At 46.1% G+C, this 137,508-nt stretch overlaps 12 protein-coding genes and 2 long non-coding RNA genes across 23 annotated transcripts; 9 read left to right on the forward strand and 5 right to left on the reverse strand.

Annotated features, from left to right (window-relative positions):
- The first annotated feature begins 10,401 nt into the window (after positions 1-10,401).
- ANKDD1A (ankyrin repeat and death domain containing 1A) lies at positions 10,402-23,006 on the forward strand. The gene is made up of 15 exons (XM_083870874.1): positions 10,402-10,493; positions 12,876-12,979; positions 13,605-13,703; positions 14,284-14,382; positions 14,843-14,947; positions 15,189-15,287; positions 15,701-15,799; positions 16,938-17,036; positions 17,373-17,471; positions 17,671-17,769; positions 18,336-18,434; positions 19,736-19,831; positions 20,846-21,047; positions 21,757-21,888; positions 22,134-23,006. Exons 1-15 carry the CDS (start codon positions 10,460-10,462, stop codon positions 22,193-22,195), a joined length of 1,527 nt encoding a protein of 508 aa, XP_083727000.1. The 5' UTR covers positions 10,402-10,459; the 3' UTR covers positions 22,196-23,006.
- A 174-nt stretch (positions 23,007-23,180) lies between these two features.
- On the reverse strand, positions 23,181-34,003 carry SPG21 (SPG21 abhydrolase domain containing, maspardin). The gene is made up of 9 exons (XM_083870873.1): positions 33,900-34,003; positions 30,823-30,916; positions 27,275-27,436; positions 26,409-26,489; positions 25,680-25,825; positions 25,126-25,234; positions 24,568-24,675; positions 24,065-24,205; positions 23,181-23,774 (listed from the first exon to the last, which is right to left on the reverse strand). The coding sequence occupies exons 2-9, from the start codon at positions 30,883-30,885 to the stop codon at positions 23,652-23,654; spliced, it is 933 nt and encodes a 310-aa protein (XP_083726999.1). The 5' UTR covers positions 30,886-30,916; positions 33,900-34,003; the 3' UTR covers positions 23,181-23,651.
- Positions 34,004-35,004: 1,001 nt separating this feature from the next.
- CLPX (caseinolytic mitochondrial matrix peptidase chaperone subunit X) lies at positions 35,005-54,068 on the forward strand. Of its 3 annotated transcripts, none has more exons than XM_083871258.1 (14): positions 35,005-35,151; positions 38,827-38,987; positions 40,345-40,462; positions 44,838-44,992; positions 45,790-45,949; positions 47,137-47,178; positions 47,653-47,829; positions 48,978-49,142; positions 49,440-49,528; positions 50,053-50,217; positions 50,844-51,143; positions 51,280-51,372; positions 51,612-51,768; positions 52,767-54,068. In XM_083871258.1, exons 1-13 carry the CDS (start codon positions 35,082-35,084, stop codon positions 51,720-51,722), a joined length of 1,806 nt encoding a protein of 601 aa, XP_083727384.1. In that variant the 5' UTR covers positions 35,005-35,081; the 3' UTR covers positions 51,723-51,768; positions 52,767-54,068. The 3 variants fall into 3 exon arrangements, with proteins under 3 accessions (XP_083727384.1, XP_083727382.1, XP_083727383.1); XM_083871256.1 differs by having other exon boundaries at positions 51,612-51,718; XM_083871257.1 differs by lacking the exon at positions 47,137-47,178 and having other exon boundaries at positions 51,612-51,718.
- Positions 54,069-54,727: 659 nt separating this feature from the next.
- PDCD7 (programmed cell death 7) lies at positions 54,728-58,768 on the forward strand. The gene is made up of 5 exons (XM_083871260.1): positions 54,728-55,516; positions 56,608-56,746; positions 57,064-57,300; positions 57,901-57,988; positions 58,367-58,768. Exons 1-5 carry the CDS (start codon positions 54,833-54,835, stop codon positions 58,482-58,484), a joined length of 1,266 nt encoding a protein of 421 aa, XP_083727386.1. The 5' UTR covers positions 54,728-54,832; the 3' UTR covers positions 58,485-58,768.
- Positions 58,769-62,690: 3,922 nt separating this feature from the next.
- UBAP1L (ubiquitin associated protein 1 like) lies at positions 62,691-70,784 on the forward strand (the record flags this gene model as incomplete). Its single annotated transcript, XM_083871259.1, has 5 exons — positions 62,691-62,822; positions 64,003-64,752; positions 65,634-65,843; positions 68,797-68,898; positions 69,779-70,784. The coding sequence occupies 5 exons, from the start codon at positions 62,691-62,693 to the stop codon at positions 69,911-69,913; spliced, it is 1,329 nt and encodes a 442-aa protein (XP_083727385.1). The 3' UTR covers positions 69,914-70,784.
- An 821-nt stretch (positions 70,785-71,605) lies between these two features.
- Positions 71,606-80,616, forward strand: RASL12 (RAS like family 12). 4 transcript variants are annotated; one of them, XM_083870881.1, is made up of 6 exons: positions 71,606-71,662; positions 77,472-77,588; positions 77,681-77,737; positions 78,836-78,909; positions 78,995-79,185; positions 79,970-80,616. In XM_083870881.1, the coding sequence occupies exons 2-6, from the start codon at positions 77,480-77,482 to the stop codon at positions 80,352-80,354; spliced, it is 816 nt and encodes a 271-aa protein (XP_083727007.1). In that variant the 5' UTR covers positions 71,606-71,662; positions 77,472-77,479; the 3' UTR covers positions 80,355-80,616. The 4 variants fall into 4 exon arrangements, with proteins under 4 accessions (XP_083727007.1, XP_083727005.1, XP_083727008.1 ...); XM_083870879.1 differs by lacking the exon at positions 71,606-71,662 and adding an exon at positions 76,540-76,641; XM_083870880.1 differs by lacking the exon at positions 71,606-71,662 and adding an exon at positions 77,125-77,193.
- KBTBD13 (kelch repeat and BTB domain containing 13) lies at positions 73,302-75,140 on the reverse strand. Its single transcript, XM_083870876.1, has one exon. It carries the CDS (start codon positions 75,033-75,035, stop codon positions 73,653-73,655), a length of 1,383 nt encoding a protein of 460 aa, XP_083727002.1. The 5' UTR covers positions 75,036-75,140; the 3' UTR covers positions 73,302-73,652.
- Positions 80,617-80,879: 263 nt separating the features above from the next.
- On the reverse strand, positions 80,880-87,649 carry SLC51B (SLC51 subunit beta). 2 transcript variants are annotated; one of them, XM_083870883.1, is made up of 5 exons: positions 87,536-87,649; positions 84,024-84,122; positions 83,202-83,342; positions 82,701-82,791; positions 80,880-81,950 (listed from the first exon to the last, which is right to left on the reverse strand). In XM_083870883.1, the coding sequence occupies exons 2-5, from the start codon at positions 84,061-84,063 to the stop codon at positions 81,731-81,733; spliced, it is 492 nt and encodes a 163-aa protein (XP_083727009.1). In that variant the 5' UTR covers positions 84,064-84,122; positions 87,536-87,649; the 3' UTR covers positions 80,880-81,730. The 2 variants fall into 2 exon arrangements, with proteins under 2 accessions (XP_083727009.1, XP_083727010.1); XM_083870884.1 differs by lacking the exon at positions 87,536-87,649 and adding an exon at positions 84,573-85,074.
- LOC310914617 lies at positions 82,798-87,529 on the forward strand. The gene is made up of 4 exons (XR_014591054.1): positions 82,798-83,266; positions 83,761-83,917; positions 85,467-85,606; positions 85,707-87,529. It is a non-coding gene; the product is annotated as an uncharacterized lncRNA (long non-coding RNA).
- Positions 87,600-91,044, forward strand: LOC310914616. 2 transcript variants are annotated; one of them, XR_014591052.1, is made up of 3 exons: positions 87,600-87,712; positions 88,108-89,453; positions 90,306-91,044. It is a non-coding gene; the product is annotated as an uncharacterized lncRNA (long non-coding RNA). The 2 variants fall into 2 exon arrangements; XR_014591053.1 differs by lacking the exon at positions 90,306-91,044 and having other exon boundaries at positions 88,108-89,454.
- An 872-nt stretch (positions 91,045-91,916) lies between these two features.
- Positions 91,917-99,536, forward strand: MTFMT (mitochondrial methionyl-tRNA formyltransferase; the record flags this gene model as incomplete). Of its 3 annotated transcripts, XR_014591051.1 has the most annotated exons (11): positions 91,917-92,041; positions 92,457-92,669; positions 93,061-93,183; positions 93,999-94,101; positions 94,645-94,720; positions 95,248-95,339; positions 95,765-95,846; positions 96,155-96,237; positions 96,555-96,773; positions 97,717-97,874; positions 98,453-99,536. XR_014591051.1 is itself a non-coding variant. In XM_083870877.1 (9 exons), 9 exons carry the CDS (start codon positions 91,917-91,919, stop codon positions 96,753-96,755), a joined length of 1,098 nt encoding a protein of 365 aa, XP_083727003.1. In that variant the 3' UTR covers positions 96,756-97,004. The 3 variants fall into 3 exon arrangements, 2 of the variants coding, with proteins under 2 accessions (XP_083727003.1, XP_083727004.1); XM_083870877.1 differs by lacking the exons at positions 97,717-97,874; positions 98,453-99,536 and having other exon boundaries at positions 96,555-97,004; XM_083870878.1 differs by lacking the exons at positions 91,917-92,041; positions 97,717-97,874; positions 98,453-99,536 and adding an exon at positions 92,195-92,251 and having other exon boundaries at positions 96,555-97,004.
- A 2,252-nt stretch (positions 99,537-101,788) lies between these two features.
- On the reverse strand, positions 101,789-112,892 carry CILP (cartilage intermediate layer protein). Its single transcript, XM_083871326.1, has 9 exons — positions 112,826-112,892; positions 111,169-111,292; positions 110,285-110,368; positions 109,495-109,548; positions 107,889-108,074; positions 106,471-106,785; positions 106,257-106,365; positions 105,653-105,810; positions 101,789-105,046 (listed from the first exon to the last, which is right to left on the reverse strand). The coding sequence occupies exons 2-9, from the start codon at positions 111,224-111,226 to the stop codon at positions 102,420-102,422; spliced, it is 3,591 nt and encodes a 1,196-aa protein (XP_083727452.1). The 5' UTR covers positions 111,227-111,292; positions 112,826-112,892; the 3' UTR covers positions 101,789-102,419.
- Positions 112,893-124,296: 11,404 nt separating this feature from the next.
- LOC310914902 (gonadotropin-releasing hormone II receptor-like) lies at positions 124,297-125,965 on the forward strand (the record flags this gene model as incomplete). Its single annotated transcript, XM_083871411.1, has 3 exons — positions 124,297-124,803; positions 125,070-125,271; positions 125,559-125,965. 3 exons carry the CDS (start codon positions 124,297-124,299, stop codon positions 125,963-125,965), a joined length of 1,116 nt encoding a protein of 371 aa, XP_083727537.1.
- A 5,416-nt stretch (positions 125,966-131,381) lies between these two features.
- PARP16 (poly(ADP-ribose) polymerase family member 16) lies at positions 131,382-136,666 on the reverse strand (the record flags this gene model as incomplete). The annotated part of the gene is made up of 6 exons (XM_083870640.1): positions 131,382-132,090; positions 132,711-132,852; positions 133,231-133,402; positions 134,476-134,682; positions 135,458-135,595; positions 136,475-136,666. 6 exons carry the CDS (start codon positions 136,664-136,666, stop codon positions 131,946-131,948), a joined length of 996 nt encoding a protein of 331 aa, XP_083726766.1. The 3' UTR covers positions 131,382-131,945.
- Positions 136,667-137,508: the final 842 nt, after the last annotated feature.

The following is a 137,508-nucleotide window of genomic DNA, read 5'->3' on the forward strand; positions in this document are numbered from 1 at the left end:
CACAAAAGCTTCAGCTTTGGAGGAAAGATATTTTTTTTCCTTCCAGAGAAACATGCCTTGCACAGAAAGAAATGTTTCATAGAGGACAAATTCTAATCTGTTTTGGATACAAATTATCTAGCACACCACCGCACGCTGGGATAGTTATCACTGAAACTGATAAAACATGAAAAGATCTCCAGAAGTTCAAGAGATATGCAAGCCAGCATGACTAACTGGGCAAGGATCTGTGCAAACAAAACTGCAAGCTCCTCAGCTATTTCATTTGCAACAAGAAGTGAGTTTTGAAATGCTGGCAAAATCTTCCGGGTTTGTTTAGACCACATCACCATGACAGCAAAGCACTGCCCAGTTCTTCATGTATTGTCTCAGCTTTGCAAGAGACAGTGGTGAGGGGAAGCTCAAAGGAAAAAACATGGCCAGATGTCATACAGGAGATCACAGGAGACAACCCAGCCCGTGGATAACCTTTGTGTCCAACCACAGGGCTTTCAATGGGCTCTTTCTCTGGAGCAACACTGAATTTTCAACAGTATGGATTGAATTTCCTGAGCAAGGCAAATATATTCCACTTGTTTTTCATGGCCAAGAGCTAATGAACTTGTGAAAGGTCAGCAATGCAAACAAAAGTCATGTATTCAAAGGGCAGGACTGCTCTCAGCTTAGCCACACTTCTGCTTTTCCATCCAGGTGGGATCAAAACCAACTCATCTTCAAGGGTGGAATCAGGGCCTCATGGGAGTTGCTGGTGAGAAATTTTCTGTTAAAATATTTTCAGGTCAAAACAGCATTGCAAGACTGTTATCAGAGGACTGCAGCTATGGAAAGGTGTTCTGGTTTCAAAAACTAATTTCAAAAAACTAATACAAAAAATAATTTTGAGAAGTTGACATTTCAAAAGGTGACAATTTTGCTCTGCAGCTCAAAAACATGATTTCAACATTTTGGTTTACAATTTCTTAAGTAACTAATCCAAGCATTTTTTAAAACATGAAATTACATATTTTGATGGAAATTGTGTGATTGCTTCTTGTTTTTGTCACAAAAGTTTAAAATTTTTAAAAACGTTTTTCCCTGCTCTATATTAAGGGGAAAAAAATTAAGCCCTTGGGAAAGCTGAGAAGATGTGAAATCTTCTTCAGTTCAATCGAGGCAAAGTAGGATTCCTGTCCACTTCATTCAAAATGAGGCATAAGGTTCCAGCCTGGCTCCTCTGTTCCTTCAAAGGGGCATTGTTTCATTCTCAGATGAGCCAGTCAGGCCACGAGCTGTGGTATATTTATTTTGTCTCCAGACAACAGTAGCTGCACAGGTGGTTGGTTTTTTTAAATGAGAGAAAATGCCCACAACAATTCCAGTAAATTTGCAGACATCAAAAGGAATCCCTAGAACGTCTGTAAAGAGTCCGGTCTCATTCCTGTGGCAAGTTTGCATTCAAGAATGTAATGTTCTTCTAGTAAGCCGCTTGTTTGGAATTAAAGTATTTTCAGCACTAAACACAAGAGATGTAAATTTAGGGGCTTGCAGCCAAGGCCACCAGTCCTATAGAATAGAAAGAGCACAGGCTGTTCTCTACAGCTCCTGTTCTGCTCATTGAGACAGAGACAGAGGGCAACATCCACAGCAGCCCCATCGTGGTTAGACATCCTTCCTGTGGACTGTGAGACATGTCAGAAGAATAGAAGGAATTTTTCAGCCTCCAAATGAGGACCCTTGGAGGACCCTTCCCATTCACCACAATGAATAACAGCAAATTGAAATGCAGCCACTGCCTTCTCCAGTTCCCTGGCATTTAGCAGATACTTGCATTGGGTAATTATCACCAGTCCTATCCTACCTAGAGCTCCCAAATATTGCAACAAACTGCTTTAGGGAAGAGTAAGCACACGGGGTCTGCAATGCCAGGGATACTGTGGGAATAGCTAGCATCTGGGTTGAAGATGAAGCATCCACAGATTGGTTCTGCACAAATGCACTGATGAGGAGAGCCAGCCTCATTCGGTTCTGACCCCAATTTTTAGATTCAGCAAACAACAGAGGCCAACAGAGTTTAATTATTATTTTTTTTCCAAGCAGTTGGGCACTCGGCTGAGTTCCTGTGGCTGTAGCTCAGCTGTGTTACAAGCCATCTCCAGCAAGAAGGCACTGGAGCAGGAGGTAATTGAGGGCTGGCTCCCAGAGGGAATTTTCCCTTAAAAGGATAACTACATTGTCATGAAGAAACCAGCTCACTTCCACAGCCCGCAGAGTTTTTTGCAAACACGGCTGCCAGAGCTGGGGGCGGTGGCGGGTATTAAGAGCAGACAGCCAGGAGCAGCAGGGCAGTGCCTGCTCCCTACGTGCTACACAACCACTCCAGCCTCTCTCAGCCATGCTCTGCCATGAACAGCAGCAAGACGTGCAGGCAGCCCCAGGAGGTCATCTCAGTGCCATGTAATAAGAGGCCAATTCCCATCATTTGCTTGAGGCAAAAAGAAACTCAAGGAAGGGACTGCAATCAAAAAACAAAAAACAAAAAACAAAACAAAACAAAACAAAAAAAAAAAAAAAAAAAAAAAAACCCTCACAAGAAGCGTTTGCACTCAAAATGAGCAATATTTTCAGAGGGTGCAGGAAGTGTTCCAGCTGAAAGCATGCCAAGGAATATTTCCAATTAAATATTTTTCCACCAGAAAATAACCAAAATCCCAGCTTTTCATTTGAGAGTTTGTGGAATGACTCTTATCAAAACTCTTAAGATGGGATCCAGGAGAATGATGAAAGAGCAGAACCCTGTGGTGGTGTCCCAACCCAGCAGCAGGTCGCTGAGAAGGGAGAGCCAGGTTTAAGGCCAAGGTCCCCTCTGGAACACTCAGCCTGTTGACTTGAACCTCAGCTTCCCATAACCAAGAGGAAACTGCCTTAGTTCTAACACAGCCCTCTGTTATCAGGGTCATGTATTACCAACCCTGTGTCCATACGCAGGACACCTCCTTGTCCTCTGGACAGCCCACCCACCTGGAGCTTTACACTGTGCTCTCCTGTGCAGTTTTTACATGGAATGAAGCTGAAATGGGAAAGGCTGGGTTTGGCCCAACTATGGTGGCAGGCACCAATTTCCATCTCACAGCTAAAGCTTCTTTTGGGTGAGGTTTTCTGCTCTGACTCATGCTCCTGCAGTCTGTAGCACAGAATAAGCTACCTATCACACTGCAAGAGAAGGAACTGGGGCCTGGTGTTTCCCTGCACCCTGATGAGAGGACAAAATATGTGCAAGTGAGCAACAGCCAAGTCTGAAATGAGCAGAGACTCCTGAGCTGGCAGTGCAACAGAGGCTTACACAGAGTAAAACACCATCCCTTTCTTTGAAGACTGGCAGCCCACAGAACCTCAAGCAGCTCAAGTCTCTCCATTGCAGTGGGGAGTCCAGCCCAGAGTGTGGGTGAGACAGATTTCTGGTGACCAACATGTCATTGATGCTGGAAACAGGATCTTCTAGCACTGAGCACCTTTAAGATATAGACCACCAGCAACCTCCTCCAGACCACAGAGGTCAGCTCAGGAGCTGCAGCAATTCTGCATCTGCTCCCAGTTTTGCCTGGTGGTTGATCCATCTAGTCCCATCCTGTTGCTACCTTTGTGAAGTGTCCACTTGAAATAGTCCCATTTCAGGAACTCCACAAGCAGCCATGGAGATTCAGCACACTTCCTCTTCCCTTTAGGAGTAGAAAATTTTGTTTTCTAATCAGTCTTCCTCTATAGAAAGAAGTATTGAAAGCTTCAGCAAAATAAGTGTGTTAGTATCAATAAGCAGAAATTCATCCAGAGAACAACAGCAGAAAGCTGGAGAATTACAGGTGGCTACAGGCACAGACTGGTTGCCATTTGGCTTTTCCTTTCTATGAGTAACAGCAAGAAAATGAGTCAGATTCTATGGCTGAGTCACAGTGACTGAATATAAACTTGCTTTTCAGACCAAGAAAACTTGGGCAGGTGGAGGAAGAGCTCTGTATAATGTGCTCTGGATAAACACAGCATGGTCCCTCCATGTGCAAGTCCTGCTCCAGGGCTTAGGATCTGCAAGCCTGTCCCAAAGGAAGACCCTGTGGTGGAAATATATGATAAACATATGACAACATCTGCCTTCTGTTTCCTGTACAGATTATCTCTCTCTCTCTACAGATAACCCTGTTCTTCTCAAAGAGAAAGCTGGGCTTGTGCTTTAAAAACACTGCTGAGACCAGTGACAATTTTAATCAATTCATTCTGTACCTCTTCTCAGACCATGTGTATCACCACATCTCAGCACCATCTGTTCAACACCTGAGTGATGTGATTACACATCTGCCTGGGGTTGTTTGTTCCCTCATCCCTCCTGAGCACTGAAGCCAGAGGCAGGACAGGCAAAGTGTGCTTTCTGCATTCACGTGTGCTCTCTTCACACACTGAGTGGAGCTGACGCCCAGCTGAGCTCCCCCACCTCCTCTCCACTGATGTCATTATTTTCCATGTTGCCTGTTGAGCCCAGCAGTGAAGAAGCCCTGGGAATGCAGAAACCCATGTCAGAGCTGTTCCTGCACTGATCACCAGCAACTCTAGCAGAGGACTTTAAAGGGAAGCCTGGTGGGCTGCAGTAAAGTAAAAATCATCAGGCTACAATTTGACATCAGCAGAGCTCCTGGTAGAACACACGACTCCAGCTGCTGTCCCAGCCCCCTCCCCCTGCCTCCAATTCCAAGACCGTAAAATTACTCATTAGGCTTGGAACAAAACACTCTCGGTGCACTTGCATGTGGCTGGAGGCAGAGACAGATGTTCTGGGCTCTGGAAGAAAATTGCTGAGAGACAGAAATGAAACACTTCCAAAGCTGCACTGTGCTTGCCTGCTCCTGTTGGACCCCATGGCTTTCCATGGGGTCACATTAGAAGGGAGCGATGGCATCACTGAGCAACCCTTTGCTTCCACTTAGCTTTTATTAAATCCTCAAACACAATTTTCTATTTCATTTCAAGTTTTGCACTGAGCCCTTCACCGTGGCATAAGAGCAGCTCAGGGCTGTGCCTCTGGAAGTAGGTTTCAGCACTTTGGGTATATGGTTAAAAGATCCTACATTTCAGATGCACTTTTGTCTTGAAAAGAACAGGGAGAGATTGCCTTTAGGAGCCAGACAATCCTCAGAGGCCCAGGAAGCAGAGGATCCTCCCCTTTTTTACACATGCAGTAAAGTGAGAATAAAAACATTGCCCGCAGGCATGTCAGCGAGGGGATTAGGATTCAGTGTCCCGATTATTGCTTGGTTTATACCCGGCAGCCCTTCCCACCTCCCATAACCAAACACTTGATCAGTTAACCATCACATTCAAACGAGGGAGAGCAGTGACTCCAGCTCCATCACACCATTTCTCTTCTTATATTCAAGAAAGAATATTCTGCCTTTAGATCCTTTCCTGCTACACTTGCTTTTGGTCGCATAGTAGATGTTTTAAGACCATAGTACTGTTACATTCCTGGCTTTGAAAGACCAGGTTCCATGATTCCAGTAAGGCAAACAGCTCAAAGACAAAATGACCACTGCAACCTGATCACCACCATGAGACACAGACAGTCAAACCAGTAATCTCTCAACTACTGGTCAAACCTGGTACTCAGGCACTAAGAAAGTCTGAACACAATGGGCTCATACAGACCTCCCTCCGCCAAGCATCACAGAAATAACAATTTTTTTTATCCTACAGTTATTTCTAAGGTGGGGAGATGCTGGGGAGGTATTTTTCTGCCTCTCACATATTCCTGCAGGATAGATGTGAGCCCAATTCTCCACAGCTGGTAGGAGAATATATTGAATTGGAAGATACAATGGACTCATGTCAGTAAGCTCCATGTGGAGGTCAGGGATCAACAGGAGTGGCCTGAAGGTCAGGAACAACCCCTGCCACAGCATTAATTACATGCAAGCTTCACTTTCAAAGCTACATACAAGCTTAAGATCATTTATCTTTACAAGGGATTTAAAGGCCTATCAGCTTTGGGAAGTGAGAGTGACAGGAGAGGGAAGTGCCAAATCACCAGCTCAAACTTCCAGTTGCTGTTAATACAGACTGAGCTATCTGTGTCAGCACCATGCAGCACACTGGCAAGGCTCACTCACCAACCTTCTCTGACATCTCTGCCTGGTTCCTTGAGACTTTTTCTTACTGACAAACAAACCCTTCAGTTTCTCTAACATGATTTCCTCCCAATCCCATAATACTGGATTATTCCTAAGCCTAAAGCAAAGAACATCACTTTGTGATTCAGGCTGCTTCCTGAGCTAGGAGCAACAGCTCTGCTGAAATGCCCCATTCTGTGTTGCCTGAAACATTACACAGCATGAGCCGAGTCTGAGAAGACAGGAAAAATGGAATTATAGGCTCGTGAAATGGACACTGACAAAAACCTGAAATGTCGAGCTCACTCAGATGCAGCCTGTGTTTAATCCAGTCATCAGACAGTCTCTGTTTAGCTAAATATTTGACTGCAGAATTGGGCTTGAATTATTATTGGCAAAGCTTCCAAGCTCCACAGGTCCCTCTAACAAGCTGTTCCTCTGTGGAAGCCTTGCAAGGAAATGAATGCAGCCTTTGAGGAAAGTACTGGAATCTTTCTCGGGCTTCCAGAGTGGGTTTGTGGAGTCCCGTTAGGTGTCCAGGCCTTCTGAAAGCTTCATATGTTGAGTGTTAGAAGCTACAGGGCTGATGTTTGTGTGCATTTCTGGGATGTTCCCAGAGGAGTTCTGGCTCCGCAGCATGTCACAGGAACAGAGTTATCAAAGAAAGCACCAAAAATAACCTAGTCTACAGAACAACTAAAAGCCAAACCCAGACAAAAAATAAATAAGCTGGAGCCACACATGAAGCCATGTAGCCAGAGCTGTAACGTGTATCCCATTCTAATGGGACATATCTGAAAGAAAACAGAACTAGCATGGTTGGTCCCTTTTGAATACTCACAGCAGGGACATAAAGAGGCACAAACACACAGTTCCTCATCAATGGCAGCTGTGTACCACAGTGCCCAAAGATCTCGTTCAGGTGCTGCCACGGTTGCTATCTCAGCACACTGGGTTGTTTGACACCCTGTCACATAAAAACAGTCCATCAGCACTGAAAGAGGAACGTGGTCATCCCCTCTCCCGTGCAATGTTCAATTTCCTGTCTGTGGCAGCATATGCCAGAAAAGACAATCCTCCAAGGATGGAAGCTGCTCCTCAAAGCAGGCTCCACTGCTGTGGGCAGAAAAGCAGAAGCTTGGCTTCCCAAACTACAGGCAGCTGCAGGCAGGAGGAGTCACCTTCCAGTTTTGCTTCCAAAGGAAGATTATAAATTAAAGTCCAATTTGCTAAACCTCTAGGTAAGCAACTGTTTCTGCATAAACACATACTGGTTTGTGGGCTGTATTACATGGCTAACTGCAAATCTGACTGGCTTGAAAATCACAGTGTATACAACTAAACCAGGGAGCTAACAGGCACATTTTAAAATTACATAGATTTAAGCAGCCTGGCTTAAATGATCAAAAATAATGATTATCCTAAAGCAATACATAAAAACCGTGCATGCAAAATAAGAGCACAAAATTCTCTGACAGAGAGCTTCACTTCTAAGTGAGAAAGAGCACAAAGCTGGCTCAGCTAAAATTATTCTTCAAGTGAAATAAAGTAAAAGATTTTAACACCATTTTGAAGATGGGGTCAATGTCTGGAATATATTGCAAAAAAGGGCTCAGATTACTTCCTCCCCCTATCATTCTTTATGCTACATTAGTGGAAAAATCCAAGAGCTCTTTTAGGTCTGTTAGCTAATAAATGGATCGCTAGGTGAATGTTCAGTGCCGTTAATAAATTGTCGCAGCATTCTGTACTTAGTATCAGCAGAAAGTCTTGGTGCCTTCCACCCCTGAACACATACCGCTTCGGGAAGGACAGAAGGAACTGCCTACATTGCCTTTTTTTTTTTTTTTTTTTTTCTGCCTGCTGGAAACATCCAAGCTCACAAACAGATGCGAACTCTCAGTGCATCTGCGCTATTCCTCCTCCGAGATCAGCATTAACCCGCAGGAGAGCCGTGGGTGATGAGTCCTGGCTGATTCAAGCTCTGGAAGACAATGACATTAACAGTGGCAGGTTAAATCCAGACAGCTTTCCATCCAAGGATCTCTTACAGCATAACAAAAGGCTAGCAAGAGCCAGAGGTCCCACCTAAGGCTGGGATGCACAGTTCCCCCCATAGTCCGTGCAAGCAGGGATTATTCCCTGCCCTATTCAGGGCTGTTTCCCCCAGCCCCCAGGCACCAGGATACCCAGTGGGAAGGGCTCAGCCCTTCTCAGTCATTCCTGCTGGCGCCGTTCCAGTTTGTCTGAAGACACTTAAATATTAATCGAGAAAGAGCAAGACTCCGTCTTGCCGGGTGCACAGACTGCTCTCCAGGGAAACGGGACACCTGCCTTCTCCACTCCCTGCTCCATCAAATCATTAATTATTTAAAATAACAGGAAAAAGCAAGAAAAACTCTCCGCACCAGACATGCTTTGCAGCCTGTTGTTTACGGTGGTCTCTGGGGTCTTGTGTGGCCCGAGGTTTGCATCTCCCCTCCGGCAGAAACAAGGATCAAGTCCAGGTTTCCCCTTTCCTCGGGGAGGACGCTCTACCCACTAAGCTACTGTACAAAAGAAGGGCTTCCCCTTTATCCAGACAGACCTTATGTTCACTTTTCCTACCGGGGGGGGGGGGGGGGGGGCGGGATGTGTGTGATTTTTTTGGGTTTTGTTTTGTTTTTACTTCAGTTTGAATAAAAGGCAAACAAAGCACGAATCCAAATCTCTGAGAGCAGTAGCTACCGATAACCCTCCCCTGCACATTCTGTATTTGCTCAAGAGCTCAGGGTCCACCTCCTCGTTTCACAGCTGGGCAGGCCAAGCCGTAGTGGTCCAACTGTATCAGCAACACTTGGCTCCTCAATCCCTAAGTGAAGGGTTTCAGTGAAATGGAAACCACCGTCTCCCTGCCCTGAAGACAGTTCTGGTGTAGCTGTGCACACAAAGGGACAAGTTTGGAGAAGCAGAGGGTCTCTTCTTATCTGCATACCCCAATACATCACCCACCTCCCCCCATCTCTCAACACACCAAACGCTCCACGCTCTCTCACAGGATCCCACACAAGGATCCCTGAGATCGGGATGTACCCCAAAACTGTCCCGAGCCCAGGAAGCAGCCCTATCTTCACCCTGGACTTTATTGCTAGAGCAGGAAGTGGTGGCAGGTGAACAGCACTGGCACCCTCATGTGGTGACAGGCATCAGAGTGAGCTCACGGCCAAAATCAGTGGTACAGACAGAGACACTTCTCCAGGAGACTTGTCCAGGGAGTCCTGACAAGGACCACATCTGTGGGCCAGCATGGTCCAGGAGATACAAACCTGATGTCACCTCTCCTACCCTGAGACCAGCAGCAAAGAATCACAGAATAGTCTGGGCTGGAAGGGACCTTAAGGATCATCCAGTTCCATCACCTTCCATGGGCAGGGACATCTTCTACTATCGCAGGGTGCTCCAAGCCCTGTCCAACCTGGCCCTGGATGATTCCAGGGATGGGACTTCATATAAGGTCTCCCCAGAGTTGTCTCTTCTCCAGGCTGAACACCCCCAGCTCTGGCTCCAGAGGTGCTACAGCCCTTGGGGAATTTCTGTGGCCTTCTTTGGACTTACTCCGGCTTCTCCAAGTCCTTCTTATGTTTGGGACCCCCAGAGATGGAAGCAGTATTTCAGTACTCTGGAGGACCCACAGAAATCTGTCAGAAACAGACTTGATTATCCCCTCAACCTCAGCTGACCCCGGCTTCTTCCTTATCATACTATCAAAATAGATAACAAAATAAAAGATAAAACCATTCCAGAGGCTGAAACTGGAGAATTCACTAAAACTCTGAAGGAAAAAGCCCTTTTGCCCCATCCTGCACCTGCTGAGGGAGGTGAGGCACCAAGAGCACCTCATCCCTGGGAAACATCAATCCCTGAGCCCTGCTTTCAGGGGAAAACAAAAACAACCCCCCGTATTCCCTACTGATTAGAAATACCTCTCCTACCAAATTTATCTGGAAACAGAATTAAAATAATTTAAAATTAAACCGCCCACCACCTCGAAGCAGCAGCGCTCAGCAGAGCCGCGCTGAGGCGAAGGGCGGCCCAAATGGCACCAGCTGGATGTCTGTCCCCACTCAAATCCTCCCCAAACGGCCCGAAAACAACGCATTTGCCGGGAAACGGGCTCGTTTTATAATATTTTGCTTTAAAGAGAAGCGAAAGAGAAGCGAAAGAGCAGATCAGCGGCGGCGAGGGGGCCTGTGAGGAGGCGGGGACGCGCCTGTCAGCCCGCCCTGAGGCGGCGGGGACGCGCCTCCTCAGCCCGCCCTGAGGCGGCGGCGGCGGGGCCGCTCTGTCGCGACATGGGGGACGATTTGGCGACAGAAGGCGACACCCGTGAGTGGGGCCGAGGCGGGGGCTGCCCCAGCGGGGTGGGGGCTCAGCGCCCTGAGGGGGGATTTATGTGGCGGGGGCAGGCGGGGGGGCTGAGAGGCAGAGCCGGGATGCCCTTAGAAATAACGGGACAGCTGAAAAATCCGCTCGGAAAAAAAAACAGGTGGATAAATCTACTTGTGAATCAAGGCTGCTGTTGCCCCAAGGCATCCTGCACCGCTGGGATGCTGCACATGGCTCTGGTATCCCTCACTTGGGGTTTTTGGCCCCTTTGGTCCCCATCTCGTGTTATCTTTGTGTCCTGTACCCCAGGTAGGGCCCGGTGGATGGGTCTGGCACGTTTATTTGCATCTCTTTCGCCTCCTTTGCTGCTTTTCTACGTCTCTTGCATAATAAACTGCCTGTGAGTTGGTGCATTGCACTGAGGGTAAATAATTTGAAATGTTTCTCACAGTGTTCGTGATAACTGAATTCCTATTCAGTAACTGAATTCCTATTCAACAAGCTATGAAGTACCATGGAATCTGAGCTTGAAAGAGAAGGAAAACTGCTAAATACCCACTGAAATGTTGCTGTTGGACAGGTGCATGCCATGATGAGAAGTGCATTTACACTGTGGATCTTAAATAGGAAACTCAGACCATCAAACTGTTACTCATGTGTTGCTGAAAATAAATAAATTGCGGCTTCTATGGTGTTAATGATGCCAGATTTGTTACTGCATCTTCACAGCTAGTGCAAAGAATAACTAAGGTGGTTTGGTATCTCTCGAGAATGATGCTTTGTGTGACCATAAAATGTAAGAACACATTTCTGTCACCTGGAGAGCAGGGTCAGCAGAGTTTTCTTAATTGAAACATAGGATTTATTCCACTGAAAGGAGATAAGCATGTGCAAGGAGGTGGTATGTGTGTAGCCATTGGTGTTAATAATTAACAAAAACTCAATGTGTTTTTCACAAGTTCTCTTGATATTTCCTTTCAAATGAAGGGTCCATGGAGGGTGAAATGCAATCCTGTTAACACAGCTGACCAGGTGATAAAAGAGTCTTAATATACAGTATTAGAAATCTTGTTTCTTGCAGAAGTCAATGTCCAAATCCTACTGCCTTCATTGTAAAAGCAGGTCCAGCACTCTTGAATACACACTCTAAGATGACCATGTCTGCTGTTAAGTGGATAAACACACTATTGAATGATCCTGTCTAGCATTAAAATTTGTGCTATTTGTGTTTTTCTTGGGCTAAAGTTTTTTTGTTTGAAGGCAAGGGAATGGAAACTGGAGGATGAGATTATACCTCTGTTGCTCTAAGAGTCCACAATAGGGATGCCTTTCTTCTGTGCCCTCCAAAGAGATTAATAGTGCTATTTAGGCAGCAAATCTCCTGTTTGTGTCCCTCAGTGTGGTGGAATTGGAACAATAATATGTTTTGATGCCTTTTGTATGGCATGTGGTTAGTATGCAGTTGATATGTTGGAACAAACTGAAGTAGCATTGAGCCCCTCAAGCTGCAGCCTGGGCTCTGCAGAAATGTAGAAGAGAGCAGAGCCTCTGGGCCAGCTCTCCAGTGGGATGTGACAGGCCAAAGTCTGACTCAACCACTTCTTGAAAGAATTCCCCAAAAGCACTGGGACAGAGACTGAGTCCAACAAACGCTGACACCAGCCTTGCCAAAAAGCCTTCAGAGCCTCCCTGTTGGGCTGTGGCAGTCACAGCCTTGCTCTTGTTTCTTGGCAGGAAGGTTTATTCAATCAAGGAGAAGATTGCTGGGGCAAGGCCCAGCATGGAGAGTAAACACTCTTAAATTGTGCCTAACTGTGCAGGACAAATACTGCCAGTCATGGTAAGTTATGTGCAGAACTGCCACGGTTTATTAAGAGATGCAACACTAATCACAGGCCAGGCTGGCAGTTTTGTGCTGCTTGGCTGGTTCAGGTTGCCTGGAGGGGGACCATGTGTAAAGGCCTCCTTGTAGAGCAGTGGGATGTAGGAGGAAGGATGAAGGAAAGGGGAAAAGGTCTGTGTCATCTCAGAGCCTTCATACTGAGGGTGCCCAGAAGATATGGACCTCATGGATCAAAAGGTTTTGCAGCTGGAGCAAATCCATGCAGAGAAAGACACTGAATTAGAAGAGAAGTGGGTAGGACTGGAAGAGCACTGGTGTGGCACAGGGGTAGTCTGGGAAGGAGAGACAGTGGTAGAATATAAATCCAGCAAACATGCCAACATCTGTAGGGCTGGGATTCTTCCTGGAAGACTCTTTCTTGTAGTCATCCTTCCCTGAAGCCACACGGCCGGTGAGATGAAGGGAAGGTTTGTTGGGGCATGCTGCTCCATGCTCCTTGCCAGCACTGTTTTAATGCTCACTCTTCTGCTCCGCTGCAGTGCTTCAGTCAGAGAAGGAGTTCCACGATGCAGCGAAGCGAAATGATACGGCCAGGATGGAGGAACTCATCAGGAGAGGAGTTGACATCAAAGCCAAAAACAATGTGAGTCCTGGGTTTTTCCACCTTCAAGCTTCAGGAAATGCTGAGGGTGTGTTTCAGAACTGCAGCTCTTTAACACTACTCCTCTCATTAACTGCTTAATTTGTCAAAGCTTTGAAATACAACACCCAGTGCCAAATATGGCCTGTAGCAACCAAGCAGTTTTCACAACACACTGAGACCCCCAGCACTATCATCGTGGCCACACTGGAAAGCTGCAAGTGCTAAATACACATTGATTGCACTAAAGGCTTTGATTTTGCTGTCTCTGTACAGTAAGACTGTGGGACAAACTCTGTTTCTGGTGCAGGTCTTTACTTGTTGACTAGTAGGCTCATGGATTGCACCCATCCCTCGTGTTTCAATCTGTCCATTTATGGTCAGCAGTGTTCTTCACTCTGTGCTCTCAGTATAGCCCAGAACTGCAGATCCTGAGCAGAAGGTGACTAACACCTGTCTGCCTGACAGGAGAGCAGAGACAGAGAGCTGCATCCAAAGAAAACTCTGCATAATGTGAGAAATTCTGGCTCCATCGATAGCCAAGGATATTTTTGCCTTCAGAAGGGCTGGTGGACACATACACACTGTGCATCCATCAGCCTTCCCTGCCTCTGTCCTTCCCTTCCAGGCAAACCGGAGTGCCCTGCACTGGGCTGCGGGTGCAGGGAGCGTGGATGCCGTGCGGCTGCTCCTGGATCACGACGTCCCTGTGGAAGATGAGGACAGTGTACAGAGGCGACTCTCCCTTGCATGTGCTGCAGATGTGTTCAGTGCTGGGGCAGCGCCAGGGACTGGGTGCTGGGCCAGCAGTTACACACTGCACCTTAGCCCTGGGTGGGTGGCACAGGGTGGCACGCTGCACCTGCTGAGCAAGGGGCTGGAGCAAGGCTTGTTGGCACATGTGTCTGTGCTCTGTATTTTGGCCTTTTCCTTGCATGCACAGTGACTTGGAATAGGCTGGTAGAATCTGTGAAGTTTTCCACAGAGCATGGGGATGCTTGGCTTCTCATTGTGTTGATGAGGCTTGTGGGATGACAGTGGCAGCCAACAAGTTTTCTCTCCCCCATACAGCCAGGCTAATAAACACCATTAAATAGGTAGTAGCTGCCAAGAAGCAGGTCTCTGCTCAATTGCTGTGAATATCCATGACAGGAATAATAATAACTGGAGAAAGCGCAACTAAAAAATATACCAGTGAGAAACAAATAGATTTGGAAAACTTCATTAAGCTAAGAGGACACCTTCCCTCCAGGGTGGGGATGGTGGTGGCTGCAGTTTAACTGTAAGTATCTTTCTTTTTTGCCTAGTTTGGAATGAATGCTCTTCTCCTGTCTGCCTGGTTTGGCCACCTCCGTGTCCTGCAGATCCTTGTCAATGCTGGGGCCAAGATTAACCATGTCAATAGGGTGAGGGTCTCCCTGTGTGGATCCATCACTTGGCTCTAGACAGTGTTGGGGGACAGAGAGAGGTTTACCTGGAGCTCAGTCATGTGTGACAGCATCTGCTCTGGGGTCTGCCATCTGCACTCTGACTTATCCCTGAAGCAGGGGTGATAATTGGAGCTCTAGAGATGCACACAGCTTCCTCACCTCATGTTTGTGCAGTGTTGATGTGGAAGGTGTTACAGAAATGGGGAATGGGTTTAGTGAATCAGCAGTCCTTGTATTCTGAAACAGACCTTGTCTGGGAAAAGGTGTATTAATATTTCAGTCATAATTTGTGGTCTACAGCACAAGGAGTTTAGCCCTACAGGTGCAGGGAGGGATGAAATGGGCCTTTGCTAACAGAAACAAGTGTTGTCAAAAGAGACTGACTGTCCCACAGTCTTGGACTTGTTGAATGAGCAGTCCTTTGTCTCCTCTCCAGAATGGCAGGAACCTGCTTCACTGTGCAGCTCAGAGGGGACACATCCAGATCATGGAGTTCATCATGGAGGACTTGGAGGATGTGTGTGTGGATGAGACAGACAAGGTAGGAAGGGTCTTCACAGCTTTGTTTCATGAAGTCTGGTCTTGCCCTGCTGAGCTTAGCAGGACTGTTGCCCTTGATCTCGGGAAGAGAATCAGAGTCAGATGCTTCTCCCAGAAATCTTCCTGCAAAGTGAACTTAGGGATCATGAGCATTCTGGCTCTGGTCAAGCTTCTTGCAGCAGATGATCTGATCTTGTGCTTTCTGAGCCTTTTGCATTTTGTTTCTCTGTTTCCTTTCAAAGATGGACAGGACAGCGTTTCACCTGGCCGCAGAGTACGGGCAGCTGGAGGTGGTGGAGTTCCTCATTCGACTGGGCTGTTCTCACAGTGCCAAAGACAAGGTGCAGGCATGAAACCACATGCAAGGGAGGGAGGTGAAGTCCAGGGATTACGGGATGTGAAAAACAGGGAGCAGAATACTACCAAATGAGGCTCAGGCAGGCAAGTTGTCCACAGTTGTTACTATGGCTGTGGTATGTCAGGGCTTTTCTTCTCTATCCACTTCTTCCTTAGCTCATGATTTCTCTCCAGAGCTTTTCAGGCAGGATACACAGTAAGCCTGGTGGACCATGCTCCAGTTTAACGTAGGACGGATTCTTCCCTCACTGCTTCAACTGTAGGAAGATTGCTTCATATTTGTGCTACTGGTTACAACCTCCTTTTCAGCCACGCTGGATATACTCTGTGCAAAGTTGTGGTATATGAACAATCAGTCCTGTAAAACATATATTTATAAAGTAATGTTTACTTTCAGGAAGAAAATACAGCATTGCATTTGGCTGCTAAAAATGGACACCTCTCTGTGCTGGAGAAGATTATAGATGTTGGAGTGGACCTTGATGAAAAAAACTCAGTAAGTACACTTAAATTAAATCAAAACCACATCAGTTTTGCCCTTTTCCTCCCTAGAAATACTCTACTGCCACAGCCATCAGGCTGAAAAGCCAGTATTGCCAAGAGAGGTCTAGAAAATAGCTGATTTTATCTAAAGCCTATGTGGGTAAAAGCAGGTCACACTTGCAGAATATCAGTGAAAGGTGACATCCGTCTTGGACCAATTTCCATCTTTAAAGCATTGCCTCCTCTTCCTGCTGTATCTGCTCACCTACCTTATCACTCCATTTAATCTCCCTTTCTTTCCCTGACCCTTGTACATTCAAGGGCCTAAATGGTTATTGAGTGTGTTTTAAACTAAACTTCACCATGCTTTAAAGTATTGACTTAGTCACTGAACATATGGACCTTCTGTTTGAGATCGCTCTTTTGACAGGTCCGCTCTGGAAAATTATGTAGCTGGAACACAGTTAATGACTTAGATAGCAAATATTGGCTTAGTATCACTGTTATTTATTCCAGGGCACACTCCCAATTAAGTTTATCAGCATCTTTTTTTTAGTCTTATTTGGTTACTGTCTTTGAAAAGTGTATTTGATTGTGATTAAGATCTGAAGGAAAGGGGGAGCCAACTTCTGTGGTAACTGGCAGCATTTGTCTGCCCTCACATGAGCTGCCCTTTGTGCAAAGAGCAATGATAAAACCACATTAAATCACTTAGGAATTCTGCTTGCTTGCTTCTTTTTTTCTTGTAATGAAATGAGCTGCAATCCTCAGAAGGGAAAACCAGTGATAGAGGGTCACAGGTTTCCAGTTCTGTCTCTGGGCTATTCCAGGAGCATGTTTTGTCTTCATTGTCCATGCGAAATCCCTTTTGGTTTATTGATTGGCTGTAGGGGAGGAAAGTTGGTGAACACAGTGTCTGTCTTATGGCCCACAGCCAGTGACATTCAGGACAGAGCAGTACTCTGGTATGTTCAGGGCAGATAATTGTGTCCTCTCTTTCTGTAACAATCAACTGGAGATCCCTGGCCCTCAGAACTGGTACTGTAACATGTCATGGGTTCAGAAGATGGGGTAGAGTCTGACTCATTCTGCTGCTCTGTCTCAGCCTTGTCTACAGAAATGCTGCTTGTGTCCTTTCTTGCCTTGTGCAGGAAGGACTCACAGCTCTGCACCTGGCTGCTGAGGGGGGACACAGCCACTGTGTGAAGCTGCTCGTGGAAGCAGGAGCTGATGTCAATGCCCAAACCCAGGTTAGCTCCATGGAGGTGTTTTCATTCCCAATCCCTACTTTGTGGATTTATGCCTGGGACCTCTGGCTTCCCAGGTCACCCATTATAGAAAGAGGTCATGTGGAGCCCTGCATTCAGGAATAGCAGAGGGAGTTCAGAGGAAGGTAAATGTGGTTTTGTACAGATGAAGGTCACTGGGACTGGTTGGGCTGGAGACAATCTCCATGAATTTGTCAGTGCTGGGCCATAGGACTCTTGCAGGAGGGAGCAGGGAGCTCTTTGTGGGTAGTCTGTAACAACTGCAGCCTCTGGGAAGAAGCCCTGGGTAACACTCCTCTCTTCTGCCTTGCCTCTCAGAAAAAGATGAACTGCCTTCATTATGCAGCACTGCATGGCTATGAGGAGATAGCCAGGATTCTCATGGATGCAGGGATACACACAGATGCTCTCAATCATGTGAGTCCCTCTCAGTGCTCTCACCACTAACAAGGTAAAACCAGTTTGTGGAGCTGTTCAAGAGCACAAAGCAGCTCTGGAAGGACCAGTGCTGCAGAATCCCCATCAGCTGTGATAGAATAGGATATGCTGGGCACAGCATGGTCCTTTCAGTGCTATGAGCTAAGCTCTCCCTAAGTGCAGGATCTTCTTTCCACAGCAAAATGCATCAGCAACACACATCGCAGTCCTGCAGAACTTCCCAGCCATGGTGAAGCTCTTCATCAGTGCAGGGTGTGACCTTGACATTCCAGATAATGTAAGACTGCAGCTCCTGTTCTTTGTGTTTGAAATGTGAACCAGTTTCATGGGGGATTTTATCACCTTGGGGACAGGATTAAAGAGGAGTGCTTTAAAATGTGGAGAACCTGGAGGCGCAGCTTAGGAAATGTGAAACCTGTGAGATGATTCTAAGTGTTGCAGTGAGGTAATCGCTTGATGGTGTTCAACATGAGGACTGTGCTGTGTGCCCTGCAACATTGCATAGTCAGGCTCTCTCCTCCTTGCTGGAAGCAGGTAGGAGAAATTTCAAGATGGAAGATATTCTACAAAATGTTTGGAGGGCTGAGAATAGGAGGGAAGCCTGGAGGTAGCTGGTTGTCTCACCAAATTGTAATTTTTCTGAATGAGGGGCTTTGTGTAGCTTGTTTCTGTTAATCTTCACACTTGTAGCAATGTTCTCTTCTGACGCTACCATAAAATTGACGCATTTTGTGTTCAATTTTTCCATTAAACAGTCCCAAGGCTCCTCCTGGTAGTGTTCTGTCCTTCCAGCCTCACACTTGTCATTCTCTGAAGTGTGGTCCTTTCTCCCTCCTTCCCCAGAGGCAGCAGACCTCACTCCACATCGCTGCAGAGCACGGCAGGCAGGACATTGCTGAGATGATTCTCACTGCAGGAGTTAATCTGAAGCTAACAGACAAGGTAAAGGTCTCCATGGGTGAAAAAGTGTCTGTAGGAGTATGGAGGGAAAATATACATAGATAGCCTTCTTTGCTAATGTTTTTCATAATTTTCAAGGAAGGCTAGTAATAAAATTTAGATATTTCCAGAGAAAAGCCTTTAAAACATGGCTAAGTAGGTTATTTTGATGTGTTTTCCAGGAAAGAAGAGACTGGTTCTTAGACAGGTAGAAAATAGATAACACAATGGACAATGCTTTCCTTCTCAAAGTTGTTCTAGTTCCTTCTACTTGTACCATCATGAACAGTAATACCAAAGATTTCCTCAAACAGTGATAAGTAATACACCTGAAAAATGACAGCACACATGTTCTAATATGTTGAAAGGATCTTTTGGTATAGATCTGGCACGGTTCTGGGGCTTTTGCCATTTAATGAAATCAACAGATGAATTTCAAGAGGCCTGAAAACATGCCCAAAAGATACTGGAGGCCCTTGGGCAGGGATTAAATTGTGTTTGTCATCACAGTGGGTTAGAGCAAGTGCAGACCTGAAGCCACCTGGCTGAACTGGCCTTCAGCTGTGATGAATGTCACCTTTCAGCACTCTGTGGAACTGTGATGACACTCAGCACAGGGGACACATTCACACTTTTCTGTATGAAATTGGGTTTCTGCTCACATCTGAGGCTAGAACTGTTCTCCCTGTTATGCCTGGTGCCTGGGCTGGCTCTCTTTCCTTCATGCAACTTTCAAATCTCGTTCATTTTTGCCTTCTGATTTTTGATAGAAATAAAAATCTCCCTGTGCCCAATCCAAAATCATATTCATGAAAGGAACATAGCCACATTTTCATAGTCCCATCAGCCTGTGCTTCTCCTAGGAGACCATTTCTAATCATGTGTATCTGGAGCCTGTAAAGTTAATGAGGTTGTATAAATCACTTTGGTTTCATGTGTCAGCAAACCTGCTGCGTAAAAGGCTATAAAATGCCTTGGACTGCAGAGCTGAGCTGGTCCTCTCATGGTTGCTCTCGTATTGGTGGGTTGCAGGAAGCTTTTCCTGCAAAAGCTCCTGCAAAATAGGCAGATCCCTTGTAGCAACAGAGGAGATGCTGCAGAGCCTGGAAAACTACTCCCCATGCCCTGAATGCAGGAGCTTGACACCAGCTCACATCTGAAGTGTTCACAGGTATAGAACAGGTCCTGGCTGGGTGCATTACCAATAGTCCATGTGCCTGCTGCTGCAGATGGTGGGTGGGCATGGAGATTGTACCTCCTAAAGTGCAAAGTTTTTCCAGTTCATTTTCCCTTTTTAATTTCAGCAAGGGAAAACATCTCTGGATGTTGCTGCCCGAGGCAATCACATCATCTTGGTGGACATGATTATCAAAGCTGATCGATTTTACAAATGGGAGAAGGTGAGCAGCTTACACAACAGCCCCTGTGCTTTCTCTTCGCCATTGAGAAACCACATACCAGCTGTCAAAGAAAAAGAAATACAGGACATCATCCCGTGGCAGCCTGACCTCTATTTTCATCCCCTTAAGAAAAACAGAAGTCCTCACCATGCCAACAGCATCTACTTAAGGCTTTCCTTATTTAAAAAGGCCTCTGTTGTTAGAAATCCCAGGCAGCACTACTGGGAATAGAGGTTTCCAAAAATTATTTAACAGCTGCTCCCAAAGGGATAGAATTAGATCCTTTTCCCAGAAGGAGAAGCTGAAGGACTGAGCAGGAAAATGCTTGGCCTGAGGTCACCAGAATGGGAATTTGAGAGTTTTTTAGCAGTGGAAGGAGACAGCTCTTGTTGGAGTCATAGAACCAACTTCTCCCTCAAAGTGCAGCCTCTCAGCCCCAATCTCCCCTCTGAAACCCTGCCTACCCCAAGCCTGTGCCCAAACCAAGCTGAGCAGAGTGAGCTGAAAGTACAGCCCAATGTCACATCCCTTGCATGTTCCTAAGATTTTTGTTGTCTTCCTGTAGCAGTGCTCTAGAGGGGAGAAAAGGAAGGAAAGGAGGGCCTGTGCCTGTGGTTCAGGTGCAGCTTTGGGAATTATGCTCAGTGTATCAGGCTCTTGCATTGCCTTCCCTTGCAGCCCTAGGGAACGTGGTGCAGCCTCTGCAGCCTGGTATGTAAGCACTGTGAGCACGAGCTGATGTTGCAGGGAAGCAGGAGATTTAATTAAATGATTTTGCCCCAAACCCCAGATAAAAGGCAGTGCAGAAACGCAAATCGTGATCCACATGGGCTTCCACATCCAAGTGGCCATTAATGGTGTATTAACCCTAATGGGCACAGAGTGAAATGAGAATAAAGAGAGTAAGAAAATGAGCTGTGCCAGAATGAACTCGCAGGGACCACAGAGCTGAGGATGTGAGAGGCTGCAGAACCACAGGTCAACCAAGTGACTCCCCCTGTTCTGGCTTTGCAGGACAACCTGAACAGCGACCCTGGCTCATGGGTGGCAAAGCACTTGACCTTTAAGCAGGATCACAGCCTGGAAACACAGCACATTCGCTCAGTCATGTGGAGATTAGCCACTAAGTACCTCAAACCCGGGGAATGGAAGAAGCTGGCACATTACTGGAAATTCACGGATGACCATGTTAGAGCCATTGAGCAACAATGGGCAGGTATAAAAAAAGCTTCCCAGGTGTTTTCCTTTCTTTCCTTGGACTTTGTTTCTAGGAGATAAAGCTGCAGTAAGAGCAAAGGATGAGGAAAACCAGTTGGTTTTATTTGAAGGAACCAAAAGATTAGGTTAAAAAATCTGGTTTTACTGAATGTGGAATTACCTACACACTGTAATTTGTCTAGGAATAAAGCACACAAGCAGGGGAATTAGTGGCTCTTGGCTCACTCCTTACATTTGGCAGGCCTGTGAGTTCTTGCTACAATTCTTGTTCTATAGAACAGAAGAAACTTGTTGGTTTTACTTTTTTGAGTGGCAAGAAGGTAGTGAAGTGAATTCTTTAGCATTTAAGAAATACATTAGCAGAAGCAGGTTCTGAGGATCAGAAACCAATCATTGCTAGTTTGGCTGTTGCAAGAACTCTGTAGTTTGGATGATGTGAGTAAGGGGCCAAGCTGTGCTCTGAAGGCAGAAACTGTATTGCCATGGAAGGCTGTGCTACAAACCTAAGCTCAGCCATAGCCACTCCATTAAGTACCACACAAATCCAGCAATCACATCACAAGCAGGAATTAAAACCGTGCTTTACAGCCTCCTAGTAAAATCCAGAGGGGAGGGAGGGGTGTGCAAACCCACCGGGGCAGAAATCTGCTCTGGTCATGGCCATGCACTCTCAGTGTGGGATTTCATCTGTGGTTTGATCCTGCCAGGCACTAAAAGCTACAGGGAACACGGCCACAGAATGTTGCTGATCTGGCTCCACGGTGTGATCACTGCAGGAGAAAATCCAATCAAGGGACTGTATGAAGGCCTGGTGGGGATTGGGAGAAGAGATTTAGCAGGTAATAGTTTTGTCTTCCTTCAAATAATGCACACTGAGCATTATTTGAATTAATTTACCCAGATTCTGTGCTTAGACAACATACACAGAGGAAAACTTCAGTGAAGCAAACTCACATGAGCTGAAAGCACCTGCTCTGCCCCCTTGCTTCCATTACGTGTAATCTCTTTCTCTTAAGTTTGATAAATGTGCATAATGCCATGGCTTTATTTTTTTTTTTGTGCAGCAAATCATTCTCTCTTACAGAAAGTATTCGGAAAAAAGCAAATGCAGACTCCAGCTCTCCACGGAAGTGCACAGCAATGTAACACCAGGAGCATCCTCAACTGGTCTCAGCTACAGGAAAAACACTTTGCTGCTGCTGAGAGAAGGCAGATGCAACCCAAGGGCTTCTTGTCACAAACTGCTGGCACTGCTGCAGCCTTCTGGACAGGAAATGACAAGGGTAAAACTAGTGCTCATGGTCAAAAATATCTCTATATGGGAGATTTTTATCAGCAATTTCAAATGGTCTGGGTACTGCAATGAGTTTGGTGAGCGAGCCGTACTTGTCATACTGCATCAGGAAATGTTACAGTTTTACTGTAACTTGTCTACAGCACATTTTTATATATAAATTTCCAATTGTCAAGTTTTTTTAAGTTAATGAGGGCAAAGGCTTTGTTTTCAGGAATGCTCTTTATTTACCTTATTTGTGGAGGGGCGGGAGGGGTCTCATGTCTTAGGCATGTCTATACATTCCCACCATAAGAGGAGAACTTAAGCAAAATCAAAGCTACTCTTTGGTCCTTTTGGAACCTGAGAGGTTGGGATCTTTAACTTTGACACTTCACAAAACATTTGAGAAGAATTTTAATATATGCTGTTTATAAATGTACATGAAAAGGTACTGTTTATAAATCAAATAAGTGACTAACCTTTTCAAAAATTTTTTGTCATGTAATCCTTCATATTTATTTTTTACAGCATCTCAAGGGGAAAATAATGTCTAATTCAATAAATATAGATTTTACCCTTTAAAGTTGCAACTTATATCTTCTCATCTTTATTAAAAAAATACTACAGCATTCTTTCTTAGACCTAAACCAGTACAACGTTGTAGTTAAAGCTTGAGAGGAATTCAAGCAGGTGGTGGTGATTTTCTTCATTTCCAGAGGTGTTTGTAGAGGCAAACCAGGACTGCAGTGAGCTTGGCTGCTGTTTTCTTGGATTCAAAACAAGAAACATTTGCTGAAAGTGGAGTTTTATTGAAAACCATTTTTAAGCAGCAAGAAAGTTAAAAATTCAAATGCTTTATTTCAAATAGAAACAAACTAACTTACAACACAATGTACGAAGCAAGTAAGTGACGGCAACATTGACACTTAAACATCTTTTAAATCAAATTTTCAACAAAAATATATGTCAGCTTATAAGTACACAATCTGCATGTGGTAATATATACAGCTGAGTGAAAAATATAAAAAGAAATACCGTTCTGCTTAAGAACATGATATAGTGAAGACTTTGGTAGAAAAAATGTCTTTATTTTTAAAAGTGTAGTCTTCAAAGATGCTTCCTTGAATCCAAAGACTAAAAATTAAACAGATCTATCCCATTACACTGCTGGAGGTTGCTGTCCACGGGTAGTTCACCGACTGTTGATCCTGTTGGAATCACACAGTGATAATCGGCTAACACAAGGGAAAAGGCAGAGTGGGGACAGTTGATTGTACACAGGAAGACCACCAAACCAATGCCTCTGTTTCACTGGCACTCCCAAGCCTACTGCTCTTCTTGCTCGTTGCTGGTGTGAAGGCTGATCTTTTGGACTTCCAGCTCTTCTGCACTGACCATGGAGGGATCGATGGCTGCGTACCGAGTACCGTGGAACTGCAGCAAATGGATCTGTTGGACACGGGAAATAACACAGAAACAGGTGTAAGAGCACAGTGTTTTGGTAAAACTTTCCTTCAGAGCAACTTTTGTGAGGGTGAAACCATGGCTCTGGAGTACAAGAGTTCAGAGACAGAAAACCTCCAAGCTGGCCCAGCATGGACACAGCTGCTTCCAGCCCTGCCCTTTGATATCAACAGCACTGAGTACACAGGGAAGTTAAGAAACAAAAGCAAGCTCAACAGGAGTTTCCTTCTGCTGTTGTGGCTAAACACGTTCATAGATTAAATTCAGAAACTCACTTGAATGTACAGGTTGACCTCAGCACTCCTGCAGAGGTAGGGGAAGTTGCCTCCTGTTTTGAGGTGAGCTCTTCTGGCATTAGGGTAAAGTTTATACATTTCTTCTTTTGCTTCCGTTGAAAGTGCGCTTTGGTCGAACACCTGTGGAACAAGTCCCAGCAGTGAGTTCTGAACCTCAGATTCTGTTGTTAAGTCAGACTGGCTGCATGCTGCTCTTAGAAGAGACCCTCAGCTTCCTTGTGGAATGGTGTTAATGAAACAGAAAACAAGCAAACTTGGGCAATGACAGCTAGAAAGCCAATACTGTAATACTGAAACATATGGCACAGAATATCTAATTCATAACTTAGCACAGAAAAGCCAGTGTTGCCCAGTCAGCAGAAGGCTTCCCTAAACAGGAAGTTACATGCTGCAAATGCTTGCTAAGTTGCTAACTGAATATTGTGGCTCCACCTGCCAAAGGGAAGAAATACTGTTTAATTAAAAAATTGAGATTCACTCACATCCATAATGGTTACAGGGATGTCTCGGATTTTGTGAGGTTCTACATAGGAGTTCTGGCAGTTGAGGGTGAGTCTTGAGGCCAGCTCACTCTGGCCCAGGCTCTCCAGCTTGCAGTAGAGAGAAACACTGATTAACAACATATTTCACAGCAGGAACTTAATGCAATATTAACAGTACAGCCAGAGAGAACATAGTTTTAAAGAGATGAAGGTTGTAACTCAAATTTTGTATTACTCTGCATGAGAGAAATGCCTAAACTACGTTCCATGAGTTGTTCCAGCCCCAGAGCATGGCCTACAGATCTAGCCCAGCATTTTCTCCCTTTCCACCTCAGTTCTTTAACTCCTCTTGATTGACACAAATAAAACAAAACTAAGCTAGAGGGTCACTGAATCAGTTAAACTGGTGAGGCTGTGACAGTCAACACCTGCTAAAGATCCACTTCTCATCCCTCCCTCCTGGGTCAGTGAATGAAGAAAGCAGCAGAAATAGCTACAACCTCCCATCAGTAACTAGAGAGTGATGCCACAGCCATCAGAGCACACAGTTCTACCTACCCTGTCCACCATGAAATCGATCCCGTCAGCCATTTCAGGATCCAGAGGACCAGATGCAAAATTCCCAAGGACAATTTTTTTCAGCATAAAAGCAGGCATCAGCCAAAAGCTAAAGCAGAAATAAGATGTAACAATATCTTCAACCACCAAGGACTCAACATCAAGATACTGTATTGTAAATGCTTTCTTTCCTTGCACAGACTTTGTGTTTTAACTTCAAATTAAATCCTTGAAGTAACTTCTAGTTACATGGCAAAAGTATACTTTAAACGTGGTGAACAAATGCTCTGAATGGTTTTGTTAGACAACAGGCAGAGTTCTGAAATCTGGCCACACATCCAGAGGATCACAGAATGATTTGTCTGATTCCACACTCTCAATTGTTAATATTTCCAATCTCCTTGGGCTGTGCTTTTAAAAATCACAAGTATTGCATCCCACACCTCCCTACACCAAGCTGCAATCAGGTTAGACACATATCCAACTAACTGATGTGACATTTCATTGCAAAAAAATTAATGCCATGAGTCTGCTTGCTTTTCTGTCTTCTTTACCTGTTTGCTGTCCATGTCTGATTGAAAATAGAAGTGTCACTAAAGGCATTACACAAGATCAGAGACTGGACTCTGGGAGATTTGTGTGTGTATTCAGCAAACTTTTGAGCCAGAAAGCCTCCCAGAGAAGCTCCAAAAAGGTGAACCTAATTCAAGAGAAAAAAAAAACAAACACCAAACCAAACAACAGATGATGAAACGTGACCTCTGAGCACAGTGCTTCATTACAAAAATAGGTCATTCAAATTTACCTTGTCCTTATAACCCATTTTTTTAAAGAATCACTGTTCCATTCAACTCCTGGTTTTATGTGCAATATAAATTTGAGAAATACTAACAAAAAGAAATGTTTCCCACAGTGCCAATTTCTTTGTGTTCATCAAGCTTAAGAAAAAATTCAAACATTTCACTTTGTTCTCTATAGCTATTCCAGCCCAAGAGACTGGACTGTGGTGTTCTGTACTGTGTGAGTTAGGAACTTCCACAGAATCTCACAAAAAATGAAGTTAACCCATACAATTTAATAGGCCTGGAATAGCACTTGAATTTAGGCCAAGTATGACAATTTCCAAGGACATTCACCTTCAAAAATAAACCAGTTGCAAATGTGAAACTGCAACACAGCTTCTTTTATTTACAGACTGTATTTTTGGATCCTAATTTTTGCACTGGCTCTTAAATGAGAAGTTTTTATTGCAACAATTTGTCCACTTCTTTGGGAGCACTCACTTTATCCAGCTGAAGGTGGTCTAAGAGTTTCCTGAATCCATCACAGAACTCGAGGTGATCCCAGTACACTGGATACTGCAACTAAAATAACACAAAATTAGAAAAAAATTGAGATCAATCTGCTTCAAAGTTGTACCAGTTCTCACACTGAAGGTTTCAAGACAGCACCGTGCCTCTCCCATGTTATGAAGTTCCTCTTCAAGGTCCTCAGAGCCTGAGGGTGCCAACACCTCCCCCTCAGTTACACAAAAACACACAGAGTAGAGTCTGCTGGGGAAAGTGCAGCATTGCCTGACTCTGTGATCAGTGGCAGGGGAGGCTGGAATGGTTCTTCAGTGATTTTGTAGCGTGTAACAGATACAGAAATCTTTAACTGCTGCAAAAGACAGCAGTACTCCTAAAAAGCCAGGCTGTTTAATATATTGTACAAATCAACACTTCAGCTCAGGAGCTGAGAAGCCCCAGAAGAGAAGGCTGGTAGGATTTAAAGAGTGAAAGAGCATCTGCAGCTATTATATAGTCTAAGAACTGTGCTATCCACCATCCCTAAGGAAAACATGGAAACCCTGAACTAACTCATGTATTTGCCTCAGGGCTAACAAAGATGCAGCTGGAGGCAAAATACTTATGCCCAGGACACAAAAGGAGAAAAGTAGGCTGAGAAGTTAACAGTGTGCACACACAAGATTTTAGGTAAATGCTACTGTGGATAAAGAGCAGATTCCAGCCTGGATCCACAGAGTAACACTCTGTAGTACAACTTAGCACAAAGTTTTTTAGTGGATTCCCTAAGTCAAAACTAAGAAGTTCATTATCCAACCTCTAATCAGAGCAACCCCCTTTGACACAGGACTGAGAATACTCACAGCAATAACTCTGTAGCCCCATCCAGTCAGTGCCAGAATTTGCTGGAAAAACACATCTGCAGTTCCACTCACAGGAGGGAGAAATATGAGTGGGCAGCGAATGCTCCTTGGTCCTGCATCATACAGTGACCAGACTTTACTGTCATCATCATCTACTATTATCTGGAAAGAGAGGTAGAGAGGGGGGAAGAAACACAAGACAAGTGAGGTTCTTCAGTCAGCTTCCAGGATGGTTTCTAGAAATTTCCAACTTCTAGTAAATGTTATAATACTCAGGACCTTATTTTACTCTTCTTCACAATAGCTTTCAGGCTGTTTTTTAACTGGAAATGACAATGTGGATACAACTGTGGCCACGCACTATCAGACAGAATATTTTGTGCATGGTAACATAAGCTGGATAATGAACTGCATCTCAGGAAAGGAGCCACCATGCTCAGGAGAGACCCAGGAGGTCAGTTCAGGGTACCAAGAGCAGCAGCTGAAGGCTAGAAGAGTCAGTATTACCCCAAGGACAGCTTTTTAAACAACCATTGATATTTGCATCCATGGACAGAAGATGTTACAGGTCTGGAACCACGCAGGCCTGTGTGTGAATTAAGCAGCTATCACCACAAATTATTGATCTGAAACACTTATAGCTGCCTGCCAGAAACACAGACACACACAACTCCCAGGGCAGCACTGCAAGACTGACCTGGAGGGAAAAAATGCTTCCATCATCTGGCAGCATCTCAGGAGCATCTGGATTGCCCGGGACACACGGCTGGCTGAGGGAGATTACTCACACATGAGGTGCCATCCTTAATGAGCAGCTCCTCATACACTACCACAAGCCCTGGCATAATTAGTATCTTCAGAAGTGTTAAGAATTGTGTCTTTTTTTCTAGCAGCACCAAAGCATGACTTGTTTTGACAAGGCTTGTTCTATCAGAAACTGCTTTCTATATTCCAGATGTTCTTTCAACTCCACAATCCAACAGAAGGTGCATCTTGTGCCAGATCAACAAGCACAAATCTCTGGGGAAATCTTGAGTCAAGCAGCCAGAAAGCATCTCCTCTGCCTCGAGATTTTATAGCTTTTTGAATGGTAATATACAAGCACAATTTGCTTTTCCAACCCAGCAGTTAAGCTTCTCAGCAATCAGAGGAGAATGGTGTATTACTAAATCAGATTTGCTTGACTAACAAATCTGCTCCTAATAAAGCCAGTATTTCAGGCTCTGGGAGCATGTGAGCAATCACATGATAATGTTGTTTCCTAAAGTCTCTATAAAAAAAAGGACAGATTGCATACCAGAGCTCCCAGACCACTGAAACCATTTAAACATAAACCTTGTACAATAAACCCTCCCAATCCCCACCACAACTCCTTGCACACAACCCCTGGGCTCCAGGCCTTGCTGTTCTCAGCTGTCATTCCATCAGCAATGTTGGATCCATTCAGGGTGGCTGCTACCAAGTTTACCTTTAGGAGTATTTCCAAAGGCAGACTGTAGTCTTTGAAATAACAACACCAAAGTTAGTTCATGCCAAGAGAGCTGAGGGTGAGACATAACATTTCTTTCCTCAAGCCTAGACAATGGTTCAATGATTTAAGTACTTGTTCTGGTTGATTTCTAGCCACATGCTGGACAGTTTAACTGCAGCTCCTGAGCTGTGCAGGCAGCAGTGTGGTTAACTCCTGACTGGGGAGGTCACCAAACATTGTCTTGTTCTGGTTGATCAATCAAGATCAGCTACAGTTCACATAGAAGGCAAAATCTGCACTGCCTCAAAACAAAGAGCAGAACTTTTTAGCTGGACCAGGGTGTCCCTTGATGAAAACTTTCAGGAAGGACTCAGATAAGAGAGCAGGTAGTATATTCAAATGGAGGCACACAGGCAAAACGAGAGATTCAGTTAAAAAGTATTATTTTCTGTGCTGTACTTCCTATATCTGACCAGGGCAGGAAGGAGGATGGAACTGTGCATTTCCTGTGCCTGTTAGGAGAAACATCTCAGCACATTCTCAAACAAACTGCTCTGGCTCTGCTTCTCTAGATCTAACAGCAATTACCAAGGCTGGTCATTCCCCTCTCTGTACTGCACATGCTTTGCACTTCTGGGGGGAGAAATGCAGGCAAATGTATTCCCAAAGACTGCTTCAGAGATTAATTACATTTTCAAATTGAGCTTTTTAAAAAATTCATTCTCTAATAACCAGGACTAGTTAGTTTATTTCTTCATACCCCACATTCACCACTGTGGCATCATTTGCCTTTGGAGGAGACAGAAGCACTCAAGAGGGTGAGGCATTCCTGAATCTGAAGGTCACCAGGTCACCATCAGCTTCAGCTTACACACGTCCCCAGTTATGAAACCCTGAGCACTGGCAGCAGCTGAAGGCAGAGGCTGCTGGCACTGAGCTGCAGCAGGACCACGTTCCCTTGGCACCACAACCTCCAGCTCCTTCAATTCACCACCCTGCATCCCACAGAACAGAGCCTCAGAGCACCCACACATCTCTGTACTGAAATACTGGCCCCTGGCTTTGGTGAGCAGTGAGGCACTGCCTGAAGGCAACAGCAGAGCATGTGGGGTCGACAGCAATGCACCTTTCTTATCTACAGAAGACACAGTGGCAAAAATTAATAACACTCCTACAGCCCTTCCCTAAAGGTCCTTCTGCAGGCCCACACAGTCATGCAGATAAGGGAACCACACCAAAGTCAGCTTAGCCCAAAATCAAACCATACCACACCTCAGGCTAGACAGGACACTGCTGCTCAGCCTGTACAGCCACAGCAGTGCCCAGAGTGCAGCAGCAGCGTGTAAAGGCAGGGCTGTCTCTCTGTCTGGGCTGCTGCAGGTCACTCTGTAAGCACAGCCCCAGCAAGCCTGGCCTGCAGAAGGTACAGGAGTGCTTTACTGGGCCAGGAGTTACACACTCTGCATGCCCTCTGCCACTTGGCACGTTGAGAGCAGATGTTGGAGCCCTGCACACCTCAAACATTCTCCTGGGGCTCAGTGAAAGGAAGTGGGGAAATCCAAGCAAGAGGAGAAAGTGGTTGGACAGTGTGACTAAGCAGAAGAAACTGTCTGGGTTTTTCCCCCCGTGATTAAGGATATTCCCACTCTCAGGACCCTGTGTGCAGCCTGACTGCTGGGAAGGTGCCTTTGGACATTGCTTTGTCCTGAGGACAATGGGCAGGAACAGTGGAGGAGGCTCTGGCAGCTCAGTCCAGGGCACCCAGGCAGCTCTGAGAGGCCACAGACGTGATGCCCAGCACACAGAATTCCCCTGGAGCCCCCTCCTCAGGCATGGCTGGCACTGGGATGGCAGATACTGCTCACAGCTGAGTCTCTGCTCCCCAGCACAGGCAGAAGTGACCTCCAAGAAGCATGTGAAGATGAGGGGTGTGCTTTCATGCACTCACATGACATGTGGGACAACAGTTCAGGAGATAAAGCAGCTCAGTAGCACAGCCACAACTGCTCTGCATTCACCACAGAGTCTCTTCCCCTAAAAAACAATAGGAGATATTTCACCCACAAGATGTACATACCTTTTTAAGAGGAACCGTGCTTCTGAACCAGTTATAGTCAGGAGAGACTTTAATCTCTCCCATGATGTTTAGAAAAAACTCAGTTTGGGTCAGCCTGAAAAAGAGAGAGAATGAGAAATCAATACCAGTTTCACTATGAGCAGCTCTTGAAAGCTGTGCTATGTAAATAAAACAGCGCAGGGTGATTTGCTCTTATCAGTTGATGGCACTACCTCTGACTCACACCAAGTTCACTTTTACTCAGTTTTCATCAAACCATGCAATTATTCTCCCAAGAGGCTGTCACCTGACTGCCTTACTGCACCAACCTCATTATGAAATGATGATGCCTCTGTGGCAGCATTCCCATGTGACAGATGCAGGGAAACTCAATTGTGTTGCAGGCTGTAAGTGGCTTTAAAACCTAAAGCATGTTCTTGGTTTCTTTTGAATTGATAAGGCACTCCAAGTTTATAGCTAATAAATATTTATACAATTCACTCAGGAATTCACACCACAGACGTTATTTCATGAACCTACTCAGTATTCAGGTCACGTTTTTCCATCTGAGTATAACTGACTCAAATGAGTTCCAAAGCACATCAGGAACATCACCTGATCCGAGGCTTAATTTACAGAAAATCCTTGAAATTTTAATTCTATCCACACAGAAGCAGGCTCTTGTCAGGAGTTACCAATGAAAAAATCCTTGAAGCACACCAATTAATACAGCACAAATTGATTCTGAGTTGGGTCCACACAGGAATGCCACTAATTCACTTCTCAGCCAGAATGTCCAAGCATACATAATGAGTATCTTATAATACTCCATTAATTAGTAATAAACACTGAGGTAGCTCCAAGATTTAACTGTTTGGGTTATTTTTTTTAAGCAGCAAGAGACCATTAGCTTCCATTTATACAACAAATGGCATCAAACACTTCCCAAATTTGCAGACTCAAAAGCTTCACCTTGATAGCCAGCTGCCTTGGGAGATTATTTTCATGCATTCACACACAGCACCGAGCATAGAAAAACAAAGAAACTTTTGCTCTTGTTACTTAACAGTTGCTAAGTCTAAATCAATAGGTTTTGTTTCTTAATTCTGCATAAAATAAGACCTCGTTGTGTTCTGTGAGTCACTGCAATTCATTTGTCCCTGCAGGAGAGCTGCCAGTGGGCAGATTAACCCATTTATGGAGTTACAGCTGGATTACCAGTTAATTACAATTTCCTCATCTTTCAGTCTTCATTTGCTGTCTTCCAAGTGCAGAAAATCTGCATTTTAAAAGGGAAAGTACTTTCTAAATTGCATGAGAAACACACACCTTCCATAGAGCATGTGCTACACCTCCCATGTTCAAAGGTGGGATGTTCAGCTGTGTGACTGTTGTTTCAAATTCCTATGGTTTCACTTTGGTGCTTGCACAGCTGTTCTGCTCTCTATCAAAGTCTGGCAGCAGGTAAAACTAGAACAAGGGTAAAAACAAAAAAAAAAAAAATCTATTCCAACAACCTGCAAAGCAGAGCAGGCGCAAGGATGCTTTCCTGGGCTGGGGGACAACAGCCACTGGAGTGAGGAAACCACGGTTCAGACTAATTCCTTTCCATAACCACACATCAATGGCTTTCTAAAAGCTCTTCAGAAAACGACAGCGTGACAAAACTGTGGCAGACAAATTACAGGAAATGCCCTAAAACACCCATTATCTTGGACTGTTACAGTGGCAGGGCCAAGAAGCAGAAGTCACAGTCAGGGCTCTGCTCGGACACCGAGGCGCCTGAGAGGGAGATTTTTCCTGCTGTTCATTCTCTGGTTGCCAGAGAGGGTTGGAACCTCTTCCTACTGTGATCACCTCGCTACTTGTGCCACCTCAGTCTGGCAGCACCCTTGAGCTAATTGCTGGGGGCTGGGAGCACAGAGCTGTGTCATTACAGCTGGTAAGGAAAAGGCACCAGGCAGGTGGACTTTGTGCTGTCCCTGTACCTTGTCTGGCACCACAGCCAGCTTAGAGTCCACCTGGAACCCAAATTTTGAACTTCCCAGTTCATGTGTTCCCACTCACAGAAGTGAGGTACTGGCCACTAATACCTGGGCTCATTCCCAGCAGCTTTTTTCTAAAGCAGCATCTGTGATCACCACTCCTAAAAGCTGCCTTTCCTTCCAGGCAAAAGGAAACATGGATTAGAAAATGTCCTGTTACTGAAATGGGCTTTTTTTCCTCCTTTGCACAGAAATGCAGCATTAAATTTGTACACACAGATACTCATATTAACAACAACTACAGAGAAGCTGAGCCATGAACTCAAAACAGGGATTCGGCTACTGAAGGTAACTCAGACCATAAAGAGCCTGATGCTGGTCATAATCAGCCTCTAAACACCCAAGTTTCATTTTTAGTAAAACCAAACAACCTGAAGAACTTTAACCTCTTAAAAACAATTCCCCTGAAAGAACAATCACCTGCGGATGTGCTCAGAGCACTTGATAATAGTCTCCTTGTGAGCTATTCCACTACACTAACGACATCCTCCATTCATTATTGATTTAAAAAGACAATGAGGAAGAAGATTTATGGGTAAATAGGATATGGCAAGAGCACCTTCCCCTGTCCCCCAGCGCTGCTCCCACCAACCCTGCCTCTGCTCCCGCTCCTTCCCCTCCTCAACCACAATTTGGCTCCACAGCTCTGCAGGGAGAAGGGGACAAAAGCCCACGCTCAGCTCAGGCTTTCCCCTCTGTAGCACAGGCTGAGGCAGCCCCTTCCCCAGAGAGACCCCCAGTGAATGGAGCCCCAAGGGCAGGGGGGCTTTGGGCTCCTGCGGGGCCGCGTCCCGACCCTCTCCCTTCCTTCCTTCCCTCCCTCCCTCAGCGGTCCCAACGACCCCGCTCCAGAGCCCGAACGACATCTCCCGCCCCGCACAGTCCCCCGTCCCCTCCGGGGCAGCTTTTCCCGGGCTGTCACAGTCCCCAAGGAGAAGAGACCGCCCCGCTCGCCTCAACGCCCACCCGGCCCCTCAGAGCTCCCTGCTCGGTGCGGGGCGCTGACAACAGGGGCAGGCCCCGCCGCCTTTCCCATCACTGCTGGGCGCTCACCCGCTGGACGGGCCCGGGGACGAGGAGCAGGACCGGGAGGAGCAGGACCGGGCGCTCCGGGGCCGCCGCCGCTCTCCCGCCCCGCGCGCCCAGCCGGGGGCACCCGCCGGCCGCCACTTCCGGGTGCTGCGCTGCGCCCTGGGCGGGGCCTGGGCGGGGCGGAAACGGCCCCGCCGCCATCGCTACCGAGGCGGAAATGGGCCGAGGGCGCCATCGCTAATGAGGCGGAAGTGGGTTAGACGGGCGCCATTGATACCCAGGCGGAAGTCACGTGCCCCCCGTGTTAATTCATGTAATAATTTGTTTTGGGTGAGACTTTTAACAACTCGTTTTATTCCACTCCCTCCACGGATTATTAGGACACGTTTCTCCGAGCCCCGTCTGACCCGGCCTTTAGCACTTCTAGGGATGGGCCGCAGCTTTCTCGGGCAACTCATTCCCTGTGGGGCAGCTCAGGTTAATTAAGAAGTGCGAGAGGAGATACTGAGTCATTCCTCTAATGAATAGGTGGAGTCAATTAGCCCCGTCTAATTGGTATGTAATAAATAGGAGTTGAAGGTGAGCTGAAAGAAACTGACCTATAGTTAACCTGCGGGTATAGGTGTGTTGTCCATAAGGATACACTTCATTAGATAATATAAATTTATACACTGTTCTTCCCTGCTTGAAGACCACCCCACAACACGCGGCATCATTTTCTATTTGCTCCCAAAATCCCTTCAGTTTGCCTGAAGCTTTTCTCCTCACATCTCAGCCTGATCTTTTCAAGAAAAGCTTAAAAAAAATTAAAAAATCTGTGATCAAAGGGAATTATTCCTGTCATCTCGTATTTGGAAAGAGAAATTAAAGTGCGGAATCACCGGGAATCCACACACCTGGACGGCGCGTCCAGGACAGACCGAGAGCGCCCGGGGGCGCTGCCGGTGGGCGACTACATTTCCCGCAATACCACGCGGCCCCCACTCAACCATTCACCGCTGGGACTACACTTCCCATGATACACCGCGCGGCGAGCGCGTTTATATGGGGCACAGCGCAGCGCGACGCCCGCTGGGATCCGCAGTCCCGCCGTGACGCGCGGCGCCGTCACGGGGGCGTTACCGGAGCGGGCGGGGCCGGGCCACCGCCAGCGAGGCCTTGTCGGCGGCGGGGGGAGCCGGCCGGGCCCGCGGCCGCTGCACCATGTCCGCCTGCCACAGCTGCGCCGCCGCCGCCCGCCTCTTCGGCTCCACGCTGCCCTCCGCTCGCAGAGGTAACGGCGTTCCGGCCGCCCGCCTTCCCTCGGCGGGCCCGGCGGGGTCGGGCCCTGCGGCCCTGAGGGGAGCCCCGGCCCCGCCGCTGCCCTTATCGCGCTCTGACAGCGCCGGGACGCGGCGGCCTTTCCTCCCTTTTTTTTTTTTCCCCTCCTTTTAACCGTTTGCTGGTGTCACCCGCGCGGTGCGAGTCGGGGTTACGTGGTGTGAAGTGTCGGAGAATTTGCCCTCTCTGTGGGGAAATGTAATGCGAGAATAGTTTATTTCGGCAGAAGTGATGCTCGGCAGCTGTTGGTCAGTGTGTGTTACTCTACAGTGCGTGTAAATGTCTTAAATTGGCTTAAAAATGGCTTAATTGCCTTAGTTAATTAAAAGCTTAGCATTGTGGTCGCCTAAACTTGAGTTATTTCTCATAAAGATAGGCTTAATTAGCAAAATTAATTATTTCCAACTTGGTAGAAAGACGAGACTGTGCCAGCTACTCACTGGAAGTTGAGGGCTGTACGAGGCTGTTCCTTATTTACTTTTCTTCCTTACTTATCCTTTTCATGGTATTTTTGGGGGTACTGAGGGCACACAAACCATGTGCTGCTTTGGGTAGAGCACCCCCAAGTTGTGCTGAAAAATATTTATTTTGCCACATTTGGAACAATGTTTTCAATTACTCTGCCCTCAGCAATAGCCTGATGAGTCAGAGATCATTTACTGCCATTCAGAGGTGACTTAACTCTTTGTAGGTGAGTTTTACATTTATATCTCAAATATCACCTGTGCTAAAAGGTTTGAACCTGTACTTTTCAAGCTCAGCCTGTCTGGCCTTATGCAACCCCTCTGAAACAATCAACTTTAAAGCAAATACTTTTTGGAATTCATTATATAAATATTTTTTTGTTGTTGATTTTAATTTTGTGGGGTTTTTGGTCAGAACTAAGATTCTAAAAGAACATGTAAAAAGAGTAAAAGAGAATAAAATGCAGATAGAGCAATACAATTATTTAAACATCGGCTTTCAATGGAAGTTGTTTAAAAAATAAATTTATCTTATTTTTGTGTATCTTTTATATTAAATTGCGTCTTCTGCCGGGTGCTTTGTTTGCTGTTGCTGGTGTGTGCAACCTTGAGAGAGTTCAGAGTGCACAGATCAATGTGATCAATCCAGTGTTATGTGGGACAGTTACAGTCTCCCTGTCATTTTCCTGAGCAGTAGATGCCTCCAGGATCCCCCAGGCTTGGGCCAAAAGTCAGTATTTATTTCATCGAGTATCAATTAAAGGTTAATAAGGTGTTAAAGGAGCTTCCCGTCATTTCTTAACAGCACAAATCCGAGCGCCCTGGGTCGGTTCCATTGCTGCCAGCACCATTAGGGACACGTCCTTTGAGTTTAGTGCTCCAGAAAAAAAAAATAAAAATCACCTGAGCCGCCGTGCCAGGTGTGTGTGAGCAAATCCTGCCAACTGTTACATGCTGGAACATTCATCAGAGCCGGGATAGGTCAGTGGCAGCTGGCAGACATTGGGCTGGAATGTTGATTTCCCCTGAAAATCTCCCTCTGGGCTTATTGACACAAGGAAGCGGCGGTGATAACTTCCTTACTGCTTCATTGTGTAATTATACGGCGATAGTTTGTCAAAAAAACACCACTCAGACCTCACGATAAGTGGGGTGAGGCTTTTTGTGTTTAGCCACAAGCTGATGTAGCAGTTTGATTTTTTTTTTCCCCTGGTTTAGTCTTCACAGCTCAGTACTCAGTGCTGTGTAAGGTTTCATAGCTCATCACATACAGTTCTCAGTGCGTTTTGTCTCACTAAAACGCTCTGAATTAAAATGAGGACTGAAAATGTTCGAGCTTTTGTGTTAAAGCTTCAGCCTCTCTCCACAGGCCAAATCTCCCCGTGCTACAAGGAAAGTTGTGCGTGACTTCAGGTTTTGTTCAAGGGAGGGGAGGTGATTCTTGTTTTATATTAAGGAGTCTTTTCTCAATTTTTAAACCAAATCTCAGTGAAGGAACCATCTCTGAGGAACGAGCCTGCTCAGAACAGCTCCTGCATTGTAAACACTCCCCAGAGCTGATTCTGCACCGACAAGTGCACTTGGCACACGGAGTCGTCAGAGTTCTCTGCACATTCAGTTAAAAGGCACAACTGCTGCTGAGAGCCAGCCAGTGTTTTCGAGTTTTCTGTGCTGTTTTCATCGCTCATCCCGTGTAATCTAAAATGTGTTGCAGTGGCACTCGGCAGAGGAATTTAAAATGGGGAAGCTCATTGATTGTTATTCCTCCCTCACGTTTGCAGATGGAAGCAATGCTTCTGTTAAGAGGTTTTTTTTAAAGATTGATTTTTAGTCGTGTTAAAAATAGCAACAAGTCATCTTCAGGTTTGGGAATCTTAAGCATCATGTGAGTTAATAAACCAGCTTCAAATCTCGTTTGACACAATCATCTTCGTTGTGACTTTGCAGAGGCCTGTGAGACATTTCCTGGCAAATTTAGGTGGTTCTTCTTTATTTTTCTCCCTTCTTGTTATAGTAACAAGGTGAATTTTCAGAGTATCCTCTTTCAGCTAAGTTCCCAGCTCTTGGTTGCTGTTGTTTCCTCTTTCTGAGCGAATGAGCTGTGCTTCTCTTTTGCCACTCTTACTTTTTCTTATTTTTCTGAAGAGTTTTTGGATATTCCATAGGATTCTCTCATCCCTGTATAACAATAAAATTATGTGTTATCAGCAAGTTTGTAATTGCAATTGTTGCTGTATAGCTCTGCTGTCAGCAAGGCACAGAGTCCTTACCAAAACCAGAGAGCAAATGAGAAATTTGCCACTTTAAATTCGAGAGATGAGATACAGATTCCAGCCTGTTGTTGATGTTGAAATCACAACAACATATGTCGGCTCACATCATACCCAGCCATGAAATGCAATCCTGCCCGTGTTGCAAGAGGAGGAAAAGGCTGTTTAGTTTCTCAGTTAGGTGTTTTGGTTTTTTTTTTTTTTTTTTTTTTTTTTTTTTTTTTTTTTTTGTTGGGTTTTTTTTTTTTTTTTTTTCTCCCGTGTTGGCAATAAGGTATTTCAGCAAAGTTAAGATTACACTGAGTTTTGCCGGTGCCGGCTCCTCTCTGGGTGCCAAATAGGACGCGGCTTCTCAGTTTTCCTCAGCACCGTTTTTGTTGCCAAAAAGGTGCCTCAGATTCCTGGAAACTAATTTTTAGTGGCGTTCCCAAGTAAAAGCCCCATCCAGACGTGCAGTCGTTGAGTCTGAAACACCTGAATTTGCATAATAAAGAGACTCTTCAAAGGTTTCTCTTGGAGGGGTTGAATTATTTCACAATAAAAGCTGTGAGTTGATTGTGTTTATCGTTCTGAGGATCAGTTTCATAATTGGGATGTTCCCTATTTCATGCCACAACGGGACTCTCAGTTGTCTGATGTTAGAGGACCTGGAATTACTTTGGGATCTTTTTTGGAAAACCCAGGCAGCTTTTAATGAGATGAACATTAAGGTGGTAAAGATAATTTACTTGGAATTACTGAAATGTGGATGTTCAGGGCTGAATTGTGTTGCCAAAACATTTAAACTTCACTTAAAGTAAATCAGTTGAGATTCGGTGGCAATGGAATTAAAATGAGAGTGTTTTTAGTATTTAACTTTCTTATTTTCTTTTTTTTTTTTTTTTTTTTTTTTAGGTATTACTTGTGGTCGTACACGCATCCCTGTTTTAGGAAAACTCGGGACTTTTGAAACTTGTTTCCTAAAACGAATTCCTCTTAGGAACTTTTCAGAAACACCAGCATATTTTGCTTCAAAGGATGGTGCAAGCAAGGATGGTTCTGGAGATGGAAGCAAGGTAATCTCCACAAACTGGGGGTTTCAATACTTTATATAAAATGTTCCTTAAATTTTTAAATTTTTTTCCTTAAAATCTCAAAATTTTGGCTGACTCCTGACATTTCTAATCCTTCAAATTGCTGCAACTGGCAGTGAAGAAAAAATAAACTATATTGTGATTTTTTTTTAGGAAATAAACCTTGTAAACACCCCACAATGCTTTTCCCAGTTTTATGAATCTGTTTGCCCAGTGTGCACTTGAAAGCTTTATTGGATGTCATAAAGAACAGGTTTCAGGATGTCAGGAAAGAGCAGTAATCAGAGCTATTCTCCTTTAAAAGCCTGGTGCTCCCAAGTAGACTTTTAAAAAGTACATTTTAAATGTTTCTGTGTTTAGAACTGATTTGTCTTAAGTAAAGACAAGTCAGTGAGGACATGAGCTCACTTCTTGTTAGTCATTTGTAGTCTATTTTTATCCTAGTCATTCTCTATAATTATAGTTAATAAACAGCTTCTTCAGATAAATGATTACCTGAGAATAAAACTGCTCTTTAGTCAGCAAATAACATTTTGAGAGTTCACAGGCAATGACTTTGCCTTAGTACAGTGTGCTGTGAACCTGAGGAACTGTCCAGGGGACACAGGTCTGTTCTGAAGGTTCAATTAATTTTTCTTTTTTTAAAAATAAAGAAGATTAAAAAAAAAAAAAAGTTTTTTTTGTTTTTTTTTTTTTTTTTTCTTGAAAAGGGTTGTGAGGAGAAATGAGTAGGCAAGAAAGGTTTAAAAAATGAAGAACTGCCTTAGAAATGGGAAGAGAGAATTTTGTTGTTTCCTAAAATATAATAACTTGTATTAGTCAGAGTATGAAGCACAGATACAAGTAAAAAATGCAGTATTTCCAAGCACTTTGAAATGCTTGTTTCAGCACAGATTGCTACCCCTGCCAAGGAAGTGAGAGGAGCTGTAGCTTCAGAAACTCTTAGGATCCATGCAGCTGAGATAATAAAATACTCTCTAAATATGATTTGTTTTCTTGTGTGGCATTAAAACGTTAAAAGACACTATTACAACACTACAGACACAGCTTGTTGTTGTTCTCATGCCATCAAGCAGCTCTAATGCAGATATGGAATACCTTTTCCATGGGCATCCAAGACTGGCAGACTTGGGAATTGCAGATGTATTAGTAAATGTAAAACACTTCAAACTGTTACATTATTTCTAAGATTCCACAGCCTTTAAAACAATCCTGACAATAGCTACTTTGTCATTCAGCCATTGCAAAATTCAAATTATTTGATTCCATAAGCACACTGCTAAATGCCTACTGTGCCAGCTCCATTGTTCGGGGCTAATTGTCTGGAAATCTCTTTCAGAAATCTGTTGGTGAAGGTGGTGGTAAGAAGTCAAGCTCTGGAAACTCTGGGAAAGGAGGGAACCAACTGCGCTGCCCAAAGTGTGGGGACTTGTGCACACACGTGGAGACCTTTGTGTGTAAGTTTTCCTTAAAACTTCTTTTTTTTTTTTTTTTTTTTTTTTAATAAACACAGATGTTACTTTGTGATTTAACATAGTCCTGATAGCTCAGTGTTAGCCTACCTAATTACATGATGTCAGGAATTTTGTTATGCTTAGTTTGGCCTTGTTGGTGTAGCCATTTATTGTCTCTGTGGGTACATTTGTGTCATTCCCATGATGGGTGGGAATGTGGTAGTGGAATTCAGATTGCATCTGTGAATATGCATTTTTTAAATAATTCATGGCATTTTATACTTAAAGCCATTTTAACTACAGATACTTTCATATCTCTATTCTATAAGTATATGCTTTCTATATGTGCATTTGTAATGTCTGTCCTTTCTTTCCTGAATAATGAAACTTTAATCCTGCATGTACTATAACCAAAGTGCTTATCCAGCAGAGGAATTAGTATCTGACAGATGGCTTACTAGAACAGTCCTCCATGGCAGAGTCAGAGCTATAATACATCCCAAATAGTGGGCTGGAAAGTCCAGCTAGAAAATCCAAAATGTCTGTTCTCCAGCAGTAATTGCTACTTTTGTTTTCCTGGATTTTTTTTTTAATTTTTATTTTAAAGTATAATCTAAATTAATGCCATTTATTCTTTAGGTTCTATCAGACTTGAAGACATTTCATACCTTATTTCAGCACTAATGAGACCAGCTTAGAAAACAAAAACTTTTGTCAGAAAGCAAATACCCATTGTTAGTTGGTGGGAGGAAGTATCAAGTCATAATCAGACTTGTGCATTAAGAGGCTTAAGACAGGGCCAGCATAAATGTGTTCAGCAGTTGTTAATATAACAGCTGGCAAAAATAATGAGTGGACGTGCTGTTATTTGCTCCTACTCATATAAAATAGTATTTAAATCAATCAAATGTCATTAATCACAAGACAGTTACATAATAATAATAACAACAGTATATTTCTTTATGTTAGAGAAAGGATCAGTCTTCAGTTCCTTTTTCCCTGCAGAAATAAGGTTGTTTTTCCAGTTTGTTTGAAACTATAGGCAACAAGGTATTCTGCAAAACCTGGCACTGGTTCATGGAACTAAGAAATATTATCCTGTCTGGTGTTCAGTGTGGTCTCTCCCTGGACTAGGTGTGGTTGGAAACAGTAGAATAATTTTTAATCTCATTTACTTTCTTATGATTCATGAGCAGGCAGAGATGTTTTTGAAACTCTCTCACTTCACTGGTGTGTTTCCCTGGGTACTGCAGTTTGTGCTTCTATCTGGAAATACCATTCAAGCATTGTCCCAGAACGATCCCTGGAAAGCAGAGATGTGATTTAATGTTTTGTCAGTGTTGCTGGGAACACTTAAGCATGCCTGGAAACTTCCTTGGGAACAGCATTTATTCATAGCAGCACTATGGGAGAACCTGCCTTGATAGATGCAATCTAAAATTCCAAAGTAGTGAACCCACTTGAGCTGCAGCATCAGAATAACACAGGTTCTGTAAACAGCTTGGGACTGAAAATCAGCTTTTTTCCAAAGTTCCTGTGAGTCCTGGTGAAGTTTGTTCTGGACCTGTGTTATTCTGGTTTAATCTGTTAATTTAACTGCTTCCCAACCACTCTATAAAGCAGCTGGAAAACAGAAGTTTTAATTATCTTTAAATTTATTTGAAAAAAGAAAACGAAAACTAAGAAAAATAAATCTGTCCCACTCTGCCCAAAATGAATGGTTTGCAAGTTGTATTAAGCCTACTGTAACTTGATTTTTTTGGATAAGCCTTTGTTGTTGCTTAGTCAGGAAAAATGATGAATTTGCACAGTTCTGGTTTGAATTGCCAACCTGCAGAGCCTTAAATAAATATCTAAAACCAAAGGAAAACATGCAATTAGCATTTGTTTTAGTTTAAATATTAGATTTTCAGTCATTTTGGGAGAAGTAGGGAAACAAAATACTGAATAAAAGCCATGTTCATTAGAAAATTAATTGCCACTGAATGGCAGTGTGACAGGCTGGTTTTCCAGTGGAGTTTGTTTTTGATGGAGCATCACTTTGTATCTGCAAATCTTGCAGAAAGATTTGCTTGGCAATGGTTTTCCAGTAATTAACAATGAAGGGAAAATATGAGGCAAACAAAAAGTCATTTTGCTGTGACCTCCTTTCTCAGCAGTTCCTGTATTGTTTTGGGTTTTGGGTTGTGAAAGTCTATGAGGAGAGTCTGTGATCAATGAAATAAGACTTGATCCTCAGATGTGGAGTGAAATCCAATAGCTGTAAAGCTGATTGACATAAGAGGCCTTATCTGGATGCTGCTTTTACTGTCTCCACCCGATGCCATCAGGTTACTCCATCCTCCAAACTATCACTTCCCTGCTGCTGTACATACTCAGAAGCTTCTCTGCTTTCTTTTTCCTGATTTGTTTTTTTTTTTTTAACCTTAAAGCACTTTGATAGTAACTCATTATCTCAACCCTACAACTATTTTTGAGTTTAATCCCCTGGTTGTTTCTATTTCCTGTATGTTTTGTAAAAACCTGGCATTCCTTTTTGGCAAGGTGAGCTCACACACACCTTTGCTAATGCAGCCTCTGTGGCAATGTTGTCTGATTAAAACCAGCACTTGCATTTTGGCACTCTGTAAATATTTGCAGACATCTTAATGACAGGGAGGTACTTGGACATGGATATTCTTTGTTGTGCTTTTATGTGTTTGCTAAAAGAACATACAAAAACATGCCAGTATTTAGGATTAGCAAAGTTGCCTGCAACTCAGTTGTGTGCTCATTTTTCTTTTAGTGAAGTTTTAAAGATGCTCAAATAGTACTCTTACAGCCCATTCCTTATTTTCTGGGGTTTTTAAATCATTCATGTGGATCTATGAAGGGAACAACTATTCTCATGGCTACTCTATCCTAAATAAACTTTGTAAAATGGAGAACAGCCTCATAGCACTGTAGTCATCATGAAGATCAGATTTTTGAGTGAGCCCTGGGAGAAAGGTTGGGTTGATTTCCCCGCCCCCCCCCCTTACAATATTGTTGCTAAATAATAGTTGGGTAAGAGCAATGGGTTTGTGCAAGTGGATTTCCATCACATTCCCATGTGGCAGATAACAGTAATTTGGAAGGTTGCCAGGAGAACTTTTCTGGCTGTTACACAGAATTTCTTTGAAGTAAAGTTAATAAAGCTGTGCTGGTCACAGTATGAGTTTCTACATTCTTAAAGTAATCTGTTGGTCTTGCTTATCCAGGTAAAAGGTGGGATTAATGGCAAGAAAAGCCCCACCCACTCCTCTTTTGCTGATGCCAGTCCTGTGGGAGACAAGTTATAAATAAGCAGCTTGTTTATTGCTAGAGGGTGTTGTTACAGTCAGCTGGTGCTACAGTGTTCAAGCCATTTGCTAAAAACCTTTTATGATTTCAGAAGTTCTGGCATTTAAGTTTTCACAGGGTTGTTTTTCTACATTTACTTTACTTCGAAATAAATACATTACTAGTATATTTCCTTTCAGTCTATCCTATTGCTTGTGATTTGCATTTAGTAGCATAGTAATATGGCTAGAAAGGATCTATTCTGAATTACTTTTATTATTCTTCCCTACTGTCTGTTTTTATTATTTCAACTTTGCTTTGCCTGAGGATAAGAGAAGAAATGCAGGTTCTCATTTTCAGCCTTATGAAACCAACCTTTGCAGATTTCTTGAGACATAGTTCACAAAGTCAGGGGTAGGAGGGTTTAGCTTTTGGAATTCGAAAGAAATTTGTTCTAGTCTTGACAGTAAAAATAAATAAGCAGAAGATCTTGCAAAACATCAAAGTCCTGATGGTCTGTTGCATACCACAGCTGCCTCTTGTTGGGAGGAGCCCTCTGGGTGACCCCCCTGTGCTCTGTCCTGATCCACACTGTTCCAAAGCCAGTGGGATGCAGAGAGCAGGAGCTGCCAGAGCCCTCCTGTAATGCTGTCTTTGATATTCTAGACTTCTTCCCTGCACTTTAATCTGTGCCTAACCACAATATTTTATTTTGCTGTCAGTTTGAGAGTTAGGAACATTACCTGCATAGCTAAAAATCTTTTCATTAATTTTGTCTATCTCAGAAGTGTAAAGTGTCTTCTCCTGTGTGTGGTGCTACTGGATAAGTATCAAAAAGAGCTTTGTGTTTAATCCATTGTCTGGTTGCTGCCCAGCATTCTGATTTTTGGGATGAAAATTGTATTCCCTTTATGTCAAATTTCATAGGCCAATAGTAGCTTTTAAATGTTCTAAGGTGAGCAGGTGAGAAGTGTTGTGTAAACACACAGTGGCTGTGCTGTCTTACAAGTGCTTGTCCTGTGTGATGAACGTGGACAGAAGCAATTCCTCTTACTGTTTTGTTTGACTTTTTCTGCAGCTTCCACCCGGTTTGTGAAGTGTGAAAAGTGTCACCACTTTTTTGTGGTCCTGTCAGAGGCAGACACAAAAAAGAGCATCATTAAAGAGCCCGAGTCAGCAGCAGAAGCTGTGAAATTGGCATTCCAGCAGAAGCCACCACCTCCACCGAAGAAGGTATGTTCTTAATCCCACTCAGAGTCCCCTTGTGTTGCAGCTTGGAGAAATGCTTCCCGTGCTGCTGGGGCAAAGCAGCAAACAATAAAGATGATTAGCTCAAGATTAAACCTTTGTGAGCTGTGTGACCCAGCAGGGCACTGATGAAGGGAACAAGTAGATCCAATAAAGGTATTGGAGCTTGTTTTCCTCTTTGTCTTGTGACTTCATTTTCTCCTGTGACCTTGAGGCTGGCCTCAGCCATCACCAGCCATAGTAACTTTTCTTTCTCACTATGGCCTTGCATTCTGTATCCTTATTTTAGCAGCTTCTTTCTGTAGCTGCAGAGCCTTTTGTTTAGTGGGTTTGGGTGAGAGCTGTAGCTGATTAACTTGTGGCTGTGGTCCTTCTGAAGTCATTTGGTTTCACTCTGGAGATGAGTGAGAAAGCCTTTTATGTTTCTCAGTTCCTGGTGGACTGTCATGGTTTCTGAACCTGCACACAGCTCCTTGATATGCCTCTTTTAAGGAAATAAGTGTTCTTAAAATTTCTGTTCCTCTTGAAAATTTGGGTGAAAACCTGCAATGGGCTCACATATTAGTAGGGCAGAACTGACAGACACAATATGAGTGTGTAAGCACCATGTTTTTAAAGTAAACTTATCAACAGGAATATGTTTTTTCTTTTAGATGTTAGTTTCTCTTTCTCAGGTCTGTAATGATTCCGACCAAAGTCCATCTTTGGCACAATATACTTATTTTTCCTTTTCCTGCTGCAAGATGATTTAGAAGTGTTACTAAGATTAAGCTATTTTTCAGATTTACAACTACCTCGACAAATATGTTGTTGGTCAGTGTTTTGCAAAGAAGGTGCTTTCAGTTGCTGTGTATAATCATTACAAAAGAATCTACAATAATATCCCATCTAACCTGAGACAGCAAGCAGAAGTTGAGAAACAGACTTCTTTAACACCAAGAGGTTTGTATAATATTTGGTATTTTTCTGGTCAAATAAATTACCATTTCAGGGCCCTAACTTAAGAAATCTAAGAAGGGTTTTACCCTAACAGTAGATAGTCTATAATTGAGATGATCTATAATAATTTCTACTAAATACAATTTTCACTGTGAACTTCTGTGCTTTATTTAAATGGTAATCAGAAAGTTTATGGTGCTCACTATGTTAATGCTTAGCCCTTTTCACTGATAGATACTAAGGGGTATTCTCCTTTAACTTTCTAAAGTGAGTCTCCTGATTTTTTTCTTTCTAATCTCATTTACTACTTAACGGTCAATCTGCTGCTTAATCTGCAAGCAACAATGCAGATTAGGAAGGTGATATTTTGCATAGGTGCTGCAAATTGATGGGTGCTTGGATTTCTAACTTCCCTTGCTCCTGCTGGCAGCATCTGCTGGTCACCACAGTATTGTTCCATATCTAGCAGGTATAGATGGAGTTACTCCTGGCAGTACTTTTGCTGCTGAGTAAGTGTGTAGCTATGTTGATCTAATTTATTTTTAGAAGTTGGATTAAGTTACTATCTCAGACTCAACTTGTACCTTGGGTGGTTTGTTTTTTTTAAGGTGTTTTGTTCTGTCTTGCAAAAGTTACCACAGAAATCTTATTTGTCTTTTTGAATTAGCATAATTAAGTCTTTTAAATGAGGAGGGAACATTAGTAGCACTGCTCTGGTAATGGTAAGAGAGCAGTTGTGTACCTGGCATCAGGAAGGTCCTGACCCTCCACAGGGAGATACCATGGTCCATACCCAGAGACTCACAGTAAATGTTTACGTATTTCAGAATTCTGTCTTACAACAAAGTCTTACACTGTAACACTCAGGGAGAGTTTAAGGAAGCCTCTTCAAAATTGTTATTGCATCTTTTTTTCCCCTTCTATAATTGGTTTTATAGTGAAAATCTAATTAGAGGTAATAGGTGGTTGTTGTTGTTTTTAGAAGTAGATAGCTTGCTGGCATTTTAAAAACATGCAATTTGGGTTTTGGGTTAATTTTGACAGCAATAAAAATAGCTCTTGTGGGGTTTACTTGTTAGAAATACATTCACAGACAGCGATGAGATGTATTCAGAAGAGGGCAAGAGGTGGAGAATTTATAAGCTTTTATAAACTTACTTTTTTATGACTGTTTTCATCCTCTCTCTTAGAATTAGAAATCAGAAGACGGGAGGATGAGTACAGATTTACAAGTAAGTGAACCCTCTCCTCATGTCCTCCTCTGCAATACCTACTTTTGTGACATGGAGAAGAGTCTTTTAGTGACTGCTAGTTTGAAATGTTGGGTGAAGTCCAGTGCTTGTACATCTTCATCATGGAAATCAACAGCTTGAGTTTATTTCTTCTCATATGTTAAAAAAAAGTAAAAGAAATTACAGTAAAAATGAGCAAATCTGCAAGGACTGAAAATTTGCTTTTTAATATAGAGGAATACCTTTAGGTAATCTACTGTGCCACTGGAAATTCTTTTCCTATATGCCTCTGCAAAAGTATGATTGGTATTCCTGTTTGTATAATAATTGTGCTGTATTTCTGTTGCTTTCCTCTCTGTAAGCCTCAGTACAGAGAGAATTCTAGGTTTGCAGAAGAACCAAGCAGTTATTGTGTGTTTAAGGTAGTGACAGTCCTTGTTGGTGCTCAAACAGTGCTTTTTTTGTTCTCTTCAGAACTCCTGCAGATTGCTGGAATCAGTCCACATGGGAATGCTTTGGGAGCATCAATGCAGCAACAAATGAACCAGCAGATACCTCAGGAAAAACGGGGAGGAGAAGTACTAGATTCATCCAATGATGACATTAAACTTGAAAAAAGTAATATTTTGCTGCTTGGACCAACGGGATCAGGTATACAGCTGCATGTTTCATAGGTGTCCTATTTTTCATGGAATTTGTTGTTAATGAGTGATTTTCCTCTCCTGTGATTATTCAGATTTGGTTTATTAAAAAAACCCTAAACTGTGAATTTCAAATTTGCGTTCCAGTGCTTTCATGTCATGTTAACATGCTGAGCAAGTGGCCTTAAAAAGGAATGAGCTGTAGTTGTGTGGTTTTCTTTTTTTGTTTTTTTAATGCCTATATTTACTGACTGAATAAAAGATGCCACTTGGACTAAGCTGAAATAAAATGCATTTATAGTTTCTCTGCTTTAGCTGGCAAGCTGAGATGCTGCAGTTAGTGCTGTTTCACCTCTGGGACAGATTAGTTGCCGGGGATTGGAAAGAGAGATTATTTTGTATATTTATAAGACTTGGGAGTGTTTGTGCTGAAGTGATGGCATTTTACAGACTTTTTGGGAGAACATTCACTAAACAATATTTTAATTCTGTTTCTTCCCAACTTCAAAGCAGGAGCAATTGGACTTTGCACTGCACCCTGAGTGTCTGCAAAGGACTACTGATTTATTTAATCTTTAAACTCTGCAAGTACATGTATTATGGTTTTTATATTGTGTGACATTTTGTAATACTGTACGCATTTCAAGCTGCCTTAAATGTGTATTAAAAAAACTAAAACCAGAAATACAGCCTGCCAATGTAAAAACCACTGCTTATGAAAGCTATCTCCATTCTTATATTAAGATGCTGGTATGATTCAGAATGTCTGATAAGAGTAATGATGATCCTGTGGTCAATCCTTGAATGGTTTGGGTTGGAGGGTACATTAAAGCTCCTCTCATTCCACCCCTGCCATGGGCAGGGACACCTTCCACTATCCAAGGTTGTTCCAAGCCCTGTCCAACCTGGCCTTAAACACTTCCAGGGATCCAGGGGCAGCCACAGCTTCTCTGGGCACCCTCTGCCAGGGCCTCCCCACCCTCACATAAAAGGATTTCTTCCCAATATCTCATCTAAACACACCCTCTTTCAATTTAAAGCCATTCCCCCTTGTTCTATCCCTACACACCCTTGTTAAAGTCCTTGTCCAAGTACTTGGATTTGTGTGCTCTGAGAGAAACGTGTGGCAGTTCTAACATGCAGCTTTTATTCTCCCAGGTAAAACCTTGCTGGCTCAGACTCTGGCTAAATGCCTAGATGTCCCTTTTGCTATCTGTGATTGCACCACCTTGACTCAAGCTGGTTATGTTGGGGAGGATATTGAATCTGTCATTGCAAAACTCCTGCAAGATGCCAACTACAATGTAGAAAAAGCACAGCAAGGTAAACTTTTAATGTGTGTTTCAGAGACTGCTAATTTTGATGAAGTGCTCTAAGTTTTTGAGACCACCACTATTCCTGAAATTGGTATTCCTGCTGCATGTACCCAAAGTTTAAGTCAGATAGAATAAACCTGAAAAGAGCTCAATGTGTATCTTATAGTTTTGTTTTTGTCCATAATTGGACAAAAATGCACATGGAAATAGGACAGACTGCTGTTCTCTCAAATCTTATTATTCTCTGTAAAATCTTGCTTCTCTTTAAAAGTAGTGTCTTCTAACCCATTTTCTTTAACTACAGGAATTGTTTTTCTGGATGAAGTAGATAAGATTGGCAGTGTTCCTGGTATCCATCAGTTACGGGATGTTGGGGGAGAAGGTGTTCAACAGGTAAATACTTCCATGGAGTGATTTCACTTCCTGAGTGAACAGAACGTAGGATCCTGTCATGTCAAACAGCATGGGAATGTATGGAGTCATAGTTCTTCAGTTCCTTAATTATTCACCTTCAAAAGACACATCTTTCCTCTTGACTTCATTAAAAAACATAATCTCAAAGGCAGTTTGAGGCATCCTTGTGGAAACAGTTCAAAAATGTCTTTGTAGCATTCAGACAGCCAGTTCATAATGTAGGCAAGGACAGGTAACATTTCCCATTTAAACAAAGCTCTTAAAGCAGCTAATCATTATATGCATAAAGTGCATGGGAGCCACATTAAGGGAACATTTTTATCCTTGAGTGGGATTGTCTTATAGGGCAAACTGAATTTTTTTGACACTTACTGTTAATATAAAAGCATAAAAGAGCAAAAAATACAAGTATATTTGTGAAAATGAACATACCATGGTGTGGTGTTTTACATGATGCTACACAATGGAAATTTTTTATTGCTTATTTCTTCTTTCCCTCTTAGGGCTTGTTAAAATTACTTGAAGGCACAATAGTAAACGTTCCAGAAAAGAATTCTCGGAAACTACGTGGAGAAACGGTGCAGGTTGACACAACAAACATCCTGTTTGTAGCTTCTGGTGCTTTTAATGGTCTTGACAGAATTATCAGCAGGAGGAAAAATGAAAAAGTGAGTGAATCAGGCTGTATCTGGGCTGAAAAATCATCTTGATTACTGTTTGCAATATTGATTTTACAGGTCTTGCTGTATTTGTAAACATACTAAATTTCTTTATTTCAGCAAATGGTGCTAAAAGCCATCATCATCTTAAAATTCTTGGTTCTGCAGTTCACTGTTTTGTAGATTAGTGTCTGGGGACAGGGTTCTGGCTGTAGCATTCTGACAAAATGTGCTCCCTGTCTCTAGCACTAAAGGAGTGACTGAAATTCTAGATGTTGTTCATGTAATTCATGTAGCTTCCCATGTAAGCAAAATTGCCTGCATTTGCTTTAATTATGAAGTGTCACTGGTACTTGTAAAATGACCAGAACATGTTGATGATAACCTTCTTTATTTTAAGAAAAAATTGCTCTTGTACTGATGTATTAATGCTTCACTGAGGAAATTCAATTTTATAAGAAACTGATTGTATGCAAGGGATCTAATTTTACTCTAAGTAGTTTCTTGAGCTCGACTTAGTACATAATGACACAATCAGTCACTGCAGATTTTTTAATACTCATACAAAGTGATTTATTTACATCGAGAAAACTCAGTTATTACAGTTCTCTAAGCAGAACATGTTTGTCTTGCAGTACCTAGGATTTGGCACACCATCTAACATGGGGAAAGGCAGAAGGGCTGCAGCAGCAGCTGATCTTGCCAACATCAGTGGAGAGTCTGACCCACAGGAAGATATTGAGGAGAAGGATCGTTTGCTGCGCCATGTGGAGGCCAGGGACCTCATCGAGTTTGGGATGATTCCTGAATTTGTGGGACGTTTGCCTGTTGTGGTTCCCCTGCACAGCCTGGATGAGAAAACCCTCGTACGGATTCTCACGGAGCCGCGGAACGCTGTGGTCCCTCAGTACCAGGCACTGTTCAGCATGGATAAGGTTTGAGTTTTTATTTGATGATTCTTTGGTGTTCATGTTTATAGATACAGTGGTGTTTTCAGTAATGCTTGTACTCAAACACACCGAGTTATAAATGAAGTCAGTAACTGGACTTCCCATTTTTTTCTCTATGTAGTGTGAATTAAATGTAACTGAAGATGCATTGAAGGCTATAGCCAGACTGGCCCTGGACAGAAAAACTGGTGCCAGAGGTCTTCGATCTATAATGGTGAGTAAATTAAGTCTGATAAACAATAAATGAAGCTTCCTGGATTTGTGTGTATGGACCTAATTGTGACCGTTTCCAGTGAAAATCACACTTAATTCTGGCCCTTAGATGGATACAATAAGTCTTTCTAATGCTGTCAGTATTCAGAGTTCTTCCAACATGACTCTCTAGCTCTGAAAAATCACTTTTTATGTAGAAGAAGGCATTCAGAAATACTTTTCTCTCCCATTTTCTTGTAGGAAAAGCTGCTGCTGGAGCCCATGTTTGAAGTGCCCAATTCTGACATCGTATGTGTGGAAGTTGACAAAGATGTTGTAGAAGGCAAAAAAGAGCCAGGATACATTAGGTAAAACCGTAACAGAAGTAGCAGAACAGACCAGTAATACAACTAGACAGGTATTCTGATGGAATAAACACAAATCCATGCACACAACCTAAAAAAGACTCAATGCTCTGTATATTGTACGCAGCTGAATTAGTGCTTGTTCTGTCCTAGAGACTTTGGATTTGTATTGCTTTAGTTTTTAAACAGAAATTTTAAAATAAACATATGTGAAGTTACTTTTGTGTGTGTATACCTGTAGAAATGAAAGTAAATTTTAACAGTAAAAATTTGAAATTCAGTTTGACTGCATTGCAATCTCTGAAATGAAACTTTCTTTCTTCTTACCACTGATACGGGGGGTTTTGGTACAAGTTCCAGTCTGCAACAGTTTTCTACATTATTCTTTCAGCAGTGGAGAGCCACAAAAGCACATCTGTTGACTTGCTGAACTCTTGTAAAAATAATCAATTTAATGTTGTAAAGAGTATGGTAATTATGTGGAATGTTGAAAACACTGGGCAGATCTGCATCTAAAAAAAAAAAAAAATCCAACAATTTCAGTGACCAAAGGATGGAATTGTAAGATAATGGGTCAGGTTAAAACTGGTTTAAAAATTAGTTCCTAAATTTCAGGTGTGAAATTTAGGAACTGTGTCTTGGTTTCTATCACTGGCAATGTTGGAGTGGCATTCTCCACTAAGGTACATTTATTTATTTCAGCACCTTGTCTCTGCTGAAGCTTGGCTCGGCCTTGTGTTGTTGGAGGGAGTGAAAAGCATTACACTGATGGTTGCTTGATGTGATTTTGTACAGCACCAGAAATACTAAATTTATCGATTAAATCGAACAACTTACTGAAAATCAGAAGGTTAATTGAATTCAGTTAATGAGCCTGTGTGCTGGTGGCACTGCAAATGTGCACAGCAGCATTTCCAGATCAAAAAGTCAGAACATTTGTCATGGAGCACTGTGCATGTGCATGTTTGTCAGAAGCCATGGAAAGTGTCTCTTGTTTGTTTTTTTTTCCCCCTCTATGTCTAAGGTCTCTGATCATTCCTTTCAATCCTAGGGCTCCCACCAAGGATTCATCAGAAGAGGAGTATGACTCTGGAGTGGAGGAGGAAGGCTGGCCTCGACAGGCAGATGCTGCAAACCATTAAACACTGTCAGAACTCTCACCTGCAAAAAAGCTCACTCGGTTCTTTCCTTACGATTGCCTCTGGCTCCAGCCCGATCCTAAAGGCACCGGATCTCTCGGATACAATGCGTGATGAGGAATTTCATTAGCTAAATCAGATCGTGTATTTTATTGCAGCATCACATTGATTTGACGGACAGAGTGTGGACTGGGATGGCATAATGTTCAAATACCAATTGTATATTACACTTGTTCAATTAAAATGTATAGCAAAATGCAGCAGCACCTGCACTGCCCTTGCCAGAAACTAAACCAGCAGCGCAGGTGCTGCCAATAGTTAGATTTAACAATAATGTTACTCTACAAACGGGAAATTTAAAATTAATAATTAGTAGAGGGTGAGTAAACTATCTTAGCTCCTGGTACGGCTCACAGGGGGGGTTTTGTTCAGGTCAGTGTTAGAGTCCTGCTGGTGTGTGAAACCCAGCAGGTGCTGGAGTGATTTGTTACATTGGTGGGGGTAAAAAAGCCCTTTCGGAAAAACTGGGACATGCTTTGTGACACTGCTGGGAGATTCTGCTGAAATGTGACACTGGTTTGTTACAGTAATTTGAATATCTAATGATACCCTTCACGTCTCCATTGGGAACTTTAGACCACCTTGGATGCTGTGAAAGAAGGTGAATTCAGTTATTTGCTGGCTTTCTAGAGGGGTAAACAAGATTCCTAGGAAGCAGTAAAACCATCTAAATTTGGATGAGAAGTCGCCATAAATTTTTAAATATTAATGTTCTAATATAGTACATTTTGTTTAACATATTGGAACTATCATGCATCAATTTTTTGGTGCCAGGTATTTGCCCAACCTATCTTATAATGTTAAGAGATGAAAGAAGTAAATGTATAATATTTTTGCTGTAATCAGTAGTGATTGTTCACAGGACAGTGCTTTTTAAGTTATATTCTCAAATGCTAGTATTGCATCTTGTGGGTTTGTCTTTGATTTTTAGTCTCACAGCAAGCAATCCTCCCTCTTCTGTTCTCCACCAAAATTAATCAAATCCTTTAGGAAAGTCTTTGTAAAAACACTAAAGGACCTGTATGTTTTTGATTTGTTTCAGGAATTAAAATTGTTGCTTACAATTTGTTTTGTCCTTCGGTGAAAATGTGGACTTGAGTTTCCCTAAAACTTTAATTCACACTATTTAAATAAAACTTTCATCCTTCTTTTCAGTCTAGTGGATGTTTTAGGACAGGAAAGGTTACCAAAAACCTATGGACCCTATTTTTGTAATGTAAATTTTATGTAATACTTGTGTTCTTCCCTAGCAGCAGTGTGACATGCAGTTGTAGCCAGGTGCAACAGATAGGGCCCGTGGGATTTCAGATTTTTTTCAGGTTAAATGACCCACTAATGGTTCAGAAAAAGCTGTGTTTGGAGTTGAGGATATTTCTTGGTCCCCTCAAAGTGGGAATCTGTGGTGAACTATCTGTAACTGCATCCTCACTTTTCCTTTTTGTAGAGTGAAAAAAATATAACAGCTTTTAATTCTGAATCCTTTAATTCAAATCCTTTTTTAAACAGATAGAAAAAAACCCCACCACATTTTAGGTGAAAACTGTTCAACAACTTAGTTTTGAAAGTTGTTTGGAATTCTGTAACCAAGAACTGTTTTTAAGGAAACAAAAAAAATGCCGTGTAACTACAGTTTGTACTTCACCTCTGGCGTTTGAATAAAAGCGAATATTCAAGCAGCGGAGAGTTGTCATCCCTGACGCCATCCCCACTTAAAAAAAAAAAAAAAAAAAAAAAAAAAAGTTTTAGGAGTAATTTTTGAATTAAAATTTTTCAAGAGGAAAATTGAGAGCGAGAGGCGGGCGGGGCGGGTCCTCCCGGCCGCCAGGCGGCGCTGTGGCGCTGAGGGCTGTGGCGGGATCATGGCGGCGCGCTGAGGGTGAGGCGGGATCAGGGTTCGTGCTGAGGGTGAGGCGGGATAATGGCTCAGCCACCGCCGTTCCCCGCCCGCCTCCCGCCGCCTTTCCGCGCCTTCCCGCCGCCTTTTCCCGGCCCCGCCGTCCGCCCAGCGCCTTTCCCGGTGGGGCCGGCGGCACCCCCGCCTTTCTTCTTGCCTCCTCCTGCGGGTGAGGGCGGACCGCGCTTCCCACCGGGCGTCCCTTACTTAGCGGCGGCGGCGCCGCGGGCAGCGGCCGAGGAGGAGGCGGCGCAGCGGCAGCACGATGAGCTGTGGCTCTCGCAGTTCCTGGGCCGGCGCCGCTCCCCTGCCCCGCCGCCACCGCCGCCCGCCGCCGCCAGCCCCAGCAGCGCCCGGGCCGTGGCGGTGGCGGCGCTGGGGAGGGTGGCCCGGGTGGCCGCGCTCTGCCGGGCCCTGCGGCGCTGCGAGGACGAGGGTGATGAGCCCGCCTGGGCCCGGGCGCGGGAGGAGGTGGAGGCCGAGCTGCAGCAGCTGCGGGAGGTCGTGCGGCCCCTGCGGGAGCCCGGCTACGAGGAGGCGCTGCGCAGGAAGACCGAGAGGGCGAGGAAGAGGAGGCTGCGCTTGCAGCGGAGGAAGCACGAAGCCAGAGCGGCCAAGGAGGAGGAGGCGGCCCGGGCCGCTGAGCGGGAGGCCAAGATCGACCAGTGGCGGGCTAAGTGCATCCAGGAGGTGGAGGAAAAGAACCGGGTACGGTCCCGAGTGCCTGGTCCTGCCTCTCCCCGGGGCTCCAGGACAGCGCGGTGGAGCAGGGGTGACCTGCCCGTAAGGGAACACGGCGGGTTGTGCCTGCCCCACACCTGCTTTGGCCCCTGCTCTGCTTCAGTGAGTCCCACTGAGGGGCTGCTTGACTTCAGCATACTGAGACACCTGCTGTTCCCAAGGCCTGCAGCCCTGCTTCTTGCTTAGAAGTCTTGGTGGGCATCTCGGTTTTGCCATCCTCATATTCTAGGCCTTGACATGAAATTGAGGTTTTAGTTATTTCTGAATTCCTGGAGGTTTTTCCAAGTGTCAGCCTGCCCACACAGCTCACAGCCACCCTGTGGTGGTCAGTGCTGTTTCAGTATTCCATCAGCCTTGCCTCCTGCTTTCATCTTTCTAAGGCTTGTGGTTTACAAGCTTTTTCATTTCATGGGGAAGTAAATCATCTCCAAAATATACCACCTCAAATTAGGCTTGTTAGGAAGTGCTGTAGGCACCTTTCTGTTGGTTTTTGGCTGAAGAGTTCCCTTTCTGCTGGTCTGCTGCTGGGATGGTCCAGAGCAGCTGCTAAGGAAGGTTTTGTGGTCAGGTAATGGTCTTTAATTGCAGAACTGTGGAATTGGGATGGTTGTTTCTGTTTATTGTAAAACATTTACCCTAATTTTCTGTACTTAAAGGCTCTCAGGCTTTCATAATTCATAAATCATCTAGGAAGTGTTCAAAAGTGTGTGGATGTGGCACTTGAGGACATGGTTTAGTGGTGAACATGGTGGTGGTGCTGCGTTGACAGATGGACTTGATGATCTTTCCCAGCCTTAACAATTCCATGACTCTGTGGTTTGGCCCAGATTTATGAGTCCCACAGCATTCTTTTTTTGTTTTCTGAAGTCTGTGATGTTTTAGCCTTTTTTTTTTTTTTTTTTTTTTTTTTCATAAAAAATCAAGGCTGGATGGTTGCCGTGACTGAGAAGTCACTCTGCTCTCCAGCGCTTTTCTAATTTCAGAAAAACACCATTTGGTTCTTGTCTTTGAGGGATATTTCACACATCTCATCTGAGTTTTTTTCCTTCCTTTCCCAGGAACGGGAGCTGAAGGCTGCTGCTGACAGTGTCCTGTCCGAGGTCCGGAAGAAACAAGCAGACACAAAAAGGATGATGGACATTCTGCGCGGGCTGGAGAAGCTTCGGAAGCTGAGGAAAGAAGCTGCTGCCAGGAAAGGTTTGTTACAAGATTGATCCAAACTTTTTTAAATGGCACACGCAGGAAATAAGATGAGGGTGCCCCGTGCTGACTTGTTAGGTGCAGCTTCAAAAAGCTGTGTCTTCAGTGTGATCTTGAGTACAAGAGTAGGTACACAATGCTGAATTTAGTGGTTGTGTTCCTATGTTTCCAAGCTCTTTCTAGAAGAAGGATTATTCCAGTAAGAATTCCATCTGTTCATAAACTCATCTTCCTCTGAGATTTTGCCAACTCAAGTCTGCTATCAAACCCCCTTCTGAATCTGAAAACTTTAAATCGCTTCTCTTTCTGTTCAGGTGTTTGCCCACCTCCTTCAGCAGATGAAGCATTTGAAAATCAGGTGGAAAGTCTCAAAACGTTGCTCAAAACCCGCACAGAACTGTATGAAGCTGAGGAAAGAGCATTAAGGGTTATGCTGGAGGGAGAACAGGAGGAGGAAAGGAAGAGGGAAATGGAAAAGAAACAGAAGAAGGAAAGGGAAAAACTACTACAGCAGAAACTGGAAATGGATTCCAAGCTGTTTGGGGATCCAGGTAAATTCTGCATCCTCTTTTTGACAATGTTTTTCCACATCACATCCTCATTTCACAGACACTGGATTTGAAGTGCAGGCACAGATCTAGTTGAGAAACAAATCATCCACTGGAGTAATTTATAGTCTGAGAGTGGGGGATAAACATTTAATGCCTGTGGTGTAAGAGGAGCTGTTGAGCTCTTTGACATGGGCTGCAGCACATCTCAATCTGGTTTCATAATGTTGCAAGAAGAGGTTGTAGATTAAACTGAAGTGAGAGTTAACAGAATAGATTGAAGACTTCCAGAACCCAGTAGATGCTTTCGTCTGGTGCTTTGGTAAGTGTGACTTGGGTAATCTATAAAGATTCAATGTCCATATGTTCCCCTTTTTAGATGGTGGAGTCAGGAAGTTTTGCTAGTTTTGGCTTTCCTCTGACAGCTGTGATACGGACCAGGAGATGTGTAACATATAAACAGTCTTGCATACATTACCTAGGGATCTGATGTCAGATTACAGCTGGGCAGTAGCAAATGATTTTGCAAATTTGGGGCTTCTGAGACTCGAATGGAAGGTTTTTCTGTATTACTAAACAATTTCTGTGTCTGTGTTTTCACAGCTGAATTCCCACTTGGCCATCTACTGCAGCCTTTTAGAGACTACTACTTACAAGCTGAACATTCTGTAGCAGCTTTAATCCAGATCAGGTAAACCCAAAGAAAGTATTTTATCATAAGAGATGGCAAACACTGTTTCTTGCAATTGTAAATTCAGTGACAAACCCCTTTTGGTTTGTCAGCTTCCAAATATGGTTATGCAACGGATTGTTCTGTTTTTTTCAAGTTTCTTGCTTGAGTCATATCCAACAGATGCCCGTGTGAGGCAGAGTGCACTTCCATGCATAACCATTTCATTTAACACCAGAACATTGAATTTTCACATTTTGTCTTTTGAAAAACAAGTTTAAGAGTACAAGTATTGTGGGTTTTGTATCGATCACTAACATCTGTGTGGGTGTATAATAAATCTTACCACCAAATGAATGCCAGGTCTCCTCTCAAACCAACCCTCTCTCTTTGTTAAAGGCATGAATGGGATCAGTACTTGGTGCCAGCTGACCACCCTGAAGGAAGCTGCATCCCTCCAGGATGGGTTCTCCCAAGTCTCCCCACCAATGACACTTGGGCCACTGCTGTCAGATAATTTACTAATAAATTATTTCAACGTTGGAGGATTGCTTCATTATACTTAAGTGTAAATATGAGAGGGTCCAAAGAGGAAGTGTTGTCCTCTGTTTCAGCAGCCAGGTACTGGAATGGCCTTACTGGAACATCTTAAAAAAAAAGTTCAAGAATTGTTTTTGCTGATTGACTGTGTGAGGAGATAGCTGAGCAAGCCCAGAGCTGCCAGGCCTCTTGTGGTGTGGAGTTACAATCCAGCTGCGAGTTCTTGTTAAATCTCAGTCTTAATAAAGGAACATTGCTGATGGTGGTATTTGTGCCAGTATTAACATACTATTTCTAGTGGCTTTTATCTTTATAAAGGATGATGAAAACTTCAGAAATAAAGATAATTTTTTAAAAAGAAGAGATCATTAGTAAATATGTTTTTCTTCTTAAATGAAGCATGTCAGGCATCACTGTCAAAATAGTTCCTGTATTTTTGGGTGTAGAGACAAACCTATTACAAGTTTAAACGAATTCTGAAGTACAAACAAGACAGGGTTTTTCAAGGTTGATTAAAGCAGCTGTTGACATTTTACTTTTGTGGACTAAAACTGATACCAAAACATGGAAAAAATTCCCAGTCGTGGTGAAATAGGTCAGACAGCCATGTGAATAAATACAAATTTGATGAATAAGCCTGCTGGAAAAAAAAAAAAAACACCTAATAAAATCTGAAGTCTAACCTACTGTAAGTGTTTTGACTATACAGATATTTTTGTATAGCAACATATCATGTCTATAATATTTGATTAAAAACCACAGCTTTATTTTGTAAGTTGTTGGTTTTTTTTTTACAGAATGAATAGAGAAAAATGGATTTTGGGTTTTTTTTGTTTGTTTGTTTGTTTGTTTGTTTAAAGCATTTTCAGGCCACGGGAGAGATTTGTTTGAGTACTTTGCATCAAATACAGCTCCAGCGAGGAGAGAATTGTTGGGAAAAGGTTTGTGTGAAGGAACTTCTCCCTCCTGCAAGGTGACATCTGATGTCAAAGCTTCCCATGTTCTGGACAATTTGCTTGTAACTGTGACGGCCCATATGGATTTGGAGCTTTGCTGTTCTGCACAGATTGCTGTGGCACCATTCCAGAGCTGCAGTCCTTATTCTTGCTTACCCCCAATGTGTGGGAATCGAGTTAATCTCTCCAGTGCTTTGCCTCTTGGCGTCACAGCAGTGCGTAATTCACGTGTGTCATTGCCTAATTTCAATCCTTGGGCCTTAGGGGTAATGTTAGTAGTGCCCTGGCTGAACCTTTGCACTGGTTTCTGTCAGTAAGAGACACAAACTGGTAGTTCCTTGTAGAACATGAGTGCAGAAGTTTGCAGTTCTTGCTCACCTGTAGCACCCCAAAATACAGATTGCCATGAAGTCTTCTACAGGTGTTGTTCTGATTTGCTCTTCCCTACATCCTCCAATCCCTTATGTCACTTCCAGCATCTCATTACTCCAGACCCAAGGCTGAGTCAGATCCTGGGGAATCCTCCCTGATGAAAATGCACAAGATCTAATACAAATAAAAACAACTGCATAAAACCAATACAAACCCAACACTTTCAGTTCAGGCAGCTTAGTGACCAGAGGATGCTCTGCTTAAATAATTAGGCTCCTTATCCCCATCAGCATGTCTGATGGAACAGACCTACCACTTAAGCTACGATTATCTTAAAGCTGTCCAAGTCAGCTGTTGTCTGACACTGCAGGAATTTAAAGAGCTGAGCAGTACATAAGGAGGCAGCAAAGCAGCAGCCCTGTTCCCCCTGCCCTGTGAGGAGAGAGCTCCATGAGTTCATCTGACGGTAAGGACAGCTCCATATTGCTGATAAACACAGGGCTTGAAAATGCCAGGGGAGGATCTACCCTTAGGTGTGTTCTGTGTATTTGCTCCTGTCTGACAACATCTGCATTAAAATGTTTAATAGATTTAGTGAGGAAGTCATTGAAGCCACAGATGGGGAGGAATGTTTAAAATCTCAACTTGTAAAATACATGGACACAGGGTATTAATTGAAAAGGTGTGTGTTCAGACTTGATTCCCATTTTTCTGAGTGTAGTGTTTCCTACTGTTTTTAAGTTTAAAAAACAGTGTAGCTCAGAAGAAGAGAGAGGTTGGCTGTGAGTTTCCAAGATGCATTTGTATCCTATTTGTCCCCTGGTCCTGGTGCAGTTTGGGTTTCTCCTGCTGTTTAGGCACATCCTGATGTGAACTGGTTTGTGTACTGGCTGGTGTCTGCGATGTGGAATTGGGCAGGGCTGGTATGGAGAACAGAGCCCTTGCAGGAGTTCCCTTCTGGTGGGAGATGGTGTTTATGACTGACCCTTTTATCCTTCTCTAGTAGCATTTTTTGTTGTGATTGCTCCTGCCCCAAAGTACTTGTTTTCTAAACTGTGGTTTTGGGAATTAACACTTGTGTGAGCCTCTCTTAAAAGCACAGTATTTATGCAGTGAAATACAGCGAGGTACAGTACCATCATCTCCTCATATTTTCTTCATCGTGGCTTCGGACACACTCACTACCCATCACCATCCCTAAAAGTATAGTTTGAACCTGAGTGGAGCCATTCTGGGTGACAGATGCTGACACTCAGCACCTGGGATTTTGGGAAGGGCCAGTTTAGAGCCCAAGCTGCAGGCAAGGTCAGTCCCCTTTGCATGTAGGAGCTGCTTAAGGAGCAGCAGAGAGCTGAGGGAAGGTGGCTTTGCTTACAGATGTTTTCAGGCGTCACCTTTGTCAGTGCTGACGTGGATTGTCCCTTAGGCTGTGCCCTCTTAAGCTGAGCAGATGGCCTGGCTCCATGTGGGATCCCAACACGTTGCCTGTGTTGCATGTTAGTGGCAGGACACGTGCAGGAGCACAAAGCTCGTTAGGGGCTCTGCCTGTGCAGGGGCATTAAAGGCTCCTGGCGTAAGCAGACAAAGTCACAACCCTGTTGTCATTCTGGTATGACTGGCTGAGTTGCACCAAGTGATTGTCCACATTGATTGTGTATGTCACTCTCTGTGCTCTGGAAGCTCTTTGTGAGTCCTTTGCCAAAACAGGAAACCACCCTGAACCCCGTCTCCCATTACAGACTCCTATTTTTACTTTAAACAGGCAGTTTTGTCATCCTTGTGTATATTCTTCTGCATGTTTCCTTTTAGTGAAATGTTTATCCTTGTTGTCATAGAAGCTGTTTGTTTTTAAGGGAAAAAAATAATTGGGAAAAGCACTTAGGGATGTCACATACATATTTACTGTGTGACCTGAGGATGAGTGCTGAGGACTTTGGGATGATTAGGCACATGCTGCCAGTACCAGAACTCGGTGGAAGACTGGCTACCAGCTCCTAACAGTTTATAATCTATAAAAGAAGTGATTTTATACACTGTCATCACTGGGAAGCTGAAAGCTCAAGGCTTCATGCAGCAAGTAATGGCTTAATGGCTTTTTAGTAAATTGAGACACTTATAGAGACCTGATGGAGACACTTGCAGTAATATTTTCCCTGACAGCATTCCCCATTCACCAGCAATTTTTCTCTCCCTTGCAATTCCTGACCTAAAACCATCACCACATTCAAAATGAATGCATGGTTCCTAAAAGCTAATCTTAAAAATGGCTTGACATCCTCCTGATTCTCAAGCTTGACTGATGCCCCTTGCCTGGCTCCTGTAAGCTGCTGCAGTGCCCGAAGGGATGCCCTCACCCCAGCTCCCTCAGGATGTTCCCTGTGATGGCTTAGCAGCACGAGGCTGTGTGCATGAGCTCTGTCACCACAGGTTGTACAGACAGGGGAGACCTGCAAGGTGCCCTCCTTGGCTGTGCTTTCTCCCTCTGTAACTGGAAAAAGTGCTCAGTCCCCAGCTTGGGGAAGGGAGAGTGCAATGGCACCAGAGGGAGAGGGAGAGACAGGAGAGATGGGAAGCAGCAGGGCAAGCATGGAGGAGAAAAATGCTCAGGATCTCTGCCAAAGGAAGCCATAAGCTTGGAAAAGTCCTGCTGGCTCAAGCTGAGAGTAGCAAAGGTTAGTTCAGACAAAACTTCCTGGTGTCAGTAATTAAGATTTTCCCAATCTGTTTTTACCCAGCTAGCACTTGAAACAGCTCATCTTTCTCTCCTTCCAGCCAACTTAAAGAGATGCCAGGTCCTCCTCCCTCTTACAGTTTCTGTTTCCCTTCCTCCAGCAGCAAGAAATCAGGCAGCAGCAATGAGCTACCTGGATGAAGTTCCCTTCCGGATGGCCGTGAGCCTCAATGGGGACTCAGAGGGAGAAATCCCTTTAGTCACTGCCCCAGACATTGAGCTCCCTGACTGCACCGACATCCTCATGAGCACCATGGTGAGTCCACACTCTGCTCACTGCTGCGGGATGCTCACAGGGATGTCAGCAGTGTTCTCATGAAAGAAGGGAAGGGAAACCTCCTAACTGATCTCCTGGCAGTGATGACGGGGTTGGTTTGGGGTTGCCTTCTAAGAAATCCTTTCTAAGCAGGAGGGTTAAGTTTTTCTGGGATAGGAGGACAAACTTCAGACTCTGCTCTGGGGTTGTTTTCTACTTTAGAGTTGTCACTTTCTCATTTATTAATAATATTTATTAAATATTTACCAATAAATCTACTAGCTATAAGCAGGCAATACTACCTGTGCTGGAAGCACATAGATAGTGTATATATATACATATATACACTCTGTGTTTCTCCCTATTTGGGGATGTTTTGATGTTCCCCTCCGAGGCCAAGCCATTGTGCTGCTGGTCCTTATGGAGGGATGTGAGGGTGTTTTCCTCAGGGAGGCAGATTTGGGTCCACAGCTGACCCAAGTGGCAGGAACAGTAAAAATAGCATTCCTGGGCTGTGAATGTTCTTGCCTGCCTGTCAGGAGGAGACCTTGTTTGGAGAGCTCTGGGACGGGCAAGGCTTGTTTGTTCCAGGAAAACCCTCAGATTTCAGTCACAAACACACTTATATTTTAAGCTGAACTATGTGGAAATGACAACTCTGTTTGGGGACCAGCCGAGACCCTGGCGCCACTAGAGAATCCCATGGCTGGTTCTGCTTCTGCCCGAGGTGGCATCTCCCCTCTTGGTGGCTTCTGAGCCCCTGAAGTGGCATTGCCAAGTGCTGCTAATAAGGGTCATAAACAAACTCTGACACAATGCTGGGGGCAGCCTGGGGCTGGATGTGGTGCCTGTCTGCAGCTGCCTAAAATTGGGATGTCTGCACACTCCTGCCTTCCACAGTCAAAATGACACAAACACCTTTCAAGCATAAAACACTTTTCCAAAGAATTGTAGGTGCAACTCACAACAGTAATGACTTCATAGATAGACTGTTACCAAGTATAAATTTGGGGATTCCCTATAGAGGTGAGGCTAGCACTGCCCAATCCTACAGCCAGCCCTAATGCTCAGGGAAATAGGAGCTGATAAGGGAAGACTGCAGCTCTTAAAATCCCTCGTGGAGTGCACGGTTTGGTCTGGTTTCACATGTCCTCACCATCTGCCTCTCGCTCTTCCGCAGCACGACTTCTCTCTGGAAAGGAAGGTGCTGTACTGGGTGGAGGTGGCCTCTCAGCAGCAAACCTCCCGCCATCGAGTCACCTCCGAAATCGTCCCCACGGCTCCCCCGTGCTGGCTGCTGCTGGTGGACCCCACTACGGACAGCTACAGCGGGCGAGGTCGGGATGGAGCAGTGCGGCGCTCCATCAGCCTGAGCGCTGCCGACAGCAGCTCCTACGGGCACAGCAAGGGCAGGACGGTCCTGTCCGACACCGAGAGCGACACCTGGCACTCCGAGGAGGGTGAGTACTCGGATGATGAGTACTCCTCAACCTCTTGGGAGGACAATGACAGGGATGAAACGCTCCTCTCCAGGAGGAGAAGCTCTGCGAGAAGTGTGTCTTCACGAGGCTTTTACCAGACCCGACCAAAGACATCGCCCTGCTTGCTGGAGCCCTCGCCGGAGAACAATGTGCACAGCCCAGCCAGCCCAGACCCCAGCAAGCAGAGGAGATCCATGGTGATATTTAACAACATGAAGAACGAGCTGGAAGCTGCCAGGAGGAAGCTGGCTGCTTTGGTGCATCCTTTGAACAGAGCTGCCACGGGGAGCAGGGGGATCCCAATGCCACGGCTGCTCCCCCAGTGCCCCGGCACCAACCGCAGCGTCAAGTACGGGGCAGATCTGGACGTGTCCCAGCAGGGGACAGCTGTGCCAACTCCTCCAGCCACGCCCATCCCTCCCATCAAGCAGCACAAACCCACGGTACCGGTGAGAAGTTTACTTTGGTGGCCCTTTGTTCATTGCTGAGAGGAGGGAGGCTCATTTGGTGGGGATTGGCCAGCAAAAAGGAACTGAAATAGGGCTTTGGAAACACTGAACCCATGAGGAATTGCTGAAGTTTTCATAAGAAGTGAAGAAAGGGTTTGATTTTTTCACTGAGGTTGAAAGAAGGTTTCTGGGTGCACATTTACTTGCTCTGTCCAAAACATCTGTTTTTCCCCAAGCAGGGTCTAATCTGATTTTCAATTGAAGCACTAAAAAAGAGTGAAATATGAGGGGTTTGTCTTCTTTTTGCCACATTATCCCATTCTAACAGAAATAAGCAGGGTCTATAGGGAAATGTCCCTTTACACTCATTATGTCTTTTCTAGGAAACTTTGGACTTCATAGTCCTACTTAGAAATACAGATCATTTAGTGATAGAGACAGTGATGTGAAAGGATGGAGTAAATAATACTCTGTCACCTTAAATCTGAAATGCACCCTGCTTTTAAGAGATTCTAATCCAGCTGCTTGAGAGATTTAGGAAATGAATTACTGAAAACCTGCAATAAAACCATCAGATACATGAATGACCAGGTTATTTATATGTAGTTGCATTTGACATGGAGTAATTAAGGAAAGATTAAATGCCCATGTGTATCTGTACAACACTCACCCTGAGCACTCTTCTCTGACCTGTATCTATAGCTGAGCCTGGATTTAATTAAGTCCAGTCTCATTTGATGCCCATTTGATGTTCCTTGTATGGGAATTTTCCTCTTCTGGAGAGAGCAAGGTAACCACCAGCATTCAGAAGCATTGCCTCAACCTGGGTTGTTTCATTCCATGGCCTGGAGCAATAAGACCATCTGTTTTTTTCCTTGCAGTCCCTCAGCCCCTACACTTGCCTCCCCCCTGCTTGCACACCTGGAAGACCTCTCAGCTGCCACAGATCCCAGCCAGATTCCTCTGCTGACCTGCTCTCTGCACTGAGCCAGGAGGAGCGAGACCTCATCGAACCTGTCATAGCCCTGGGCTACCCCACCCAGAAAGCCATCCTCACCCTGCAGAAGACAGGGAGGCAAAGCTTGAGTCAGGTTGGTGCAGCTGCCACAGCACTGTGAGAAACTTTTGGTAAAGGAAAACTTGATTTTCATAGAGGAAGGAATGGCTGTCTTCTTTGGGGTAGATTTTTGACGGCCTTGCCTTTCCACTTTAGTGTCAGACCACAGCAGACAGGATTTTCCATGAGATTACACTTTTGCTGTAATAAAGTAGAAATGAGTCGCCTTCAGCTTTTCAGCACATTATCACGGGTGGATTTGTTATCTGCTCAATCTGTTGTGTGAAGCTTCATGTCCTTTTGAGGTACAAATTTTGCCCCCATGTATGGAAACTTTTTGCACATCATTTTTCCCAGCTGTTGGATTTGTGTGATTATTGCCATGGCTCATCCTGTCAGAGTGGGACTGTAGGAATACCTTGGAGATTTGGTTGGGCTCTCTCCAAGACACAACTTCCCTGTGTTGGAGCCAGCAGGGAATCCATGTAAACATTGCATTGGAGTCCCAGAGCTCTTTTCCTGAGGAACCCTCTATAATAACCTGAAATTTATTGAAAATATTTAACATTCAGCCTCTTCCTACCCCTGGTATGTGAGTACATCCCTGCCTGCTGTGCTGCATCCTCATTCCCAATGTCTCTCTTCGTCCTGATGATTGTCAGAGATTCCAGGTGGGCTCTGAGCATCCATGACATGAGGGAGGCTGGGTTGGCTCTGACTCCCTTGGCAAACTTGGAGCTGGACCTGCCCATCCCAGCAGATCATTTTAGGGCTTAATTATCCAAGTAGTTCTTGCATAGAGAGACGGATCTTAATCACAGCTGAGCAAGAGAGTTATCCATGGGGCTGTCAAGGCAGGGAGCAGCAGCAGATCCTGGCAGGACATGAGCAGGCAGAGCACTGAGCAGCTGCTGCCAGCTGCCAGTCTCCTTCCCATTCCCCTGGGAGCTGCCTCTGCTGCGTGGGCCAGCTCTCACCCGCCTGGGAGCTGCTCTGGGGCTGAGTCATCTGCAGCTTCCGGCTCCCTCCGTGCTCACCCCGGCTGGAACAGCTCCCCAGGGCTCCCTGGAGATCCAGGAGAGCTGAGGTGGGAAGGGAAGCTTAATGTCCTCAATCCATAGAGGTTTCATCTAGGCACAGAGAGATGGGCAAAGCCCAGCCCACGTTGTTTCATAGAGCCATGTGAGGGTGTCTTGTAGCAACTGCTGGCTTCAAAATGAAGGAACAGTGCATCTTATTAAGGGTGGAAATGGGTACAGCCTGCTCCCTTCTGTACAGACACCAGGACTCCCACTCCCTTGGAGAAGAGATTACTGCACCAAAAGACAAGGTCTGGCTTCTATCCCATGCCTTCTTCACAGCAGTTCCCATCTTTCCCATTTATGCCCAATGTAATCAAGATAAAGCCTGACCTTTCATGCATCATTTACAAGTACCAAACTATCAGATTAGTCTAAATCTTCCTGGAAAATATGTTCCAGCTGAAGTTAAAAAGAAGACCTGTGGTCCTTATTGCCTGCTGCTGATACCTGAGGTTTTGATGTGTGACAATGACTATTTCAACTGTGAGGATTGATGAAAGTACCAGATGGTAGCCAAAAATTGTCCAATTTCCTTGCAGTGTCAAGTGAAACTGGCAGAGCCCACCCTAGTAGAGAAGACCTTCTCTAGCCTTCTTTAGAAGCAATGCTATCCTAATTTTGGTGGACGAAATTCTCTAAAAGGCTCAAGCATGCCAGAAGTTCATCAATGTAGGATGTCCAAAAAGGCACCATTGCATTTTGATTAATGATCATTTATCAATTCAAAATGCATCATTGATCCATGGAGCTCTCAATGTACATGTGAGTTGACACATGAAAAAGGCTGCAGCTAGTCAGTGTTAAAAAAATCTCTTCTTGTTAAGTCTTGAGGAGATAGATAAATAGATACAGAGATATAGAGATATAATATTTTTAGTGATAAAAAACATTGAGTTGACAAAGGCACTGATTTCATGCTGGGCTTGACCAGGCTGCCAGGACTGTCTGTGTTATGCTGTGAGTGAATGGCTGCTCTGCCACAACAGGGGAAGAAAATACAGCACTGATCTGGGGTTGTCATTAGTCTGGTAACAATGGAAATAACATGAGGTGAGGAATGCCAATGACCAGTGACTGTCTCCTTTCTGACTTACTGGGCTCCTTAAGGCTGACATTTCTGAAAATCCCTACTCGACTGTTCAGCCAAAAGAGATCAGTTCAATGTTTGAGAGACTTTTTTTGTCTTTTTCATATGTTTTATGGCCTTTCACTGAGTCCTTCTCCTTGTCTATGGCAATGGGGAGGATGGAGGTCTGTGTGCTGGTGAATCTGGGGAGAAATTAATCAGCTTCTCCTTGGATGAAGAAGCTTTGGAGAGAGCTGTGGGATGTTTTTATTCCCCCTGCAATTGTATAGTACATTTATTATTGCCTGTCCCATATGTTTTTGGACAGTGAGTGATTCTCGCGGTATTTAAAAGATGCTGCTGGGAATTGTGCTGTCAGCAGTCCAAGAACAACGAGGAAAGCCAAAAATAACTGTTTACTTTCAGTAATGACAGCACACAGGTCTCCCCTGGGGTGGGTTTTGCACTTGGACCCTGGATCAAGCCCACGGGTGCCTGAACCCCAGTGCATCAAAGGGATGTGGGGTCAGCTGAGCAAAGTCATCCCACCGGGACAGGCTCTGCATCTCACACAATCACATTTGGTTTCCTCCTTGTCCTCCCTCCACCTTGTTCCCATTCCCACCCTGGGAGGGTGAAGGGGGAAAAAGATGTTGTTTCCCACTGGGAATCCTGCAGACAGACAGACCACCCTGGCTGAGCATTGGATGGGAACTGGCAAGATGGTGGTGGCTCATGTGCCCCCCATGGTGTGTCCTGGGAGGTGGGAAGGGGGCTCCTGACTGGCTTTGCTCCCCATGCCTGCAAAGCTGAATTAACCTGTCTGTCTTCCTCTGCAGTTCCTGAGCTACCTGGGTGCCTGTGATCGGCTGCTGAAGCAGGGCTATGAGGAAGGGCAAGTGGAGGAAGCCATGGAAATGTTCCAGTACTCAGAGAAAAAGGTCAGAATGGGATGGCACAGCCCAGCCCTTTGTGCTGTGTCCTCCAGGCTCTCTTTTTCAGTGGGATGCATGCTTCCCTCTGCCTCCAGATGCCCCCCTGCAGCCTCATGGAGGGCCAGACAACTAGGGCAGTGTCACCATAAGGACCCCTGGGGGAGGACACCTGCTCCTTCACTCTTCTCTGCCCTTCTTCTCCCCCTGTTGTGTGGCACAATGCTCACTCAGCCCTGCACAGGGAATCCCATACTGAGCCCACCAGCACTCTGCTCTCTCCTGCCCTGCCAGCTCTCCCTTCTACCCCCAGGGAGGAGAACCATGGAGAACTGGGCATTTGTCTCCATCAGTCTCCCCCTGGGGGCAATGAAGAGCCTGGGGAGGTAGAACTGCATGAAATCCAGGCTGGCAGCATTTCCCAGGATGCCAATGCTGTAGGATTGCTGTGTCACTGCTCCTTAGGGCAGTGGCAGTGGGAAAGCACCTGGGTCTCAGTGTCAGGGAAGGGTTTATTTATTAAGGGCACAGCTCTGGGTGATGTTGTGGTGCTGTGGCCCAGCCTGAGCAAAGGAGGGGAGCAGGACAAATGAATTCCAGCTGTGCTCACTGCCATTCCCTGCTCTCTTCACAATGCAGGCAAACCCTGCATGGAATTGATATAAATGTTAAAAGGATAGTGAAGCTAGAGGGTGACTTTATGAAATATTTCTTATTTAAGAAGTTTCAGTGCTACCAGGGATATGTGTGCCCTCTATCTGCTGTCTTGGTGATACAACCCAGCCAGATCTTCTGGCTGCAGCCTTGTCCCACAGCACTGCTTTTGCTGCAGTCACACGATATATCCACCCATGATAACATCATTCTTCTCTCCTCCTCCTTCCTCCAGGCAGCTGAATTCTTGCATCTGTTGGCTCAGTTTAATGATATGGGCTTCCAGCAAAATGAAATCAAAGAAGTTCTTTTGCTTTGTGGGAATCAGAGGGAGAGGGCTCTGGAAGAGCTCGTGATGAAAACCCACTGAGGAGCATCCTGGAGCAGTCACAGCTTCACCTCTCCACACCAGACTAGAAGGACTCAGGAGATTCTGTTGCTCCATCCCCACCCCTGGAAGCACCAGACACACAAGTTCACAGCTCTGCCTTGGTGTCTCATTTTATGGAGATCCATCATAAGAGTGTTTGTCATTCAGGCACCGACTGCATAGCAGGAATGTTTATCTCCTCACCCACACATCCCCACCCTTGATCATCTCAGCTGTTCAGATTAGATGAAAGAAGATCCAAACCGCCTTCGGCTTAGATTTTTGCAAAATCCAAACCAAACCAGTGTTCTCCCTCCACCTGGGGTGATGGGTGTCATGTGTTCAGCTGCAATCAAGTGGGGATTCTTAAAAGATTATATAAATCACAAGAAGAAATTGTTTTCCTAAAATCTGAAGGCTCCTGCAAGAACATGTGTTGGTCCTGGCTTGGGAAGAGTCTCAGCTGACTTAGTCATGGTTGAATATTGTAATTGAAATCCACTTTGAAGGATTAGCTTATTTTAAACCAGAAATGTGAAGAAAAGACACAGTTCCATGTGGGTAAAGAAAGAAAACAAGCTGCCCTTGCTCTGAAATACATGAGGTTTATCCAGTGCAATGAAAAATGGTGGAGGCAAAGGTTTGTCCTCAGGCAACTTCATAAAATCAGAACAGAGAGATGGGGAACTGCTCACTGCCCTCATGCTCTGCCCAAATCAGGAAAATTCAGAGGATGCTTCCCTAAACTGTGAAGACAATGAAGTCAAACATGAATGTCAGCATCAGAAACATCTGGATGCCCAAGGGAATTTCTGTATGTAACTGAAGGATAGAGAACTGGAGATTCAGATCACTGTACAGGATGTCTTGGCTTGGCAGTGGAATAGTGGACAGTGTTTCCACATAAAGTATGTTATTTTCCTGTGAATTAGATACAGATGTAATTTCTTTGAATAAAGATGCTTGGGGGTGTTCTGCAATATGTCTTTTTCTGTCAGGATGCCAACTGGCACAACCCACCAGAGAAAATCCTTAGTTGTATTAGTACCATTTTCCATTGTACCCTTCCAAACAATCTCCCAGCACAATGTGCTGCCATCAAGGTAAAACAGGATGTCCCTTCTCCCTGGATCTCCAGGTGGGTGCCAGACAACAGCAGGAAGGTACAGCTCTCCATGGCTGCCTTCATTCTTGCCTGGATATAGTAAGGAAACTTGGCATCCAGGTTTTGGGAGATTTGACCCATCCATCCCCAAGGATGTTTTACTCCTGCTCTTCTTTAATGGCATTGAAATGCAAAATGTGGCAACCTGTACGTCCGAGGGAGATATTCCTGGGGAGCTCACAGGCTCTTCTTGGAACTCCCAGCCCTGTTTTTCCTCCTGCTTTCCCTTGGTTATACAAGCTTTTATTTTTGATACGGCCCTTATAAGGCAAGTCCATCTACAGACAGCTTTTCCTTACATTCCCCCTTGCCAAGATGATGTCACCTTAAAAACGAGACTTGCAAGAGGTTAAACTGTGGTTAGGCAGATCGTGTCGCCTCCAACTGTGATCTTTGGAGGAGCAAGCACCGTGAAGATGGAAAGGGGAAGATAAGGGTGCTGTGCTGGTGCCAGTGGTGCTGAATTCTGGTGGAGCAAAGCACACTGGGGCAGCATTGTGCCAGCTCACTGTGCAAAAGTGAGCAGCTTCTCGCCCTCCTTAGTGGTTTGCTTGGTCCCAGATCTTGGATCCTTTCTTGCAGAGGTAAGAAATGTATCTTTTTTCCTCCCTTTACACCTAAAATGATCTTGTGTTACTTTCTGGATCACAGTCTGGATTGATGGCTGCAACAAATGGCTCCTGGGAGCATCCATGCCATACTCAGCTGCCTGCCAAGACTCACACTTTCCCTCAAGTGCTACACTTAAAATCTTAAAACCTTTTGCATTTTGTTGACAAATATCTTTGTAAACCCCTGAACTGTCAAGAAGCAGCTTGTGGAGGTGGGGAGGAGGTTGTGGCACTTGGTGTCGGAGCTGGGGTGAGCCTGCCAAGTTCTGTGATCCAGGGTTGGCCACAGGAGCCCAACATAAATATTTTAGCAACAGAATTATTTTAACTTCATTTTAATGGATGTTTAAGCTGTTTGTTCAACTTAAAATTGTTTTAAAGCAACGTTTTTCCATGTGCTGCTCTCAGGAGAAGACAACGTGAAATGTTAATTGGCTTGGAAGGGGAAAATTATTTGATTTGATGAGTTGCTGTAACTTTGGGGAACTGGGGACTGCAATGGTGCTCAGCTCACAGTGCCCACAGTGCAGAGCTGGGACAAGTCTGTCAGTGTCCCCTGCCTCCCCTGTGCCACCACCAGACCTGCAGCTCCACTGACAGGAGTCTCCTCACAGGTGACATCGGGGTGGTGGCCTGGCCCAGTGGCAGAGAGCAAATGGGGACAAGACGCATCCAGTGGTTTTCCATCTGGCTGTGGGTGCAAGCTGGGGTTTTCTGGTTTGTTTTGGTTTGCAGTTGCATTGAGTGGGTTTATTCTCAAATGCGGGAACTGTTTTGAAAATGCTGAGAACTTGGCGGGGATCAGCAGTGGAGGTATTTGAGGCATCCCAGCTGGTATCCCTTCCGCTCTCTCCCTGCCTGGACAGCACAGGCAGCCCAAGGCCTGCCCCATGGAGGGGAAACCAGCTGAGCCAGGGTCTGGGTTTGCTGCTGCCCTGGTCCCTGTGGTCACAAAGGGGAGCTCTGTGCTGCCCAGCTATCTCCAGAACTGGTGTAGAGAGCTGTGAACCCTCAACACCAGGTGGTGGGATCTAATGTGAACAGCTCCTCTGGCTGTGGAGCTCTGCAAGCCTGGTATCACCATGTAATGGCTCCCTCCCCCTCATTCCCTTGTGGCACTTGCTGTACTTCCAAGCTTTGCCATGTCCTCAAAAGACCCTGACTTGGCTCAAGCAAGTCTCTGGTGAGAGCCAGCACTTGCCAGCCACCCCGCTGGGTCTGTGCTGGGGCCTGGGGGAAGGATGATTGATTGTTCCCAGGTCCCCAGAAAACCCTTGGCACATTAAGCACCTGATGCCCAGGAGCTGCTCTCCTTCACGCCCCATCTCCCCTCCTCCTCCCAGGATCCTGCTGCAGCCACAGAGAATTCCCAGGGGAGTGTGGGGCTTTGTGGGAACCGCACTCCCACGTAAGGCTCTGAAACTGAGCTGCAGCTGAAAAAGCATTCAGGGGCAGAAGCGAGTCCTGACACAGATCCCTGTTAGGAGGTATCTTCCTTCACAAACACGGGAGAAAAAAAACCCCAAACCCAAGAGCAATAAAAAACACAGTAATGAGGAGTTTTTCTATAGCTTTCCTTTTAATTCCGGCATGTAATGAATGATTTCCCATCAAGGCGGAGAGGAGGTGGAATGCTGCACACCCTCAGAGTGCAGTGAGAATAAATAAATCCCATGTTTGCATATCTGTGGTATCTGTCCTCTGCAGAAGCCACCATGTCCTGCACACAGCTGGCTTGTGAGCTCATGGCTGACAGGACTTTGTGCCCATGCAGGGCAGGAAGAGACATACAGCAGGTGCCCTTCCCCTCTGGCACTGTCTAATGTCACCTCCAAGGTCCAACATGATGCATCCCTGGACCTGAGCACCCCTCTGGGGAGGAGAAGAGGAGCCCAGGGGAGCAATGAGTGCAGAGCTGAGGCCATGTGCAAGGAGTGCATCCTGACATGGGATGGAGGACCAGCTACGTCGCAATTTCATGGTCCCGTCTTGGCAGCCGCAGGAGGAAGGTCTGCAGGGAACCACTGCGTGGGAAACCTGCCCGCTCCTTCTTCTGCTTCCAGGTCTCCTCTTCCACGGAGTAGAGGAGCGTCAGCATCTTGTTGACAGTGTAGATGGTGTCACCTCTGACAACAGCAGTGAAGAGAGCTCCCTTGCTGTTCATGAACTGCCCGGGCAGGGCACTCCACTGCCGGGACGTCAGGTTGAAGCAGTCGATGACACAACGCAAGAAGTCATCGTAGGGGCCGTTGCGCATGACATAGAGGTTGTCACGATGGGCCACCATGCAGTGCCCGTAGCTCTGGTGCCGCTTGAGCTCCGTGACGGGAAGCCACGCATCTTGCTGGGTTTCATACTCGTAGATGACCGTGGTGTCCAGTGGCTGCCACAAGCAAACAAAGATCTGCCCCAAGGCTTGGGCACAGGGCGCTGCCGTGCTCGGTTGGGGCAGGTCAGAGACGAACGTCCAGGTGTTGGAGGCCAGGTCGTACCTCTCCACGGACTTGAGCGAGATCTTCTCGTACTCGCCCCCAATGGCGTAGAGGTAGCCCTCGTGGCCCACCAGCCTGACATCATAACGCAGCTGGTGAGGGCTGGGGAACTCGCTCCAGGCATTGGCATCAGCATCGTAGCAGAAGCTGCTCTCCACCACCTGCTTGTTGGCCCCGTAGACGCCACCCACGATGTAGATCTTATTATCCATGGTTGCCATGCCGGCTAGGAATGTGCTGGCAGTCAGCGGAAGGCAGGAGAGGGTCCTCCATGTGTTGGTCTCCTCGTCCAGGTAGCAGATGGTCCTGGAGAGATCCTCCAAGAACTCGAAGGTGGGTGTGTGGGCTCCCACTGCCACAAAGGTGCTGGGTAGGAGGGCTTCCACATAGGCCAGCAGGTCATCGGAGAGGCAGTCCAGGTACTCCTCCAGCTCAGCGTAGCTGTCCCTGATGTAGAGTGCAGCGCAGTGGAAGAGATCCAGAAGGCCGAATATGGCAGCAGCTTGGTACAGCAGGATGCAGTTGTCAGAGTTGATGGAGTGGATCAAGTACTTGGCCAAGGGCTTCACCTGCAGGAAGGCAGCACATTCCACTGCCTGGAAGGTCTCCTCGCTGCTAAGGATGGGCCTCTCTCCCGCCAGCACCCGCAGCATGGCCAGGAACCCGGCTGCGCTCAGCTCCCCCAGCCCGATCTCCTCCTGCGTGCTCTCCCTCATGCCCGAGCGGAAGAGGGCACGGAAGTACTCACTGCTCTCCACCAGCAAGGTCTTCTCCACCGAGAATGACTGCTCCTCCACCCGGATACGCACCCGCTCCGGGGGCCCTGCCTGGGAGCCTTCCTCCTCTGGGGTCATCCTCACCCAGGATGTCAGCAGATCTCAGGGGTGGAGGAGCACCCAATGCCCCCCAGGCCCCTGCACAGTGCCCTCCGGCCTTCTCCAGCCTTTGATGCCGTTGCTGCACTGCCTGGAGGCCTTGTAATATAAATACCTTGGGCTAAAGATAGCTGAGCTCGTGACAGGGGCCCTTCAAAGGCATCCGCCAGGCTCAGCTGCCCCCCCAAACTCAGGCAGGGTTCCAGTGTCACCAGCCAGAGCTGGGCACGGCAGAGGTGCCTGGATCATCCCATGGAGTGTGCCCAGCCACTCAGGAGAAAAGGCTTTTGCTCTCTCCACTCTCAGGCATCCTCCTTGTGATGCCCAAAGGAACAGTCCCCAGCCTGGGGAGGGGGGGAAGAGTGGCTGGGAAGAGTGCACATGCACACTCCCAGACTATTTTCTTTTCCTTTAAAACTTTCCTGAGTTTACAGCCCAGGGAGGTAAACAACATCAGCAAATCTCATTGCCACCCAGCTCAGCCATGGGAAAGGGGCTTGGCTGTTTCTCAAGTGTTGCTATGGGCAGGGAGAGACCTTCCTTTGTGACCCTCCCCATGGCAGCAGCATCTGCAACATCCATCCCAGCTGCAAGGAGCCATAAGCCAGCCTGTGCTTCACCTGAGGATTTCATGGTGAGGAAAAGAAGTGCAGCAACCTCTTCTTACTAAAAAACCTCCCCTCTGGCCTCAGGGCTTGCTCAGCTGCCCATAATACCTGCCTGTGGAAGAGATAAACCCCTGTTTACTGACACAGAGCTTGGACAGTGAGGAAAAGTGTTATTTGTGGCACATCACTTGTTTGTGTGCTAATCACTGCTTTTTCTGGCTGGAAATCCCATTTCAGCTCCACCGTGGGGTGCCAAGGAAGGCTGACATGAACAGCAGGGCTCAGTCAGGGGCTCCTTCCTGGATCTCCCCATCACTACCTGTGATTAGTTTTGCAGCTGGTGCTTTGTTTTGATGAATAATTTAACCTGAGCAGCTCATCCCGTTGAAGGTCTATTTTTTGCTCCCTCCTTAACCCTCTCATCCCAGCAGCTGGGAACTTTCCAGGCAGTGCATGATGGCAAAAGCAGGTTCCCCCAAAAATCTGAGTTTAGGGGAGAATGGGAGAGTTTTGCACTTGCACCACTGTCATTGATCCTCACAGATACCCAGCTTAAAACACCACGTTTAGTTCCAATAGCGTTTAAGCACCCTGAACCTGTGACCAAAAGGGGTTTAGGGTAAAGGGTCCTCAGAGGGGCTCTGCTTCCCACAGGGGAGTTATCCCTGTGATCCCCATCCTCCCCATCCTTGGGGCTTTGCAGGGACTTCCACACTCCCAGACTATTTTGGGAGGGTTTAAAAATATCCCGCGTGTATTAACGGGCAATATTCCCAAGGGCGCAGCAGCCCCGATGGCCGTGGAGCAGCCTCGGCTGTGACCCCCCCGCAGTCCCTCGGGGCCCGTATCCCGTGGTCCCGGACACTGAGCCCTATCCCAAATGTCTGTGATCACCATGACAACGCTGACTTCAGCCTCCGCCACCTACTCAGGCTCAGAGCCACTGGGTGCCGGCTGATGGATCGGTGCGGGCACTGGTGAGTACCCCCCAGGCTCCCTTTTTCTCTTGGGACAGAGTCTTTTGGGTGGGAAAAGGGGGTATTTTTCTCCCTCGAAAGCCTCTGCCGGCCGCAGAAGGTGTCTGTGCTTAGTTGCATCCCAAGGACACGGGCAAGTTGAGCGCGGGGTGGATGCACAGGCAGCTCCGGGAGGTGTGATGAGTGCTCCAGCCTCAGCCAGGACAGGGAGACCAGGCTTGGGCTTGCTGGGGAGGAGCTGAAGGCTCAAGAAGGTGCTGGGACATGGCCAGGCGGTCACCAAGCCGGGGGTCCCTGCCCTAAGACAGGAGAGCTCGGGGTCCCGGCGTGTGCTCTGCCTGGGGAACCGTCCTCGGGGTGGCCGGGCCAGCGTGTCCAGCCCCGCGGCGTGGCAGCTTTCCTTACAAGGAGTTTGGCTGGAGCCCGAGCAGCGGGAGCCGCGCTCGCCTCCTCCTGCCTCATTCATCGCAGCCCCGGTCGTGCAGGGGCCGCTGCTGTCCCGGCCCTGAGCTCACGGAGAGCTCCGCGTCCCCTCCGGCCGTGGGTTTTAAGGTGGGAGGTTGCGTTTCTCTTCTCTTTTTGGGGTGCGATGGGTGGGCAGAGGGCTGGGGGGTCCTTCTCTTTGGATGGGTGCTGCTCCACTGTGGGATGAGGATGTGGGATGAGGATGCCAGCCAGGCTCGCTTCAGGATGCGGATGGAAGAGAGGGGATCTCCCAGCCTGACCCTGGTGCTGCTGAGCCCTTCTCTCCCCCAGGCTGGGGCAGTGAGAAGGTCCCCATCCGACACGGCAGCGGGTGCTCCACGTCCCCTGCTCTCTCCCCCCCGCAGGACCGAGGATGTCCTCGATGTTCGGCAAACCCCGAGTGAGCAGCGAGAAGCCACCCCAGAGTCCCCTCCCCGAGTGCAATGTGGCCATCCTGGGGTGCAGAGGGGCCGGCAAATCAGGTGAGATGGGCACCCCCAACCACGGGCAGGGCAGGGCACCGGGGAGCAGATGAAGGGACACCTGCCTCACCTGCCTCTTTCACCTCCTGCAGCTCTGACGGTGAAGTTTCTAACCAAGAGGTTCATCAGTGAATATGATCCCAACTTGGGTAAGGCGCCTTCTTATCCCACGGAGCATCCTGCCCATCTCCCATGTTTCCCATGAATGTGGCTTGTAAGGGGAAAGAAAAAACAACACACCCAAAATTATATTAAAAAAACAACAACAAGGGCTGGATTTGACCCAAAACCATTGTGAAAACAGGGATGAAAGCAGTGCCCTGGCTGGGGGCACTTCCTATGGGGAAGTTGGCTCCTTGCACTGCCCCCAAAAAACCAAAAGCTGAATTCTTGGGGCTCTTTGAGGAGCATCTCATGTCTCTTGGGCAGGGAAAAGGCTGAGGGAATGAGGATGGGTGCACAGCAGGCGACCCTGGGGCTGAGTTTTGCAGTGAGCAGTTCTGGGCATTTTTTTTTTTTCCACTCATTTGAGTAATTAATATCTATTTTCCTAGGCCTGACTCCAGGCTGTGGGGAAGAACCATAAATGATTTATTGAGGACATTAGGGAGATATGGACCTTGTCCAGAAACCAACTCCAGCCCCTCATAATTTAGTGACTCTTAGAAAGAAGGATAAATCCTTTCTTCCTCAGATATTTTTGGGAATATGGTTTAATCTTCCCACGTCAAAACCTTTCCGAAACACATCCGTTAAAAGCTGGCCCAAAGAAAGCATCTTTCTCCTGGGGGAATGGCTCAACAGCTCTCCCTGCCTGTCCTCCTTCCAAAAAAAAAAAAAAAAGGACTGCTCCTCTCGCTTGATTTATTAAGAAACAGTCTCATGTCGAGCCCTTAGTTTGCTTTATCTCATCAGGCCATGGCTTTTAGATAAGGGCCAAGCCCTGGGTGCAGGGATTGTTGTGCCAAGCTCCTTCCTCTCACTTCCCTCTCCTGTGGGAGCCCACGCTTGCAGCACGTGGGGAGAAATAAGCACTCCTAGCCAGGCTTGCCCAGCAACATCACCACCAGTCCCCCAAAATAATGTTGTCTCAGGAAGGAGTAAGGTGGGAGGCATTGGTGGAGGATGCTCCTCATCAGGGCTGAAATTTTTCCACGGTGTCCCAAGCATCCTGGGCTTTGCTTGGCTTTGAAGAAGACAGGATGTGCCAGCCCATGCTCACACCACCACCACCCTTCTTCTTGCAGAGGACACCTACTCCTCAGAGGAGCTGGTGGACCAGCAGCCTGTGCTCTTGAAGGTGATGGACACTGCTGACCAGGTAAGGCATTGGGGGGGGTGATGAGCAGCTGGACCATGGCTGGACCACCAGTGGACTGCAGCTCAGCCTCTCCTCTCACCCCCAGGATGGCCCCGAGAACTGCGAGCGTTACCTGTGCTGGGCCAGCGCCTTCCTTGTTGTCTACAGCATCGACAACAGGAAGAGCTTCGAGGGCTGCCAGAGCTACCTAGAGGTGCTGGCCCTGCACGCGCGGGGCTGCCAGCGCCGCTGCCCCGTGCTCCTGCTGGGAAACAAGCTGGACATGGAGCAGTACAGGTATCGGCCACGCGGTAAGGCTGCCTGCTCCCCGTGGGAGAGAGCTCACAGATCCCCAATCCCTCTGGATGGGATGCAAACCCCAAATCTGGTGTTTTGGTTTGTTTTTTTTTTACGGGTATTTCCACCCCCATTAGTATTTGCAACATCCTCCCACATCTCTGAAGTTTCTGCTCTCCTGCCCGAGGGCTGATGTGTTTATTTTGAGCCCATTGGTATTTTCAGTAGGATGTTTTTTGGCTGAGTGGTGAGGCAGCGTCACCATCCCTGGCAGGGCTTGAGCCAGAGGAGCCCCTCTGGACATGCTCTTCCTTTCCCTGGAGCCCTCTAGTTCCAGCCCCACTGCCAGGACTGGATGTGCCCAGTATGTTTTTCTGGCCTTTTGTGCTGCTCTGTGGTCCCACGGGCCCCTGAGTCACGTGCATTGCTGGAACCCCTGCGCTCCCAGGATGGAGGTGTCCCCCTCCCCACAGCAAGGACCTGCCCTATCCCCTCCTCCCTGCTTCTCAGTGCACTGTCATCAGACCCATCCCTGGGTTCCTGGAACGCATCCCTAACAGGGAAAGCTGCACGATTCCCCAGGGACACAAAGAGACCGCTACTCTGGGATTTTGGGAAAGGCAAAACCCTTTTGGATTCATGTACCTGCTTGTCCCAGGGCAGGGATGGGCAGATGCTACCTTGGTGCTCTTTGGGAAGGAGGCAGGATCTGTTACCTGCACCCTTTTTGGGTGGTTGCCGTGCCCCAAGAGACCCTGCACTCATCCTCTCCCCTCTTTGCCAGGCAGGTGCCTTCAGCAGAAGGGATGTCCCTCGCCAGCAGATTTGGGTGCCTCTTCCACGAGGTGTCAGCATGCCAGGACTTCTCTCGGGTGCAGCACGTCTTCCACGAGGCCGTGCGGGAGGTGCGGCGCCAGGCGGAGTGGAACCTGCCCGTGCGGCCACTCTTCATCTCCGAGGAGCGTCCCTGCCCCGCCATGGCCACTCCGGTGGTCCTGCCCACCCACCACAGCTTGGCCACCTGCACCTTCAACACCCTCTCCACCGTCAACTACAAGGAGATCCCTTCGGTGGCCCAGGCCAAGCTGGTCACCGTCAAGTCCTCGCGGGCTCAGAGCAAAAGGAAGGCTCCCACGCTCACCTTGCTGAAAGGCTTCAAGATATTTTAGGACACATCCCTGTGGGCTGCAGAGAGGGAGGAGAGAGATCCATCCTCCCAGCTCTACAGAGGCTGAGACCTTCCATGATGGACTCACAGGCATTGTAGCAGCTGCTGGCAGACGGTGGCCTCAATCTCCATGCTGGGAGAAAGCCAGCAGTGGCAACTTGGCATGCAGGCAGAGTGCCAAGGGCCTGACATGGGCTGTGGCATCACTCTGCCTGCCCCTGCCCAGGGCTGCTGTGGTGTTTGCACCCTGTCCTGCCACTGGCACTAGGGCCAGCTCAGTTTTCTGTGAGGATGCAGCAGCTCCCAGAGGAGCCGGAGCTGTGGATACCATTGGGAGGGCAAGGGCCAGCCCCACGGCCACCAGCCAGCTTGGGCACCTGGCCCACAGCTACAGGAGCCCAGGAAGGGGGAATTAATCATTAATCCAGCATGAAGGCACCCATCTCGTTCATCCCACAGGTCCCCAGCTAAGCAATAAGTAGGAGGAATTTTTTAAATTTTTTTTTAATCCAGATAAAAAAGGTGCAGATACTGTTTCAGCTGCTTAAAGGCCTCAGGTGGACTGAAACTGATACCCACACATCAAGCTAAGTCACACCAAAATTGCTGCTTTTTTAATCAACTTTTTACACTATAGCATCCCTTTCCAAAGTCTTTGCAAGGAGACACTTTGCTGACAAGGACATGGTCTGAAAAGCCCTTGTTTAAAAGATGTATTTCCAATAATGTCCTAAATTATTTCATGGCTTCTACGCATGCCCAGTGAAGGACACAAAGGGAATCCTGGAGCAGACCAGGCTCTACCTGTGCCCAAGCCAGGGCCAAGGGCTGGGTGTTTGGTTTCAGGTGCTCTATCAGGTTAAATGTTCTGCTTCTCCCTGGAGTTGCAGAATAACATATCTATGTCCATATTTGTACATATAGCCATATAAATATATAAATATATATGACCTTACTGACTGAGAGATTCAATATGGCATTTTGATCAACCACTTTGGAAAATATTTTAATAAAGAGGGTTTTGAAAAGAATAAAAATGCCTCAGCTTCAGTGTTGCTGTTTTCCTGATGGGAAATGAGGGTGCTCTCCCTGGCTGACTGTGGGCCAAGTTTCCCATTTCCTTCCCTGGCTCAGCTCCCACCTGTCTGCAGCACCTGAGGGGGGGAACAAAGCTGGCACTGGAGGGAAGACTGGAAGTAGCCAAGAGCAGTGGGGGAACATCAGCCTGGGAGGAGCCCAGGGCCCCTCCTGCAGGTGCAACTCTGCTGCTTTTTCACCCTTTTCCCAGGCTAAACTGCATTTTTAAACTTGCACCCCTATGAACTGAGGCATTCCAATACCTTCCTTAAGGACTAAATGGGGTGACTTCAGCTGCCACTATATGGCTGCCTCGGACATCTCTGTGTACAGGGATGTGACAGTTCCATCCTTCCACTGGACCATCACATCCCCTGGTCTCTGGTTCTGGGGTCCTGGCTCCTGCTTCAGAGACTCGGTCAGGCTGTATTCCTGCACAGGCATCAGAGCTTGCTTGGCATCCAGATCACCCTCCTGTGTGGCTTGTGCTGCTTCTCCATTCACGAGCATCTTCCTTTTCCTGCAAGGAAGGCACAGCAAGGACACACAGAGTGAATCAGCAAGCCCAGCCCACATCCGAGGGCACCTACCCTGGTGAGGGTCACAGCCATCAATTTGCATTGTGTCCCTGGAACACACCAGCTGCCTGTGGGCAAACTGCCGCCAGGTGAGCTGTGCCAGGTAAGTGCTCTGAAGTGTCTGAGCACACACAGCTGTGGGATTCACACTTGGAGAGCACCCAGCTCCTGGCGCTAGGAGCAGCCCGCAGCCAGCCGTCACTAGAGGGAGAGCGAGGCAGGCTCACAGCGTTAGTTTTTTCTCTGGTCAAGACGGCAACTCTGACACAGTGCTAAGTTTTCGCGGCGTAGCAAACAGCGAGTTGCTCCTCAGCTGCGGGGTTGTGCAGCAACTGGGGAACTGTGTGGGGATGTGGATGGGGAAAGACCGGGAGTCCTGCTGTAGAACGCCAATACTTAGGGGAAAGCACCTCCCACCACATTTACCATCACCTCCCAGCAGCCCTGTTGAGGCACAGTTGTGCAGAACTTTATTTGATCCAGGGCCCAGAGAAAGGGCTTGTTCCAAGTGACACAAAGACAGCAGGCATCAGGCAAGGTTTTATAACAAAATGGTTCAAAGGGAATTTGTCTTTGCTCTTCTCCCCATCACTCAGAGCTTGTCCTGCCCTGCCAAACCCCGTGCCTGTCTGCCTGGGAGGGTTTCAGGGCACCACCACACACCAAAAGATTCTCAAATTTTCCTGTCTCACCTGTTTCGCACAACGTTGATGCTCAGAAGAACAAGACCCAAAATCATGGTTGCAAGGGAAAGCGCAAGTACAGAGTAATTCCATGTTGAGGCTGAGGGAAAGCAGAGAGGCAGTGTTAGCAGGCACAGCACAGAGCCTGCCCAGGGGTTTTCTAAGGACACCCAGGATGTTCTGTCCTTGATTTTTGTGGCTTTGAAGTTGATCCTCATGACGCTGATCTGCTGCTATGTCAATCTGCTCCCTCCACCCTGCCAAAATCACAAGAAACCTTTGCTCTCTTGGCAGGCTCTGCCTGGAAAGAGGCTGAACCCCAGAGACACTACCTCAGCAAAGCCTCCTGCCTGTCTTCACCTATGGCCCGCTTATTCTAGAGGCAAGACTGAGGGTTTATGAATCTGGGGTAAATCACCTGCTCAGGCAGTGCCCTCAGGCATCTCTGTTAGGCAGGAAAGTTAACAGCCAAGGCCTGTGTCTCAGCCCAGGAACACCAGTGGGACTTACGGTCTTCTCTGCGGAAGAACCAGAGCAGCTCCTCCAGCTCTGCCAGTTCCAAGCCCAGTGGAAGGGTAACATTTGCTGCTGTGTGCTTGTCCATTTGTGTGCTGGCCAGGGTGGTTGGGAGGTACTTGTGCTCTGCCTCAGCTGTGGTGGAAAATGAAAAATGGAAAAGAGAAAAATGCAATAGTCGCTCACTGCAGCCCTTCAGACTGGAAGTTCCCCTTCACTCCTAGGGTTGCCAGCACATCTCTCCAAGCAGGCAGAATACAGACCTGAGTGCACAGCCTGATCTCATGCACTGAGATCTGGAGAGTGTTTTTGGCTGCAGACCCCATTATGGTGGGGCACCAGGGCTGCAAAGACCCGAGGATGCTGATGAGGCCTTTCCACATTCCCCATCTTCCATCATGGAGAGGCAGCTCTGTGTGCCACAATTCACCAAAGAGTTGCCTTGCCAAGACCAGTCCCGGAAATCTGACTGTGGACTGCAGCCCTCCAGCAATAATTTCCTATTTATCAGGCTGGGTTGTATACACAGCTTGACTCTAGCATTTTTTACCAGAAAAGCTTCAGTGTCTGCAAAGAAACCAACATAGAAGTGTGGCCAACCCCAAGCACAGAACATACACACAGAATGCTGATGGGAATGACACCAACTTCTGGAACTGGGGTGCAACTTTTTCCTTGGCCCAGCCAGGCTGCTGCTGGTGTACACTGAGGTAAATAGCCCCATAAAAAGAAAGAAATCGTATTTCCAGGAAGTTAAGGTCTTTGCACACGTGACTTACTTTACCCACACCATTATCCTTTAAGCCAAGACTCTACCTTGCAGCAGGAAAAATGGGATTATCCACAAAAACTTCATATTTTATATGTAGGTGGGATGGATCACTCCTTCACAGTACTTCTTCAGTGTGGAGATGCCTGCAAAAGACGGAGAAACTAAAGAATTGAGAGAGAACCTGATTACCCTCCCTACTCCAGCTCTATTCAGAGAGGGAATCTCATGTACCTCAGCATGTTTCCTCCTATGAACGTGAGTCTGAGCTGCCAGGACAGGGTGCAGAAATCCCTGGACCACCAAGATGACAGCTGAGGGGGTCTGGCACGGTGTCTGCTGCCTGGGGTTGGATGCCTTGCCGAGGTGAACACGTACAGATGTGAGCTCAGCTGCTGTGGGCCAGCCCCTCCCCACTTAACAAAGCTTCCCTGCTTGCTCCCCTGCCATAATCCCTAGAGAATACATACTTTGCATGTGACTATCTATACATACTTTGCATGTGACTATCTATTGCCAACCCATGGATGGCAGAATAAGGGTGTGGACATGAGGAAATGGAAGGCTGGGCTCCAAGAGGAGGCAAGGCTGCTCACCATTGAGGCTACGGAGTTTCCCATCCTTCAGGGAAACAATAAGTCCTCCTTGACCTTTAGTCCCTCATTTGTTAATGGCATCAATCCAACTTTTATGGCTGCTTGTCCAAATCAGTTCTTCAGCCTCCTTTGAAAGGACCTGCCCTGAGCAGGGGTTCCTGGCTGTCCACTGTGAGCTGATGAGACAGTGAGGTGACTCTCCCCAACCCACTGCTCACTGGCCATCACCCACTGGCAGGTCAACGACACCACAACACACGTGTGTCCCTCAGACATTCTGGCCCCACAGGCCATTAATTATTTTATGAACACTTTTACGACAGTCTGATACTCTCAACTTTTACTTGCCTTTGCTGTGTGACTGGTTGCTTTCTGAAACTTGCTCACAAGCATGTTCCACTGTGCCAGGCGTGTCAACAATACTGTTGCTGACTCCTCAGGAAGCATTTGTCCCCTCGGTTATAGACCTAATGATTGCTACTATTTTCTCCCCCATTCTCAATGTCTTCACAATTCAAAGTTCACATTTTATAGCTAACCAGGCATGCAGGCTTACTCCCTGCTGCCAGAAAACCACCTGCTAGCAATTCTTTGAGGAGGGGACTCTCAAGTACATGGTCCATTTTGTATTTCAGAAAACACGGGTAAAGCTGCTCCCTGCAGTTAGGTGTGCCAATTACCTTTCAGTCCAGGTAACCTTTAGCTTATTCACATGGATCACCCCTCAAAAAGGAGGAAATAAGGCCTTGGTGCCAATGAAAATATGTTACCAGTCAGCTACACCCTAATAAGAAGTGGCACTTGAATGTGTTAAATCTTGCCGTGCAAGGCTTCTGAGTAATCATTTGCTCGTAGAGGAATATTTGACAAGCATGTTGCTGATTTTCTCCTAAGGTGTTTCATAAGTTGTGGGTTACCTCCTGGTGTCTATGCACAGCAGGGATGCTGGAAAGCTGCTGGAAGTACTTCCCTACTTCATCAAGCAGTGACCAACTGCCAAATCTCCCCAGACATGGGAGGCCAGAACTTTGCAGGTAAAACACAGCAGCAGAATAGACACTTACTGTGCATTTACAGGACATTTAAGTAAAGACTTAAATAATAACAATAACAATAACTGCTGTTATTTTACAGATCTTTTGCACCTAAATCAATCCACAAAATTAGTTTCATTCATCAAAGTTACAAAACAAAGTGTTCTCAAGTCAGTGTGTCTACTCCAGTGGAGTCTGAGCAGAATTCTGCCTGAACCATCTATTTCCCAGTAAGGAAACAGTGACTCCCACAGTTGGGCTGGACATGCTCTGAACAGTTTGGATCTTCTAGCCCGGAAGACATTGTTAGAGGCACCTCCTCCAGCCTCCCCCACACAGCTGCTCTGCCCTGCTGCCCACATCCCAACGTGGGTGGGCACAGCTGGGAGTGACCAGCACACGAGAGAGCATGAGAGATGTTCCCCATTGCTCCCCTGCCTGCACATCTCAGCAGTGACTCTGGTGGCTGATGGACAGGGATGAGCCTTTAGATCCAGGCCTTTGCAACTCTGAGTGGACACTTTGGTCTCCTGAAGGCATTCAAGACCCTTCTGATGTGGCTTCCCAGCTTGTGTACAACAGGGGAAGCTCAAATGAGAGAGAGCTCATGAATTCTATGCTCGTATGGAAGGAGGCAGAAAGAACAAAGAGGCCAGTACCTCTCAAGAAGCATTTTACCTGTGTTCTTTTGAGTTTATATTGGCACCTGAACATCTTTGTAATTTCTTTCTTTTTGCAAATGGGATTTTAACATCAAAAGCTGCAAAATCTGTGCAGTATTATGTATTTCAAGAACAAAGATTCACACAAAATGCTATTTCAAATCCTCCTATGGATCTGTGGACTTTGCTAGCATTCAGTGAAATCTCAAGATACTACAGGAAAATGGCAAGGGAATGCTTTTTGCTCCATGCATTGATCCCAGCACTTAAATGGTAAAAAGCTTTCTCCTAATGGAAACCCTTGAAGATCTGAGACATATCAAATGCAGAAGGCAGAGCTGAGGGATTGGTGCTCTAAAGGTCGGCATAATCCAGCAAGGGGGCTGTGCCATGTGGGAACACAGGAACACGTATGTCCACAGCTGCACGTGGACTCTTTCCAGCCAGAACACAGCACATGGTGCTGTGAAACCACCCTGTGGTTTCAATGGTGGTTTTTGCCAGCTCTGATATTCACAGTTGCTCACCAAAACACATTTTGCCCCCATTCTGCAAATGAGAAGTCTTTAGATACGTATTATACTGGTTTAAGTAAAGATGGGGGAAAATCTTTTGGAAAGACCATCAGGTACAGCTTCTGTTAAGATGACCATGTCCCTCTGGGCTCCGTATTCAAAACTCACTACACAATATGGGACAATGCATTTAGAACATCTCAGTCTCTCTAAATTAGTCTCCTCTTGTCATCCAGACTCTTTTTCTGGTGGTTATCTTATCTTAGCTGATTGCGTTAAAATGGGTCAGTTATTCCAAATACAGTACTAAAGTGAGATCTCCTGTCTTTGGGATTAATACAGGATATATATATATGACGTCACACCACAGACATGCAAATGGATGATATGGTTTATAAAGGTACATTAAGGTCTGAGCTCCATTAAGGAACACAAGGAATCATTTAATATTTAAAATATTAAGGCAAGAAGGCAGTCTGTGCTATTTTTTAACCTCTGTAAAGTAAAAAGCTAAAGAGCAAATCTAAGTTATATTACACATTTTCCTTTGACTGCTTTTATATGCGGGTGTTATCCCAGCCTCCTTCTTACTCGCCATTCAGTCTCTCCTTAAAAAGTCTGCCTTCACTTAGAATTTCCAAGGATTCAAGCTTTCTAACGGGAATAAATAAATAAGCCTTTCTTTACAGATAGCTATAAATTAACCCAGCAGCCAGTGCAGCAGGAATGCCCATTAATCTCTGCTAACTCACCAGAAACATGCAGTTCCCTGCAGGGAGGAAGCTACATTTCTTCTTTAAGCCCTGTCATCCGAAGACATCTCCTCCGAGCACCGTGGTGATACAAGGTTCCCTGTGCTCCTGCTCTGGGTATGCTACAAGCTGTGATTCATTCTGCTCCTGAGTCATGTGTGAAGGCCAGTTCAACAGGTGAGGTACACTCCAGCCCCTGAAAAAACACACCTCTTTAGTGGGACCATTTACAGCACGAGGGGAATGACCTTTTGCCAAAGAGTGAGCTGTAGCAACTTCCAGTTTATTTGCTCAAGTTATTGGCATAATCAGTATTAAAAGAGCATGCTGAGTAGAATGACACTCAGTAATAAGTTACTCTGCAGTTAAATAAATGATAATGTTCACTCTGCTTGTCTCAGTCCTCATTGCATACAGGAAGCATGTCCTGATAAGGCAGATACTATCCTTCTTTTTTTTTTTTTTTTAATGAATGGCCATTCTAAGACTGTCAGAGAATCTTACCAGAGCAAACAACTTTGCAGGCAAAGCTTGAAGCACCAGTCAGAGATTTTGCCATCTCTGTTTCACAGGTACTGGTAATGCCTGGCTAAGTCAAGAGTCTGCTAAGAGGCTTTGCAGACTCAAGTGCTGCTTTTTGTGATTCCTCCTCCCTGAACGACCTGATTCATGGATGGAGCTGCACACTGCAAAGCAAGAGAGATGCATCTCACTGATGGGCTTGGGACACACAGCTAGCTCTGGTTAGCTCCAGCTGAACTGCAGATGGTGGGTGTAGCATCCTTATGTTTGTCCTGTTCTTGGTGTTTTTCAGCTTGAAGTGAAGTGTTCAAGGCCATGTTTGACAGGGCTTGGGGCAATCTGGTCTAGTGGAATGTATTCCTGCCCATGGCAATGGTGTTGGAACAAGATGATCTTTAGGGTCCCTTCCAACCCAGGCCAGTCTATGATTCTATGATCTTTGGCACTGGCTATGGTAAAGAGGTGACTGTAACATAAGAATGGGTGAGTGCAAAAGCCCAGAAGGTTCCCTTTAATCCAAATTTTCTACATGGCTTGATGTATATATCTAGGGTCAGAATGCAGGTGGCTGAGATATGTTTAGGACTCAGCATGATGTACATGGAAATAAAAACAGTTCCCCACTGGTTAGAGTTAATCCAGTAATCCTCTCCTTTTCCATGGAACCACAAACGTGCTCAGAAGTGCTCCTCTCCAGCCAGGGTGTGCATGTTTGATTCTGTGTCTCCCCTGACAACACTGGCATTGGTTAATGGGAGATATCTTTTTATTTCTTGGAGACACTTTCAGGTCTTTGGCCAGGAAGCAAAGTGGAGATAAGATCTGATCTGTGATCTGTTTCCTCCTTGGATTTGTCTTCACTACTCTTGGGAAGAATTTTTCTGACCTTGGTGTTTTAATTTTGCTTATCTTTTTTGATCCCTTCAGTGTCTTTGACCTGAAATGCCTGGTTACAGAATAACTAAACATTCAGGGCTGGGTTTTTTTTTTTTTCCTTTCCATGTAAAAAAGCAGAGTTCAAATGCAGCAGGAAAGCCAGATTTTTTTTTTTCTTTTGGTGAAACAATTAGATAGTTGCTTTCATTCTGAAAAAATTTATATCAAAATAAATCTTCAGTTAAAATTCATGAACACTGCATTGAAGGCATAATAATGAATAACAGCCATAATGTGTTTGAAATGTGCTGTCATAGCAGAGCCAAGGATGAATTACTTGGGAGCAAATGTACTGCAGGGAATTAAAGTCCACTTCAAAAACTCACTACAAATGAAACTTTAATTAGTTTGTGCGTAAGTTTGGCAAAAACTCAGCATGGAGTTACAGCATTTCCAGGAGCCTTAACTACAGCCAGAAGTGAGAATCCATCTCAAGGCTTAAGTTCTGGAGGAACAACAGGTGAGACTCCACACACCATGTCAATGACATGTTCAGTGCCTGGATCTGATACCTGGAAATCACCATCAAGCAGCAGCTGGATTCTGGGTTCAAACTCACAACTTTTGGGCAATCCAAACAGAAATGCATGTCTCTGGCCTTTCTGAAGTGTTGGTGATAATTCCAGGGCTTCACCCAAGACCTCGGAGAACTGGTGTTTGCTGTCACCACAAAGGACATCTCCTTCCAGCCTTTCTTCCAGCAATTGCCCTCACTGCCTCTGGAAACCATGAGTATTTTTCATCATCTGAGATAAGGCCTGGAATTACACTCTGTGCTGAACAGTGCTCCTCTCGTTTGGGGCCTGAGAGCCATGACTAGCTGTAATCACTTGGTTATTGTGTAATGATGAATTATTCCCTATTTATGATAAGTCAGACTGTTTGCCTTTCCCTTCTTTCCAATCCACCTTCCAACATGAACCACGCTGGGAGCTTTGATCTCTTCTCAAGCACAAGCCATCCCTTCATCCTTGCTAGCCTCTTGTTTATATTTTTATTTATTTTTACTATAACCTTTCATTTATGCACTGAGATGAGGTGCCCAGAGTTGAAGTGTCCTGCCTGTGACTAAACCAAGTACATTCATGGGACTTCTCAGGTAACAGAGAATTGTAAGAATTTTTTAGGATTTGATTTTTATATACTGATTAGGAAATTACCTCAGTATTTGGTAGCATGTTCTCCTTTTCTTAGGGTGCTGGAATGTAAGCACCCCAGTTAGGATGGCTGGCTCTTTTTTTTTTTTTTTTTTTTTTTTTTTTTTTTCCTGTAACAGCAATTTTTCATTCTTTTCTGCTTATTGCCACCACAGGAGACAATGGCATCTTCAACAATTGAGAGAAGAAAACCCTAATGATGGGCAAACAGACATGACAAAGGGAAGGAATGTACACAGCACTACTTAATATGGCACAAATTTTCACTTTGTTTATTGATCCTTCCCTCATGTACCCGACATAAAATTCTGCCATCCATTTTCCAAGTAATTTACATATTTTCTCTGGCATATAGGACATCTACAGATTCTCACACTCCATGCTGCAGAAATTCCTAGTGTCAAACATTGTAGGATAGACTGTGATTTATATGTGCAGGGAATTTATGTGATTTACATTAAAACCTATACAAATAAACCATCTTCCCATGGTGGGGAAAGAATGTACTTTTCAGAATGATAAAATACTTTCATACTTATGTTATGGGAGGAGACAGTTCTTTAAGTGGCGATTCTGACCCCACAGTTTACAACAAAACATTCTTTGAGTTACTGTCACTGTTGAAACGAAGCTGTCCATGGATCTGTTTCTCAAATGCTGTTAGATCCAGATCAGTGACTGTGCGGTCAACAGCCCTTTCAGTCTCTGACGTTTTTCTGCATTATCTTTGCACTGAGGCAGCACGGACAGTTCCTGGCCAGGGTTAAGGGCCATGGGTGACACCACTCAGGAGCATCGACACTGTGGGGCTGGAGCTGTCAGACCCTGAGGGCTGCCCTGATGGCTTCCACCACCCCACAACAAGATCACAGAACTGTCAGGGTTGGACGGGACCTCTGGAGATCACCCAGTCCAACTCCCCACCCAGGCAGGGCCATGCGGAGCAAGTGACACAGGTGAACGTGTCCAGGTAGGTTTGGAACGTCTCCAGAGAGGGAGATTCCACGGCCTCTCTGGGCAACTGTCCCAGTGCTCTCCCACCCTCAACATAAAGAAGTTCTTCCTCATGTTGAGATGGAACTTCTTGTGTTTTAATTTATTTAACTGCTCCTCATCCTGTTGCTGAGAACCACCCAAAAGACCCTTCCACTTTCATCTTAGCACCACAGGAGATAATTTTATGCATTAACGAGATGCCCTGTCAGTCTTCTCCAGGCTAATATAAAGGCATTATGCTCTTAGAGAGCATCCAAAGGAGGCTACGAGGATGGGTGAGTGTGGAATGGAATGTGTATGAGTAGCGGCTGAGGGAATTTGTTTTGTCCAGCCTGGAAGAGACTGAGGGACCTCATTGTGGTCTTCAGCATCCTTCTGAGGGAAAGAAGAGTGGCAGACACTGCTCTCCTCAATCTCGTCACATGTGGCAGGTCACATAAAGATGAATCAGGGGAGATTTAGGTTGGATGTCAGGAAAAGGCTTTCAGAGGGTGGTCGGCCACTGGAAGGGGCTCCGCAGGGAATGGTCTTGCACGACCCCAAGGCTGCCAGAGCTCAAGAAGCGTTCGGACAACGCTCTCAGGCACAGGGCGGGATTATTGGCCTGTCCTGCGCAGGGCTATGGGTTGAACTTCTGAATCCCTTCCCGCTCAGGCTCCTCTATAATTCTATAATTTCGCGACTATGGCGGCGCCGCCTCAGCGCTGAGGGCGGCCCGGGGGCGGGGCGGGTTCGGCGGCGTCATCGCCGCGCGCGGCGGGAGCCCCGCGATGCGGGCCCGGCTGCTGCGCGCCTGCCGCCAGGGCCTGAGGCCGCCCGGGCCGCCGTGGCGGGTCCTGTTCTTCGGCACCGATCGCTTCGCCGTGACCGCCCTGCGAGCCCTGCGGGCCGCCGGGTACCGCCCGGGCACGGGGGACAGGGGGCTGAGGGGAGACGGGGTGCGGAGAGAGGTGCAGAGGGGAGACGGGGACGTGAGGGAGGAGCCTGAGGGAGGACGGGGAGGTGAGGGGCGTGGAGAGTGAGGGGGCACGGCAGGGGCTGCGGAGAGTGAGAGAGGGCTGGGCAGCGAGGGATGGGAGATGAGGGCTCGGGATGAGGCTCAGAGGTTATTGAGGGATGAGGTGGAGTTCTCAGGCGGGAGGGACCGTGGGTTGGGCAGGGAGGATGGCAGAGAAGGGCAAGGGTAAGGAGACTGACCAGGGATCACAGAGACACTGGGGATTGGCACAGGGACGTAGCTGGGGGTGGAGGTGACCCAGCTCAGAGCTCAGTCTGCCTGCACGAGGCCTTCAACACCTTGTCCACCCCAGGGAGCCCAGCGAGGAGTCTCTGGTGTCCCGGCTGGAGGTGGTGACCCTGCCCTCCCGCCTGTCCGGGGAGCTGCCCGTCAGGAGCTGTGCCAGGGAGCTCCAGCTGCCCGTGCACGAGTGGCCGCACACGGGACCCGTGGGGCAGTTTGATGTGGGTGTGGTGGCATCTTTCGGACGTCTTCTAAGCGAGGACCTCATTCTGCAGTTCCCATAGTAAGTGTGTGGACAGGACATCTGTCACTGCACTCTCATTTTGAGGCAGCATCTGTTAGTTGCAGTAGGTGAGGTCAGCTTCCCTGGGTTCACACTCTTAGCCTGGGCCCTATTATTGTCATTGTGAAATTCAGTGTTCTTTGACACATGGGTATATATTTATGTAAATATTCATTAGAATATGTTTGCCTTTATTCCTCACATCTCCCTTTCTGTGTTCACTGAGAAACTGACGTTTATATACTGTGAATTTCCCTTCAAGTGCATATTTAAGTCAGTAACACATGAAAAGGGATGAGCAGATAGTAATTTCACTGTAATATATGTTGCATTCCATTTACATATGTTTCAGGTACCATTCCTATTCTAACTTGTGAATATTTCACTCCAGTGGTGTGCTGAATGTCCATCCCAGCTGTCTCCCACGATGGCGAGGTCCTGCACCCATTGTCCACACAGTCCTTCACGGTGATAAGGTGACTGGGGTGACAATTATGGAAATAAGACCAAAAAGGTGGGTTTGATGTGCTTTGCAGATGACTCACTGTTGCTGTTGGCCTCTCAGGACTTCAAATAATCACTGCTGAAGTCATCATTTAAGTCACTCTACATAACCACTTTTTTAATGTGTGTGATTAATTTTAAAGTTTGAAACACTTAAAAATGTCCTTCTAACTATATGAGATTTGCCACAATTACAGTATTTTAATAAGTGTGTAATTTGCACTCCAGGCCTGTTCTCTAATTCTTAACGTTATCACAGGGAACAGACAGAGGACAGTCACACAACTTTTATCAATAGGCTTGGTATGACAGAACAGAAAAGATCTGGCTTTCAGACTTCAGAGTTGCCTGTAGTGTCCTGTAAGTGGACAGGAGACAAGAAATTGCCTGGCTAGGCATGAGAGAGATTATATGTTGTAGTTTCAGTCCAAACTCTGGCTTAAAAGGCTTGTGAAAATACATTATTCTAGTTACCTTTTCTTTCTTAGATGGTTGTCTAATAATAGGTCTCAGGAAAGTGTGAAACAAATTTCCTCTGAGTATTTCAGGTTGTTTCTTCTGAGATCTCATGTTCTGAACTGTAAATTGTGTGTTCATATCAGTCTCAGCTTGCTGAGGAGAATCTTGCTGCCAAGAGAGGTCTGGTATTCTCTTCTTTATGTTTGGTATCAAATGTTTGATAATATGAAATGACATCTGAAAAATAGTTTTAGAGGGGATAAAAAAGGGTAATTAGTAACTGAGCTAATGTATTGAATGCAGACTTTTGTACTGCTAATTAAGCTTCAGCTTCTCCAGTAAGGTTGTATGTTTTCTGCCTTGCAGGTTTGATGTAGGTCCAATTATTCAGCAAGAAGAGGTTGCTGTTCCTCCCCGTTGTACAGCACAGGAGCTGGAAGGGATATTGGCAAAGATGGGTGCAAACATGGTAAAGTCCTGCCAGCTGCATCCCTTCTGACTGGTACTTTGCTTCTAGCATGTGCAAACAGAATTCTTATTAATCTTGTTCTGAGCTGGCTTCAGATTTAGGAGGAGGGTGATATGAAACTTGGTGTTTTGTGAGCATTTTGCCTTGCTGGGAGGAGAGCTCAGTGATCAGGCATCAGTGTCAGTCCTGTGTGTTGTTGTTGTGTTTCTATTCAGTGAAGAACCCAAATGCTGTCTGTGGAAACACTGCAGGTTCTTTCATTTTAATGAATATCTGCTTTTTTATTTAAATAGACATCTTTTGTCCTGTTCTGGGATTAGTATCAGAGAAGAGATCATCTGTAAAAAAAGCATGCATTTTTTAATTGTGATTTAGTGGGAAAGATGTCTTTACTGTGTGTAGTATACACATCTTCTGAATATGCTGAGCCAATTTTGTAAAAGCTCACTGGACAGTTTCACTGTTGAAGAATTAAGTTTTACTTTGTTTATTATTGCTTAAACTTAGCTTGACTAATACTCTGTACAAAATGTAATTTTGCAGCTCTTAGCAGTTTTGAAGAACTTGCCTGAAAGTTTAAGAAATAAAAAAGAGCAGCCAAAAGAAGGAGTAACGTTTGGTAGGTACACATTGCTTTTAATGTGACTTATTCATTTTTTCCTTTATCAGCTGGAAAACTAAAGTTTCCTGCCATGCTGAGTTGTATTTTTTTTTGTTTCATTTTTCAATATGATCTCTTCACTGCCTTCTCTGGATTAAAAAAGTCATACAGGAGAAAAATGCTTCAGAAATCTTCAGACTTACTACAAAAAAAATTTTTTTCCAGTTACTTGTATAATATCAAAATCACTATTGATGTCACAAAATCTGAATTTGTTATTCTTCATGGTTGTAATGCAGACAGAAGAGTTACAGCTGTGCTTGTAAGCATGATACAAGTTTGCAGTGGAGTGAATAAATAAAAAATAATCCAAATGGTTTACAAAATCTTTTCTCCAGTTTTTGTCTGGAGGTACCTTGGCTGGATGATAGACCCCACTATTGGTCAGGAAGAACTGAGGTTTAAAATAGTATGAAGTAGTACAGCTCCTTGCTGAAAGATGCAAAACAGAATGAGAAGTCTTTTTATTTCTCTTTTCCCCCTAGCTCCTAAAATCTCTATAGCGAAGAGTTGTATTAAATGGGAAGAGCAAACAGCTGCACAAATAATTCAGCTGCATCGTGCAATAGGAAGTATGGTGAGACTGGATTTTTTGGAACCCTTTTCTGTCCCATAGCATGGCTGAGTTTGGTGTAGATGTTTTAACTAATCACTAAACCTCAATTTTAATTATTTTTGCCTCTAATCTTGCTTGTGTTCTAAAATCCCGGTAGTTTATCATTAGAGGTGGAATTAATGTGCAGGAGAATTTTCATGGACTTGATCCCAACTGTGAAATCAGCTCAAAAATTTTATATTGTTTCATTAGCTCTGTGATTTTCCCTGATGTATTTAAGAAGGTTTGAGGAAGGGTAAGAAAACTAAGTCTGATAAAGAAAATCTCCTATCTAGACATACAGCTAATTTTTCCCTTAATGTTATTATCACAAGTATTTTGCCTAAGGAAAAAAATGCCTGGAAATGTGAAAATATTTTCAATGCCTCATCTGTTTCTGTTTCCAGTTCCCTTTGCAGACGCTCTGGAAGGGTACTACCATTAAACTCCTGGATTTCGTGGAAGTGGATAATATCCCTGGTTTTTCTGGTATTTACTCTTAAATTATTAATTTTTTAAACTATTTTCTTGAGGAATCTGAGTGCCGTGTGGGCCAAGGTGTGTGACTGATCAGGGCTTAGAGAGTGTTCACGGATCAGATATGGAGTAGTGCCAGAGAATGACTGTTCTGATTGTTTCTGTTCATTTGGTTATAATAGAACACAGAATACAATAAAATATTTTTCAGCAAAATAGTGACTCAAGATGGTTATCGTGCTTCAAAGGAACAGAAGTGGTTCAAACCTTTTCTGTATTTGTTGGCATAAAAATGAAGGATGATCTTTCTCTGCTTTTAGATCAAATAATAAATGACTGTGAAGTTGTTCCTGGTTCAGTGATGTTCCATAAAATGTCTCAAACATTGATAGCTCGCTGCAAGGTAGGCTTTTCCCATTTGTTTCATATTCACTGCCCTAAAGATGAGGTTTCTAGTATTTGTGTGGTGCCTGACTTTTGTCATAATTGTCCATTGTTAGTCTCTGTACTAGTTTAGATCAGCACCAGATGTTTTATTTGATACCTTAAACTTTTAATTTCCAGTAACAGGCTTTGCACATTTGCAAAGCAAGAATTTGACTTGTAAGCCTGATGACATTGAATAAAATGTATTCTGTAAGCCAACCTATGGTAGCTAAAGGTAGCTTTAAACATGGAAGAAGCTTACGACCTTTTTTTGTTTGTTTGTTTTATTTTTAGGAAGGCTGGGTTGGAATCAAAACAGTAGTTTTAAAGAAGAAGCTTACAGCAGTTGACTTCTACAATGGATATATGCACCCTTGGTTCCAGCAGAATCCAAGAACAGTTCATCAGGAATGCAGATTTCAAACACTCAAACTTAGCACGGCAAAAAAGACTCTGAAAGAGAGGGGAACATTGACACAGGATATAAAGCAATAAATGTATTTTTTAATATCTGTAAGTTAATAGTAATATAAAATGTTTCAAAGCCCACCTATAATATTCAACTTAATTAAGGGATTTCCTCCCATAGTGTTTGACCTTATTGTCATCCAGATGTTTTCATGGTGGCTTCCTGAAGATACTTGTTCTCTTTCCTTATTAAGCAAGAGAATATCCAGGAGTGTTGTAGATATTGAATAAATCCCTGTTTCCACTGTTGAGAAATAAATTTATTTTTATATAACATTTCCAGGGTTTTTTTTTAAGACTTTGGTATAATTTTCTTCAGGCATAAGTTTTGGACAGTTACTTTATCTAGAAATACTAAAATCCTGTGAGCTTTTCTAATGCTCACTGAGACTTAGGCTGTCTAGTTTCATATTCTTGATCCTAAAATTCTCTTTGTATCCCTGCATTGAGGTGAATAACCTAGCTGGGAACATAAGAGAATCTTTTCCTGTCCGTGATGATTTTCTTCCTTCCCCTTTCTGTTCTCATATCTTGGAATACATCCCATTTAAAATTTTTGTGCCCTCCATCCAGAAGATTTATGTTCTACTATTTCACTTTCTGATGAGAGACGTTTTTATCTGATGAGGAGTTGTTAATCTAATCCAGGATTTTCCTCAATCTGTTTTTGCTTAATGGCATATACAAGAAGTATTTCATGTCAAGAACCCCAGAACTTGTGATTCTTACACTTTCTTGTCTTAAAAAAAGTAATGTAGCACTGAGCATAACAGCAGAGCAAAGACTGGCTGTATCTTAGAAGCTGTTCCTGTATTTGCTAACTTTTTCCTTCTTTTTCTGAGTTCTACTGAAGTAAAAGCAAAAAAATTCTAGAAAAATTTGTCATATCACAAGGATTAAAATTTTTCTGAAGAAGCATCTGTTAAAGCAGCTGCTGCAGTATTTTTCTTCTATTGCCATTAGTCCATCAATTAATTGCCTCTGACAGGTTTTCCAAAACACATGGTCCTCCAAGAAATCCAAGCCTATGAATCAGAGTCAAAAACTGGAAACAACAGCAAGGTGGAAGTCAGGCTCCTGTGGAGAATTCCTGTTGTTCCTGACCGCAGAGTTGGTGCAGTTTGTGCTGCAGAAATTCTAAATCCGGCAAGTTTACTTCCAAGAAAATGATGTATTTTTGTGTTTTGCTCCCTGCTACTTTTTGCAAGTGAAAGTTGTGGAGTCAGTTTGTTTTTATTCTGTTCAGATCAGTCTGTAAAAGTTAGTAACCGCCTTATGCCAGTAGAAGGGTGGGTGGGTGGGTCAGTGAGTTTTTTGTGTTTGTGGGGATGGTGGGTGGTTTAGAGAGTTTTCTGGGGTTTGCTCCCTCACTTTATGGCAAAACCCCACCATCACAATTTAGAGATAATTTTAAGCACTAATGATAAGAGTTTGGAACTTAAGAGAAGTATTTTAGTTAACTGAGACTCAACAATTTCAGTGTTTCAGGATCCAAATTTTCAGATGTTCCAGATCCCTGGGCACTGGAAAATTAGTTCTTGTTCATTATAACCTGAGCAAAATGAAAAACGAGGTGTGACTCCCACAGAAAGAATAGACTGACAAAAGTTCAGGCTAGAGGGTCCAGGTTAAAGGCTTTTAGATAACCAAACTGTTAACAGCTTCTTCCTAGCAGTGACTTGAGGAAAATTCTTTTAACTCCTTTGTGTATCTTTCATCCTCAGTTTTAGGTCACACCCGCTGTGAGACCTATTGCTGGCAGACAATAATTATCTGGTTCTCACTCAAGCATAAAGAAACAGGAAGAGTTTCCCTGTATTTTTGCGAAGTTGGAGGTAGCATGTGCCCAGAATCCCTGTAGATGGAGCTCGCTGCATCCGTTTTGGGTGAAAACCAAGGACAGCTGGACAGAAGATGGTGAAAATCCGGTACAGAACGCCTTCAGTTAGTTGTTTAATAGTGAATAATGTCTAAACCATATTGCAGCCAGGATCCCGTGTACTTGTAACTTAATCTTTTGATCTGTGCAGAGTTTGCTTTAAGGCTTCTTCTGCTTTCTGTGTGAAAGGTTATAAAAGATTAGACCATTCTGTGTTGTTTAATAGTTAATGTCCTAGCTCTGAATATGCACAACTTTACCCAAGTCATTTTATGGCGCAAAAGAAGGTAAGATTAATTTATTTTTAAATGGAGAAAGTCTTTGGCATGCTATTTTTGGCATGGTAGAGAAGTTTTAAATGGAATTGGTGTTCCCCAGGCAGCTGTTAGCCAAAATGTCTCTTTGGAAACTTTGCTTTCACCTGGCTCTGCAGGGATTTAACTCAGTAAGTAATGAAAATCTGATTATTTTTGCAGAACAGACAAAACAAAAATGGGGCATTCACTGATGAGGTGTGGAATAGCATGTCAGGGTTGACTCTGGAACACAGACACAGTGATTCGATCCCCAGTACCACTGGTGAGGTTAAGTGCAGCTACGCTGGCCATTGGAACAGCAAAATAAAACAGCTGTCCTCCTCTCAGAGGAGAGAGAGAAAGCAACAGGTATTCACAGACCCATCGTCCACTATGGCTCAATTTAACATCACTGGGACCAAATTACAGGCAGAACTGCAAAATATTTGGGCGCCAGAAGGGCTCTGGTGTTAGATAGAGATGATTTCATCATGGATTTCAAACAAATGCTAATAGAGGGAGTGATATTTCCTAGGATGCTGGTGACTCACAGTTAGATTCATCTGTTTCATGTTCCGCAACCTTACTGCTCCCCCTGCTTCCTAGGAAACATCTTTATTCCTGTTTTCTGAATATATTACAAATAAAAAAGTATAAGTGACTAATCAAAGTACTTGAGCCTTTTTATAAAGTTATTTGCAAAACCCCCTAATAATTTGCTGGTTGAGGCCAGACAAGAATATCTCTCCTTTTGTTTATCCTATCTGCTAGCATCCTGATAGCTTCTGGGAAGCAGTAGTTTCCTTTAAAAACAGGAGGATAGGTCACTGGATTCATGTGCAGATTGGAAACTAAGTGACCTTAATGGGAGATGCTTTGCCATTAGCCACAAACCTGCCGATGTTTGGAGCCAGGTCTCCTTCAGCCTGTTCCTCAAGGTTGGTGGTCCAAAGGGTAAGGCCAAGGGAGGAGCTGAGTCCCAGCCTTCCCACATTCCTCCAGCCGATGCTCTCTGATATGTGGGAGTGTGGGTTAGGTTTCAGGCTGCAGAGAGGACACTGCCATACACTGACCATAAACACAAGCTGGAGGAGCCAGAACTGGCATTGAACTGTAGCATAAAATTTGTGTGAGTAGCAGATGGCAGGGCCCTGTTGTAGCTTTATTCCTATATAAACTTTTCTTAATGTATTTGGGATGGCGGCTCATCAGTGATGGTGAAGTGTTAGCACTGAGTGTAAGGTTGTTTTCTGTTGGTAGTGCTTAAGCACCCGTGTTTGAAACCTCTGTCTTGCTCTGTGTCCAGCACAGTCTGCCAGCAGCCTCCTGGGAGAGCTCAGGGACTCAGTGAGTGCACAGATTAGTTTGTTCCTCCAAGTCAGCGCTAAGCTGCAGAGGGGGACAGTTTGGGGAAACTTGGAGAGCTTCTGGCTGTTCCAGGCTGTAGGGCTGTGACCGTTTCAGTGCTGTTAAACACACATTTCTCCCCAGAAGGAAGAGCCCAGGTCTCTGTTGTGTTTGACTGGCAAGCCCACATGGAGCACAGGGATCAAATCCTGAGCATGCTTTCATCCATTTATTTCTTGGGTTAGTCTGTAGAAGTCATTTGTGTTACTTCACTTTCAAAGTGATGAAACTAAGTTTGGGATTTGGCTGTCTGTCTGCAGAGGAGGAGGGGAGCAGAGGGAAGAGACATTTCTCTGCACAAGCCAAGAGCTCTGTGGGAAGGTCCAAACTAATGCTCCCCGCTGGCCACTTTGGCTCCGGCTCCTGCCAAGCCCTTGCAGCAGACTAGACACAAAAGAAAACACACAGAGTCTAAATTCATTGGTATGAAGAGGATGTGCCAGAGTATTCCACAGCTCTTCCTTTTCTTCTTTTCTTTGATAACTGTCAATTTGCATTAAAAAGTGGATTATTAAGGGGTGTTTTTACGTGTTAAAGCATAATTCAGCCTGCCCCGTGTCAGACCTGAGAAACTGTTCTGAAGCTTGCTAAACACTATTGAAAGATTCCCTATGCTCTTGATGGGCTGTAGGTATGGCTGCATAGGCCTAGAACTGGCTTCATCTCCATAGGAGGGGATTGGGTAGGAGAGGGAAATCCATGCTAGAGCATGTGTTTGAATTCCAGTTTGCATCCCATAGCACTGTCCACTTTTTTATCTTTCTTGGTGGGAATTTTGGTGTCAGATACTTACTGGCTTGTCTGCACCCCAAAAGTTAATTGCCAATGTTTGCCTGTAAACATGTCTCTGTGCTGTGAGGTCCTTGATTTCACTCTAGAAAGGGTGGGGGGTTGAAAGGACGATTTAATACGTCACTTGGAGAGGGATCACTGGCCCCTTCTGTGGGCAGGTGTACTGTTGGAGATTAAACCCTAGGAGTGTACCTTCAGCTAAGAGCAGCTTCTTGCCAGCTCCTTATGCTCACTGCTGCTGAGTGTGGAGGAAAGCCTGTCTTCTCCAACCCAGCACTGCTCTACGTTGCCTGGTTTCCTATAATTCTTAAAGCATGAATTCCCAGCCCTCTTTCTCTTCCTTCTTGTGGCACTCCTTAATTCATCCCTCCCCAGACCTGCTGCTCTGATTCTCCCAGAACCATTGCTGACTCTCCACACGTTAAGCTGGGGAGAGATTCCTTGACTGCAGCATGCCATGGCCAAACCCTGGAGCTGCAGGAGAACCAGGCACCCACAAAAGCCCTCACCCATATCCAGGATTAGTCTCACACTGATAAAGTTGTGACATGTTGGTGAACAGAAAGATGAAATCCTGAAGGTTATTCTTTGCTCAGCTCTACATGTGGTTTATTTGTTTGGGCATTTCAAACACAAAAGTGACACACTTTGTTGAAGTTACAAAATTACTTTTTTATTAACCTACCCTATCATAGAGCTTGGATTTTCTTGTCAAATAATGCAAGAAGCAAGAGAAAACTCTAGCTGTATCTATGTGGAGCTTACAAATCCACATGGCTTCTCTGTACTATTGAGCATGTGAGTTCTTAGAAATGCAGCTGCCAGTAGTTTAACTTGAATACAGTCATTCTAAAACAAGCTAGAAATAAATAAAATACTTACATTTCAAGTACGAAACCTTGCAGTTGAATTCAGTATGAGGAAATCAGTTTATTCCTTTTCATGTAACCAACTACTGTACAGGTACTTGGGCTGGCAAAGTCTGCAGATGCAGAACAGAAGAATGTTTTATGTACATGACTTAATTGAATCATGTGTTTAGTCTTCCCTTTAGGCTATCATGTGAAGCTGTTTAATGTCAGGCAGAAAGAAGATTTTTATGGATGCATTTAATAAGACACAAACTCACTACCCCTGCTGGCCCCCAATTCTCGCCTTACATCTTTCCTTTCGGGTGGGGAAAAAAATGGCACCTTAATTATGTCTCATAAATAATGACACCTACCAGCTCTCAATTACATTACTTAGCAGGTTGATGTTACTTTCAAATTATATTTAATTGAGTGTGAATGACTTTACCAATGCTCCTATACAGCTCTAGTAGGTGGGACGTTGGCCTGTCATCGGGATCCTGGCTTGGTCGTTTCCGCGGCTTGCCGGCGGCCTCCGGTATGTGGGGCTCTGCCCTGGCAGAACCAGGATGGACTGCTGGCCTGAGTCCCTCGGAGACTGCTGGCTCAAGTCCCTCAGAGACTGCTGGCCCAAGTACCTTGGAGGCTGCTGGCCTGAGTCTCTTGGAGACTGCTGGCCCAAGTACCTTGGAGGCTGCTGGCCTGAGTCTCTTGGAGACTGCTGGCCTGAGTACCTCGGAGGCTGCAGGCCTGAGTCTCTTGGAGACTGCTGGCCTGAGTACCTCGGAGGCTGCAGGCCTGAGTCCCTTGGAGACTGCTGGCCTGAGTACCTCGGAGGCTGCCGACCTGAGTCCCTCGGAGACTGCTGGCCCAAGTTTCTCTGAGACTGGAAGATGCTTTGCTCTGTCGCGCTCCTCTCCGAACAGGTGAAAGTCAACCCAACGCCGACATCGCTCTTCATGATTCTGGATGTGCCATCAGATGTGCCATCGAAACACCTCCCCAGGGCGATTTCCTTGGCAATCCTTGGGTCTTGATCAGTGACTGTGTAGATGCCATAGTTGTGTCCCAGCGGGTCAAGAGGTGCCAGCATCGTGTACTCACTGGTGTCGTTGTTGGTGGCCATGGGGAGGTGGTTCACCAGGTACTCATGGAGCATGCTGTTGACGCTCACTCGACGGCAGTTGCCTTGCGGGACCACTTTGACCAGCGTGCGGTCCACGCGGTCCTGGTCGAAGAGCATTCCACTGCACTTGAACTCCAGACAGGCTGCGGACACGTCCCGCTGCTGGGGGTCACGGATGCTGCGCACATCCCTGATGCCGTAGAGCTTGCCGATGGTGCGTGGGTGTGTCCCACCCATGTTACGAGATCTTACGTTCACTTCCTGGGGTCCATTTATTTTTACTTTAATGTAGCAGGCTCTAAATTCCATGGGTTTGGGCCACCACGCCAGGTAGTCGTCGGTCCAACTCATGAGGTCATCTTCACTGAAGGGAACAGTGTTGAAGTCATACCGGTCTCCTTCTATTCTGTAAAACCTGAAGTGAGCAGCACTGTGTGGAGCTTCCTCGCATTCATTGAGGTTTTCATAGGCATAAATAGGGCCGTTGTTCTCTTCTGGGGAATTAGGGCTTGGCTTGGCCATGTTAATGCTGAATGCTGTTTTCTTGATGTTGGAGTCCTCATGGTCTGTCCTCCTGTAGTTGAGCTTGTTGAGGTATGGCTGAGGGACCCCAATAGCAGCAGGATTGAGTTTGGGAGCAGAGGGCACAGCTTCAAGCTCTTCACCACCCATGCTTGCCAAGATATAAGCTCCATAGGCTTCAGGGTTTTGCTCATCACAGAAGGCGGGCACACAGGCACCGTTGGGACCAGTGACTACACTGTCAAAACGGCCCCATGCTCTGGGGTTGGAGGAGAACCCTGGTTCTGGCTCCATGTTTATAATAGAAATCACAACCCCTTGGATCTGCTCACTTTGCAGAAATCTCTCACTTCTATAGGCTCGGACTTTGACGTAGCACCGTCTGCTCTCAGGGACGTCCAGGTTAAAAAGACGCCTCTCTTTGATCTCCATGTTCCCAACCAAAAACGTTCTCTCCTCTCTTTTGCGCCGTGTGCTTTTCTCGATGTTGAAGTCCCCTTCTTCCTCCCATAACCCTGTCTCTGGGTTCAGGGACCAAAGCTTCATCTCTTGCATATGCTCTGGCATCTTGACCTGAGCAGCATCCAAATGAACCTTCACATCTTCTGCATTGAGGGACTCAGTGCCCTGTTCATCCGTGAAGTCCACAGAAAACATGCCGTATGTGCGGAGTGGAAATACATCTCCTTCCTCATCTACAAAGTTCAGGTCACTTTGTGTCACAGGGGCTATGGAGATGTTTCTTGGGTCCAGGAATGTCACACTGGCTTTCACTTTGCCACTGTAGACCTCTCCATTTTTCCTATAAAATGCATTGGGAGGAATTTCTAATTCAGCAATTGGATCATCTTCTTCGATTTCCCCCAGAGAAATCACATTGGTTTCAGTGGATTCCAGCGTAACAGGGGCTTTCTTTCTTAGTAGCTTGATCTCATGAAATACAGCACCTCCATTTTCCTTGAAGGGCAGAACTTTTGTTGTGTTCACAAACTTCTGCAACCGGTCCACAAAAGTTAGAACCAGTCTCTCCATATCTGCTGGGACATGGATGGAGAAGGTTCCCTTGTAGCCAGTCATACTCACTCTCTTGTTCCCCATGTAGATGTGGCCAAACCTCAGTGGCTCACCATTATCTGCTGCTGTGGCTCTTCCTCGAACCATTATTTTGGTCTCAGTGCATATTTTGCAACCACATTCAACAATTACTTTAGTGGGGAGTGTGTAGCCATCACAGGAGATGTCCCTGGTTTCCATCTTGGATACCCCACAGCAGTAGGAGACATTGTCCTTACACCGAAGTCCCTTATCCAGCTTCCCCACACAGGTCTTTGCTGGGCACTTGCCCACGTCGTAATAGAAGGAGTTTGTTGCTTTTTGGAAGCAATCGTGAGGAAGTCGGATGAGGTGGCTTTGGGGTTGAGAGTCACAGGCTGCCTCTTCTCTTCCTGTTGAATAGGATTTCTTAATGAGCAGCATGAAATAATTGTACAGTCATCGCTATGTTGTCTGAAACCTCAGAGCTAAACATTGCTCCTAAAAGCAATGAGGTTTTTGCAGGATTTTGGTGAGCTGGTTAACTCATTTCAGTGAAGCAAGTAGCTCAGCTTTAGCTTTAGGACCCTGATCAAGAGCTGTTTGCATGATCTTCCCTGCTCCTGCTTATCCACTATGGTCATCCAGCCCACCCTCAGCTAGATGCTCTGCTGCTGCCTGGCTTTTTGACTATGGCAAGACTAGAATATATCACAAGACTAGAATATATCCCAAGACTTTCAAAACAACTGTAATTCCCATGTCAGGCAGCAAGTACAGTGAGAAATCTGACAGCAGCAGGTTGAGGTTGATAGGCCACCTGCAATCCAGAGCTCTGGTTTGTAGGGAGCGTCTGGTTCATAACCAGCTCACTCAAGCTTATCTGCAAACTGATGAATGATATAAACCTCAAGTATTTTTCCAGTGACTTTTCTTTACCAGATGTACCACAGTTTCTGGTTCCTGCACACCAACACCTTCCCAGCTGCTTGGAGAACATCAGGTGCATTTTCTCTTACCTATGACAGCCAGCTTGGCAACTTGGGACTTTGCTGACCCCCCAGCACTGCTGGCCTTGCAAAAATACTCTCCTGACTGTTCTCTCTTCAGGTTCTTCAGAATCAGGTTGTTTTTATATTTGTACAAGGAGGGATCCAGCAGAGAGCCATTGTGGTACCTGCCAGGAACAGTTAAGGGGACAGAGACTGACCATCCGTCTGGAGCACAGTGATGGCTTAATCCTGCATCCTACCATGTGGATTTTGCCAGATTTCCTGCCTCAGTTTCCCTGAGGTTTTAGTTTGGTGAGGTGGCATCACCTAAAACTTTTTCCCTTACCCCTGACAGTACTGCAGTATGGCTGCTGGACAGCTGGCTGGCAGGCAGAGCTGCCAGTTGTGTCTGATGAGGTTTTTAAACTCTTTCTTTGTGTGTTTTTCCAGTGAATCCCTCAGCAGATGACATTGCTGTGCCATCATAAGGAAGCCATTACTTGCAGCCATCAGTTCTCAGTGCATTTAACTGTTTTATAGCTAACTCCCCATTTATGGAGATGGTAAAGAGATAAAATTGGCACCCTTTGGAGAGCTAAGACCTCCGGCAAATCAAATTCAAGCTCCTTACCAGTGGTAGCGGTCGGGAGCTGGGCTCCCTCGGGCATCACAGCAGAATGACACGCTCTGTCCCACTCTCCTGGCTTTGTCCTCAGGGCTCCTGAAAACATAGGGTTTGCCTGCAGGAGAAGGAAAAGGCCATCTCATTACTCTTCTCTCATAAAACCACGGTTTATTTTTCTTGCCTGCATAAAGCTTCCTGCATCCCTCCTCTTTGGGGCTACCTGATCGGTGGAGTTGCACTTGGATTGCCAGGTTTTTCCGGTTGCTCTCAGGCACGGTGACAGTCGCTGTTGCATATTTGGCTTTCTTTATTTTAAGGGTGTTTTTCCCATCAGGACAAACCCCCGGGATCCTAAACATGCCTCTGTTATCAGCCATTGTCAACAGCTTGAGTTTCTTGGCTTGCAGGTAGACCCGGGCATCGGCAGCAGGTGACCCATCCTCGAGAGACACCTTCCCATGCAGGGTGGCATCCTCACACATGCAGGTGTCACAGTCAGCGTTGACATGGCCCATGGGGCAGGTGATGTTGCAGGCTGGAGGAGAAGCAGACAGGTCAAAAAACAGCCCCAAGTCCCCACAACACTCACAGCACGTTCTTGCATCTGCTTTTAATTTAGACGCAATAAGGCAAATACTGCATAAGGAGTAAATTTTATCCAAAACATATTTTTCCTGATTATCCACAGCTGTGCATTAGAAAGGCAGGGACGATGTCATTTTGAACCTGACAATTAGTAGAAATCAGCCACGTGGATATAATTACAGCTAGGAACTGTTATTTACCTTCCCCAAAGGGCTGAATTTCAGTGAAATTTGAATCCAGATCAGCATGTGAGCTCTTAGCTCAATCCTGGCAAAATTACAAATTCAATGTCATAAACTTTCTAGGTTTCTATTACCAGTACATGCCCAGAAGTTGTGATTTTGGTCTATCCCAAAAGCTGTCTTACCTTGTTCAGTGGTCATCCTGACTTGGGCAGGATGTGGGGTAATTGCCAAGTGAGCATTACCTGATGGATTTACCTTTGGGCTCACAAATATTACTCTGGTATCATTTACCTATAGTGATTAGTCCTAAATAATAATCTATCTTTTCCCAAGGCTTGGGTCATTCCTCTTACAATCACAGAGCACCCCTGTAGAGGAGCCATCTGATATTTCAAAGATGGAAATAAAAGTAAGTAATCAGGGAAAACCTGAAACAACTTTTCTCCACAAAACATGTTTTCAGAATTTTTTTATAATTATTTGGTTAAAAGAGGATTATAAGAATAATATAATTAATTACACAGCCTCTCCATCAGGGACTATAGCAATTTGATATTCCCTAATCATGTCTTTCCTGGAGGTTGCATGGAGGCAGCTGTCTGCATTTGCTGACTCCACCTTATCTGCTGTAACAAGATTAATGAGATTTTTTTCTATATCCCCAAGATATTGTGAGTCCCTGTTATCTTTCCGTTTGTCTCTAAACTTGCCCTGCTCTGCTTTTTGTACTCTCCAGCCCTGCTCGGGAATCACTAAATTCTGCCAAAGGAGAGAAAGATGGTAAAATGACAACAAAGGGAGTACAACACCTGAGCAGTGGTGAGACCACAACATCCTCCCCTGCCCGTAAGTGAGTTTATAGGAGCACCTGAGCAAACATGTCCAATGCAGAGCCGCCCTTCCTCAGTTGCTTCATTACAGTGCACGCCCCAGAGGGGCTCAGCTAGGCAGGATCTGGTACGCTTCTGCACCCCGGTTTGGCCACACTTTGCTGAGCACTCGCTCCATTTCGACCATGGAGACAAAAACCTTTTTGAATCTTGCACCAGTGGACCTTGAATAACATCAGTGGTGTGTTACTGAGATGCACGTTATACATACAGCTGCCCAAAAACAGGCAGTTGGGTTTAGCAGCTTCTATAGAGCTCAGACTTATACATTTGGATATTATGCACCACATGGATTAAACAAACTCAAAGCATGTTCAGGGGGCTGGGAATTAAAGCATGAGAAGGCATCTGAAGGCTTCTGACTTAATTCCCCACAGGATGATTAAGATAAACCCAAGGGGAGCAAAGTGCAGGCAGCTCATGCTTAGTGTTGAGTAACTTCGGCTTAAGTAAATCAAACACACATTCTCATTTAAATGTTGTTTGAGGGGCAACACTTGTCTGTTTCAAATGTGGTTAAATAGTTTAAAATAAAATGGTTAAATAGTTACAAAAAAAGGGTAAAATTGTTGGTATGATCATGTTGAATGTCTTTAACCAAATTTCAACATATGTTTTCTATAGGGGCAGCATGTGTCCTATTGTGAGCACCACTTTTACTGAGTGCAAACCAGAAGCTTAAGATGCTACCGAGCAGGCTGAACATGTCAGGAGCCAGCTGATTGGTAAAACAGAGAAAATTTGCAAAACACATTGAGAATTTAATATGACGTTAGATTTTTAAAGGAATTTTTTTAACCAGGCTACTAGATGTTATTAGTTCAAGGTACTTTGAATGGATGAGATCCACTCCAAGTCTGTGGTTTGGGCTTTTTTTAAAATGACAGTGTTCTAATAATGTTTATGAGGATGCGCTAGTGACTAAAGTTTCTAAAAATGAAGTTTCTTGGAGACATGTGCTATGTCATCTCCCATACCTATTCTTCCACCCAATTTGTAATAGAGAAGGTTGATTTGTTTCCTAGAAATGCAGACAGGCACAGGGCTGGACTGTTCAAATTGTGAATGGATCGTTGAAAACAATCCTGGCTTATAAAAGCAGGTGGGTGGAAAAGACCCTTTAAGTGAGAGCAGATATGGGAGCGTCATGTCTGGCTTGGAGTGAGCATTTGGCTTAGATGGATTTTCATCTGTTGGCATATCTAGTTTGGTATCCCAAGTAGGGGGATCCATGATTTATTATTTAGCAATTTGAGGCATGCAAGAGGAGGTGGGCTTGGAGACGTGGTCACATCCTGTGGATAAATGCCTGTTTATGCTTGCCCCAAGCATAAAAACTGAATGTGCAACAGATTAAAGTGAAATCTCAGCAAGATCCTAGGCTTATTTGGGATCAGCTGCTTTAATCTGCAGGGCTGGTGATGATAGAAAATGAGCAGGGGATTCTTGGAGGAAAATGGCATTACATGGCTCTGGGTAGCATTTTGACAGTAGGAAAAGCAGAAAAGTGGAGGATGAGGAAGAAGCTGAGGGGACATGGGAAGGGACAGGGCTGCCCCCTGGCACTGGCCAGCAGGAACATACTGCGTCTGACGTAGGTGAAGGTTGGGTCTCCCCGGCGAGAGCTGCTCCTCGTACCTGTGGGTAGAGGGTGATTCAGGCAGGGTTTCCCAGTCAGGGAACCAGCCTCAGCATCGCTGCCTTGTGCCATCCACTATTTTACTTGTAATTTTCCTGAAAATACATCTCAGCAAGTGGAGGGACCTCAGTGTTCATGGTTTTGGTGCTTTGATTCTTCCCAGTGGCTAAGAGAGCTGCTGGGAGCTGGGCAAAAGGCTGGGCAAATCCCCAAATTCTTTGACATGGCCAGCCCTTTCAGTGCCTGCTGGAATTTAAATTCTGAGCCCTGGACAGTAAAGATGAGAGGTCGGGGCATCTTCTGGGGATTAATGAGCAGACTGGGCTCTGCAGGTAATTAATCCCCCACAGGCTTTGATTCTAAAGGCATGGTGTCACAAACCGCCCAGGCTGTGGGGACAGGCTGGGCAGGGTAAAGGCAGGTCAGAGCATGTACTGGCCCATCCCTGGGCTCTTCTCACCCTCCCAGCCTGCACATGCCTCCCACAGGAGCTGGGGCTGTGGTCACACGTTGACCTTCCCTTTTCCAGGAGAGGAGCCAACAGCGTGTCAGTGATAGCCAAAACCCTACAGGAGGTCATGGATGATTAACATTTATTCCATTGCCTAAATCATAGAGTCATAGAATGATTCTAACCCTAAATGTCCTCTTCTACTCACATAATATTGGTTAGTTGCAAATTGTTGGGGAAATTGTCCAGTGAGGAAAACCCACCCAAGGTGGGAATTAACTTACTCTCCAAGCTGAGCATTACCAGTGGGCTGAAGGTTCTCTGTCCTATCTGGACCCTGGTGAGGGCTGGTTTCAGAATCCTTTGTCCTAAGGGTCAATAAATGAAAGAATAAATTAGAAGAATTAGTCACCCTTAGGTTCAATATTACAACTTTCTCTGTTGTAATTGGACTCTAGCTGGTTAGCTCTCCTGTAGGATGCAGTGCATGAGATGCCAAGAGAAGGACATAATGGAGATGTCCCACAGCATCACTGCAGCTCAGGTATGATACAAATTTTCTATTTCCCTTGTCACCCAAGAAAACTTTTTTGTACTTCCTGTGTTGGAGCAGTTCAATCTTTTTATAGCTGGAGAGAGAAAATATATCCTTCCTGTCCTTGCTCAAGGGAAAATGAATTCAAGGTGGATAATGCTGGTTGTTTCTATGGGACAAGAACTGGCTTCTGAACTTGCTGCATGCCCAAGGGGAGCTGATGGCCATGACTAGTTTTTGGGGTGCTTGCTGGGACCAGTCCCATATAAATTGGGGAGCTAAGCCCCACAGAACTCTGCCCTGTGCCCAGCTCCTCTGGGTGCAGACTGGACACTATGGGATCTCAGAGACAGCAGGCAGGGATGATCCCAGCATCACCAGTGGGCCGGGGAGCTCATCCCTGGTCAACCAGAGGCTCACTGACTCGCAGACAGGCTTTGCTCAAACTCTGGGGGCTGGATGGGAGCCAGCCATGTGTGGAAGTTGTCTGGCCAGGCAAATGCTGCAGTGACCCAGACCAGCACCCAGCATCAATGTCGGGCTGTGTCTGCTGGCTCAGCAGCTGCCAACAGACGTGCACTGGCGTGGGCAGGGGACAGTGCGGTGACCGGAATGGAAATGTTTAACCTTCACCTAAAACAGATGTGGCTCCCAAGAGGAGGAGGAGAATCCAGCCTTTCATGGTGACCATCGTTGTCTCCAGAGGCGACCAGGGGCTTCCTGGAGTTTCCACAGCCGTCCCACGCCTTCCCCAGTCCTGCAGAGACAAGCCCAACCATGTCGAAGCTCACCCAGGTCCTGCTGCTTTCAGGGCGCTTCTCCCAGGCTGAGCCACTCCAAAACATGCCACAGGGCCACTTATACCCCCTGCTCACCCACCCCCAGCAGCTCTTCATTTACTCCTCCAGTGGGGAGCAGCAGGGGCTCCACATCTGTGCTCTCATCCCCCCCTGCTTCTCACCATCACATCTGAGGCCAAATCTATTCTGCAGAGCACTGCTTTGTAACAGCATCTCCTTAACATGCCTTGGAGCAGCTTAAATACTTCTGCAGGGATCTCTCACAGCCCACGCAGCTCTGCAGGCCCCCCAGCACCCAGCTCTACTCCCCACAGGAGCAGGGACAGCCCCACAGCTCCATCCCTCTGCCTGAAAACTGGGCATAGTGTGAGGACAGCATTTTATCCCAGTACATCCCACAGTGTGAGCAGAGGGAAGGCTTCTGAGCACCTCTGAAAGCAGAAAACCTCATGCACAAGCCAAGTCTTTCCTGCAAATGTAGCAAGAAGCTCAATACTTTATCCGCAGTCACAGATATGGGACTGAGGCTTTGTGTCACTCTTCACCAGCTCAGCCACTTTGGATTTTGTTTTCAGTGAGTCCCTTTGCCCTAGAGCATCACGCATTTGGGTATTTAATTTCTGAATGTACCTGTGGAGCTGGTGTTATCCCTAGTGACACCAGCTGAAATTCCAGGTACATTATTTTATGGACCCAAAATTAATGAACTGAGAGGAGGGGGAGAATATTGCTGCAGCCATTTGGTGCCTCAGTTTACCCATAAAATGGGGCTGACAGAAAGCAGCCAGTGGCAAGAATACTGTTATTTGTAAGTGGTACTAACCATCCCCTCTGAGACTGGGGAATGTAGGACTAGGAAATACTTTGATTATGGCTCAGCAAATCCCAGTCAAGCAAAAATAACAAGCAACACATGAGTGGTGTTTTGTGGGCTTACGGTGGGGTCGTGAACTCGCAGCCAGACAATAACCAGGAAAAAATTAATCCCGTTTCCCACTTGGCGACTATTTTTGGAGCTGACTGTGGCTTGTTCAGCACTGAGTTTAGGATTGGGATACATCCCTCTGTACCCAGACATGCTATGCTAGAAGAGGGGGGGTTCAAGGGGCCGGATCTTGGCAGCAGGGGAAGTTTGGAAGTGCCTGTGTCCCCTGTCTGGCAGGGGGCTGGGGAAGCCAGCGTGGGACAGACCCACGGGAGATGAAACAGCCCCACTGAGCAAAGCCCCCCAGACCCCCGCTGCGGCTGTCCCAGTAACCCTTTCCCAAGCCCATTAGCTGGGACGAGGAACGGAGGATCAGGACGCAGGGAACTGCATCCCCATGGATATTCTTCAGCCTCTGTGCCGTCATCTGCCCAGTAATTAATTTCCACCTCACCTTCAATCACAGCCGCTCTTAATTACACCGCCTTAACACAAGAGAATTCTATAACCACTATCTGCCACAGAAGGGAAAACAGCAGGATTGAGTTGAGTTTTTTTCTCTTACCTAAAAAGCCATAAAACCCCCACTTAAAGAGAGTCCCGTCTTCTAACCACGGAGCCGCCAGCCGAGCTGAGATCCGCGGGCGAGACGAGAGCTTGTCAGCTGCGGGTTCAGGGATTTGCAGCCGGTTGGAAAGAAGAGAGAAGAGCCGCAGCTTACCGAAACCTCCCCAGCGCCGAGCGGAGCCGGGCTGTGTGCGAACCTCCCGCCGCCGAGGCGGCGAGTCGCTTATATAGCCCGGCGTGTAGCTTAGGGGATGGCAGCGAGCCACCGGCCGCGAGCACAAACAGATCGGACGCGCGAGGAAACCGCAGCCTGAATAATCCCTTAATAAGGTGATGGTAAACAGAAACCTGTGGCGATGCCACGGCGTGGCGGCTGCAGCTGGTGGTGAGACAGGGCACAGCGTGGGTACCCCGTTGTGGTGTGGGTACCGTGTCCCAGCACAGCACCGTCAGTGTTAGGGGTTCACCCGGGGTCTGCATCTGAAATAGATGCTGCTGAGTGTTGAAGGTGGAGATACAGCGAACAAGCAATGAGTTTTGGGGATGTTTTTTTGGTTTTACCTGGTCTGGGACAAACGAGGTGCCCACCCAGCAGTGCACATGGATTTGCCCCGTTTTGCAGGTGTGGGGTATGGCTCAGCTGGGCACTGTTCCCTGCACTGCCTGCCCACCTCTGCCCCTGTGCTGGCTCTGGCAGGGGTCAAATGAGGATGCTGTGGGGATTTGAGGATGTGGGACAAAGCAAGTGGGATTAGTTTCAACACCTGGGGTAGCACAGAGCTGCAGAGGCAGCACCATCCTTGTAAATAAATGTGACTGCATCTCGAGCCATGGGGAGATCTAGCAATGACCCCTAACCAGAGTTTGCTGCTTGCCCCAGTCTGGCTTCAGCCTTCCAGGCTTTTCCTCCCTTTGCAGCCACATTTTTCTCATGTAATTTGTGGCAGCTGGTCCATGGACACAGGGGTTCTGAGTGTTGACAAAAGCATGTGGCCTTGTGCAAGTGACTGCCACCCATGCATGCAGCCCTGGAGCCACTGGACTCTGCAGACCATTGCTGCAGGAATGTGGTGTGAAAGCATGTTTTTTATGTATCAGGACCAATCCCCGAAAGAAGGGGATGGGTGTTGGGACAGCCAGTGGGGGCCAGTGGCGCCCCAAGCTGCCTCCTAGTAATCCTTGTCAGCCCTGCTGCCAGAGGGAGTGGTGCAGGAGGAACACAGATCAAGATGTCACATAAAAAATAATCAGCGGTGACCTACACCAGCTCCTGTTTATGTTTACAAGGGAAAAGGAAAAAACACCTGAGATGTGCCAAAAAACGGCAGTGTTTATCTGGTGGGCAAGGAGTGCCCAGTGAGCTGGAAGCTCCAGACCTCTGACATAAACATGGAGATCATCTCTGTTTCCCCTCTGTGATGAGGACGAGATGTGGGAAAGGGAAGGAGGCAGAGAGTAAGGAATTCATTCATCTTCCCCAGATGGAACCTACCTCCCACCACAGCTGACCCACACTAAGCCTTAGGAGCACCAATGCCTTGGCAAGACATCTCCAGTCCCACCAGCTGCTTGCCCACATCCTGGCATCAGTTTCTATGGGTCACACTACTGGGTAAGGAAATGTGCTGTTCTTCAAAAGGAATAAAATGTTATTCCTTATGTTATGGAAATAGGATAGCTCTAATAAATAGCTTTAACCCAGGGCGGGTGCCAGCATTTCTGCAGGGGATTTTGCAGCCTCCTCAGTGTGGCTGTTTTCTCTCTAGCATGTCTCTTTCAAGACAAGTTCTGGAGACATGTGTGGCTTCAGGACCAGGTTTGGGACATGTGAGTTCATGCCAACCCCAAGTTTCTAGAAAAGTTTATTTGCACAGTCGGTCTGCTTGACCATCCCTTTCTGCAGCTCTGACATGTGGCTGACTTGGAGGGAACAGCCTTAGAAGAGCCCCAGATGTTCTCAGTGCTGAGCACCACCAGCTCTGGGATATGGTTTCCATCTGCCTGGAGGTGAGCAGATGCCCCAACCCATGGGGTGGAGAGGACAAGTCAGGGGCTGCCCCATGGCTTGGGTAGTCTGTAGAGCTGTAGCACCTGTGGCCAATGACAAGGATGCATCCCAGACCAAACTGCTCCTGCCTTTCTGCTCATCACCAGTGGCTTCAGCTGCCTAAGGCTGCTGCTTCCCATCAGAAAGCAGCAGATCCACAGCCTCTTGGACTCATTCCCCTCCTGGATTAATGCTGGGGAGCCTACCCAAATCTCATGGGTTTTTTCCATGGTTTCATCACTGATGTGTAATTACAAAGCTGTAAGATATTTATGTGAATGCTTCCATGCTTAATGCTCCCTCTGACCAATGCTGAGGCTGGGGCAGTGTCAGAGGAGTGTGACAGCAGATGGTGCCAGCATCTCCCTCCCCACACTCCTTTGTGGTTGTACCCATAATGTCTCTTGTGTTCATCTAATAAATCCAGGGGAAAACTGGCTGGTAATGCTCATCCTGGTTCTTCATGCCTCCCACTGTTTTTAGTACAGTAGGGGCTGAGTGACCATCCCCAAAAGCCAGCTGCACCATGCCAGGAGGATAGCAGGGTTGGAGGGGCTGCTCTCAGGACTGCATGTGGAATTCACAGGCTGTGGGGTCTGTGAAATGTTCTGTGGGGCCTGTAAATCCCCTTTTGGGCCAAGGCCCTGCCTAATTCCCTGCCGGCTGCCCTCGTCCTCCCTCCCTGCGCCCTCTCCGCTCCGCCAAAGGGAGCTGACGGTTATTTTCCCCTGCTGCATGTTTCTGGGCTTGCTTCTGTTTACGGAGATGGGAGTTAAAATAACTGATTGATGACTTTGTTCCATCCCAAACACTTTGGGGAAGTTTGCGTGGTTTAGAAGGGAGAGTTGGGAGCTGGGATTTCATTAAGCACTTGGCTCACAGCACTTCTCCAGCCATGCTCCAGGGGTGGCTAATGTTGTTTTTTAAATCCTGTTTTGCTATCCCAGGAGCCGGAGTGGCGATTTCCATGGTTTGTAGGAGAACTTGGAGATGTGGCAGGTCCCTGAGGTTCCCTCTGAGCTCTGAAACACCAGCAAACCTCACAGCCACCACAATATTGTTTCACTTAAGCCCTCCTCCACCGCTTCATCAGCACAAAATCACACTCCAGCTGCCTAAAATCTTTGGAAAAGAGCCAAAAAATTGAATTACCGGAGTTTGTTTTCACTGTGCGAATGAGGATTTACAGGCTGTGACTGGGAGAAAAGGAGTGAGTGGACCTTTTTCCCGTCTGGAAGGATTTGCTTGGGAGCTAAAGCTTCTACTGGGGCTCAGTAGTGCTCAGCTCCATAAACATCATTTATGGAACAGATACAAAAGGCAGGACACAGTGGGGACGCCAGGAGAGCCAGAATCCAGGGAAAGATTGATTTTAACTCTGGAGCTCAGGAAGGCTTTTTCTGCAGTGGTGAAAGAGCCAGGAGTGAGGAGACAGTAAGGGTCTGTGCTGGCTGTGGGGTCTGTTCCACGGGGTAGGCCCCCAAATGCTTGCTGGCAGCAGCAGAGCACAACTCACCCCTGACATGTAAAAGAGGGTGCCCTCTCTTCCACGATTCCATCTGTAAAGGAAAAGGACTTTTTCTAGTGCTTTTGCAGGGCACATTTGCACAGGGCACATATTGGAGTGTCCAGGGATTGTCACCTTCCCCCCTGCTGCACACATATACCCTGGAGAGGGATTCACTGGTCACTGGGATGTCCTGGATGGCAGAAGGGTCCTACTGGTGTTTCACTCCTAGCTGCCATGGCCATATCTGCTGTCTCTCCTTCCCAGTCAGAGCTTGGAGGATCAGAAACCATGATTCTGTGAGAGCACCAGAAGTGCCTCAATAGCGAATCCCTTTTTAATTATGTGTCTGAGCTAGGGAAATTAAGATAAGAATTCTGACTCACTTAGAAACTCTCTTCAAGATGGAGAAGGCCATTATTTTCAAACTCTCCATGAATAATGCATATCCAGCCTCCTCCTGGAGCATTAACTGCTCAGGGACACTTGCAGGGCAGCATCATGGTGTGGGGAACATCCTGCTCCCAGATGTGGCAGGGCATGAACTATTGCACAACCTCTGATCAATGATGTAAAAGCGGTCACAGGATGGGAACAGGCGTGATGGGAATGTGGCAAGGTCCAAGCCAGGACAGCACCTCAATGGGGACATTTACACTGCAAAGGAAGGGCAGGAGCGAAGCTCCAACCCACAGTCCACCGGCTGTTTGCTTTAGCTCTGGACAGGGTTGGATGGACAAAGACCATCCTGTGTCAAAGTCCATGTTGATTTGGGTAACGAATCTCTCCTGAAGAAATCCTTGATTTATTGCTCCTGTTTATGGGTATTGGCTTTGGGCTGGGATGCACTCCAGGCTGTGCACCCATGCTGACATGGAGAGCAGCCTCCCACACATGGGATGACAATCCCTGATCTCATTTGTGTCTTTTCTTCCATATTCTTGCTATAAAACAAGTTGAAATGGGCAAGTTTGCAGTGATTTACACCAACAAAACATCTGCCAGTTTTTCATAAAAAACAGCAAAATCCTGCCTCATCCGTGAGGGTGCAAGGGAGGACTTTGTTCTTCCACTTTGTCTTTCTCCTGTTTTGCAGGGATTGCACTGGCAGCACATTGGAGAAGTGTAAGCTATGTAAGTCAGACCAGAGGCAACAGTGGTGGCAGTTTAAAAGCGAAGCTTTGAGTTAAAAAAGTAATTTTTAGTGTTTGGACGAGCCTCTACATGGAATGGGCAGAAGGTGGGAAGAGATGAAGCCTTGAGGGTGGTGGGCACTCCTTGTTGAACCATGTGGGAATTTATTTTAGGTTTATTATTGCCCTGAGCAATGTGGAGCCGTGCTTGCGCTGGGGTAATTGGGGTTGATCCACCCCCAGACTTCAGCTCTGAAAGAGTTTGTCAGCATCCCCACTGGCAAAAGAGAGCATGGAAATGCCTCCCCTTCCTGGAGTGCCTGTGGTCATGGGGGCGACCGGAGATGTAAAATATCTCACGACCTCGTGCACTACGCCAAGGACATGCTTGGAAAAGCCAGTCTCTGCCGAGCTAATTCCAGCACTGCTGGGATTCCCCCTGGAATACGTGGCCATATCAGCTTTCACTGGAGGGTAATTTTTGTTTGCTGGGAGCACATCAGAGGGTTTGGTGGGGCCAAGAGCTGCTGAAGGAAGGCCTGGCAGCCCTTGGTGGTTGTGAGCACCTTGTCCCATCTGAGACAAAAACTGCTGGGAGCAGATTGCGAATGCAGCGTGGGAGATGAGCACTTCTGCAGAGAAACAGCAGGAGCAAATTGATTGCTGGCTCCCAGAAACACCTCTCTGGGAGGCCAAATCTGGATAGGGGGAGAAGTCAGCACTGATGCTCATCCTAAGGGATAGTCACTGGGTTCCTGCAGTCCCATAGGTTGGCTCAGAACATGATTTTTTGCAGGAGGGTAAAAACAGGGTTGGGGAGCAGAAATTGTATCCCTCTGGCTCACTAAATTCAGCATTGATGATGTCTGTCCCCACCAAAACACTGATCCTTTCCTAAAAGCATAGAGAAGGATCATGTGCCTGCATAAAGTTCACCCAGGAGTATCTTTAGGCTTTGAAAACTGCTTGGAGATATGAATTTCATGGGAAAGAGGTGTCAGGGGAGGTGTTCCCTGCTTTTTGCTCCTGCAAGCCCTGTGTAACTCTGCCAAGGGTCCCACAGGGATGTCAGCTTTCCCCACATCTCACCTCTCCCCTAGAGCAACAAAGGAGACCAGCCCTTGAATCTGGCCAATGTTTGGGAAGGAGCATCTAAAGGGAGCAGTGAAATATGGCTTTGGGGCACACAATCTTATTTGAGAGTTTGGAGGGAGGAGAGTATTTGGAGCAACACTATGGACAAGGTCCCACAGGGAATTAAAAAAGCAGAGGATAAAAGAGGGCACAGAAGGCAAAGGCAAGGACAGCAACTAAACCCTGTCCAAATACAAGGGCAAAATTGTTCACTTCCATGGTTAGTCACAATGAAAACATTGGCATTTCATAATTTCTTCCAGCTCAAGAAAAATACCCCGTTAGGGCAGCAAGAGCCCTGACTGGGTCAGTGCGTGCTGAAGCTGAAGGGGACCCATGGCCCCTCCACTGACCCTGTGGGTGATTTTCTTGCTTTACTGAGGACTGGGGTGCCAGGTGAAAGTTCCCAAATAATTTCCCCCCTCAAATAAATGCCAGCCTAGCCAGGAAAGCAAAGCTGCTGTGGGGAAGCTGAGCTGAGTAGAGCAGTGCTACCCACACAATGCCAAGTTTTATTGTTTGGTGGCGAGCAGATGGAGCTCAGCACCAGGTCCCACCGTGTTTCTTGGGGCTTGACCTCAGGATTTGGTCTGGGATGATGAATTTCCTCCTCTTTCTTTTCCAGTGAAGAGATGAGGAGGGGGATGTTTCTCTAGTAGACATGTCCTGGTGAAAGACAGAAAGACCCTGAGAGCTGCTGCCCTGCATGGGAAGATGTAAATTTGGGGGACCCCTGGGAATGATGCTCTGGACATCTGAGCTCAGCAGCATCAGAAGCACGAGCCTGAGGTATTAAAAGGTAGGAATTGCAGCAGGTTTGAGCATGTTTTTCCCAGTACCGCTCTCTGATGATGTGATACCCCGCAGAGAAAGGTTTTTATCAGTGAGGTTTTGATACACAAAGCTGAATCAAAAACAGAGCATTGTCTCACCAAGAAGTGGTCTAAAGGCACAGTTTACCAAGTAATTGAGCCCCGAAGGCAGGACAGAGCCCTCCCTCTGCTTTAAATAGGGGTTTTTAGGAGGGGGATGGGGTGATCCAGATTATCCCCAGGAGAGGCAGCAATTACCATCCCTCCTTGGCAGGTTCAGCAGAGCAGCCAGGGCCGGCTGAGCAGGCAGAATGAGGTGCTGGTTTATCCCCGGTGACCACTGGGCTTTGTGTTTCTGTCTTTTGCTGCAGAGATTTTGGGGAATTTTGGGTGATGCTCTGTTTCAGACCTGTTTGTAACTTACAGCACAGTGGCACCGTGCTAATTTTTATGATGCTGTTATTTAATGAAAAGGCTGAAAGACTGGGAGCTTCCCAATCTCTTGACTTGTGAACTTTGGGTAAGAAGAGAAGCTGTTCCAGAGGTGAGCTCATTTCTAACCCCGGGAAATGACTTCATGGACGCTGGTATTTACTCACAAAAACATTGCATGTCAGATGTCCCTGACTAGACTTTCTGTTTCGAGTCCAGTATGAGACAAAAATTTCCTTGGATGAGCTGCTCCTAAGACAATTCAAGGTTTGGACAAGGAGGAGAAGAATTATAGGGAGGAAAAAAAGGAATCAGCATTAAAAACACTCTGGAATCATGAGGTTTTTCTTAATAAAGGGAAGTTTTTGGGCAGCAGCCTGGCAGAAGCACCTGCCTGGGGGGAGGGTGCAGTTGATGAGTCCAGCAGAAGAATCACCCATCCTTACCCCCCACAACAACCAGCAGCTGGAGTTTCTCTCAGAGAGGAAAATACAAGTTTTTCTCTTTGAGAAACCAAGCCCCCGGCAGTGATTTATCAGGATAAACAGCAGCAGGTTCCCTTCCCCATGTTTGCAATAGGTTAATGAAAATTATACCCCACACTGCTCTCCCTGGATGAGATCCCAGTATATACAGGGTGTCCGATGGAAAAACACAGCACTTGCATGTTTATTCAAGGTCTACTCGTGCAGAAATTATCACTGACTATATTACTCAGTGTGGTTCCTGATTTATGTTTTCTCCAGCATCCCAGGATGATCCATATGGATTTGGGGAGATCAGTCCTATTTGGGGACACAGGGGGATGCTCTGTCCCCTCATGACCCAGCGCTGGACTGCAGCTCTGGGGATGTACCGGGGCAGCATCCCAAGAGGAGGAGATTTCTGGAAGGGCCAATCTGGGATGTATGGAAACAAGCCCTGCCTGCCAGCACTGTTTCCTAATCCTGGACACCAAAACCTTCTGATCGTTAAACCAGTGTTCAGAGATTCGGCTGAAGGCTGCCATGCAGACAACATCCAAACTGACCTTTGAGGAGATGAGCAAAAAAAAAAAAAAAAAAAAAAAAGAGAAAACACAAGGGGGTTACTGTGCAAACGCCGGAGAAAAGCAGTCATTTCAATAAGGGTCCCCACCCTTAAAATAAGACTTATTGCTAATGCATGCCCAGGACATTTCTGTGTGATGGTATGCTAAAAAAATCCTCTCCGAACAGGGACTAAAGGCTTTGTTGTGGCATAAGCAAGGCTTACAGTTCCCAAGAAAAATCTTGTCCCTTTCTTGCATCATACAGCCAGAGATGGAGAGGACATTTCTAGACAATAAGGCCATCAGCCAGGACAAAGGACAAACAGGGAATACATTCCTGACTTGCTATTTAATTGCTTTTGTGCAGGTGCAAAGGGCTAAATGAAAGGAAAAATAAAGATGAATGTGTGGGGCCGAATTAATCTCAGCTTTAAGCAAGAACCTAATGTCAGGAGGAGGTGGCTGTTGGAACAAACAGGCTTCCACCCAATGTCTGTGTGGATTTTGTGCTATTTTTCCCCCAAGGGTAAGGCTTGTTCCCAAAGCACTGGTGGGTGATGCCCCTGTCAGGTAAGGAGGTGATGGGGACAGTCCCATCCCATGTGGCAGGGCTGGCTGCTGCTCATTCTCAGTGCCAGCAGGGTCTGTTTTCCTCTTTCTCCTTGTATGAAAAGCACTTTGGATGCAGGACTTGCCCTCTGTGGTTCTGAACAGAGAGTTTCCATCCTGATCCCTTTTGGCAGCTCCTGCAGAAGTGATAGAGAGTTTAAGGGATTCTAGGGCAAATATGGTCCAGTGCCTGCAGCATCTCCTGGGTCTCAGGAGCTGGTCCCTCTGCCACACAATTTGACTCTTAAACCCACAAAGATTTAAGAGTCAAATTGGAAAAAGGAAAAATATCTTTTCTGCTTGTGTCCAGGAGCACTCCTGCCAGCACGGCAGCCTCAGAGATGGTGCAACCACCCTCAGAGCTCAGGCGTTTCCTCCTGAAATAAGTGGGAGTAGTTTTAATGATGGAAAACCTATTCCAGAAAGAGAATCTCCTCCTCTTGGGAAACAATGTAGAGCCATCACTGCCAGCCTGAGATCTGCAGGGACTTGTATACTACATACTCTTTAATTTAATAGCCTGGAAAATGTGAAGGTCTATCTGCATGTCATTAAAGTCCCAGCAAAGCCCCTGGGAGTGTGTTTGCCAGTGCTGGCCCCAGCAGGGCTTGGGGCTGTCCCTCTTTCACCCTCACAGCTTCTTTGCTGGCCAGAAGAGCAGGATGTCCTCAGTTTCCCTCCCTGTCCTCACATTGCACATTGTATTTTTTAAGCTCTTGTGAGCTCTTTGTCCCTCCCAAGGTCCTTCCCTCTCACTGTGTTATGCTGCAAGAAGTACAGAAAGAAGAAGATGGGAACTGATAGACTGCAGGAAAAAAAGTGTAGTCATTAAAATGGCAAAATGAGCCACATTTCCCCTTATTAATTCCCTCCTTACAGCATTTCCAGTCCAGGCATGTACCTGTGATGCTTCCACAGACCCATGTGGTCCAGGAGCATCTCTGAGGTGCGTGTGTGCATGTGTCTGCGAGTCTCTCGGTTGTCTGAGCAACGGGACGTTCATCACTAACTCCCAGGATAATTAACTCATTTTCCTGTATTTATAGCAAACCAGTACAGGGAGTGTTGGCACCTATCCCTGATGGAGCCACATTTGGCCACAACGTTTTGAATTTTGGCCATTTCTTGCATTACAGCGGCTTTGTCATCATCCCTGCTGCCTGCTCGTTAAGTGGGCAGCTCATTAAGCTAACAAGGGCAAGGATGATGGTGGCTGCCTGAGCCAGGCTGCCCATGGGTGCCCACCTCTGTGTGCCCTGCTCCTGGTTTGCTGGTGCAGGGAGTGTTTGCAGCAGCATTCCCATCTCCAGATGCCTGCATATGCCTGTGCTAACAGCAGCGTCGCTCCCGGCTTGGCCGCTGGCAAGGGGAAATTTTACTGCTTCAAGGTTTGTTGCAGGGATCTGATGCAAGGAAACGTTGGAACATCCTGACTCAGCACCGCAGCGGTGGGAGACCCGTGGGAAAGGCACGGAGCCTCTTCTCTCAGCATCAGGGCATGCGTATGCCAGGTATGTTCCCACCAGCTGGGATAAATCCTGACCTGGATGCGGATTTCTCGTTTCTTCCAGACAAGCAACTTGGTGCTTTTTAGCTGTTCTTTTTGCTGCTTGTTTGTTGGGTTGGTCTTTGGGGAGGGAGGGAGGGGGTGAAGGCAGTGAGAGGAAGGGGGCTCGGGGTGTACGTGGTGGGGCTGGAGGAAGGCGCATTGCTGCAGGGTGTTGGCATCTCCATCCTGCAGAGCTGGGGAGACAGATTTGATCTCTGCTATTCCTGTTATTTGTACAAAGGTAAGGAATGCTCTATTTTAGAATCAGCAAACAGGAAGGTGCTTGAAGCAGTAGGAGATGTGCTGTACCTTCAGCTGGGACTGTAAACAGCTTGTGGCTACAGGAGTTGAAAGTATTTGCCCTTAAAATGCGAGTCCTGCTCAGGTAAAAAGGGCAATGAAATCAAGTGTGGGGGACAACCACACTGCTCATCACTCCCCAGCCACCCACAGTTTAGGGAGGGTTCTACCTTCCCCTCTTCCTCCTGCTTTGCCTCCAGAATAGAAAGGGACAGAATTGTTGTGCTGGTGCTGCTTGGGTTCTGGGAAGGTCCAGGCTCCTAAATGCCACTGTGATCCTCTCCCAGGAGCCACCGTCAGACTCTGGACAGTGTGGGATGCCCCTTCTCCCTGCCTGGTTACCCCCAGCTGCTCCTGACCACAACCCCAGATCTGGCACTGGAGATAGAGATGGACCATTAAGGTTTAACACACAAATGGGAAGGGCTGTGGGGTTTCTAAAAAGCTGAGCCCTGCTTACAAACCCCCTTTGGAAGGACGAGTCCTTGAGCAGAGCACAGCTGTCCCAGCACAGGCTCAGCCAGCTCTGGTATGACCCATTCCCAGCAGGATGCTGGCAGACAGTGACTGGTTCCATGGTCCTGGCCACCACTCCTGCTTTCCCAGCTGCTCAGCCATCTCGCAAAGAGCTAAAAATATATGTCTGTGTGAGCAGTCACTGTAGCTACAGCAGGGGTGAGCCAGACAGGACAGCCAGGCTGGGTCACCGTGGTGGGGGGATGTGGTGGCTTCAAAAAATGGGCAACACAGAGAGGTCAGGCAGGAACGGGATGGAACAAGACAGGATGGGACAGACTGCTACTGGTACCTCCAGTGCAGATCCCACCATCTCCCCACTTGTTTATATGTTGAAGCTGCAGCACTCTACACAGCCCCTAAGAAAGGATTCACTTTGCTTCTTTTGTTTCAGCAAGGGATGAGTGAGGAGCAGCTCCCTGCATCTCCCCACTGCCCCACCGCACAGGAGGACACCAATGTCTCAGCCTCTGCGTACCCCCAGTACTGGGTGGAGCCCCGGTTCACCCAAGCAGCAAAGGTCCGTGTGATCATCACAGCCATCTTCTTCCTGCTGGCAGCGGGCAGCAACACGGCAGTGCTGGGCAGCCTGCTGAGGAAGAGGAGGAAATCCCATGTGCAGCCACTGATCCTCAGCCTGGCACTGGCTGACCTGCTGGTGACAGTGATGGTGATGCCCCTGGACGCAGCATGGAATGTGACAGTGCAGTGGTATGGAGGGGACATCTCTTGCAAGATCCTCAACTTTCTCAAGCTCTTTGCTATGTACGCAGCTGCCCTGGTGCTGGTGGTCATCAGCCTGGACCGGCACGCAGCCATCCTCCATCCTTTCTCCCGTGCTCACCGCCGCAATGGGATGCTGCTCCGTGCTGCCTGGGCTGGCAGCGTGCTCCTGGCTTTGCCCCAGGTAAAGCTCAGTGACCTTCCCATGGAGTTTGCCTAGGATGGGGTGGTTTTGGAGAAAGGCTTCTCCATCTCAACATCCCCAACCAGTCCATCCCAATCCAGGGACTCCACCAGCATTAGAATAAGCCATGAGTCAAGTGCCCAGAGCCCATCTGCCAGTCGAACAGCAGCAGAGAGGGTGCTCTCCATGCACAGCCAGCAGGATTTCCAGGATGTGGTGCTCTGTTCCAAATCCTCTCTGACTTATTCTTTGGTTCTCCATTTCAGCTTTTCCTCTTCCACCTGAACACAGTCCCAGGAGGGAATTTCACCCAGTGTGTTACACACGGAAGCTTCCAAGCACACTGGGAGGAAACAGTCTACAACATGTTCACCTTCACCACCCTCTACATCACCCCCCTGAGTGTCATGATCATTTGCTACATCCGGATCCTTTGGGAGATCAGTAAGCAGCTAAAGGTCAATAAAGGTAAGTAGATCCCAGCCCTTTAATGTCCTCCATGACTGAACTTCCCTGTGCTGGAATTGTTGTTGGGTCTGTCACAACATCCTTTGAAAGCTAAGAAGTTTTGCACAAACCAACTAAGAGGTTTTGGACAAACTTACTGACCTCAGTCCCTGATGACTTCTGGTTCCTGTGGGACATAGACCAGATTACGAGATGGTCTTCCCTCTCTGGCAGAAGCAGAGTCATGGATGATTGTGTTGTCTTGGTTTGCCCCTATCTTCAACTATCCTTTTGACTCTCTTTGGCAGGTTTGACAAGAAATCAAAACGAGCACATCTCCAAGGCACGCATGAAGACTCTCAAGATGACTATAGTGATTGTTGCCACCTTCATCATCTGCTGGACTCCTTACTATCTCCTGGGCTTGTGGTACTGGTTCCAGCCGGCCATGATCCAGAAGATGCCAGAGTATGTCAACCACAGCTTCTTCCTCTTTGGCTTGCTGCACACTTGCACAGACCCTATCATTTACGGACTGTACACCCCTTCCTTTCGGGAGGACGTGCAGTTGTGTCTCAGGGGCATTGAAACAGCCATCACCAGGCAAAAGAGACACAAACCCATCTCAGCCTCAGAGAAGAACATCAAGGATGGTGCTGCAAATGGTGGGGTGGCATCAGGGGGCTCCAATGGGACAACTGTCAGCACGGTCTGATGAAGAGGTGTACCCACAAGGGGATGGCAGGCACAGCTTTGGGACTGTTTTGTCCTGTAGGACCATTATGAAGACAGTCATGATGAGGTTCCCTGCTCAGCTTTGGTGGGTGAGGGTCTTTGGCCAGAAACTGAGAATGTGTCTCCTGCCTGTACTCAGGGTGAAAAATATTTGGAGGTATTTATGGTCATTCTGCTGTGTTCTGGCAGCACCGTGACAACAAGAAAAGCATCATTTTTTAACCTGACACATGCTCCAGCCCTGATTCTGGGATCAAGCTTCTCCACACTTCCAGCATCAACCCCTGGGAGGAAATTTACCATCTCCTCTGTGGTCCAGGGTCATGTCTCTGGAGTGGCTGGTCTTCAAGTGCCCTTTGCACCTACACCCAGCAGTAGAGCTGCATGGATGGTGTCACCCTGAGCCTGCAAAGGTGTGATCACAGGCTTTTACTCTGATTTCTTTTCATTGTAGGAGAAGCTCTCTGGAAATTTCTGATCTCTTGACTCGGAACTTTCCTGGTTCTCCCATGGCTGTGTGACAAGCCCTGGGAAAGATCTGAATATCTGGAGGTTGACTAACGTAGGGGCATTCATGCCCCAGGCATGGTGGGCAGGGAGGGAGTGCTGTGGGGACGGAGGCACTCAGGCAAGAGTGGTACAAAGAACCACAGTGGGGTGGGGTGAAGTTTCTTCTCTCTTTTGAAGAGAGCCAGAAGGGAAAACAGTCCTTGCTACCGTTTTCTGGTGTGAAGGAGATGGTACAGACAGACACAGCAGCTCTGTGGGACACAGGAGAAATCAGGAGGGAGGGTACTTGGGGCAATGAGAACCAGACCTGACACCACCCAGTCCCTCTAGACCTTTCTGTCCCCATGTCTCAGAGCACAAGCTGGCAGGTTGCAGGCCACATGCTGGGCACATTTGCTTTGCCCTAAAAAGCAGCACCAGCCCCTTGGCTCTGCCCCAGCAGAGCAGCTGCAGCCACCCCACAGGTGTTGTCCAAGGTGTCCCAACAAAAGTGGAAGTGATGGAAGCAGCTGGTAGGTGGAGGGGTCCATCAGCACCTTTAGTGGCAGACAGAGGCAAATGAGGGCAAGGAGGGCTTCTGGAGGGATCAGCTGAGCTGTGGTGAGTAACATGAGTTGTTTGCTTTTCACCATTGTGCCAAAAGTTGCTTGTGAAGGCAGAGGTCTCTTCTCTGGGTGTGGGTTGAAGAGATGACTTTATTCAACTGTGTTGTCCTTTCCAGGTAATTAGAAATAGTGGATTAATTCTTCTTTTTTTTTCTTTCTTTTTTTTTTTTTTTTTTTTTTTTTTTTTGTCATTCTCTGATGATTGTTATTAAATGTGGGGTTTGCTTTTGAAGAGAAATTTAGTTTTAAGCCAGTTGGGTTGTTGTTTTCTTAGTTTAGTTAAACGGTTGGACAGCTCAGGGGCTGTGGACTTGGCAGGAGGCAGTTCCTTAGCTATTTTTGTGGCCACCTCAGCTTTGATTGAGCATCTGGACTTTATCAGGATGAAAGAGCTTTGTTTTAAAAACAACTCATCTTGCTGTGGTTGCATGTGTAGGAGCTGGGAGATGTCTTCTCCTTAAGAAAACAAATCTCCTTTGAGCACTGAGGGGGCCTTTTCTCAACTCTGTTTCCAAAAGGTGTTGGCTCCCTGTCAGCCAGAAAGGATCTGCACTGGTCTCCCAGTGCCCCAGCTAACAAATTATTGAAATTGGAGGGATGGCAAGCAGTCCCTGCAGGCTGGCTGAGGCTGGGCAATGAGGACACAGAAAGCCACAGTGCTTAGGGTGATGCTGGGTTGCCTTTCTGGTACTAATTATTATTTATGCAAAACATGTAGCCCAAGGAGAAAAAAAAAATCAATTAGAGCTGCAGGAGCCCAGACCAACTGGTGGGGATTATCGTGAGCCATTTAGGAGGCATCCAAACTCCAATGAGATGCGTAATCGCAGTTTGGCTTTCCTGGGCTTGTTCTGCTCAATGCTAATTACCCAGCGCTAACGGAGTGGGGGTTGGCTCATACCAGGCTGGCAAAATAGGGCTTCTTGTAAGGTGATGGGAATTGCTTGCAGTAGGGGAAGCTAATCCATTCGTCAGACACTCCTTTGGTCTCTTTGTTTATACTGCTGATCTGAGGCAGACCTTGAAGGTGCAGTTAGTTGGTTTTCTGGCAAGCCTTGAATAAGCAGGAAAGTGTCTTTAATCTACTGAAAACTGTCTTCATCCACTTTTTGCTGAGTGGGAGAGAACAGATCCAGCATTGCTCATGCACATGTCTCCTCTTGCCCAGCAACAGGAGAGCTCAGAGGTCTTCTCTGAGGAGCAAGAAACAATTTTTTCCTTGTGGGAAGGATTCACCACCTTTACACCCCATGGGTACAATGAAAAGGCAAAAGTGGGTTTGGCTTTAGGGGGACTTGGTGATCTTACAATAATTTAGGTTGGAAAAGATCTCTATGAAGAGTAGGAAAACGGGGATTCTGGCAGGCATATGTACCTTAATCTTTAAGGCAAGCATGGCACATTCCTTGAGTTTTTTGCAGGCTCTCCAGTGCTGCTCCTTTGCCCATCTCTTTCATACCTTCCTTCCTGTTGCTGATGTTCAAAGTGACATCTTGTGGAGCCTGGAGCGTGGGCAAGGTGCCCAAAGTGACAGCTTTCATGAGAGAAAGAAAATGCCACTGAAACCTTGTGCTGCCAAGCCATGTGCCCACTGCATGCAGGAAGGGGGAGCAAGCAGGTGGTCAGCACTTCCCTGGGGAAGCTGGGATCAGTCTGGGTCCTGCCAGAGGTGGACCAAAGCCCAGGCCTGCTTTGAATATTCCTGCATTTCTGATTCTGCTTTCCTCATATTTGCTCACACTTTAAAGAGCACAAGATTTTTTGCATCACTTATTGGGAGTATGAATCCCCGAGTCTCGCTTTCCCTCCCACCCCCAGGGGTGGTCCTGCTTTCTGTGGTGCTTCCCTCTCTCTCCCCAAAATGCTCAAACCCGTTGTCTCCAACAGCACCTGCCTTTCTCCTCAGCTGGCTCCTGAGATCTCTGTATTTAAATATATATAAAATAGAGAGAGAAAAGAAAAACTTTTTTACATATTATCTATTTCTGCTTGTTGGAGGAAAATTCTCCCACTTCCTCAAACCTGCTCATTCCCACCAAGGAAACACTGGCTACCACACTTCTTGCAGTCCCAGCCAGGATCAGATTTGTCTGACTGAGTAACAATTCCTTAATATTCACCACAATAATGTAATGGACATATTAATAAGAGCAGGTAGCTTTGTATTTTACAACTCCTCGACCTCACCCTGGGCTGCCTGCTTCAAACACAGCGGCCCTTTGTTCGGGAGGAAATTCTGATTCATTCCCTGTTAGTGTTTTTATAGCCCTGTGCATGTTCAAAGAGCCACGCAAGTGGCTTAAGAGGCTAACACAAACCTTGGGTTAATTCATAATACTGTTAGTTACTCAGCACAATACCCGCATTAATCCAGCTGACTGCACCTCGCCACGTTGGGAAACACATGCTGAAATCAGCAGGGAGCTCAGAAAACAAGCGTGGGAGTAGGATATTAAGTATTTTGCCAGGCTGCTAGGTAGGATCTGAGCACCTTAAATGTATTTAAAATATTTTCCCACTGCTGTTGCCTCGCTCCGCAGCTGTGGAGCTGAAGCAATGATGAGGCTGTGCCCAGAATCCCTGCAGGCCTGAGCATGAGGGGCTACAGGCTCTCCAAGGGATACTCCAGACACATCCATCAGGACTCAGCCCCCACCTGCAACCACCTCCTTTTTTTTTTTTTTTTGGGTCTATTCAAACCGATCAAAGTGGAAAAAGCTGGGTTTTTTTCCTTTGATACCTGCTGATTTCATTGTAGATCTGGACTGTGCGTGTCTGCCATGAACCCCCACAATGCTTTCTCTCTGGGGACATAGCCTGGAACTATTATTACTTCTTCTGCTTACTCTCCAGAAACTTTCCTATGCAAAGAAACCCTAAGAAAAGAGCTTTAAATCCCTGCTGTGTTCTTTTTATCTAGCTCAGGAGCTCCCAGGTTTGTGCCTTTCCCTGCAGTGCCAGCAAATAGCCATCCTGCAACTGCTGCTCAACTTCCCCTTTTCCAAAGGGCCCCAAATAGCCCATCTGTTCCAAAAGATGGTGTTTTTTTTTTTTTTCAGACAAACCAGGCTTTTAACAAAGCAGTACCATTTAGACAGCATGGAATACCTCCACATTTTCTGCCTGGCACATTACCTCCCCTAAACTTGTATATTTACATGGCACAACATTCACTATTACATGCTGAGGAAGACCAAAAATGTGCAAATATTCCCAGGACCCCCATGCACGTCTCAAACCCCAAGTTTCTGCATTGAAATATCAAGGACTAAACTATAAAGTAGTTGAACCTGTTGCACAATAAATTATTTGTTTATGTATATTTTAATTGCAAATCTCTGCTATAATTAGCACAGACACTTCTTGGGCTGAGGTGCTGCAGTGTCCTTTGACAGTGAGCATTATTAACGGGCTGTAAAAGGCAATGGGGAATTGGATTATAATGTTCTTGTTTTGCAGGCTGTATGGTGAATAAATAAATTTGTTCTGGCAGCAAAATTAACTGGGATAAATGTGTCTAGCTCCAGTCACCAAGAAGAGGGGTTGCTGTAAATGAACTTGTTCTCAGCTTTGAATTAAAAAGCCTGATTACCAGGACATTATTTCTGGCAATTAGGTACCAGAACATCGAAAAAGAAGAGATTTTCTTTGAAATATTTAATGAGTAGGGTAGTAATCACAGACTCATTTGCTGGAAATATGTGATGAGTTCGGGGATTTTTTTGTGGTTAGGGTTCACTGTGCAATGAAAATCTGTGTTTATCAAACCTACTAAAGGCTGGACTGAGAGACTGAACTGTGGCACATCTGACTTTTCTTTGCCTAGCATGTTGGTGTCTTCATGGGGTTATCCCATGCCCAGTCACTAATCAGAGGGCAGTGCTTTGCTCCTTTTTCTGTTTCAGGCAGTTGTAAGTTGCTTTGTGACAACCACAAATACAAATGACTTGACAGGAGGGAGAGAGCATTGCCCTGTGTATGTTGCATTACTAACTTGCACATGGTGTATTCTCTAAAAAATCCCCAGTTTGGTCAGAACAATCCTTATTCAGTGTTGATGCTGAAAACCCTGAGTTTGTCTAATCTGCACAGTAAGCTAGGATAAAATAGATTATGCCTGAGACCACAAGCCTTGTAGATGTTTGTGCTGTTTTTGTTCAGGATAGGATGAATTTTCCTCATAGCAGTGTAGTAACTATGTTTTGGATTTGTGCTTAGCTGCCAGCTGGGATTAAAACACAAAAATGTTCTACAGAGGGGGAAAAAACATACTAGAAACCATTTAAGTTCTTCCATTTGGCGGTTGTTTTATTTCTTGTTGGTTTTTGTTTTTTTTCCTTACAATCATTATGCTGAAATATAAAAATTCCTGGCCAAAGTTAGGTTTAGAAGTAATTCCATCTGCATTGATACATGCCAAACATCACTGGATTCAGTTTCTGAAAACATACTGATAAGACTCTCAACAGGTTGCTTTGCCTGACATCCTCCTTTCCAACTTGTGCAAACATACTTCAGCTTGACAGAAAATAAGTTACACCTGAGTGTTTCCATGCTTAGTTTTCATTAATCTTAAATAACCTTTTTTCCATGGACCCTTAACAATTGGCTCATGCTAAGCTGCACCACTGTGATCCTTCTCAGCTGTACTAGGCATCCTCATGAATCCCAGGAACACAGAAATAAGAATAAATGCAGAGATACCATGAGGATTAATATACTGGTGACAGAACTGGAAAGCTCCAGGCATCTTTATTTCCAGAGCTCTGGAACAGATGCAGTGCACTGCAGATCAGCTATTCTTAAGGCACATGGTGAAATTAACAGTTTATCATCTCGGGTGGCTCATATCTCAGAGTCAAACATTCTGTGCCAGTAGTAGATGAAGGTTGGTGAGTTGCTGGCCCCTATCACCATCAGCAACAGCAGGTACAGCATCATCATTATGGCAAAACGGTGGGTGTAGAACCAGGAAGATTCATTAGAAGGCCTGAAAAGGGAAAAGGAAATGAATTCTGTCAGAGATGCACAAATGCCTTGGCAGAAAGTATCTCAGCTTTCATTATTTTAAGCAAATCCAGTAAGAATAAAAAGTTGTTCCACAATCCCTGTAACTAACAAAGCCCGATTTTCACCACATCCCTTTTCCTTAAGTCTCCATGCACAATCCTGTCTTTTCTCTCCATGTTCACACCTTTCCCTGTGGCCTGGACCTGTAGCTGCCTGGCTTGTAGACATGTGTTGAGTAGCTGAGTGAACACTGCCACTTAGGATAGATAAGGGCAGAGATAAAACTGAGGCAGTTTCAAGAGATGCACTCACCAGATGTCCACTCTTGGTTTCCTGCCACAAACAGATAATTAGACCTGTCAAAGACTCTAAGTGCTTAAAGGGCTGGTAAAAAAGCAAGTTTAGCTGAGCCTGGGAATGTTGAAGAGCAAGACAGAGGCAACATGATGGCGTAAGACTTATTTCCATAGAAAAAGGGCTATAAACAAATTCTGGCAGTGCAGTGTATCTTTCTTGGTTGTTTTCTGTTGATTTTCACCAATGAGATGTGTTTATCTGGCTGTTGTAGCAGCTCATCCCCCTACACAGCTGAATTCTTACCTCCTATGCTGCTTCTGTGAATACACTAGCAAGTATTTAACTCGTAAAAGCTGATTGTTTGTGACAACAAAGTATTTCTGTGGTACATCTCCCCCTTCGCTGTTTTTCACTCTGGCTCTTTTTCTGTCTATTTCCTCTGAATCTGAATTGGGAAGAGAAAAGCAAAAAAAAAAAAAAAAAAAAAAAAAAAAAAAAAGGCAGAACTTCAAGTAACTGTAAAAAAAGTAAACAACCAACACCCCCATACACACCCCCCAAAAGAATGGGAATGAGATAACCAAAGATCTAGTCTTGGTATTCCCCTGAATCTCTCAGCATCCAAGAATAGAGTGAGAAGTTTGCTTGAGGCTATACCACTCCTAGTCATCCTTGGTATGGATGACATTATGGCCCAGACCAGGGTGACAAGGAGGTAAGTCTCCCATCCAGTGCTCCAAGAGCCACTGATATTAGCAGGGAAAGAAAAACAACATGAAGGACAGATGTAACTACTACACAGTTATTACTGTAATAGATTGACCTTTCTTTTTCACCTGACACTTTACATCTGGGTGGTCAATGATCTCACAAACAGCCACACAGCTGAGGATAGAGCCCAGTGCACTTCGCTGCCAGCCGAGACCGTGAGGGCTGTACAGCAGAGCCAGGCTCAGGTCACTGGTCAGATAGGTGCCTTCACCGAACAGGGATGTCTGAAACAGAGAAGAAATCTAGCCTAAAATCATCTACTGCAAACCTCAAACAACATACAAGTGTTCTTTCCTCTCAGACTGGCAGTTCTGCTCCTGAAGGTAAATTACGAAAGGCCTTTCTGACCCACGTTGGGCCTGGTCCATGCACTGTTTTTGTCCTGGCACAACTTCCTTGGGGTGGGGCTGCTACCCTCTCACATCCCTCAAATTAGCTGCTTGGCAGAGCACTTAGTGTGGACAGATTCATGCTTTCCCGGATCTGGAGTTAGTTTGCCAGCATGAGTATTTTGCATCAACATGACTGCACTGCTCTTAAAAGGCATTTCATCGATTTATTGAGACTGTCATCATTCAAGTAATCCAAACTCCCTAAACAAGGCAAGGCTTTACTTCATTTAAATCCATGCTTTACTAGAAAAGATGAAAGTACTTTTCAATTTGCCACACTGGCTAAAATTATTACTCCAGTAAGTCCATTGTACCCGGTAAACCATTACTCATCAAGAATGTGGGGAAAAAACATAATCCAGGTTGACTGGAATGTCAAGCAGGTGCTGTGTTAAAGCTGCTTCACAGCTGACACAAAAAGCCAGGATTCTCAACTGCCCTTCCACTGAAATCAGAAGAGGTGCAAATCCTACAGGATGTCTCCCTAAAGACCATTTTAAGAAGGCTCCACTGGCAAGTAGCACCTGAAACTTTGTTGATCTAAATGCAAGGCCAGGCAAAAAAATCTCCACTATCTTCCTCCTCTGTAGACAGGCACTTCCCAGCTGCAGGCTGTCAGATAGGCCAGGATTTTCAGAGGAATTACGCTTCCTTACAAAGAAGCAAAGGACAGTCACAATTTGTCACACTGGTGAGAAAGGTTTCATGCCACTTCCAGTTTTTACCCTCAGGCTGCACTAGAAAACCCAACACAGCCATCCACAAAGGCCTACACTGAAATGAGAACAGCAGTACAAGATCATCAGCACATTTCATACCCCGAAAGGAATCTGGTCCTATTTTTAAAAAGTGCCCCCAGCTGCAAAGTGAGCAAGGGAAGATGGTGTCAGTGGCAGAAGCCTCACCCTGTTCAAGTGGCAGTGCAGGCCGTGGTGCAGGATGGAATGGAAGTTCTCCAAGCGGCTCCCGTGGAAGGCATAGATAAGGTCCCGCTCTCCCTTGGTCTCAGCAAACTTGGTGTTCATCTGATCACAGTACACAACCTCAAAGAGGTAGTGTGGAGCAGGAACCGCAGCCCCAGACATCCCTGTGAGATCCTGGATCTTCTCGTACTTAAAAACAGGAAGGAATATCAATGTTGGTTTATGTGGTTAGATTACTCACTGGAAATTCTGCTTCCCGTCCCTTCATACTGGTTAATATATTCTGATTATGCTTTTTCTGAGTTAGAATTCAATGCTGTTAGAATTCAGAAGGAGTAAGTGCACAGTAAAAATCCTGCCAGTTTCTTGCTATCAAAGTTAGATCCTAAATCTTCTCTTCAGAAAAAATCCCAAACCTGAATTGTAATTATGAATTAATTTATGATGCAAGGACAATATCACAATTCTACTTTGGCTACAAGAAAATATATTCATCAGCTGATCCTGAAAGAGAAAAAACCATGAACACAGAAGTTGTTTTCATCTTGCTGCTAATCTCCACAACTATTTTGATCCCTGTTACAGAAGTGCCTCAGTGGCTCTGAACGTTTCTCTTTTTGGGGCAGGAAACAAAAATTGCCTTTCTCAGTGACAAGTAGGACCCAGCTTCATGACACCCAACCTGGACTCTCTCAGACTAAACCATGTTATGCTAACTGCAGTAACCAACTACAATCACTGCTCATCATCAAATACTGCCAGTGGTAACTACTTCTTCCAACCAGTGTTCCTGAAAATTTTGCTTAAAAACATACCTCTCTATATACAGAGAAGAATGGATTTTTGTTCAACTGTCGAGCTCTTAAATAACCAACTTAATTCTGGCAGAAGGAAATATTCTCTGAAGTGCAAGTTTGCCTTAAAAACCAAATTCTAATTAAGATTTTCAGAATTGCAAACTTACCTCCTCTTTCTTAGTACTTTGTATCATGAAGACTTTAGATGATAGAATCCAACTAAACAGGTCCCAAGTCCTTTCATCTGTATTTGGAACGGACTCCAGAAGCTCTTTCAGGCTTGGTAGAGCCTTGGTATCTGCAAGCTAACAACAGAGGCATTTAGCACAAGCTGCTTTAGTGCCATTGCGATTAAACAGGGACCTCTAGTGAAAACAAAACAATATTTCACCCCAACAAACTGAAAAACAGGTTTCTGTTCTGAGACATAAACACTTGTATTCAGTTTGTGGGGAAGTTTGTCAATTGCAAAGAACAGGCAAGTTATAAACAGTGATATTTACCAACAGTATCTGTAGGGTTTGTATGGGAACAATCAGATGCACTACTGGGAGAAAACAAGCTGTCTGTCACAAGCTCTATGTGCAGTGGGCCTGACATGGGGGTGGTGTTCAGGCCATGCAACATGCAAATCCTTCCATATGAATTTGAATTTAACGTTGGCAAGCTCTCATAACACTCCACAGAACATTAGGAACATAAAGGCTGGAAAACATGTCTGAGATTATTGAGTCCAACCATTAACCCAACTTTGCCGAGCCCAGCACCAAACCACGACCCCAAGTGCCACATCTACATGTTTTCTGAACATCTCCAGGGATGGTGATTGCACCTGGGCCGCCGATGCTAATCCCTAACCATCCTTTCAGGGTGGAAATGTTCCAGAACACTCATTCTTGAGCAGCTTGAGGCCGCTCCCTCTCCTCCTATCGGCTCACCACTACCTGTTACCTATTGCTTGTTACTTCATATGCCCACACCGGATCTGGGTGTTTCCCAGTGTGGGTTTATCAGTCAGAATCCCAAACGCTCTTTTAAACCCGGATTTCTCGGCTGTATAAACCCTTTCATCCTGCTTTACCCGTGCCCCTGCGGCGCCACTGCCTTCACCCGTGCGGGCACAGCCCGTGCTCCCCCATCGGGGCGGGTTCCCTGGCACCTCGGGCAGCTCCCCCGGCACTCACCAGCCCCTCGAAGTCCTTGGTGTCGCCGCTGGCGTAGCGGCCCGGGAAGGGCCTCAGCGCCGAGTCTCGCTTGTAGCTCTGCAGCGCGGCGGCGAACAGGCTGCACCGCAGGTCGGCGGCCAACGGGTCCCGCCGCGCCGCCTCCCTGGCGCCCGGGGCCGCCTCGCCGGGGCCAGGGCCCGGCGCTGACATGCCCGGAGGGGGCTGCCGAGCCCCGGCCGCGCTCCCACAAGGCGGCAGCGACCGCCCCGCCGGCGTCTCCCCTTCCGCCGCCGGGGCCGCGGCGTGGCCGCCCCGCCCCGCCCCAGCCCGGAGCCGCCTCCGCCTCAGCCCGCCCCGCGCCGCTCTGGAGCTGCAGGGCCGGGCCGGGCCGTGTGCCGCGGGCAGCGGGGGCGGCCGCCGGTTGTGCCCGTTACGGGGGGACGGGGAGGAGGGACGGAGGTCTGGGGGAATGGAGGGCGCCCTCGCCTCGGGTAGAGACCGGGAGATGGTTATAAAGGGGCAGCGGCGTCTTCCCTTCGGGCAGAGATCAGGAGGGGGGTTTAGGGGGCAGTGGCATCTTCCCCTCAGGCAGAGATCAGGTCAGGGGTTCAGGGGGCAGCGACATCCTCCCCTCAGGCAGAAACCAGGAGAGAGGTTCAGGGGACAGTGAGATCTTCCCCTCAGGCAGAGATCAGGAGAGGGGTTCAGGGGACAGTGGCGAATTCCCCTCAGGCAGAGACCAGGTCAGGGTTTCAAGGGGCAGTGGCATCTTCCCCTCAGGCAGAGATCAGGTCAGGGTTTCAAGGGGCAGTGGCATCTTCCCCTCAGGCAGAGACCGGGAGAAGGTTAGTGAGGAACAGCGCCTTCCCCTCAGGCAGAGACCAGGTCAGGGATTCAGGGGGCAGTGGCGTCTTCCCCTCAGGCAGAGATCGAAGAGGGGTACGAAAGGTTTCATGCCGCTTCCAGTTTTTACCCTCAGGCTGCACTAGAAAATCCAGGGAATGGCACCTTTGCCTCAGGTAATGACCTGAAGAAGAGTATGAGGAGAGAAT

The sequence above is a fragment of the Zosterops lateralis genome (assembly GCF_965231275.1).
Source record: "Zosterops lateralis genome assembly, chromosome: 13".
Taxonomy (NCBI): domain Eukaryota; kingdom Metazoa; phylum Chordata; class Aves; order Passeriformes; family Zosteropidae; genus Zosterops; species Zosterops lateralis.

Bases quoted from the DNA above. Each gene is read 5' to 3' on its own strand.
- ANKDD1A (XM_083870874.1), top strand. From the start codon at position 10,460: ATGGGGGACGATTTGGCGACAGAAGGCGACACCC. The intron at 13,704-14,283 runs GTACAGAGGCGA...TTTTTTGCCTAG, and splicing joins CTGTGGAAGATGAGGACAGT to TTTGGAATGAATGCTCTTCT. The intron at 14,383-14,842 runs GTGAGGGTCTCC...TCTCCTCTCCAG, and splicing joins AGATTAACCATGTCAATAGG to AATGGCAGGAACCTGCTTCA.
- SLC51B (XM_083870883.1), bottom strand. From the start codon at position 84,063: ATGAAGTTTTTGTGGATAATCCCATTTTTCCTGCTGCAAG. The intron at 82,792-83,201 runs GTAAGTCCCACT...GCTTTCCCTCAG, and splicing joins GTTCTTCCGCAGAGAAGACC to CCTCAACATGGAATTACTCT. The intron at 81,951-82,700 runs GTGAGACAGGAA...CCTTCCTTGCAG, and splicing joins ATCAACGTTGTGCGAAACAG to GAAAAGGAAGATGCTCGTGA.
- PDCD7 (XM_083871260.1), top strand. From the start codon at position 54,833: ATGGCTCAGCCACCGCCGTTCCCCGCCCGCCTCCCGCCGCCTTTCCGC. The intron at 55,517-56,607 runs GTACGGTCCCGA...TTCCTTTCCCAG, and splicing joins AGGTGGAGGAAAAGAACCGG to GAACGGGAGCTGAAGGCTGC. The intron at 57,301-57,900 runs GTAAATTCTGCA...GTGTTTTCACAG, and splicing joins CAAGCTGTTTGGGGATCCAG to CTGAATTCCCACTTGGCCAT.
- CILP (XM_083871326.1), bottom strand. From the start codon at position 111,226: ATGGTCACCATGAAAGGCTGGATTCTCCTCCTCCTCTTGGGAGCCACA. The intron at 110,369-111,168 runs GTGAAGGTTAAA...ATTGACCCTTAG, and splicing joins GGGAGCCACATCTGTTTTAG to GACAAAGGATTCTGAAACCA. The intron at 105,811-106,256 runs GTAAGGAGCTTG...TGTTCCTGGCAG, and splicing joins GCTCCCGACCGCTACCACTG to GTACCACAATGGCTCTCTGC.
- RASL12 (XM_083870881.1), top strand. From the start codon at position 77,480: ATGTCCTCGATGTTCGGCAAACCCCGAGTGAGCAGCGAGAAGCCACCC. The intron at 77,738-78,835 runs GTAAGGCGCCTT...TTCTTCTTGCAG, and splicing joins TGAATATGATCCCAACTTGG to AGGACACCTACTCCTCAGAG. The intron at 79,186-79,969 runs GTATCGGCCACG...CCTCTTTGCCAG, and splicing joins CTGGACATGGAGCAGTACAG to GCAGGTGCCTTCAGCAGAAG.
- CLPX (XM_083871256.1), top strand. From the start codon at position 35,082: ATGTCCGCCTGCCACAGCTGCGCCGCCGCCGCCCGCCTCTTCGGCTCC. The intron at 45,950-47,136 runs GTTTGTATAATA...CCTCTCTCTTAG, and splicing joins GACTTCTTTAACACCAAGAG to AATTAGAAATCAGAAGACGG. The intron at 51,373-51,611 runs GTGAGTAAATTA...ATTTTCTTGTAG, and splicing joins GAGGTCTTCGATCTATAATG to GAAAAGCTGCTGCTGGAGCC.
- SPG21 (XM_083870873.1), bottom strand. From the start codon at position 30,885: ATGGGAGAGATTAAAGTCTCTCCTGACTATAACTGGTTCAGAAGCACG. The intron at 27,437-30,822 runs GTATGTACATCT...CTCTCTTTCCAG, and splicing joins GCACGGTTCCTCTTAAAAAG to ATAATAGTAGATGATGATGA. The intron at 26,490-27,274 runs GTGAGTATTCTC...GTGTTATTTTAG, and splicing joins GGGGCTACAGAGTTATTGCT to TTGCAGTATCCAGTGTACTG.
- KBTBD13 (XM_083870876.1), bottom strand. From the start codon at position 75,035: ATGACCCCAGAGGAGGAAGGCTCCCAGGCAGGGCCCCCGGAGCGGGTG.